General features: G+C 39.3%; 1 protein-coding gene across 4 annotated transcripts; it reads right to left on the reverse strand.

The window, feature by feature from the left end:
• Positions 1-1,951: 1,951 nt before the first annotated feature.
• LOC103697226 (protein argonaute 1A-like) lies at positions 1,952-104,511 on the reverse strand. Of its 4 annotated transcripts, none has more exons than XM_089923883.1 (24): positions 104,388-104,511; positions 26,950-28,529; positions 19,218-19,927; positions 18,866-19,074; positions 18,585-18,734; positions 18,362-18,495; positions 17,766-17,875; positions 17,232-17,338; positions 16,921-17,059; positions 16,644-16,760; positions 15,479-15,586; positions 15,289-15,360; positions 13,656-13,778; positions 13,384-13,549; positions 13,158-13,279; positions 12,943-13,080; positions 12,720-12,862; positions 12,542-12,604; positions 3,145-3,208; positions 2,923-3,058; positions 2,746-2,819; positions 2,553-2,647; positions 2,432-2,463; positions 1,952-2,348 (listed from the first exon to the last, which is right to left on the reverse strand). In XM_089923883.1, the coding sequence occupies exons 3-24, from the start codon at positions 19,917-19,919 to the stop codon at positions 2,134-2,136; spliced, it is 3,219 nt and encodes a 1,072-aa protein (XP_089780009.1). In that variant the 5' UTR covers positions 19,920-19,927; positions 26,950-28,529; positions 104,388-104,511; the 3' UTR covers positions 1,952-2,133. The 4 variants fall into 4 exon arrangements, with proteins under 4 accessions (XP_089780009.1, XP_088579393.2, XP_088579392.2 ...); XM_088723267.2 differs by lacking the exon at positions 26,950-28,529 and adding an exon at positions 22,431-22,744 and having other exon boundaries at positions 104,388-104,499; XM_088723266.2 differs by lacking the exon at positions 104,388-104,511 and adding an exon at positions 23,488-23,589 and having other exon boundaries at positions 26,950-27,095.
• Between the last annotated feature and the right edge of the window lie 39,668 nt (positions 104,512-144,179).

The raw sequence follows: 144,179 nt of genomic DNA on the forward strand, positions 1-144,179 counted from the left end.
AGGGAGAGGCGGGGGAGAGAGCCATAGTAGATTTTGATGAAGAGCAGCCGATGAGAAGTTCACCAGATTTTGATGATGTCTAGCTTACCCTGCTTCCTCCGATTGATCTCGGTGTGCATCGTTGTCGCTATCGTGGAAATTTACACTCAAACACAAGATATCTTCGAAACAGAGCAACATGAAATGAGATCTTGAGGAGAGTTTAAGGCTTACGAGATCTAGCCAAGAGGAGCTTTCCTTGCAAGAAGTTGATAGGAGAACATCTCCTTGCAAGAAGTTGATGTGCTATTCCAGTCTCTGGCTGCCACCCTCGAAGAAACCTAGCAAGGAGATCTCGAGATTCTTCTTCGCGAAGGAAGGGTATCACGCTGAGGACCCCCTCCTCCTCCTCCTCAGTCCATGGCACGGCCTCAAGGAACTAGACACAGTCATTGAAAAGAAGCTCCAGCACTACTAAAAGCATCTCCAAGGTGTCGGCTACCGAGTGGATCGCATCGGTGAAGTCGAGGGTGTGAAGGAGGGGGAGAACAGCGACGTAGGCATCGAATGGGGGGCAGCGGAGGTCGCTGGAGGGGGAGATCTTGAGGAAAAGCTGTCGTCTCCGCCGAGGTCGGGGTGGTGCCATCGGTCGAAGAGGAGTGCGGAGACGTAGCGGGAGCGGCGGAGATGGAGGTGGAGGTCGAGCGAATGGACAGAATCGGGTCATCCGACTGGAGGACGACGTCGGCGATGGCCGAGTCATTGAAGCCGCAAAGGCCGGGGGTAGGGTGGAGGCTTCCCACGCACTTCGGAGGGGTTAGTGATCGAGAGAGAGAGCCTGTGATTTATTTGTATTAGGAGGGGGGCAAAATAGCCTTCGACGACGTTTTAGAGAAAGCATATTTTAAAGTATGGTAAATACATATTTTAAAGTATGGTAAAAGCATCGGCATGTAAATGTCAGAATATCTAACTTTTTCTATAGTGCCGTAATCATAATATATTAAGGCATCTTCAAAAGTCTTTAAACATATGTTATACGAGAACTGATTATGTTTGGATCTTGCAGAGTTTGAATGAGATATATTGGTGCTGGAGCAAAGTGTTGGCCATTCTTGGATCTCTGTCCCAAGCATAAAAAGGGCAACTTGTTTGATTTTTCCTCCCCTTAGAATTTATAATGACCATAGTTGAAAAATATGCACTAAGGTATGTTGAGCATTTTTTCGGTTAGAATCACTAACACCAATTATAACTGTCCCATAAAACCTTTAGAGGGTAGTATGTCAAAATAAAATCTTTAAATTGGCCGTTCTCCACATCCGACCTTTTGAGACAATAGGAAATATTTTTTGCAATGAATTTTACGGAAATTGGCGGGACTTGGGGGAAGGGGGATATTTGTTTAAGGCGCCCATCACAGGATCACCATGCAGATTTATGGGATGCTCTTGCTATGGATGGCAGCCAATATTCAACGAGAGCTTAAAATGTTTGTTTGTAATTCAACCTTCAATATGGCAATAATTAGTATTATAGTATGTATATTTAATGAAGATATATAGGATAAGTTTTAAAGATGAGTGCCCAAGCATCAAGGTGCCCACCCTCAGTAGCTAGCAGAAAATATTTACCAAAAAACATGTCCACCTCACAGACTCCATAAATACTCCAACCACCTTCCTGGTGCTGCTTATCTTCCAAAGGTTTTAGGAAATCCGTTCCCATGCACCGGCTCCCAGCCTTGGCAACCAAGAAATGAGAAACCGAACAATAAAATTCTCGTTTCAAGTCTATGAAACAGGAATATGTATCATTTGATTATGTTATTGTGACAAAACAACAATTACCACTCAAGCAAAGTCAGGTAGAAGAAGATGCATTATGCAACAGAACACTAACAAGGTGCAAACCATGGCTGGGAAAGTTCCGATACTCCTCCCTTGCTACAAACAATGCCCAAAAAAAAGAATTGCAGTTTAAGGTGCTGATTAACAGTGTTAACATACATTGTCGAGAGTCAGAATAACACAAATGTAACACAAGCCAAATAGAATCCGAACCAAACTATGCACCAAGAAATTAAGTCAACTAGCAGATATAAAGCGCAATATTTCTGGTAACCATCAACAATTCTAGTAACCCGAAACAAGGTTAACAATAAAACATGACCCTCTTGACATTCTCCCTGAGGGCAGGTAGGGGCCTAACAGCAGCACTTGCTGGAGCCCTGGTACTGCGAGAAGCCGAGCCAGGAACACCACGGCCAGAAGCCGCACCGCTGGCCATTGACCCACCATCCGAGGTCTCTGGCTCCAGGTAAAACCGAGCACGGAATGCAGCCAGATGAGCATAATATGCAGGCGGCACTGCAATGCAAAGCATAAAACACCGCGGGCATTTTTAACCATTCATTTAAAAATTAACTAAAACCTAAGTTAAAGACAGTTACCAATTGATACTGAGCGTGTGCACCTCGCATAGCTGCAATTAAAATAAAGGCAATCTCAGCTATAATCATTAACCACACAGAATTTGAAAGTAAATGAACATAAAAAAGGTGAGCTCATTACGTGTAGCAAAGATTGTTAGTAAGAGACTGCAGTGCATCAGCAGTAAACTTGTTCTCGTCCCACAAGACATGGTAGTGAGCAGGACGGCTGGTGCCCTGTAAGATTGGTGTTGCATCAGTAATCAAGACAAGGTTCAAGTCTAAAAAGACGAGAAAAAAACTAAATAGTAAACAAAAAATTGGGAGATTATTACTTGAATGCCAGCATGACTGCACAAATAAAAATCAAATTCAGTTGGATGGCATATCCTGGAATCTACAACGGTGCCTGCAACCAAAAGCAAGGATATAATCAGATTTTAGTGAACTTGGGAAACAAAACTTCCTTTGAAAATAAAGAAAAACATTGGATGTAAAATTCCGTATCTAACCAGGAAATATATTTCCACTCCTATCAACCGAACGAGGATCAGCATGGTTATTAGCAAACAGCCGCGTATGATGACGCTTTTGAACCACCACAAAAGTTACCGGTGGCTGATAGTTGGACTCTAAGGAGGCACATGCCTGAAGTTTAAAAAGGTAACAGACATAAGAAAAAAATGCCTACATGAAATAAGCATCGATTTAAAAGCATCCTACTCTTGCTATACCTTACGAATAGCATCCAGCTCATACAACAATACTTGATAAAATTGGCCCTCACTGACACCATCCCTGCTAAAAACAAAAATGTTTTTCTGAAAAAAGAAAATTAAGAAAAAAAGCAGCAGCTTGAATGCTCTATATGAAAGAGTAGATGCCCTACAAGCCAATCACAATATGTATTGCGAAGGGTTTTCTTTTGATTTTCCAAATCATGTACATGACATTTAAATATGAATAAAAGCATTGTGTTTTATCATATGCTGTTGATTATATTTGTGATAAACTCCTTAGATTAGGGCAATGGTTTTGAGGCTATGATGAGATCATACTAGTGAGACCTAAAACCCTAAAATCCTAATCTTAAATATTCCGAGTCATTGGTACATTGAGTCGGGGATCAATGATTACCGGAAAGACTGGCACGTCTTATGTATGCTCGATGCAGAGGGTGATTGATCTCACAATCATTTGTGTGGAGACACTAATACAAAGATGTGGGTGCTCATTAGAAGAATGAGTTCACTGAATTGACCTATAAAGAGAAATCTTATGAAGTCTTACTTACATATCAAAAGATGATTCTCTTAGTGGGAGTTGTGCAACTGATCCTATGACCTGAGATCACCATGGTATCTTGTGCACATGAACCCATGTTTTGGTTTACACTCATTCATGACAATAAGTTGTGTACGAGGTCTTCTGGATATGGTGAATTGTGTACGAAGATTATGAGTAGGTCAACAAGGAATTAATCACTTCTAGTAAGAGAAGATAGCATCCTATTTATTCTAATCATATGATAATTCAGGAAGCCTTTGATCAAAGCAGAATGAAAATTAGAAAGAGTTTCTAATGTTTCATTATTTGAATTATCATTAAAAGATTGAGAAAAATATGAATATGAAATTGAGTTTGACATATATTTATACTCATATACATATTTGGGATGCAGTTTGATTAAAGGATTAAATTGCACGGTAACTTGCTACTGAAGGGTATTTTTGGTATTTCTACCAAATTTCATATTTTCCGGGTAGACATGACACGTTGCTAGACGTCAATCTTGTCTTATGGGTTTGATCGAATTAAAGAGTTTAATTCGAACACCAATTAGAAAGGATTCTAATTGTTAAGTTCGGGTTCGCACAGTTTGGACTTAAATCGATTCGAAGAGTTCTAATCAAGTTGGGTCAACTCACACTCACACCTATTGCTGGCTAAGTATGGAACCCAATGGGTCATACACAAGGGAACTCATTAAGGATCTAATTACATTAGACCATGTTTGCAGAATGAACATGCTAGCATGTGTTGCAAACTCTAGCTCCTAATTTGAATTAGATTCAAATTTAATTCTTGATTTGGATTGATCTAACTAAATTAGCATTTTTGGTTAGATCATATCCTATTTTGGGTTAGCCAAGAGTTGGCACCTAATTGGCTTGGTTTGAACCCAATTAGATTGGATTTGATGGCACCATAATTGGATAAGGATGAAAAATCTATATGGAAAAAGTAATCTTATCCATTTAAATTCCCTTAATTATTCTCATGCCTAAAATGCATAAGGCGCCATCAATATCAGCCATTGAATGAGGTTGGCGCCACATAAGATCTGATCGGCTCCCCATTTGATTTTCATTCGCTGATTTGAATTAAATCAAAAAAGGGAATGAGAGCATGGGCGTAACTTGGTGTGAGAGTTTCTTCCCTATTTTTTAGGGATGAAGGACATGTGTGATTGGTTAGCACTTCTTTCCTTTTTTGGCGTGAGGAAGGTTACAGATTGGATGGCGTGATAAAAGGTTGTGCGGATGAGAAGAGGATTCACGTATTAAATGAAGAGGCGCCTCTTGGGATAAGATAAGGATGAAGCGCTATATCTTAACTTCCAAGTTGATACGCCTCCCTCTCTTCCTTCCGTTCGGTGCCACATAAGGGATGGGATCTTGTGAAACGCCATATTGATATGGCTCTTCATAAGATCACGCCTCTTTTCCCTTATCACACCCCTTGATGAAGGGATGAATGGATGGGATGCATCTTTTGAAGATGCAACCCCACGCCATCTATAAAAGGAACTCCACGGTGGTCACTCAATGCATTCTAATCTCACCGCACTCCTTTTCTTTCTTTCTTAGATTAGTTCCCTTCTTTCCTACATTGCTTCTAGAGTGTCCTAAGCCACAAGACAAGGTGGTCTTTTTAGGACAAGAAGATTAGAAGTTAATTTAAAAGGTGGAAGAAAAATAGAAAGGAAATAAAGCAAGTCAATCAAATCCTTTGGAAGGATTAAACATCAAGAATCAAGTTCTTTTGGAGTTAGAATCTTAAAGCAAGTTCCCATGTGGATCACCATTGGAGGGCGGACACTTGGACGCCTCGTGAAAATTGTACACTTTGGATTAGCGTTTGAAGTATTCTACTAATTCTGCATTTATTTTATATCATTTGATTGTAATCATTAAGGTGATCTAGGCTTAAAAGGGTTTCATGCATAGGGACTTTATTAAGAAATTTTTAAAATCCCTAGCTTCCACTGCCCATTCTGATATGCCGGAACCCAACAGTGGTATCAGAGCCGTCCTTAATTGGTTCAATCAAATGATTATTAATTTACTATGAGATAGTAATGTCATATGCTTAGAGAAATGCTGAAATGTATGATTTATATATGATATGATATGTAATAAAATGTCATGATATAAAATTTTCCATATGAAGATATGTTGAAGCATGTTAATTAATTGCTTATGATTTATACATGCTATGAGATAGCCATGATGCATGATAGTTTATTTTAGACATGTTAAATATATATTACAATTAAAGAATGTGCTAGAGACTAGTAAGCCCTCAATAAAAATTATATTAAGTCATAGTGTTGAAGAAAAACTTTGGGCTAACCCATTCTAGAACAATTAATCTAATTGGTGTCTAAGGAAAGCACTAAAGGTGGTTCTCTAATTAGGACCTTACTCTCTGAGTAAGGGGAGCCTCCCACCTGCTTACCTGGCCAATTGTTTGATTGCCTATTATGGATAAGCTTAATATTGATATAACACTATTAATAGCCTTCCTTCATGCTTCGACATTATTATGTCAAGATCCATGCTAGTTTGTTGTGCTAACACAAGGCTTGCTATGGGGACTGATTTTATGTTGTCTTGGTGCATTAAGATGCTTATTGCATATTTTAATATATTGCTTTGTTGTGCAACCACAAGGGCAATATTATTCGAATATGACTATATGGAAATGAAGGGTTTGACTTAACTAAAACATTATTGTTTGTTGTGCTAACACAAGGCAATAAGTGTTTTAAGAGGACAAGATAAAGTTGAGAATTGCATGAGATGCAATTGAAAAGAGTTTCCTACCTTTGAACTCATAAGGGTTTGTTGTGTAACCACAAGGCCTTTTATGATGAATTAGGATCTCAACCCTACTAAGAAAAATTATATTTTCACGTTTATCATAGGAGAGGGCTATGATATTCGATAAAAATAGGAGACAAATTAGATTAAAGTCCTTATCTAGTTGCAAACATGTCATCATGATTGGTCTACTTATGCTAGTTTTGTTCTTGCATATGTAGAATTATTAAATGGCTTCTTCACTTTCACTAAGAGGCATCTTAGATGCCAACAAGTTGACCGGACCAAACTATGTGGACTGGTTGAGGAATTTAAAGATAGTACTCACTCAGGAGAAAATTTTCTATATACTTGAAACCCCTGATCTTGGAGATCTAGGGGATGATGCTACAGAAGAGGAGGTTGCCACACATAAGATGTGGAAAAATGACAGTGTGACTGTCAAATGTATCATACTTGCCTCTATGAGCAATGAATTACAGAGGCAACATGAAGGCATGGACACTCAATCCATACTTCTCAATTTAAAAGAGTTGTATGGAGAACAAAGCAGAACTGCTAGGTATGAGATATCTAAGCAGTTGTTCCGTGCTAGAATGAATGAAGGAACTCCAGTGCAAAACCATGTTCTTATGGTTATAGACTTGATCACCAGATTAAGTCAATTAGGTTTTGCTATGGATAGTGAGCTCAGTCAGGATTTGATCCTGCAATCACTGCCTGATTCATTCTCTCAGTTTGTTGTGAACTTTCACATGAACAAGCTGAACACCTCCCTCCCCGAGCTGTTAAATATGCTCAAAACAGCTGAAGGGCATATTAAAAAGGATAAAGGTCCACTCCTCCTTATAAATAGCACCTCTATAAGGAAATCGGGAAATAAGGGTTCTAAGAAACGATTGAACCCCAAGAGTAGCATCAAAAAGAAAAAAGGAAAGAAAAACTCCGGATCAAGTACCTATTTTCATTGCGGCAAAGCTGGCCACTGGAAAAGAAATTGCAAGAGTTTTTTTGCAAATATGAAGACCGATGCAAGAGTTGCATCGAAAGGTATGTTTATGTTACATGCCAACTTGTCATTAAGTTCTTCAAATTCAAATTCATGGGTATTGGATACTGGCTGTGGTTTTCACATTTGCAAATCTTTGCATGGACTACAGAAAATTAAAATTTTGAAAAAAGGTGACTTCGAGCTATATGGCGCTGGAGGAGAGTCCATCCAGGCTGAAGCTGTTGGAACCTACGACTTGAAGTTGCCTTCGGAAGAGCTCCTACAATTAGAAGATTGTTATTATATGCCCAAAATTATTAGAAATGTAATTTCCATTCCTTTATTGTTAAAGAAAGGCTTTGAATTTAATGGAAAGGGCAATGGTTGCTCTATTTATTTTTCTAATAAGCATCTTTGCAATGGCATTATGGAAAATGGTCTTTTTGTTTTATTACTTAATGACAATGTCTTTCATATTAATAAAAGCAATAAAAGAAAGAGAGAGAAAGTGAATAATACCCTCCTTTGGTATTGCCGACTTGGTCACATAAGTGAATCAAGAATCAACAAGTTATACAAAGAAGAGTTCTTTCATCCTTATGATTATGAATCATTAGGAACTTGTGAATCTTGTCTTATGGGAAAAATGACCAAGTCCCCATTCACTGGACATTGAGAAAGGGCAAGTGAGTTATTAGGACTTATACATACAGATGTATGTGGTCCTATGACAACTCCAGCTAAAGGTGAATACTTACTTCATCACATTCACTGATGATTTATCAAGGTTCGGATTTGTGTATCTTATGAAACATAAATTCGAAGCCTTTGATAAGTTTAAAGAGTATCAAAGTATGGTTGAAAAACAAACCGGAAAGTGTATTAAAATCCTTCGATTTGATCGAGGAGGTGAATACCTTTCTAGTGAGTTTTTAAATCACCTTAAAGAAAAGGGCATTCTCTCTGAATGGACACCTTCGTATACGCCACAATTAAATGGTATAGCTGAACGGAGGAATCGTACTCTATTAGATATGGTAAGGTCCATAATGTGCTTTACAGATCTTCCTATTTTCTTCTGGGGTTATGCCTTAGAAACTGCCACATATGTGCTAAACAGGATACCTTCAAAATCTGTATCTAGTACTCCATATGAGATATGGAGAGGTAGGAAGCCCAATCTTAAATATTTTAAAATATGGGGCTGCCAAGCATATGTCAAAAGAAATTTTGGACATAAGCTAAGTGCTAGATCAGATAAATGTACATTTGTAGGTTATTCCAAAGAAAGTATTGGATATCTCTTCTATCACCCTACTGAACAAAAGATATTTGTTAGTAAGCATGCCACTTTCTTAGAAAAAGAGTTTATCATAGAAAAGGGCAGTGAAAGAAGAATTGAACTTAATGAAGTTCAAAACCTACAAATAGAAACACAAGAAATTCTTCAACCATATGTACCCATTGATGAAGTACAACCACAACACACATCTCCTCTCCAAAGGTCAAATAGAGTGCGAAATGCACCTAAGAGGTATGGGTTTATCATTGAGAATGATGAAGCCTACATCGTTGAAAATGATGATCCTCTAACCTATTCAGAAGCTATCATGAGTAATGACTCTAACAAATGATTAGAAGCTATGAAATCCGAAATAGACTCTATGTATACCAACCAAGTATAGACTTTGGTTGATGCACCAGAAGATGTAAACCCTATAGGTTGCAAATGGGTCTATAAGAAGAAAATTGGAGCAGATGGCCAAGTAGAAACCTACAAGGCTAGATTGGTGGCAAAAGGTTTCAGGCAAAAGCAAGGATTTGACTATGATGAAACTTTTTCACCAGTTGCCATGCTTAAATCTATTCGGATTTTGTTTGTAATAGCTGCATACTATGATTATGAAATCTGGCAGATGGATGTCAAAACCGCCTTCCTTAATGGTTATCTTGAGGAAGAGGTTTACATGACACAGCCAGAAGGATTTATCTCAAGTGGGAGAGCAAATCAAGTATGCAAGCTTAAGAGATCCATTTATGGATTAAAGCAAGCATCGAGGAGTTGGAACATCCGTTTTGATACAACAGTCAAAGTTTGGTTTTATCAAAAATGTGGATGAACCATATGTGTACAAGAAGACTAGTGGGAGTGCCATTGTCTTCTTAATATTGTATATAGATGACATACTGATCATTGGAAATGATATTCCAATGTTACAATCGGTCAAGACTTGGCTATCAAAAAGCTTTTCCATGAAAGACTTGGGAGAAGCATCCTATATACTTGGTATAAAGATCTAAGGATAGATCTAAAAGGATGCTAGGCTTGTCCCAGTCTAGGTACATAGATCATATGCTGAAAAGATTCAGCACGGAAGGAAGTAAAAGATGTTACTTACCTATGAGTCATGGCATACGTCTCTCTAAGAAAATGTCTCCTAAGACATCTGAAGAGAGAAATAGAATGAATTCTATTCCCTATGCTTCGGCAGTAGGATCGATTATGCATGCAATGCTATGTACTAGGCCTGATGTTGCTTATAAGCAGATTCCAGGCTGATCCAGGAGAGGATCATTGGACAGCTGTAAAAGAGTAGATGCCCTATAAGCCAATCACAATATGTATTGCGAAGGGTTTTCTTTTGATTTTCCAAATCATGTACATGACATTTAAATATGAATAAAGACATTGTGTTTTATCATATGCTGTTAATTATATTTGTGATAAACTCCTTAGATTAGGGCAATGGTTTTGAGGCTATAATGAGATCATACTAGTGAGACCTAAAATCCTAAAATTCTAATCTTAAATATTTCCAGTCATTGGTACATTGAGTCGGGGATCAATGATTACCGGAAAGACTGGCACGTCTTATGTATGCTCGATGCAGAGGGTGATTGATCTCACAATCATTTGTGTGGAGACACTAATACAAAGATATGGGTGCTCATTAGAAAAATGAGTTCACTGAATTGACCTATAAAGAGAAATCTAATGAAGTCTTACTTACATGTCAAAAGATGATTCTCTTAGTGGGAGTTGTGCAACTGATCCTATGACCTGAGATCACCATGGTATCTTGTGCACATGAACCCATGTTTTGGTTTACACTCATTCATGACAATAAGTTGTGTACGACGTCTCCTGGATATGGTGAATTGTGTACGAAGATTATGAGTAGGTCAACAAGGAATTAATCACTTCTAGTAAAAGAAGATAGCATCCTATTTATTCTAATCATATGATAATTCATGAAGCCTTTGATCAAAGCAGAATGAAAATTAGAAAGAGTTTCTAATGTTTCATTATTTGAATTATCATTAAAAGATTGAGAAAAATATGAATATGAAATTGAGTTTGACATATATTCATACTCATATACATATTTGGGATGCAGTTTGATTAAAGAATTAAATTGCACGGTAACTTGCCACTGAAGGGTATTTTTGGTATTTCTACCAAATTCCATATTTTTCGGGTAGACATGACACGTTGTCAGACGTCAATCTTGTCTTATGGGTTTGATCGAATTAAAGAGTTTAATTCGATCACCAATTAGAAAGGATTCTAATTGTTAAGTTCGGGTTCGCACAGTTTGGACTTAAATCGATTCGAAGAGTTCTAATCAAGTTGGGTCAACTCACACTCACACCTATTGCTGGCTAAGTATGGAACCCAATGGGTCATACACAAGGGAACTCATTAAGGATCTAATTACATTAGACCATGTTTGCAGAATGAACATGCTAGCACGTGTTGCAAACTCTAGCTCCTAATTTGAATTAGATTCAAATTTAATTCTTGATTTGGATTGATCTAACTAAATTAGCATTTTTGGTTAGATCATATCCTATTTTGGGTTAGCCAAGAGTTGGTACCTAATTGGCTTGGTTTGAACCCAATTAGATTGGATTTGATGGCACCATAATTGGATAAGGATGAAAAATCTCTATGGAAAAAGTAATCTTATCCATTTAAATTCCCTTAATTATTCTCATGCCTAAAATGCATAAGGCGCCATCAATATCAGCCATTGAATGAGGTTGGCGCCACATAAGATCTGATCGGCTCCCCATTTGATTTTCATTCGCTGATTTGAATTAAATCAAAAAAGGAATGAGAGCATGGGCGTAACTTGGTGTGAGCGTTTTTTTCCTATTTTTTAGGGATGAAGGACATGTGTGATTGGTTAGCACTTCTTTCCTTTTTTGGCATGAGGAAGGTTACAGATTGGATGGCGTGATAAAAGGTTGTGCGGATGAGAAGAGGATTCACGTATTAAATGAAGAGGCGCCTCTTGGGATAAGATAAGGATGAAGCGCCATATCTTAACTTCCAAGTTGATACGCCTCCCTCTCTTCCTTCCGTTCGGTGCCACATAAGGGAGGGGATCTTGTGAAACGCCATATTGATATGGCTCTTCATAAGATCACGCCTCTTTTCCCTTATCACACCCCTTGATGAAGGGATGAATGGATGGGATGCATCTTTTGAAGATGCAACCCCACGCCATCTATAAAAGGAACTCCACGGTGGTCATTCAATGCATTCTAATCCCACCGCACTCCTTTTCTTTCTTTCTTAGATTAGTTCCCTTCTTTCCTACATTGCTTCTAGAGCGTCCTAAGCCAAGACAAGGTGGTCTTTTTAGGACAAGAAGATTAGAAGTTAATTTAGAAGGTGGAAGAAAAGTAGAAAGGAAATAAAGCAAGTCAATCAAATCCTTTGGAAGGATTAAACATCAAGAATCAAGTTCTTTTGGAGTTAGAATCTTAAAGCAAGTTCCCGTGTGGATCACCATTGGAGGGCGGACACTTGGACGCCTTGTGGAGATTGTACACTTTGGATTAGCGTTTGAGGTATTCTACTAATTCTGCATTCATTTTATATCATTTGATTGTAATCATTAAAGTGATCTAGGCTTAAAAGGGTTTCATGCATAGGGACTTTATTAAGAAATTTTTAAAATTCCTAGCTTCCGCTGCCTATTCTGATATGCCGGAACCCAACACTATATAGGAGGGAAACAGTACCTGTAAAATATAATTCGCTGGGGTTTTTGCCCTGTTGCTTTCTTGAAAGATATGAGAAGCTCCCTACAAAATTAAGCACCACCATGTAGAAGTTTCTTAATTTGAACAAAAAGTAAAATGCAAATGTGAAATCCATTACCATACGCACATGCCAAAGGTTAATAATAGATAAACATACCTAATCATGCCACCTGCAACAGTTCCACGCTGGGGATCTTGCCAAACTTTATACAGATCCTGGATCAGCTCTTGTCGATGGGCTTGTGCGCTAACCAACCCTGCATATTTTGTTATTTCTGGCCAATCTTGTGAAGCAACAACCTGCAGCAAGTCCCCTGAGAACACTATCCTATTTTATTTTTTCCAAACAAAACTATTTCCATCAGAACATTAGGTCTTACAGCTGCAATGGAAGGGCTAGAGTCCTCCCCAGGATGTGGGTGTGTCACGTCAGCACCAAATATAATTGTTGGTCTGTCACTGACTAGAGGTATTCTCCTTGTCAGGGCATCCATAAGCACTGTGTTCCTTCCACCAACCTGTGCATCACAAGATGCTGGTCACCATAAGGTTGTTAATAAAAGGGAAGAAATTAAAAATGTAAAAGCAAAGATACCTTCACATTAATTTTAAGAGCAACATTTGCAAGATACTGTTTATTCATCCTAAAAACATGCTTGGTCAAACAGCACTGGGAGACTAAGCCCAGATCCGTCTCACAAATTCTTTTCAGATCACCTTTCATAAAAATTTAAGAAAAAGCAAGGTCTCAATTGCTGAACAAGAACAATAGATAGGGAAGTTGAAAAGACAAAGGTATGAACTGCGAATTAAAGTAATACCATATAAAGAACCATTATTGTCAGGCAGTATTACAATAAGCAAGTCAAGTTCTTTGCCCTGGGGTGTAAGTATGCTCGTGGCATCCTGAAAACGTGCTTTTAGAGCTCTTTCCACCTGTTCAGGTCGAGCACCTAATGGAGGTAGCACAGGTTGTAGAGCAAATTCCTGCACAAGATTTAAATAACAAAAATAGATAAAATAACAGACACAATAGAGGTGCCCTTGGCAATAACCAGATTATCACATTCTTAACAAAAATTTTAAAACACACCATTCCAGATACTTGGCACATCACAGCTAATTGTTGACAGAAATCCCTGGCAGCATTATCATGCACGGCCCGCGAAAAATTGATACATGTCCAGTTACTGACCCTCCCGCCGTTGATCATTTTCTTCAATCATAAAAAGGATATGCTAAAACAAAATAGTCCAAAATGCAAGAAAACAAATTGCACAAGCACTACAAACAATAAGCTGTCTTCTATAATAGAAAAAATAAGTAGAACAGGCATGAAGTTAAATAAAAGCAACAAGAAATTATAGGTCTTGAAGTGATGCTAGAACTAACCCTGATACAGTAGATGAGGGTGTACTTAATGGAAAGTTGAGAAAAATCAGTCTAGAGGTGCAAAGCCAATAGAAAAAGGTAAAAGCAATAGAAATGCTGCTCAAAAATTCCTTGATACCAAAGTGAGTAGAAGCAAAAGTTAAGTAGAAAAATGTAAACTTAATTTCACAACCATAAGAAATAAAAGGAATCAAATAGGAACTAGAAATGTCCCTGATGCAGACAACAAAGCATTCCAAAAGAAAGCACTGAGAAAGCGTAAGACCTACTGCTTTCAAGTTTTCAACAACCGATGAAAGGACAACTTTAATAAGAATCGGCCACAAAAAGGAAGGCATGTCGCTGATACCAGATAAGCTAAAACCAGAGGACAATAAAAGGTGGCTCAAACAAGACATACAAAATCTTTTTCAAATAGAAGTCAATAGCTGTGAACACAACAACCAACAGAATATCATTGGAAGAAAATAAATAAATTTATATGATGAAACAGAACAAAACAAATTCAGTTCCTAATCAGTCAAAACTTATCCACAAGATAAATTGAGTCGTTATAGGATTAGGCAATTATCCAAGTATGAAGGTAATAAATAATAAATAAAAGTTAGAATGCATAAGTTTACACCAAGTATCAGCTAGCAATCTAATGAGTCACAATACAAGCTATGGGAATATTTTGTATTAATTCATAATAAAACCCAGTAAACCTGGTACAATTTGCACTAAATTAACTTCGCAATTAATAAAATGAAGTTTCTCAAATAAGGGATAGAAACCAGAAGAAAGGGTTTGACTGAACCCATCCAGTAGGTACCAGACATACCACCAAACAATAACAGAAATGCAAAATTTTCCATCTGATGTTGAAGAAAAATAATTAGAACAGCAGGTAGCATATCCAATGATACAGTCAATAATAATAACACAGCGATATGGGGAGGGAAAAAATTCAGTCCCATCATTCTTATGAAGAACTATATTCTCTATATGATTCTTTATAATTCTTTGATATATTAATATGATGGAAATTAAACAACTATTGAAGTTGATCACAATGGGAAAAGAAAAAAAAAATGGAGTACTAGGCAATAGAAAACTTAAATTACATTTCATATTGCATGTTAAAGAAAGAAAGTTTTCTAATATTGTATGCTAAAGATATGAAAAAACAAAAGAGAATAAAGTGATAAATTTTAAGAGTATTAAATTTGAGCCTAAACCATGTTAATAAAGAATCTGGTATTAAAAATCACAATATGCAATGTAGATCCACACTAACTGAACCCAAGAAGAACACAAACTGATCTTCCAGTCGAGACAGTAAGAGGTAATACCTTATTCATCATATTCCATTGACCAACTCTTGGCAAGCAATCCTTCTCTCTACCAGTATCATGGTATTTTAACTATGAAATCAAGAGAGAAAAAAATTAATCATAACATATGCCAAAAAAAAACTTGAAAGGATGATGATATCATACAAGAGGAAGATCTCAAGAAAGATCCATTTCTTGTTCTACATACCCATGGTGGAGGTAGAATCCGTGCTTCAACTGAAGCAAGTCTCTCATCGATTCTGATACCAAATTCTTGTGCATAAGGGTCATCATGGTATGCATTCTGTTCAACAGTCTGAACAAAAAACAACAGACCTTCAAATCAATCAAGAGATTCATGTCCTGAATAGCTCTAAATGCTAAAATAAAAGGTCCAAGATCTTACACAGTGGAGATAGAATAAGCGGTGCTGTAACACAAATCTTAGAATAAATTTACATAGCTGAATGTACCCTTTGGATTGCTCTGATAAATAGCAACCCTTACATTATGCACAGGCTGCTAGTCAACAGAGCCATGAGATTGCTAGACATTAGCCACTACTAGTCTGTAAAAACTTTGTGATTGAATTAGAACAATGGGCACACCAGACATGACCATGAAAAGGTAGCTTCTTTTAACTTAAATGAAGAACATCATATCGCATCATCATCCCTCTCCACCGAGACTCCATCTGAGTCCACAGGAATTTTATGGAGCTGCACCCCAGTCGGAAGCTTAAACTGTGCAACCAAATCAAATGACATTAACCTTTTCCCAGAAAGATAAAAATGGGGGGTTTGTTTCTGATGAATTTGGACCGCTATTGGATATCCCCACTTATCGACTTTTTGATCATATCTGCCCCATAACTGGTTTGTCATAACTAGTGTAGACAATAAATATATGAAAAGAAATTGATGCCCAAACAACAACATCAGACTTAGATCAGACAAGCTTCCTAATTATTCAGCCACGTCACACTATAGTGGAGCTACTACATTGTAGTTTAATGAATCATTCAGAAGCTAACCTAATTTGTCATCCAACACATAAATAAAGAAGTCTCTGAAATTTAGGCATGCAAAACCAGACTACCCATAAAGAGAAGCCTCTAAATACATTATTTAACAAGGAGATGGGGCGGTGCTTCTTTTATCCTTCGGGTAGGAAGAGGGCTGTGCGATGCACAGAAAAATATGCATAGCACATGCCTGATAGTAGTGTATGTGCGTGTTTGTGTCCACATACATATGAATACATATACATATACATGTATAAGAGAGAGAGAGAATCAGATGATTTTATTTCACTGTGGGAAATGCATAAATAATATTATGCAAAGGATCATTTAGGAAAAGAAAATGCACCACCTGTATAATATCACGTTCTCTCTGATCAGGCCGCTGGCAGGTGACCCTAAGAAGAGCGGTTATTTGTTTCTCATTCAGCCTCTTGGAGTACCTTTGTCCTTCCACAATTTTGCAAACCTAGAACCATTTTCTAGAAAGGCTAACATTTCCATTCACAGTTTGACAATTATCGATAATTTTGGAACATGCACTTCAATGAAGAAACAAGAGAGAATTACATGCATCATATTGTCATAAAATAAAAATACAATATCAAAACATTGAGGCACATCCTGACCTCCATTGGCAGATAGTTTGGCCTCTGCTGATTACCAACTTGCAAGCAAGGCCATGTAGTATGTTGAATATTAAATCCATAGGTTTCTTGGAAATATTGAACAACAGATTTCATTGTACCTCGATCATCAACTGGGAACCTATTAACATATGGAGAAAATTAGAACAAAGGCACCATGAAATAAAATGTCATGTCAGTAGTCCATACTAAGGTAAAATGGGAATGGATGAAATGATATAATCTACCAGAGACCAATAATGCAGGAGATCTGAAAAAGCTAACTGAAAAAAGAAATAAGAAAAACCTCATACATCAGCTCTCTTGCAGCCTGTGATGTTAAACCACCTATACGGTACTTTCTGCGCATGTTGCCACGGTGTGTAACTTCTACTTTCACACCTCTCAGAGCCTTCTTGATCTGCAAAAAGACCCAGAGGAATGAAGACAGGAAAAGATGTTGAAATTACAATAACAGATTATCATATCAAGTACAGCATTCTTGAGTTACAATAAAAAAATATTAATTTATATTCGTTGAGCCCAAAAGTGTGATATATAAAGTAGTACGAAAGAATCAGTCAGAGAGAGATGAAAAATGTGCACACCTTTGTGAACTTGAGAATAGAAAACCCTAGGTTCAATCATTTTTAAAAAAATAAAGAAAGACGATCAGTTCACATTTTTGGCCGATTTGAAAGGCAATATACCACCAAAATTTTGCAATATATTATTGATGTTCTCTTTTGTTGGTAGGTCCTATTGACTTTTTTCAACACATTTTCTGTAATCATAAAGGTACTGAAATGTTTTAATGAGGCAAAGAAAATTATAGAATAATGGCAGACCTTCACACGATCAGCATCAGACAGTGGTCTAGCAGAGACATCTCTGTTCAGAAGCTGAGCTACAAAGTCAATTACAGGAAGTGGCTCGATGAAAGCAGTGGAAGACATATCTGCAAACACAGGGCAAACAAATTTTAGCAGCACATACCATAATGTACCAGAAGAGACAACATGTGAAAAGCACAATATACTATATATAGCACTATTTTTTTCTGAGAGTAGCAACAGTTTATCGATCTGTCCTTTTCGCTATATATCAATGGCAACTATCAGCAACTGGTGGAACAATTAAAAGCAAGATTTAAATTTTCAATTTCTTATGCCTAACGACACAATATATTTGCATTTATGGATAAAGTTTGTCAAGGTTTGTTTGGAAACTCTCCACGATGTCTGCCTACAAGGATCACCCGTGGCATGCACTCACTGAACTTATTCAGAGCAGCAACTTTCAGCTTTTTTTCTGAGATACCAAACTCTCATTTCTATGACATTCATGCTTCATGATCTTTTATTGTTTTTTTTTCTTTGCCAAGCTGATTTCGGAAACCCAAAGAATTAAGAGACCGAAAAAAAAACAAAGATGTCTGTCTCACCAATATTTAATGACAATCCCATTTGCGTTGGGCGAATACTCTGATAGAAACCACGCCAGCTTTCCAATCCCTCACCAAGTGGGTGCCGTCTCCCAAGATCAGGTGAATAAAATGACCGACCAACAGGTACATATCTGCAAGCCATCAGAATGCATTAACATCATTACTGTAGGTAAAAAGGGAAAATCAAACAGCAGGAAGGGTTTATAGAAACAATGATTACCTGGCAGTAGGCAACTCACGAAGCACAATATCAAGAACCTGTAGCGCATCTTGGGGTGCATCGGCCTGCCTCCCAGATAAAAACAATTCTAGATGATGAAGATCAGCACGAGCAGCAAATTTTATTACGACCTTGAACAACCTCTCTCGTCTACATTAATTAACACCCATCAGTTATCATTAAGGTTCCATTGGATAACAAAAGTAGTAATTCAAATTGATCACGCATTTTGTAAAAATAAATAATAATTATAAAAAAAACATGAATCCTCTAGAAAATACCTCTGGCCACCTGGACCATCTTCCTCATCATAAAGATTAATTTCAAAATTCCTGGAGGTGAATGGAAGCGGCCCAGCAGTATAGAGGCTCTTCCTCCCATCATAAGCTGGTAAGCGACCACCTAAATGAGACTCCCTGTGTAGCCTGACAAGCTCCCCCATAACAGCACGATTCACGCCACGAGATGTTACCTCAGGTGTAATTGAAACCTGAAGTACAACAAGCAGCATCAACAATCAGCATACTGTTGTTGTAAACAGAATTAACGCAGATGAGAACCATGCATGTTTGATTTTAGAAAAAAGAAAATTATGTAGTGATTAACTTGATATTAGGAGGAAAGAAGACATACATCATACTGATGAAGGTCTTTATCTGGCAGCTCAGCAAAGAAATGATTTGCCTTCACGACACATTTGACACCAAAGCTACCTTTTCCAGGACGCAATGGAAACCTCATTGATTTGCTTGATGAAGCTGCCGGTTGAATTGCTTGGCTACTAGATGCTTGACCCTGAACAGCAAGATGTTCGAACTGTTGAGCCACCTGGGCAGCAGAAACATCCAAGAGCTGTGATGAGGAGCTGGCTTCTGGCAGGGATGGTTCAGTGGCTTGATATGGAACCTCGGTTGCTTGGTGCAGCTCGGGTAGTGCTGGCCTTGAGGCACCAGCAGCAAGGGCACCCCCATGTCCACTTGTCATGCTACCACCACCTCTGTGTCCACCAAAATGTTGCTGTGGAGCTCTTGTTTGGGGCCCACCACGGCCCTGGTACTCAGCAGGTGGGCCAGCCTGATGGCGAGCCACTCCTCCCTGATGTTGCGGTCTGGAGCCGTGACTCTGGTAAAATCCACTGCCACGGCCTCCTTGTTGAGACTGCTGCGGGTTGGCTAGACCCTGGCCACGTCCTCCTCCCCCACCTCCGTGTTGCTGTGGCATTGAAGCCCTCTCAACTGGATGCTGCGACCCACCTCGCCCAGCACTGCCACTTGGCTCCTGAGACTCAGATTTATCTGCAGCCCCAGAAGTTTCTGTTCTTCTCTTCCTCACCATGACTATAGCTGCAAAAGAATAAGAAGTGATAAAAAAGAATATGAAAAGAAAAGGCAAAGGAAAAAAAGGCTATCATTCTCCTGCAATATTATGGAAATAATAAATAATATATCAAAATAAAATAAAAGAATAAAAGATTATCTCTTATGAAAGCTTTCTCAATCATGGTAGACAAGTGGAAGAATCAACTAAAAGAAACTCAAGATGTTAATTGCAACTGATTTGTTCCCTTAAAGGAGGCAACTAAGAGGTTATAAATTAGGCAAATTTGTTTACATGGCAAGGTTATATAGTAAACAGTTCAACATATACATTGTGAAGAATGTGGCGAGACCATATTGTGAAAAGTATGGGCTAGCCAACTAATACGCAGTGCGGATCCAATAATTCTAAATAATTAATGCATAAAAAACTGTAGTGTATATATAGCATACAGAGTATAGGATAAGATCAGTAATGGTTCACATCTGAAATACTAACATTCTTAACAAAAAGCTTTTTTTAATAATCTTAGACATATTTATCAACAAAGAAAATAAGTTTATAAATCCTTTTCTTGATCGTAATCACCATGCCTCACCTATCTATGCGGGTAAGCTAAATGGGAAGAGGTACATTCTATCAAAGGTTTGAGTGCATTTTGCAAATGGCTGTCAACCTGATGTCAACCTTCTAAATTTGTTGCAAAAGCAACTTATGCAGGAGAGGGTCTGCTGTGAAACCTGGCCTGTTGGCAGGTAAGAAGCCCTTCATTGTTGACTAAGCAGTTTAAACTAGAACAACAGAAAAGCGTTCATACAATGTTCCCAAAACTTGAACAAGTGTAAAGGACAATGGTATGCATAATTTCATAAGTGAAATTGCACTAATCTCCTTAACAATGAAAGGTCATGCTTTATGGAAAGAAAGAAGACGCCATGCTTCCTGGATTTAAGTTTTAAACCCAAGAATGCAGACCATATTTACATTAAACAGAGAATATCTTCCTGAGAAGGTACTCATGCAAACTATGCACACATAACTGGGATCAGTTGATTGCTACTGGTAAATGTTAAAATTATAATGCAGAAACTCGAAGTAACTATAGAAACAACATGTGACAACAACACAAAACAAGAAACAGAGAACCCATAATGTTCAAAATATAGATACACTAAATAATTGAGTATGAAATCATAAAAGGAAACTTAAAAATTTTCATCAACATTAGGGTGGATAACTGAGCAATACTTTGTATGCTTCATAAACATGTACATGCAAGTTAAAAGCACCTAGCCTTGCACCACTCATCATCTGGCATTATCCTTGGGCATAGCTAAGTCGCATATGGGACCTATAGCATGCATGTCACTGGTAAATGACATGAATAGTAGTTTTTGCCTTCAGTAGGTACATGAAAGCACGGTAAGACAAACAGTGAAGTGCAATCTTCATTAAATTAAAGACGGGGGAAAGAAGTAGCAAGGAGAAGCTGACAATTTGGCATTATATCACACAACAAACACTGAATTCAGAATCCCTGAGGACATAAACAACACTATTTGCACAAAATTAAACATCATTAACTCTAAAGCATAAAAAATGTAAATTATCTGATGGGAATATTCAAAAAACCCAATAATTGAAAGCAGACTGAGAAACAAAGATAACCAAAAGCAAAATTTAGCAAGCGAATGTCCAGCAGACTAGAAAATGCCCACTCCATGGGAAGCACAGCCATGGAATGATAGCTCTATGTACTAAAGTGAAACCAACATGCACAAAATCTAATATAATAAATAAATAAAGTTGCATCAATTTCAAAGTACATCAAAAACTAAGGGTACAGGAAAGGAACCAACAATGACTAAATCAAACAACACAGCTTTACAATATTTCAGTAAACTCAGCAACAGTAATGAATACACCTAACAAGAATTTTAAAGAGTGAACACAGAGATATACATGCATGCATGCTCAATGATGATACAAGTGAAAATACACAAACACATACACATATTATATATGTGCATATATATATATATATATATATATATATATATATATATATATATATATATGAGTTCTATGAATTGCTAATAGATAATACAAAAAACAAAAGGCAAAGATTAAATTTTAAAGTAAACGAAACCATATATCCTCCAATTTCTAGATGAATTACCATAAAAGCATCTTTGACTACACCTATAAATCTTAAGATCCATTAAATAAACAAAAAATACATAAAGATATCTTAATGGAAAACAAGCATGGTTTCTAATCCCAGGATAGGACTCCATAATTAATGAAATAAAAAGAAGTTGTAATCTTAGGGCCCGTTTGGCATCGTTTTTATTTCTTCTTCTTATTTTTTAAAAACAAAATTACAGAAATCAAGACAAAAAACATGTTTAGTATTGCTGTTTTTATTTTTTATTTTTTAAAAGTCAGTTCATTATTTCTAGAAAAATGAAAGAAAGTAATCATTGTGTTCAATATTTTCAAAAACAAAAAATCTCATGATTTTATTACCACCTCCATCACCGTTGGTGCTACTACCGTTCTCGCTGCTGCTGCCACCCTCATTGTCACCGCTGCCACCACTATCATCGCTACTTTCTCCACATCATTAGTGCCTCCACAACCACTACTGCTGCCATAACTATCACTACCATCACTACCTTCAACACACCATCACCACCACTGTCGTCTTTGCCACATCATTGGTGCCTGCCACAATCATTATCGTTGTCGCTGCCACCGCAACCAATGCCATCATGATCACCATCTCCATTATACCAGCATCATACCTGCTACCAATACCATCACCATCTCCAATACTTCCACTGCAACTACCACCGTGCCCATCACCATCAATATGCTAATTTTTAAAAAATAATCATGTGTGTATTTTTACAAACTAGAAAAAGAAAAAGAAAAAAAATATTTCTAAAAATAGAAAAATGAAAGTAATACCAAACAACACTTAATTGTTTTAATTCCATTTAAAAATTGTTTAAAAAATTTGCCAGTAAGCTAACTTTGCATAGAAATGCTGAGCATAACATTTGATGCAAGAAAGAGTGCCAAAAATTCTGTGATGCAAATATCATGAGTGCATAATTTGGGTCAACTCAATACTAGCAACATAAATGCATTTCAAATATGGACACATATAGGAAATAGCATGGCTACATCAAATATCTAATTATCACATAATACTAACAAAAACCTCCCCATTATAACTCCAGGGGTGGATATATCACAAATCCATGCACGCAATCATAGCAAATCGTAGTATGTCTCCATCCAAAAGTATCAAAATCAACCCTCAGTTCACGAAAACTCAGAAATCAAGGCATAAAACAGCATCAAATAAGTAATACAATAAACTGACTTTATATTGTAGAACATGAACCCTAGCATATGTTCCAAAGTTGGTAATCATGAAATCTATGTTGAAAATTTATTTTGCCTAAAAATTGCTATATCTTTATATATAGAAGTATTATAAAAAAATAATCTACTAGAATAAAATCAGAAGATTGAAAAAAGCTTGCCTAAATCGAGACGTGTGATATACACTAACCTAAGAGTGTAATTCGCCCCCTACGTGCAGATTTATGGCAATCTCGTCCCCAAGATACAACGACCTGGCTTAGCCCGATCCTTCCCTAACGAGCACGATCGCCTAAAGAATTAACCTGACCGACTACTTCAGATGCCCAAAAAAGAAAAAAATAGAAAGCAAAAAGTTAAAGAGTAAAAGAACTCTGTTTGTGGAAGAAACTCTCAGAAGACAAAATACTAGTGAGAAAGAGAGATTGGATTGTTTCTTAGATTAATTCTGAAGGAATCTATTTAAAGACTATCCGAAGACCGAAGAGACGTGATGATTCCAAAGATATGTAATATTTCGAAAACACCATATCTTTTCAAAAACCAACGTTCTCTTTCGAAAAATCACAACTCTTCTGAAAGAAGAGTTTCACAAAAGAATTATTTAAAGCATTTAAAACAACTAAAGATTACAGGATAAAAAAAAATATTTTTTAATTAAAACTCCAACAATCTTCCACAAAAGATTTAAATTTTTGAAAATCATAAAGTAGAATATATGAACAACTTATACTATGCAATGGGTGAGGTGCCCCATGTACTTGAACCTCACTTACTGTTGATAGTATCTATCTGAAGGAACCATAGCGGATTAGACCTTGAACTAGATCCTTTGACTCAAACTTCTACTTATCACACACACAGTATAGATCAATTAAGTCTTTATGTGGTCAGCGCCATTTAAAAGCCTTGGCTTAGTACCTTGATTTTTCATGAGAATTTTATTAGGGTTAGCCTAAACCCCTAGTTGCGGCCTAATACCCTGTAGATTTTCTATCTTGGACTCATTAAGAGTATAACTCAACGTTTTCAATATATATTTTTGTTACTGATAAAAGCACTCATTATAGGAATAAAAGGAGATATACTTTGAAAAATATGCTCTGATACGATCACTCAATCAGTTTCGTTTCTACCATATTGAACCTCCTCCATGAAATCTCCAATCACAGAGGTTAGATATCCACTATCAAATAGTAAGCTTAAGCCACATCCTCCTCGATGATTCTAGGACTCCACCCCTAGACAAACCCTTGGTTAAATGATCTACCAAGTTTTTCTCAGACTTTGACAAATTCAAAGAAAATAACACTACTCTTTTTTAGTTGTCTTACAAATTTATGACGAATCCAGATATGCCGATTTATTTTTTTGTTAGTACTCTTTTAATTCATAAGGTTTTGAGTTAGATTCTAGGTTTTAAAATAAATGCAATATAGCGCAATAATATCAATAAAATTAAATAACAACACTAAAAAATATAACAAATAATGTAACTTTGCAATTTCTACACATTTTTCAAAGCAGCAATATGTAATTTGAGAACAACTAATATATGCACAGTTTTTAAAGCAACAATAATTTTTACACAACTTTTAAAAGTGCATGAGTTTTCTACACAAATTTTAAAGATGTAAAAACTTCTGTACAAAAATTAAAATTGCAGAAAATAGATCGCACAAGGTTATAAAGCTGTAGAAAATTTGTACAGATTTTAAAGCTACAGTAAATTTTTACACAGATTTTTAATCTACAAAAAATTTCTGCACAAACTTTAAAGTTGCAGAAAAATTCTGCAAATATTTCAAATTTAAAGAAAATTTTTGTATGGTTTTTAAAGCCGCAAAAAATCTGTTTGCACAATTTTCAGAGCAATATGACTTTCTTAAAAGACTATTTTTTGTGAAGAAACAACCTTCTGAATGAAATTAAAGCTTTTAAATTTCTACCCAATTAAAATAAATCTAATTTTATGCTATCAAATTAAATTTTAATAAATAAATAAATATATAATAATTTCTAGTCCAATCAAGCTCATGTTCTTAAACTGTTTGAAAACTATTTTGCCTAGAAACTGCTATATCTTTATTTATAGAAGTATTATAAAGAAATAATCTACTAGAATAAAATAAGAAGATTGAAAAGTGCTTGCTTAGATCGAGATGTGTGATACACACTACCATAAGAACATGATTCGCCCCTGCGTACAGGTTTGCGGCGATCTCATCCTCAAGGTACAATGACTCGGCTCAGGCCAATCCTCTTCTAACGAAAATGATCGTCTTAAAGACTTGACTCGACCGACTCATTCAAATGCTCAGAAAATAAAAAAAATAAAAAGTAGAAAGTTGAAGAGTAAAAAAACTCTGTCTTGTGGAAGAAACTCTCGGAAGATTGAGTAATAGTGAGAAAGAGAGATTAGATTGTTTTTTAGATTAATCCTGGAAGAGTCTATTTATAGACTCTATCCGAACATTCCGAAGATACGTAATATTTTGAAAACACCATATCTTTTCGAAAACTAACAGAAAGAGACATCTCACAAAAGAGCATTTAGAGTATTTTAAAACACTTAGAAACTAAAGATTAGAGAATAAGAAAATTCAATTTTTTTTAATTAAAACTCCAACAATCTAAAATATAATAGTATCCAAACACCCAAGCAGCAGACAGAACAAAACCCTAAACTAGAGGAAAACTAGTAAAAATGCAAAACTAGAAGAAACCCAGCAAGTTAACAACTGCCATTTATGTAAAAACAGCATTAGACAATAAAAATAGCACACAGAATATAATAAAATGGCTAGCATGGAGCGGCAGTATACAAACGGGCGCCTCAAAATTGAGGAAAAGCAGTGGCAGAATCCACGAAAGAAAAAATCTTATAAGTGAAAGTAAGAGACATACAGATCCAGCGACATCAAAAAAGCGGCCCAGGGGCGGGGGGTGTACTTAGATGAAACCCCATTCGATTAAACAATCAAAAACATCCTGCAAACTCTTCTAACTTAATATATCAAACATAGAAACAAAACACTCTTCAAATTAAAAGAGTCGAAGCCTAATGCCCGTGATTTCTCGATGAACTGAAGAACCCGAGTAGAATAGCCCTAACATTGCGCGCGACTGTAAAACGCGACAGTAAACACTCAAAAGGCATAAGAACCCAAGGAAGAAGAAAGATAAGATATCAACCAAAAAAAGGTAAAAGTCGAAGAGCAATATTATAACTCTATAGAAGAGAACGAAAGCAACACCAAGGTAACAGATCGGCGACCATCTCGCTAGATCTACAGTCTCCAAAGCAGAAATCAAAACCATGCAACCGATCAGAACAAACTGAGAAAAACCCTAACTCTAACGACTAAGTCTCAGTCAGTAGCAACTCGTCGGAGCACTCAAATGCCCCGATCTCTCTCTCGTTCACAGATTGAAACCTCAGATTTCATCAGAAAAACAAATCGAAGAGAAAAAAAATCAGAGAAAGCAAAAGCGATGCATTCTCTCAAACCACTCCGATGTCCCAAAAAAACTTTAAAAAGAAACCAAAGGGTTTATACAAAGAGATCCGGAACATGGAGATAAACAATCGGTGATCAAAACCCAGAGAGATCGAAGGAGATGAAACAGAAGGCTGGGAAAGCCGCTTTACCGTGACCAGAAAACCGGAAATGGCCGCCGAGAAACCGCTTCTTCTCTCCGAAACCGCTCTCTACACCTTTCTGCTCACCCTTTTTCTCTCTGTGAGCAAAAGGAAGACCGGAAAAAAAAACACCCAACTGGCAACCGAGAAATGGCGACGACGGCCGTGCTGCCCAGCTATTTAGAAGGAGAGAGTGGTGCCGCTAATTCCGGTCCGACTCGGACGGCCGCCCGAGCTGACTCGACCGGCATGGTGACTTGGCATCCGCCAGACTGATGGGCCCATTTGGCCCCATTAACTTTGAGTGCGGTGCGGGGCCTGCACCATCTCCCCGTCGATATCTCCAAGGCGGAATGGACGGGAACTAAATGGCGGCCGCGGGAGGATTAAAAATTAAAATAAGTGATTCTCGGTTCATGGAAACCTGTTTAACTAGAATAGGTCGGATTGGATTAACTGTCGTCTGCACCATATTCTAACGGGCGAATAAAAACAAAGCCACGTGACAGTGCCGACACAAAACGAAGGAGAGGAGTTTTGAAGTAGAAGGGGCTCTCGGATGGATAAGCAAGCAACATGCTTAGATATAAATAAAACTAAATAGAATAATATTTATTTAGATTGGGTTTTATATTTAATTTTTTTAATATAGGCTAATATTCATATCCGCATTCATATCCGTTAAAAAAATCAATATACATAAAGATAAATAACTATCCAATTTGTATCCAAATATCCAATTTTATTTATAATTCTATTTAATTTTATATAATACTCATCAACTTTTAAAAAAAATAACCATATTAATACGTTATTAATTTGATTTACCTTCTACTTAGTAATTTTTTTGATTCTATAGTCATATAGTTTAATTATCTAACTTATATATGTATTTATATTCATACTTTCAATATATGATTTATATCTGTATCATTTAAAACAAATATGAATATAAAGTTTTGTAACCGACAAACATCTGTATCCATATTTATATTCATCAAATAAAATAAATATAGATATGAATATAGTAGTATCCAATCCAATTTCAGCCCTATGCTTAGAAGCCAAAGCTATAAAACTATTGAGTTCCACCCAAAGAATAAATCGAGCAGCAAAGCAGTGGCTTAATATGTACCAGACATCTCATAGGCTCAACGCAAAGAGTATCGGCCAGGATAGGTCGAATAGCCGTTAAAGATAGACCAAGCCAAGACCAACTATATCAAACTTGGGACCGATCAAATACGATGACCTATAGAATTTTCCCATCGGCCTAGCAGGAGGTTTATGATACAATATGAGGCATAACAGTTATCAGAATATGGAGAGTGGAAGAATGGTTGGCTCTAGTCACTGAAACCATCAGAGAAAGTCCTTGAAGTTTAGTGCATCAGCATCTGTATAATACCAATCCTGTTTACTCTCTTTTCCAATTTTTAACACCGGTGGCATACTCTCATACTTGCACAATCCAACTAGGAATGTGTGCACCATTCCGTCCAATGGGGAATCTAGCACCAACATTTATTAATAAAATGGCTAGTGATGCTGTCGATCTTAGGATGTTGACGTGGACCGTCTTCATGGACCTACAAGACAACAGACAAGAGTTAGAGAGCTCACTAGATTGGCTCCAGTTGGACCCTCCAATGATTAAGGCAAACAAGGTTTCTTAGTGAAAAATAAAGAAGAAGACGTAGAATAAAGGATCAGTGAGGCAAAGTGTCGCTCGGTTAAAGAGTGATTTATCGATTATCTTTTTTAAAGGGCTTCAAGCCTATTTATAGCTATAATCCTAAATCTTCTACGAATCATATCCTAATAAACTTGAAGTCATGCTGTAATAACATGCTGACATGACATAATAATCCAGGAGCATACCGTAACCGCCTGACATGTGATAGAATTGCTAAAGCCTCATGGACATTTAGGCGAGGGAGCAAGCTGTCTCTACTGCAAGAAAATTCTACTTACCTCGAGCTAGTTGTCAAGGTCACCAGGCAGAAATGAGAGATTTCGACTCTAGAGGTCAGCTACTTCTAGTCAGATCGTCCCAATCCTAGCTTCCAGGTCGATGTTGGGATCTTGACCAAATGCCTTGGAGGATTTCCGCATGCATCTGGGTCACCGCGTAGATTATAAGCTAGATGAATCTGGTCATGCCACATCATCTCGATCGTTTGTTGCCACAACACCAGCCTCCCTTTTCGAGTCTGAAGCAGCTCTCCTTTCAAGGGTTTGCCCATCGCAACCGCCTTTCCTCTAATAGTCCACCTACCGTGTGTCATCAGGAGTACACTCCTCAAGCCTTCGAGGTGAACTCCAAGGTTGCCTCGGTCTTGGATCTTCTCTTTTAGTTGTAGGCACTCCTTTGTGTCATCAGGAGTCCTAGGGCCAACATAGGTTGCCTCGGTCTTGGATCTCCATAAAGGTTTGGGTCCTCAAGGCATTAAGAGGAGTACACTCCTCAAACCTTCGAGGTGGACTCCAAGGTTGTATGGTGCTCCATTCTTCGTGGTTGTGCTTTCTCTTCGGTTCATTCTCTTTTTTTTTTCTTTTTATCGTACAACGGCACGGCTCACACATAACGGATGTGAATGCAACCAACAAAATTAGAAAAGAGAAGACAATGTAACAAAAAAAGCACCGACATGTGATCTAGCAAGGCAAAGCCCCTAGAATGGTGGGCCCTGAAGGAGGCCACCCAATCAGCAGTGCTATTTGCTTTCTTATAGATGTGTGAGGCCCGCGATAGACCATACTCATCTACAAGCATGCGGATGTCCTAGAGCAGCGGTCTGAATCAGCGCCACATCTCTGACCCCGGATCCACTCGATCACCATGGTCAAATCTCTCTCAAGGAGGATGCGGTCCGCCTCCAGCACACGCCTCGCGTAGGTGATACCATCCCAAGCAATTATGAGCTCAACGCAGGCTATGAATGTGTCGAAGATTCGCCGACCCCAGCTGCTAGTAGCTTAGCATCGTGGTCTCTGATGACGAAACCCGCGCCTCCTGTGCATCCACCCTCACCAACACTCCTGTCAAAGTTTACCTCGAGAAAACCAAGAGGTGGGGGCTTCCATGAAATCAACACAGTCCTGGGCACTGCAACAGCAAAAAGGAGGCCCAGATTTCTCTGGCTATCCCAAGGGACGATGGCGTGGTGGTGCGGATAACCTTCACTGCATGGAGAAGAGCCATGTCCGCTACCTATCTCGAATTTGCTCTGCTCTCGAAGATCCGGGCATTTCTATCTAGCCAACAGGGATAGGCTAGATAGGTAGCTCTGATTCCTAGTTTCTTTCGGCTAGAACTCCGCAAGAAGATCTTCAAGAACTGCAGGAAGTCCTCGATAAACGTCCACCTCACTAGGGGTCGTGGGGGCTCATAGCAAACCCCCAAATCTGGGAGGCTCTCGGGCATAAGATAAGGACATGGAAAATAGTCTCCTCCTCCTCCGAGCAGTCCCTGTAGTTTGGAGAAAAGCTCATCCCTCGCCAAGCTAGCACACCTCTGGTGGGCAGGCCCCCACACCACCTTTCAGATAAACAAGGCAACTCGCAGGTGAATGTGGAGCCTTCAGATCCAGCCCCCATCAATCTGTTGAGCCGTAGACGTTCTGACCACCGGGAGTAAGTCTTGGGCCCTCATCTCTGACCTTCCAATCAAGTTCCAGACCCTCTTATTTGTAGTCTCACTAGAAGGGACTAGCAAGCTCAGCCAACCTATCCTCAAAAGCCCGTTAGACGAGGGCCTCATTCCACACCTGCTAACCTGGAGCAAATAGATCACAGACTCTGCCCCCTCCAGAAGTCCCACATCGATCAAGGTAGGCCAGCTGATCAATGGCATCGCATGTAGCCACCTATGCTTCAAGACGTCTATGGACCGCCCATCCCCAATCTCCTATTTGATCTTCGGTAAAACCACCGAGGGCGCGGGCACAAATCTCTTTCCAAATGAAGGAGCTGCAGTGGCCTAGAAAGAAGACTACCAAGTCGGCCGGATCTCCATACTTGGCCATCATCAAAGCGCCCCAGAGACTCTCCGGTTCTAGAAGAAATCTGGTTGCCAACCTGGTCGAAAGGATCTCCCATCGCTCGGTCAAGGAGTGGATCCCTAGCCCCACACTGCTGGTCGACTGACAGACAATATCTCATGCTAGTAGATGAATGCCCCTACTGACCTCAGAAGAAGCTCCTGAACTATCGCTCCATACGCTACAATGCTGCGATAGGCATCAAGGTATGGAAAAACAGATAAACAAGGATCGAACTCAAGATTAACCTCACCAGTATGACTCTGCCCATCATCAATAGAGCACCCGCCTACCAATCTCTAGTCTCCATCTGTTGCCCTCCTCCATAGAAGTGCAGTCCACCCTACGAAGCCACCTGCCTAAGATCGGGACCCCCAAGTATCTCAAGGTCCCCTCCTGCTCCTCAATTTCCAAGATATCAGTAATCGTCATCCTCACTCCTAGGTGGATCTTCGAGCTAAAACTGATAGCTGACTTTGCCAAGTTGACTTGCTATCCGGACACTACACAATACTCCCACAAAATCTTTCGAATCATCCTAGCCGACCGTCTAATCCCTCGGGCTAGCAGTAAGCAGTCATCGACGAAAAGCAGGTGTGAGATCTAAAATGAATCCGACGTCGACCTATAGGCCTCCACCTCCTGCATATTAGCAGCACGTCGCAACGCTTTAGACAAGTAGTCGGCACAGATGATATATAAGAGCGGCGACAAAGGGCATCCCTACCTCAGTCCGACTGAAGACTCGAAAAACAGCGAAGGGGAGCTGTTCACTAGAATGGCAAAGGATGGGGACTGAATACACCCCCGAATCTACCTGATCCAAAGTGGATGAAAGCCAAAACTCTTCAAAGAGTGAGTCACGAAATCCCACCTCAACCTATCATAGGCTCTCCCAATGTCAAGCTTAATGCTCATCAAACTCCTGTCTCTCGGTGCCCTCTAGATATCATACATAAACTCGTAAGCAACAAGCACATTGTCAGAAATGGAATGACCACCCACAAAGGCCCCTTGCTCAGGGTAGATCAGTCTGAGAAGGATCTGAGGATCCTAGTGTTATTTTGATGCTTACAAAGCCATTGAGGCCATATGGAAGTGCTAATGCTATTAACTCAATTAATCCAGTACATAAGTGAGTAAGGAAGAAATATTTGATACATCATTGATAAATGACACACCCTCGATACATTCACGGTATATTAAGAATATATGGTCAAAACCACTCTCAAGAATTGATAACGAGATAAAATTTATAATAGAGAATGGTAGAAAGCTCAAGAATCCATTTTGGTAAAGTTTCACGTTAAAAATACCTAAAAGGGCAATTCGGTAATTTCTACTGTTAAGGATATGAAACTCTATTGTGCCATGCATCGTAATTTGCTTGGAATATCATATTGTTATTTCAATGTGCATAACTAACCTTCAAAGTGCAGAAAAACATGGTTAGAGTCGACCCCAATTAGTTTGGAGTCGATCCCAATACATTTGGCACACCTTGGAACGAAGTGGCACGCCTTTGGAACACTTGGCACAGAGTAGGAGTCGACCCTAGAAGAGATGGAGTCGACCCTAGCACGTTTTAGAAATATTCTGGCACAAATGGCATAAATGACACAGATCTTGGGTCGACCCCAGAAAAGCTCGGGCCGACCCCAGCTCGGGTCAACCCCAGAAAAAGCTCGGCCCGACCCAAACTTCAGCCATCTGAAAATATAGCCTTTTGAAATTTACTGAGAGGGCCGACCCCAAGTTTTCTTGAGCCGACCCCAGGTGGAGCCGACCTCAAGTTGAGCCGACCCCAGAAAAAGTTGAGTCGACCCCAGATTGAAATGTCAAAAAAGCAAGTCTTTGGATTTTCTGAGAGGGCCGACCCCAGAAAAGCTTGAGCCGACCCAAGTCTGATGAACAGTGGTTTGAGTCAACCCCAGAAAAGTTTGGGTCGACCCAAGCACGGGCAGAAGCATAACGGTTAGTTGTGCAGAAGTGCTTTTTGGACTCCCAACGGCTATAAACGGCTAGTTTCTTCAATCCAACGGTCAGAAAGGACTATTTGGAGGTTGGAGAAGTATTTAAGAGGGAGTATTCATCAGAGGAAGCAAGCTTTTGAAAAGACATCAAGTGCATTCAAGAGAAAACCTTAGCAAGGCAAGCTTCATTCAAAGAGCCAAAAGGAAGTGGTTGAGCAGATTCCAAGAGACATTAAGAGCTCCACCAACCCTTGAAGAGTGAAGCAATCTTGACAAAGAAGAGAAGAGCCTTATTAAAGCGATAACTATATTCTAAACTCTTCTTTGTAGCTTATAATTGTTATATTTGCTCATCTAGGAGTTTCAACTTTTTTCTTCTTTTTAATCACCTTGTAAAGGTTAGTTGGTGAGCCCGTAAAACCAACGGTAAAGGTTAGTTGGTGAGCCCGTAAAACCAACGGTGAAGGTTAGTTGGTGAGCCCGTAAAACCAACGGTGTAGGTTTATTGGTGAACCCATAAAACCAATTTGTGAAGGTTCGTTGGTGAGCCCGTAAAACCAACATAGGTTCTTGGTGATCCCGGAAAACCAAAGTGTAAAGGTTTTTGGATTGTGAGTCCGGAAAACAATCCAATTGTAATCCGCGGGATTATAGTAAATTTCCAAGGGGTCGCTTGGGGAGTGGACGTAGGTGCTTAGGAGAGCACCGAACCACTATATTTCTTGTGTGTTTGCATTGTGTATTGTCTTACTTTACTACAATTACTTACTCATCAATTAACTCGATTAAAGAATCAATAAGTTAGAAAAACCAATTCACCCCCCCTCTTGGCTTGTCACCTTGGGCAACAAGTGGTATCAGAGCAGGTGCTCTATAATATCTTACCTTTATTATTTTGACCTAACCGTCAAAGAGCCAAAGATCATGACAACTCAAATAGATAGTTTTCTAGAAGAGGGACAATTAATTGATCGACCTCCACTATTTAATGGTTTAAACTACACATATTGGAAAGTATGCATGCGCATTTTCATTCAAGCATATGACTATGATTTATGGAGTATCATAGTCAATGGGCTACACACAAATACTAATCATGATAAAAAATGGCTCAGCAAAATGCAAAAGCCATGAATATTCTATATTGTGCATTAGATGATAGTGAACTTAATAGTATATCTTTTTGCATAACTGCTAAGAAAATATGGAATATGCTTGAAGGTAAATATGAATGCACTAACATTTTTAGTGAATCTGAAACTAACTCTGAAAAAGAAGAGCAGCAAACTGAAATTAAAAATCTATGCTTTATGGCACATGAAGATAAGGTATGTACTGGAACATAAAGTGATTTTTCATTCCAAGATGAAGTACATGCTGAAACTCAATCTGATTTTACATTTGATGAACTTCATGATGCTTTTTTTGATCTATACTTAGAATATAAGAAGCTTAGTTTAAAGAATAAAAAGCTAAATCAGAAAAATCTATCTCTTGCTGAAAGCTATGATATAATTCAGAAAAATAATAAATTCCTTTCAGAAGACAATGAAAGGTTAACTAAAGAAGTTAACAAATTTAAGCCTATAGTTGAAAAATTTACTATCAGTTCTGAAAAGCTGAACTTAATGATAAATAATCAAAGAGCTGAATTTGAAAAGGCTGGATTAGGATATCAATCTTGGTACACACAAAAATTCCTTAATGACATATGTGTTAAATCCTCCACTATCTATCCTAAAACAGATTCTAATTTATCTGATGAACCTAACGAACAAAAACAAAAAAATAAAAATCCATCATCTACTTATGTTAAATTTATATTTGTTAAATTTAATAAGAGTATGCATAAATACATTCCTTGTAATCCTAAAACCTACAAACTAATAAACAAAATAGCTATTAAGAGAATATGGGTTTCAAAAGGAACAATTATAGCTAACCTGCAAGGACACAAAAGAGCTTGGGTTTCTAAGTTGAAAATCTGATCATTTTTAGCAAATGTGTCTAGCTACCCAAGATTCCAATGAAAGATGTTATCTGGACAATGGGTTCTCTAGACACGTGTTAAAGAATGGAACTTAAAATTTAATTAAGAAGAGTGACCAAAATAGAAGAAATAAGGAAATTAGTAATCTTTGCATCCTCTCATATTGAAATTGTAGCTAGTATTAATCATTTCTGTGATATAAGTGATACTTTTGGTATGAAAAGAAAATATATCCAAATCACTTCATCTTCCTATATTATGCTTCAGTTATTAATGGATAATTTACTTAATCAATACTCTTAGAATAACTCTTTGAATTCTCTATATACTTGATTGAGAGTTCTTATCCATGGCATTATCTTCTATTGATCATAAACACAAGAATGTCTACTTGGTATATTTTTAAATATATGCATTAAGAATACCAAGATTAAATAGACTAGTTTTGGTATATAAAATCAACTCATACTAGTATGGACTTAATCTCAAAAGACCTTGTCATTGGTTCAAAAGACTTAATCTCTATATACTAGTTTTTAAAGTTTGCTATGTATGTCATCTAGAAAAACAAACTAGAATCATTTCTAAATCTGAAAACATTGTTTTCACCTTTTAGCCTTTGAAAATTCTCCATTAAAACTTATTTGGATCTCTAGGATTGTGAACCTAGGAGATAAGCTTTCTGATTTTGTAATTGTGGATAATTTCTCAAAGCTAATATTGGTTTTATTCTTGGCACTTAAATTGAAATATTTTCTGCATCAACACAAACTTACAAAAGGTTTCAAATGAAAAAGGTTTGCAAACTGTTAATAAGGTTTGCACAGAAAATGGTATTGAATACAATTGTTTTTGCACCAAGAATACTATTGCATATAGGGGTTATAAAAATATAAAAATAGAACCTTTGTTGTGTAAGGACAATGCTTTGTGATAGCAGTTGATTAATGCTATCATCACAGCTTGTCATATTATAAGGTTTCTATTAAATCTATTTTTGAAGAAAACCCTATATGAACTCATGAAAAACAGAAAATCAAATGGTGCATACCTTCATGTTTTTCAGTTATACATATTATGTTCTCAAGAATGAAATATATGCCAAATCTGATAAAACAAGTGCTTCTTTGGATATTACTCTTTAAGCAATGCATATAGAATATTCAATGAAAAGATACCAGTTGTAGAAATATCAATTCATATTATTCTTATTAAAACTAAATCTTTTATTGAAAATATAGTTAGTCATTTTGCTTCTATTTAAAAGACATTAAGAAGAATGAACAAGATGATATTTGGTTAAGTTAAACTAAATCATTTTGAAAGGGAAAAAATTTGAAATCTTGTTGAAGAATCTGAAATTTTTTTTATATTTGGAACAAAATTGAGTTTTTCAGAAACACACTTAATTAAGAAGAATTGGTGATTACTAAAAGAATTAATCAGAAAAGATGAAATAGATCTTGATGAAATCTTTGCATGATTAGAAGTCAAAGATAACCATTTTTATTTGTTTGTTTTATGAGACTTATATGTTGTCAAATGAATGTGTAGAATGAACTTCTGTGTGGTTATATCATTAAAATTTTTATGTAAAAATAACCATCTATATTTGAAAAACATTCATTACAAACATGATAAAATTACTATTTGATTTAGAACAAGCACCAAGAGCATGATATGAAAGATTAAGTAACTATTTGATAGAAAGTAATAGTGATAAAACTATGTATCAAAAAGAAAAATTCTGATATCATAATTGCTCAAATATATATTGATGACATTATTTGTGGTGCTACTAATGAAACTTTATGTAAAGTTTTTACTAAGCTCATGTAGGGTGAGTTCGAAATGAGTAAAATGGATGAACTAACCTTTCCTCTCGTACTCCAAACTAAGACAAATAAGAAAGGAGATCTTCATTGGCCAAAGTAAGTTCACAAGTATATTCTTACAGAAGTTTGGCATGAAGAAAGGTATATCTATGACCCCATATTGTAGAGTTTAAAAATGATGAGCAAGGTAACTTTATTGTTTGAAGCTGTATTACTATATCATACAGCTTGTAGGCCAAATTGTATGCTCATTTTGTGCTTATATGCAAAGATATCAAACTAATTCTAATGAATCACATTTAATTGATATCAAAAGACTCATAAAAATCTGTTAAGATAATAAAACTAAGTAAGTACTCCAATCTTAAGTAAAAGCAAAACAAGCATAATATATTCAGCATATTTGTAAGAATTATGTGAGCATTCCTTTGGAAGGGATAAAATCTGTAATAAACTATATTTAAACAGAAAGAGTTTGGAGTGAACATTTTTAAAGGGAACGGTTTAACCTTTCTATATTGCTCATCATAGGGATGGTGCCAATGGAAAGACTAGTGGTAGTACCCGACACTATTTGACCCAACTATTCGGTGTAGGGCATATTAGAGACGGCACAAGAGGGAGGCTAGTGGTAGTACCTCGTGCCCCTTCCAACTCCATCGGATAGGGAGCAAATAGAGTATAGAGCATAGAAAAGTAAAACCAAAAGAAATGAAGATCAGAATGTTCACTGAGTGGTTAAAGGAAGAAATTCAAAAACGAGAAAATGAATGACAAGATAAATGAAAGTATATAAGAAGCTTGTGAAAAGCCAAATGAAGTTTCGATCACTTGAAAACACACCTTAAGGATAAAATCAGTGTAGAATTATATATAAATAGGGAGAGTTTATTTGAAAAGAATTGATTTTGATCCTTGACATGCTTGCTCTTAATGTTTTAATACATGATGTTATGACTTAATGCATATTATGTTTTGCATGTGACATGATGTTTTGAATTATGTGTTTTCAATATTCAAATAACAAAGATCTTTTCTAAATATAATTTGTAATACTTCATGCCTAGATAATTTGATTGAAATATGTTGTTACCAACAATAATCATTTTGTTTTAGTGAATATATTCTGAAAAATAAAAGAAAAGAATAATCTGAATTTGCAAATTAGGCAGAATGAATTATTTCTGAGTTATCCTTCATCTTGCCTAACATTGGTACATAATAAATTGCTCCAATTTGTACCAAAATTCAATATTAACTACAAAGATTCTGAATGTGCTATAATAGTTTTGAAATATTTGTTTTCAATCTTAATGATTTAAGATAAAAACTACAATTTTAAAAAAAAATTGTGATGACTTAGTTGTTTGCTCCGATACGCATATGAAATTTATTATTTTCTATCTTATAAGTGTACTAAAATTGGTCTAAGTGATGTATTTTTCAATGATCCTGATTGCGAATAAATGTTTCTAAACATATGATGTTATTTTGATATTAAAAAGATTTATCGTGCTTCATATATACATTACTGAAAAACTATGACTAAGAAATTAATATTTTGAATATACACTCCTGCATAATTAAATGCTTCTATCATTAAAAAGAAAAGCTATTTTTAAGAAGAGAGTTAATGATCCTAAAGCTTAAAATATTTCAACTCACTCCAATAATTCTTATAGGAAAGAAAATGTAATTACTTTTGAAAGAAATTTGAGCTTCAAAAGAATTATTTTCTGATTAATATTTCCATACATATTCAAAAAAAATGAGGAAATATAATTTATTCTTGAAAGATTAAAAAGAGTGATTGCTATAAATTTTGAAAAAATTCTGGATCACTCTACATTCTTGATATTATAGAAGAAAAGAAAGTTTGAAAGAAAATGCATCTTTTGAGGGGGAGCTTTAAATACTCAATCTCTTTATTGAAAATTAATTAATGGAGAGATCATATAGAACTTAATCGTGTAAATTCACAACTAAAGATGAGAGAAAGAATACTAAATGTAAAGTGGTATTAAACTTTGTGCTTCATTGAATATCTTTTAAAAGTTGGATTTTCATCTGTACTTAATTAGTAAATTACTTGTTTTGAAAACTAAGTGAAAAGGATTCCATTTGTCTTAGTATTGGAAATTTACTTTGAAATCTACTAATGAGCTCTTATTGGCTTGCACTTTAGTGTTTCAATCATGAGCCAATTCATTTTAATTGATTTTGATGCTATGATCTTTAAAGGAGTAAAAGAAAGTCTTTAAGAGAGCTTTAAAAGAACTTTCAAAGCCCTGAATTTTATGTATCTTACATTGCATAAATTCATGTTTTAGTATCTATGCCCCAATACTTTTATATCATGAAAGAACTTTGAAGTCATTAAGAATTAAGGATTCAACATAATTTTATGTTTTTCGAGTATATAAGTTTTGATCTTTATCTGCTCTTATACCATACTCTGAAAATTAATTAGATTGCTCTCATGTTGCTATATACTTAATATATTAAAAAAAAGTTGTTGGATTTTCATTCGTGCTTTCTTCGAATATTATTCTTGATACTCCTTGAAATAACTTGAAAAAAATTCCATCTACACTTGATTTGAAAACTATCTTTGGAATCTACATTTAGAGATCACTTCTGGCTCACATCCTAAATGTCTCATTCTTAAAGCCAAACTTTTCATCCTTGATTTTGATGATATCTGTTACCCCTGAAATTGTTTCAGGTTTACTCTTTTTGAAAGAAAGGTAAAAGAACTTTAAAAGAATGTTAAAATCATCAAATTTGATGTGATCTCATCATAATTTTGAAACTACCTTAATTGGCTCTGATCTATACTCATTATCTTGCCCTGACATTATTGCCTTGAGTTACGTGATTCATATGCTTGCAATAATTTGACATACATTGAATGAAATATTGCCTTGTGCTTAATGTTTCATTATTTTGCAATCTTTTTGATATTGTCAAAAAGAGAAAAAAAAAATCTGAGTATATGCTCATAATGCTTTATGTTTTGAATTGAATATCAATCAGCTTAGATTGAAATATGTTGATTATGTTAAAGCTGATTAACTCTAAAGCATTATCATGAAGTATGTTCTTAAAGTATCTCCCAGACTTTGTATTTGTTTTGACTTATATTTGCTCTTTGTGGTAGTTTGTATTTCTTCTCTAAAACATAGTGCTTTTGGCATAGACAATGTTTCTCTTGAGTTATGATCTTTGTGATTGTCATTACAATGCTATCCATTTCATTGTTATTCATTCTTTTTGATGATAACAAAAAGGGGGAGAAAATATAAGGGAGAAACTAGAAGCAAATTCTATAAGAAAAACAGTATAGGAGAGAAAATATAATAGGGGAGAAAATATAAAAGATATATATTGCATACTTAAGGGGGAGACATGTATTATACACTTAAGGGGGAGACATTTGACAAAGAGAAAATCTGAATCTAGCACATAATCATAGAGATTTTTCTTGCCTCGATACATAGCTTGAAACTCTTGCTTTAAGGGGGAGCAAAAAGTTAAAATTCATTAGGCATTCTACTTGGATAAGATAGGGGGAGCTTTTGGTTCATTGATACATTCTCTAAATTGGACTATTTGAAACTTTTACACCAAAAGCATTTCCTATACATTAAACCTTACTTCTCACATGAATATCAATTTGCTTATACTCAATGTTTTGTAATCATCAAAAAGGGGGAGATTGAGGATCCTAGTGTTATTTTGATGCTTACAAAGCCATTGAGGCCATATAGAAGTGCTAATGCTATTAACTCAATTAATCCAGTATATAAGTGAGTAAGGAAGAAATATTCGATACATCATTGATAAATGACACACCCTCGATACATTCACGATACATTAAGAATATATGGTCAAAACCACTCTCAAGAATTGATAACGAGATAAAATTTATAATAAAGAATGGTAGAAAGCTCAAGAATCCATTTTGGCAAAGTTTCACGTTAAAAATACCTAAAAGGGCAATTCGGTAATTTATACTGTTAAGGATATGAAACTCTATTGTGCCATGCATCGTAATTTGCTTGGAATATCATATTGTTGTTTCAATGTGCATAACTAACCTTCAAAGTGCAGAAAAACATGGTTAGAGTCGACCCCAATAAGTTTGGAGTCGACCTCGATACATTTGGCACGCCTTGGAACGAAGTGGCACGCCTTTGAAACACTTGGCACAGAGTAGGAGTCGACCTTAGCATGTTTTAGAAATATTCTGGCACAAATGGCATAAATGACACAGATCTTGGGTCGACCCCAGAAAAGCTCGGGCCGACCCAAGCTTCAGCCATCTGAAAATACAGCCTTTTGGAATTTACTGAGAGGGCCGACCCCAAGTTTTCTTGAGCCGACCCCAGGTGGAGCCGACCCCAAGTTGAGCCGACCCCAGAAAAAGTTGAGTCGACCCCAGATTGAAATGTCAAAAAAGCAAGTCTTTGGATTTTCTGAGAGGGCCGACCCCAGAAAAGCTTGAGCCGACCCAAGTCTGATGAACAGTGGTTTGAGTCGACCCCAGAAAAGTTTGGGTCGACCCAAGCACGGGCAGAAGCATAACGGTTAGTTGTGCAGAAGTGCTTTTTGGACTCCCAACGGCTATAAACGGCTAGTTTCTTCAATCCAACAGTCAGGAAGGACTATTTGGAGGTTGGAGAAGTATTTAAGAGGGAGTATTCATCAGAGGAAGCAAGCTTTTGAAAAGACATCAAGTGCATTCAAGAGAAAACCTTAGCAAGGCAAGCTTCATTCAATTACTTCATTCAAAGAGCCAAAAGAAAGTGGTTGAGCAGATTCCAAGAGACATTAAGAGCTCCACCAACCCTTGAAGAGTGAAGCAATCTTGACAAAGAAGAGAAGAGCCTTATTAAAGCGATAACTATATTCTAAACTCTTCTTTGTAGCTTATAATTGTTATATTTGCTCATCTAGGAGTTTCAACTTTCTTCTTCTTTTTAATCACCTTGTAAAGGTTAGTTGGTGAGCCCGTAAAACCAACGGTAAAGGTTAGTTGGTGAGCCCGTAAAACCAACGGTGAAGGTTAGTTGGTGAGCCCGTAAAACCAACGGTGTAGGTTTGTTGGTGAACCCGTAAAACCAATTTGTGAAGGTTCGTTGGTGAGCCCGTAAAACCAACATAGGTTTTTGGTGACCCGGAAAACCAAAGTGTAAAGGTTTTTGGATTGTGAGCCCGGAAAATAATCCAACTGTAATCCGTAGGATTATAGTGAATTCCCAAGGAGTCGCTTGGGGAGTGGACGTGGGTGCTTAGGAGAGCACCGAACCACTATATTTCTTGTGTGTTTGCATTGTGTATTGTCTTACTTTACTACAATTACTTACTCATCAATTAACTCGATTAAAGAATCAAAAAGTTAGAAAAACCAATTCACCCCCTCTCTTGGCTTGTCACCTTGGGCAACAGGATCCCTCTCAACCGCTAAACCAAAATCTTCGCCACAATCTTGTACAAGGTAGTGCATAAACTGATCGGTTGAAAGTGGCTCGACTCTATCAGATCTTGCCTCTTCGGAACCAGGGTGATAAAAGTCTGCTTCCACCACCAGGCATCGACAAAGACAAAAGAAACTGCTGGATCGCTGCAATCACCTCCTGCTTGACTATCTACCAATACATTCTAAAGAAAACCTAAAAAAAGCCATCCGGGCCCGAGGCCTTATCCTCACCCAAAGACGAGTGGGTGGCCTGGACCTCCAACTCTAACACTAGACTAACCAAGGCTGCATTCTCGTCCATCGAGACTCTCGACGAAGGAGGTGGCTCGAATGTTGCACCAATGCCTCCTCCTAAATCGGTCCACCTCGACCTAAAGAACTCCTCCAAGGTCCATCTGATGGTCTCGATATCCTCGGTCATTTGCCAACTACTGTCCTTGATCCTGTTAACTCTGTTCCTTTGTCTTCGAATGATGGTTGACTGGTGGAAGCACCTAGTGTTTCTGTTTTCCTCCGTGATCCACTAAATTCGAGACTTCTGTCTCCAGAAAACCACTTACTGCTTGAAAAGTGAGTGGTGCCTGAATAGTAAGGGCCAGAGCTCCCCCTATTCATTCTTCTTATCACGATCCTTGCACCCATTACTGCTTTTTCTATTACCTCTCTCTAAGCAGCAATAGTCTCCTTAGCATTGATGTACTCATTTGCTCAAGCTAAAAGCTCGACCAAGTCCTTTGGAGGCTTCTTCTCTAACAAGAAGCTAAAGTGTGAGCTCCTCAGTCTATTCATCACCGTAGCTAAAATGATAAGTGATCCATTTTGCACACCTCCAACACCTTGGAATTGAACCATTTAATGTAGCTCTGAAGGCATTCATCTTCCCTTTGCTTAATCGTGAACAAGCTAGTCGAAGCTTTCCTTCGTCTTCAGCTACTGATGAAATGATTGGTGAATTGACGACCGAGTTAATCGAAGGAGTGAATTGAGCTTGATTGGAGGCTTGAGGACTAGAGTCAAACCATCTTCTTAAGCATAGCCAAAAAAAGCTTGGCACATCATGGCTTCCGAAGCTCCTTGCAGCAGTACAAGACTTTGAAGCTCCCGAGATGATCCATCGGATCCATGGTACCATTGTAGAGCATGAACTGAGGTATTTTGAACTCTTTGGGTAGAAGCTCCTACATAATCTCCTTGGTGAAGGGAGGCTCGTTCATCTTCTCAAAATCATCCCCTACTTCGATCATCCGCTCTTGTAGGGCCTTGATCTAGTTTCTCATCTTCTCGATCTTACAATCGAGGTCAATCTCACGCATGACGTGATGAGGGATTGATGAGAGCACAAAAGTGCAATCGTCAGACCATTTTAATTAGTATTTTAGCTAATCATCAATGATAAAATTAACTAATTAACGTGGTATTTGTGTTTGAGTGCAGTAATCCAAGAGACCCAATAACATTGGGTTTAAGCCCAATACCCTGCAGCCCGAGCTCAACAAATTCTCCAACTGCCATGCAAGCATGAAATCTCAGCCATCCAGCCAATCATCAACAACCCATTCCATGATCCCCTGCTCCCATTTCTTTCGCCCGTGATGCAGAAACAGCTCCCCATCCCAGCGTATCACACATCCCGGCAAGCTCCATTCCGAACCATCCCACGGCCAAAGAAGGAAGGCCACATCCCCAGCTTTTTCCATTTCCACCGATCCCTTCCTCCACATCTTCCTCCCAGCTTCTTCAACCGTGCCAGCAACCGTGCCAACAACGCCCGCGTTCTTCACGCGCTGCCAGCATCCCAACTGCATCCCAGCAAGCGTGATTTCCAGCGATCTACCAACGCCCATCAAGCATCTTCCGGTGATCCCGCAAGTTCCAGCATCCTCCCCTCTTCCGGATTCCAGCCGTGGCATCCGTCTGAGATCCCAGGCGCCCATCAAGCCGTGATCGGCTCCTCTGGCTTCAGCCCCTCCTCCGCGTCTTAAGCCATTCCGGATTCCCAGCATCCACCGCATCCCCAGCTCCTTCCAATCCGGTGATCCCGAAATCCCCACCTTCCGCTTCCGTGCCAGCACCGCGTCCGTGAATGGCATCCTCCGCGTTCTCCTCCTCGTCCCAGCAACCTCATTCTTCACTCGGTGAAAATCTTCCATATTCACCGCGTCTCCAAGTGCTATAAGAAGGGGGCAAGAAGGCAGGCAGGTGCGCTCGGTGGAGGCAAAGAAATAGGGGAGGAAGGCGTGCTCGGTTGGGGTGGAGGCCAAGAAACAGGGGAGAAAAGGATTCTCGGCTGGTTCAAAAGGGAGATGAGGGCTCTGTTTTGAGGAGAGAAAGAAAAAAAAGAAACAGAGGAGGAGCTCTGTTTTCCGAGAAGAAGGAAGAAAAAAAATAATATTTTATTTTTTTAGTGTTCAACCGAGAGGGGTTACTTGTTCTCTTGTTTTCATTTCATTTTCTTCTTACTTTGTAAGCATTTTTCTTTTTATGCAAGCTATTAAATTTTCTTTTATGCAATTGGTGCTCTAGGTTTTATTTAATCTCTGCAATTTATTCTGAAATTCTTAGTTTTAAGATAACTCTGAAATTAATCTTTGCTATTTGACTGGTGATTTTAATTCATATTCTGTCTTTAGAAATCGACCCCTACTTTGCATCCAATTTCAATTGCAAAGTTTTCTTTCTTCCCTTTGTTTATTTTCAATTAAAAAACATTCCACATCACCGGCGTAATGTTTTTCTTTCATTATTCAAAAATCGATTTCAAATCCGAGTGAATGTTTTAATTTTTATGCAACTCCAATCGCCTCCCTGTGGATCGACCTCTTACGACCGCTATTCTTTGAGTAGAACAGGTAAGGGTAAATTAAATTTAAACTTTGTTTGTCGGTTCTAACAACGATCTGTTTAGCATATTTTTAGTTAAACAGGAATCGGACGAACAGAATTTTGGCGCCGTTGCCGGGGAGGCAAATCGAGAAGCAAGAACGATCACGAAGATCAAATCGGATTTTGGATGCCCGGAGTGAACGCACTCCGGTAGTAAGTTTTTATTTTTATTTTTATTAATTTTTCTTATTTTGATAATTTCTAGTTAATAATTTCGTAGTTATTAAATTCTAAAATTTGAAATTCGAAATTTAAAATTAAAAAAAATAATTCCAAAATTCAAAAATTCAAAAAAATTTTAAATTTAAAATTTGAATTCTGAGATTCGAAATTTGAAATTTTTTTTAAAAAAAATTAAATCAAAAAAAAATAAAAAAATTATTATTTTTGCTAGTAATTGATAGGGTGCAATCCCCCGAGGTTATCATACCTCTATTGGGACTCCTCACGGAGTAATATCCAGAGCTTATTCAACGGGCATTCGGAGATTGACTGACGCATAAGGATTGTGTTTAGTTTACATTCAAGTTATTGCTATATAAAAATTAAAAATAAAAAAATAAAAAATATATAATAAAAAAATAAAAATTAAAAAAAAATTGTTTGCTCATTTAATCAGTACAACCTAATGACATTGCATAAACTTTAAAAAAATTATTGATTATTTGCTGCATTTAGTATTAAGCATTTGCATAAAATAATTTAAGGGCAAAACCCATTAAAAAGATAAGGTCAGGAAGTCATTACCTGTTCTTAGCCCAAAAATCACCACCTTGCATACATATTCTAAGCCAAATTAAATTAAAATCAAATTAGACGTTGGCCTTAGAGTTTTCGAGCTCAATTAGGCTCTTGAAAAGAAGCGGCTGAAAGCCACTCGAGTGAGAATTTAGTAATTGGTGATGTCTAGGAAAGTTTTACAACAGTGAGAACTGTTACGGGTATTGTGGTATCGGTGTATCCCTTCTGGCACCACCACACACCCCGGGACTTTCCTGGTCACTGGTTACTAGATTGCTTAACTGGTAAGCTCAAGCTTAATCTGAAAGGGAGATTAGGAGCTGTCTAAACTAGAGAGAATTTTTGGAACTTTTTAACCTGATAAATCTCTATGCAACTAGATTTAAGAAGCTACTAAACCTCACTTAGTTCTAAGACTAATAGGGTCAAATTGTTGTGTGGTGTTGGTTGTGGTCATCTGTGTCTAGCCCTTCTCTTCTCTTAGGATTTCGTTTGTTTTAGGAGTCGAGTCTAATTAAGTTGTGGAAAATGTATGCATGGTAGAAGATCATTAAGGGGTAAGTTAACACCATTTGATCCTAAGATTGACAGAACTTTTCATCACAATCAGCGAATTGTAAGCCAACCATCAATCTCTACAATGGGTGAACATATTAGAACTTTGAATGAGTTGTTTGCACCCGCATCCGCTAGTCCCCCTACTTGCATAGTATTACCAATTAATAATGCAGCCCAATTTGAGATTCGGGCTGCAACAATAAACATGTTACCCAAGTTTCATGGGTTCGAGAGTGAACAACCCTATATTCATCTAAACAAATTTTTGACAATCTGTCAAATATTTAGAAATCAAAACTTAGATGAAGAGGAAATTAAATTAAGGTTGTTTCCCATGACTTTAGAGGATCGTGCTGCTGCATGGCTGTATTCCCTTGCTTCAAATTCCATCACATCATGGAAACAACTATTTAGGAAGTTCATGGCTAAGTTCTATCCCATGGTAAAAACTGAAAAAATTAAGGATGCCATCAGAACTTTTAGAGGAAAATCTGAGAAGGAATTTTTCCAACTTTGGAAAAGATTCCATGATCTTTTGGTCAAGTGCCCGCACCATGGGCTTGACAAGGCTGACCTAGTATATTTCTTTTACAAAGGACTACCTCTGGCATATAGAAACATGATTGAGTCCATGTACAAGGGCAGGTTCATGAACCAAACCCCGGATCAAGCCTATGAATTTCTTGTTGACTTAGCCGAGAACGCCCAAAATTGGAGTAGCTATGGTGAGGAAGTAAATAGAGATGAGTTCGGGTCTAGAAAATCAGGTAATTATGAAATGAAAGCAAACCCAAAACTCAAAAATGTCATGTCCAATCTGGTGACTGGAATGAACAACTTAAGCAAAAAGTTTGATGCTTTCACTGTTTCCACTAGCTAGAGTTCATACAAAGAGTTAAATCCTATCATGAAAGTGGATCACGAGTCACATAGTTTATGTATCTTGTGTAATAGTTCTGAGCATCTAGTGGAGTGTTGTCCTAGTTTACCCAACATTAAGGCTGAGCAGGCAAATGCTCTAAACTCATATAGTGCCTTCAAGAAGCCCACTCCCAATTCATTCAGCCCAGTCTACCACCCTGATAATAGGTTCCACCCAAATTTCTCATACAAGCAAAATGAACCTATTCAACATCAAGGTGGTCCACCAGGTTTTCAGAAGAATTTTTCTAGGATAGGCCCATCACAAATAAACCAATCATTGGCTCCACCTATTCCTACTTATAGTGCCCCTATCCCTCAGCAAATTACATCATTGGAAGCCATGATGGCTAACATGATGAAGCAGCAACAAGACTTCATCCAACAGCAACAACAGATCAACATGGCTCAAACCCAGACTAACCAATTCCATGCGCAAGCAATTGCAAAACTTGAGGTTAGTTTGAGCCAAAAAGCAAACTCTCTAGGGGATACAAAGAAAGGTGAACTACCTAGTCAGCCAGTGCCTAACCCTAGTAGGCAACAGAATCAAGGGCCGAGAGGCCAGTTTCAGATTGATTCTAATGGAAACCCTACCCATAAAGTCCAGGCAATTATCACTTTACGGTCTGGCAAGCAAGTGGACAACAAAGTCCAACTTCCTTTGCAAGAAAAAGAAGAAAAGCATGAACCAAACCCCACCCAGAAAAAGGCACAAGAACAGGGAACACAAGGAATAGAGGAGAAACCAATAGAGATGTACACACCCAAGGCTCCCTTTCCTAGTAGACTACAAGACTCAAAGAAAAAATCTCAGTACGATGAAATCATGGAAGTCTTTAAAAATGTCCAAATAAATTTACCCTTCTTAGATGTCATCAGATAGATCCCCTCCTATACAAAATTCTTAAAAGACTTAACCACGGTGAAAAGGAAAACCAGTATTCCTAGGCAAGCTGTGATGGCGGCACAAGCCTCATCTCTTATTCAACAACAGATTGCCCCAAAATAGAAGGACCCTGGTTGCCCCACTGTTGAAATTAAAATAGGAGAAACCATAATTCGGAGAGCCCTATTAGACTTAGGAGCAAGTGTGAACCTATTACCCTATTCTGTCTACACCGAACTAGGTTTGGGGGAATTAAAGCCCACAAACATTACTTTGTCATTAGCAGATAGGACTGTGAAGTATCCTAAGGGAATTGTAGAGGATGTAATTGTAAAGGTAAATGAGTTTTATTACCCTGTGGATTTTGTAGTCCTCGAAACTGAACCAGTGAAAAACCCAGGTAGTCACATCCCTGTAATCCTTGGTAGACCATTTTTGGCCACTTCAAATGCTGTGATCAGTTGCCGAAATGGGATAATGACCTTAGCATTTGGAAACTTGACCGTCCAACTCAATGTCTTTCACAGTAGTAATCAACCATCTGAGATGGACGATTTAGAAGAAATTCACATGATTGAAAACATAATCAGTAAGTCCTTCGAGCAATCAAGTTATTTTGATCCACTAGAAAGATGTTTGGCCCAATTCAGTCAAGATTGTGAGGAAAGAGAGTCGAATCAGGAGGTTAATGCATTGCTAGATTCCATTCCTGTAATGGATACTAGCAGATGGGCTACTAAATTTGAATCATTACCTATACCTGAATCCCAGCTAATACCTTCAAGTGTCAAACCTCCACAGCTTGAACTTAAAGATCTGCCTGAAAACCTAAAATATGCATTTCTAGGGGACAACAACACCTTACCTGTTATTATTGCATCAAATTTAACTGAAGAACAGGAAGAGAAGTTGTTAAATATCCTTCAGAAAAATCAAGAAGTGATCGGCTGGTCTATAGCTGATATTAAGGGGATTAGCCCTTCTGTGGTCCAACATAAAATTCATCTAGAAGAGGATGCAAAAACCTCTAGAGAACCACAAAGGCGACTTAACCCAGTCATGAAGGATGTGGTTCTAGCTGAAATCATTAAACTCTTAGATGCAGGGATTATATACCCTATTTCTGATAGCCAGTGGGTGAGCCCAGTTCAAGTCGTACCCAAGAAATCTGGAATTACTGTGATCAAGAATGACCAAAATGAGTTAGTCCCAACTCGAATCCAAACTGGATGGCGAGTGTGCATCGACTACTATTCCTTTCCTAGTCTTTCTATGTGGCAGGGTTGAAACCAAGAAATATTTGTTATTTTCCTGATGTTTCCGAACATTTTCAATAAAACCTTCACAGAAAGCTGAACGCCATGACTAGGAAAGACCACTTCCCACTACCCTTCTGTTGCCCAAGGTGACAAGCCAAGAGGGGGGGGGGGTGAATTGGTTTCCTCTTAATTTTTACTATCTTACTTTAGTCAATTGATGAGTGAGTGAAATTAGAACAATGCACACTACAAACACACAAGAAGTATAGTGGTTCGGTGCTCTCCTAAGCACCTACGTCCACTCCCCAAGCGACCCCTTGGGAATTTACTATAATCCCGCGGATTACAGTTGGATTGTTTTTCGGGCTCACAATCCAAAAACCTTTACACTTTGGTTTTCCGGGATCACCAAAAACCTATGTTGGTTTTACGGGCTCACCAACGAACCTTCACAATTGGTTTTACGGGTTCACCAATAAACCTACACCGTCGGTTTTGCGGGCTCACCAACAAACCTTTACAAGGTGATTAATAAAAAGAAAGAAGAAAGTTGAAGCTCCTAGATGAGCAAATATAACATTTATAAGCCACAAAGAAGAGTTTAGAGAATAGTTATCGCTTGATGAGACTTCTCTCTTCTTTGTCAAGTATGCTTCACTCTTCAAGGGTGGATGGAGCTTTTGATATCTCTTGGAGTCTACTCAACCACTTCCTTTTTGACTCTTGAATGAAGCACTTGGATGAAGAAGATTAGGGCACTTGTCTTTCTTGTGTAAGCTTTGATGTTTTTGCAAAAGGATGTTTCCTCTGATGAATAGTGCCACTTTAAATAGTTTTCTTCATCCATTGGACAAGCCCCAATGGTTAGAATTCAAAAACTAGCCGTTACTCACTGTTGGAAGGTCAAAAAGTACTTCTGCAGAACTAGCCGTTATGCTTCTGCCCGTGCTTGGGTCGACTCAACTTTTACTGAGGTCGACCCAACTTTCACTTGGGTCGACTCAACTTTTACTGGGGTCGACCCTCTCAGAACCACAGAACCTTGCATTTCAGCCTTCCTTCACTTGGGTCGACTCAACACCTTTTTGGGTCGACTCAAGGTTCAGTTGGGTCGACTCAACTTCCACTTGGGTCGACCCTCTCAGGGTTTTCAGAGAACCTATTTTTGAATGTCATTGCCTTTGGGTCGACTCATGTTAACTTGGGGTCGACTCAAGTTTGGGTCGACTCAAGTTTCATTTGGGTCGACCCTCTCAGGGTTTCCAGAGAACTATATTCTTGAGGCTTGAGGGTTGGGTCGACTCATCCTTTTCTTGGGTCGACCCAAGTACTGTTCATCCGTGCCATTTTTGCAGAAGTGTGCCAGATGGTTTCTTGATGTACCGGGGTCGACTCAATCAATCTTGGGGTCGACTCAATCCACACTTTGCTGCAACTTAAGGTTAGATTCATCCATATAATCAATGAAATAACCTTTAAACAATTTTGAATATATGTCATGGTAGTGCTACATACTCCAAACAATGAAAATTACTATTGTCCACTTAAGAGTATGTTTCACTTGAAACTTGGCCAAATTAAAATTTAGAATTCACTATCCCTTTTCTATCACAAATTTTATCTCATTAATAATCATTGAAATACATCTTAATCTCATTATACTAATGTATCGAGAGTGACAGACTTATTAATGATGTATCGAATTAACTTGTAACATACTCTTAATTATTGTATTAATCATCAAAATACCACTATCATCCTCAATCTTCCCCTTTTTGATGATTACAAAATATTGAGTATGAGCCTATTGATACTTATCTTAAAATTAGTTTTAGAAGGGCTCAAGTTGCTGAATTTCAGCTTTTCAAATTTGAGAGTGAAGTCTCCCCCTATTTCATCCAAATGTTTCCAATTTGACCTTTTGAATTACTCCCCCTTTCTTTTATATTTCATTAAAGATGAAACTTCAAAAATTTGAGATAAAGTATGAGTTTCAGATTATGTATCGAGGTGTGAAAGGTATGTGCCAAATTCTGAAATTCTATGTGCCAAATTCTGAAATTCGATTTAAATCTTAGACTTTAATATTTTCATTGTTACAAATTGCTCCCCCTTAAATGTATATCCTTTCCTATTATAATTTTCAACTTGTTTGTCAACTTATTTTTCTTTCCTTGCTTCTCCCCCTTTTTGTTATCATCAAATAGGTGCATGGGAATAGATAAGTAGACATAATAATTAACAAACATTTCAGTTTCATTGATCAAAATGGAACATTGTAGTACAATAATGCCAAAACAAAACAAATACAATGTTCCTCAATCAAAGTACAAAGTACATGATCAACACAAAATATATATGAGAACTAGATACATATCCTAGGCTCTAATCATAATGCTAATATCAGCCTAGGGGGTATCTACTGGCTGTGATCTAGTCCTCATCCTCCTAGCATAAGTGGTGAGGGGAGGTCGAGCCTGATGGGACTGAGTCTGGCGGGGAGCTCGGTGAGCTGGATGACTCTGTGCCGAAATCTCTGACTCAGCTGCCTGGGGCACAGATGGTCCATGAACCTCTCTCTCTCTCCGTAGAGCTCCTATCTGCTCTCTAAGATCACTAATCTCAGCAGTCATAATATCCAATCTGCTCGTCAGTTCATCAGTGATAGTCCTCGCCTGAGCTGACATAAGCTCAGTCATCCTACTCCAAAACTCATCTGTGTATCCCGCAGGAATAGATGACGAAGGTCCAGCCTCTGAAGGTGCTGTAGGATGATCCGTAGGCTCCTCATCCTCAGGGATGGGGTCTCCAATCTCTGGTGCATCACCCTCTGGTGCATCACCCTGAATTTCAGCTCCTGCACGTACCCACTGCCCGTTCACCTTCTCATAACCCATGCGAATAAGGGATCGTGCAGTGTATGTATTAGTGAATAGTAGATGCCTGGAAATCTCTCCCTCTACTGATATGTCATGTTGTCGGAAGATCAGGGTGAGTATCATACCATAAGGCAGGAAGACTCTGGAATTGCATATGACCTTTCTCATCTGCCTGAGTATCATAGCTGGGAGGTTCAGGGGAATGCCTTGAATAATGTGCTCCATGACGACCAGATCTCGCTCAGAAATGAGATCAAACCTCCCGCTTTTCGGAAACAAAATCCGACCTATGAAGTTGTGCAACAACGTCATTTCAGCTGAAAGAGAGCTTGCTATTACATTTTCTGAATAATCAAAGTCTTCATTCTCAAGAATCAACTGCAAGGCTCTCAACTTATTTTCGGGCTTTTCTGGAGTTGCTCCTTCGCAAGGGAGATGAAGCAACTCACTCAAACTCTCTTCGGAAACCCTAACCCTTACCCCTCGGACTTCAGATATGAGCCCTCCCATTCCTGTTTTCAGGAAGGCATAGAACTCACGAACCAATCCTGGGTAGATCACCACATCTAGGGAGCAAAGATACTCCCATCCTTGCCTTCGGATCCATTCCCCCAAACGAAACCCTTCTTGATCCAAAAACTCGGAGTGGATCCTTCTCCCCATGGTAACTGGTCTCCCCGCAAATTTCGCAAGTTGGACTGAAGGGGAGGTAGGAGGAGGAGGCTCTACACGTGTCTCACCTTGTGGAGACACTGTAGAAGGCTCTGTAGCAACTCTATCCGCACGGGTGGTCCGTAAAACTCTCCCGGATCGCTTGGCTACGGCTCTCTTGGGTCCCATTTCTTCAAGATCTTGATCTAATCTACTGTTTGGAGATGATTGGAAGAGATTTGAGAGTGGGGAATAGGATTTTCGAAAGAGGACAAAGAGAATACAGTATCCTAGATAGCTCACGGGTCTCCCTTTTAACAGTGGGGTCCCGTCGTTGGGTCGACCCTAGATTTTTCTTGGGTCGACCCTAGTTCAGAAATTTTTCTTTCTCTTCCTTTTCCCTTTTTAAAAATTTTTCTTTCTTCCAATCCTTACAAATTCTTACTAGGACAAAGATACATGAGTAAGGAATCTATGGATGACTAGTTTGACTAATATTTTATGGGTTTTTAGAAATGGGAGGAGAGTATCATGATACAGCTTGCTCCTTTTTATATCTCCTCAATAAAAAGGATCACATATGCCTAATTCCCTCTTAAGCGTGCAAAATCTATCTTCACTCAAAAATTTTATGAATATGTCAGCTAATTGTTTCTCAGTACATACATGCTCAATACATATGTTTCCATTTTGCACATGATCTCTAATAAAATGATATCTTATTTCAATGTGTTTGGCTTTAGAGTGCTGAACCGGATTTTTAGTAAGGTTGATGGCACTAGTATTATCACACTTTATAGGAATGTTATCTAGTTTAACTCCATAGTCCTCTAGTTGTTGCTTAAGCCATAGTACTTGAGCACAACAACTGCCAGCAGCTATATATTCAGCTTCAGCCGTTGACAGTGCTACTGAATTCTGCTTTTTGCTAAATCATGATACTAAGTTATTTCCTAAAAAATGACATGTTCCACTAGTGTTCTTTCTATCTAATTTGCATCCAGCAAAATCTGCATCTGAGTAGGCAAGCAAATCTAGACAAGAGTCTCTTGAGTACCATAATCCTATGTTTGTAGTTCCTCTTAAATATATAAGGATTCTTTTAACAACACTTAAATGTGACTCCTTAGGATCTGATTGGTATCTAGCACATATTCCCACACTAAACACGATGTCTGGTCTACTAGCAGTAAGGTAGAGCAAGGATCCAATTAATCCTCTATAAAGCTTAATATCAATACTTTTTCCTTTCTCATCTTTGTCTAGCTTACTAGTAGGATTCATTGGGGTGCCTACTCCCTTGTGATTTTCATTTCCAAACTTCTTTAATATTTTCTTTGTATACTTAGTTTGATGAATGAAGATACCTTCTTTAGTTTGTTTGATTTGTAACCCGAGAAAGAAATTTAGTTCTCCCATTAAACTCATCTCGAATTCTCCTTGCATTAAATTAGCAAACTCTTTGCAAAGATTGTCATCTGTGGCACCAAAAATTATGTCATCTACATATATTTGTACCATTAGCAGATTTTTGTCTTCTCTTTTAAGAAAAAGTGTTTTGTCTACATTTTCTCTACTGAAATAATTATTCAGTAGAAATTTGCTTAGTCGATCATACCAAGCCCTAGGTGCTTGTTTTAGTCCATATAATGCCTTATGTAGTCTAAATACATGATTTGGCAATTCATGATTTTCAAAACCAGGAGGTTGCTCTACATATACTTCTTCCTCTATAAAACCGTTTAAGAAGGCACTTTTTACATCCATTTGATACAATTTGAAATCCATAAAACATGCAAAAGCTAGAAGTAATCTAATAGCCTCTAATCTAGCTACGGGAGCAAATGTTTCCTCAAAATCTATCCCTTCTTCTTGATTGTATCCCTTAGCTACAAGTCTAGCTTTATTTCTTATAACTACCCCATTTTCATCTAATTTATTTCTAAAGATTCATTTTGTTCCAATTACAGAGTTATGTTTTGGTCTCTCAGTTAATGTCCATACATTACTTCTTTTGAATTGATTTAATTCTTCTTGCATAGCATTTATCCAATTGGTATCTTTTTCAGCTTCTTCATAAGTCTTAGGTTCTAACTGTGAAACAAAAGCAAGATAATTATTTAAATTTCTAAGAGAGGATCAAGTTCTTACCCCTTGAGATGGATCACCAATGATTAAGTCTTTAGGGTGTCCATATACATACCTCCATTCCTTTGGTAAGTCTTGAGATTGTGGTGGCACGCGATCATTTTCCTTATCTTGATTTGGCACGTCATCAAGATTCAATTTTTCAAAGTTAATAATTCCTGCATCATCATCAAGGATATCTTCTTTCCTAGCAGACTCACTATCAGACTCATCAAATATGATATTAACTGACTCTTCGACTACAAGAGTTCTTTTATTAAACACTCTGTATGCCCTACTAGATGTGGAGTATCCTAAGAAGATACCTTCATCTGACTTGGCATCAAATTTACTTAGATCCTCCTTGCCATTGTTTAATATGAAACATCTACATCCAAATACTCTAAGATATTTAGCGGTTGGTTTCTTATTCTTCCAAAGTTTATAAGGAGTTTTCTTGGTTATAGGTCGTATTAAGAATATGGCAAGCAGTGCTTATAGCTTCAGCCCAAAAGTACTTTGGAAGATTTGACTCGCACAACATCGTGCGTGCCATTTCTGCTAAGGTCCTATTTTTCCTTTCAACAACCCCATTTTGCTGAGGCGTTCTAGATGCTGAAAATTGATGTGAGATACCATTTTCATTACAAAATTCCTCAAAGTGTTGATTTTCAAATTCAGTTCCATGATCACTTCGAATTGCTATTAAAGTGAGCTTCTTTTCATTCATGATATTATTATAATATTTTAAGAATGCTGAAAATGCTTCATTCTTATGTGCCAAAAATGAAACCCATGTATATCTTGAAAAATCATCTACTATAACTAGTCCATACTTCTTCCCTCCTAGACTCGCAGTTCTAGTGGGTCCAAATAGATCCATATGTATGAGTTCAAAAGGCCTAGTTGTTGATACTATATTCTTTGATTTGAAGGATGATTTTGTTTGTTTTCCTAATGAGCATGGTCCACAAATTTTGTCCTTTTCAAAGATCAATTTTGGCACATCTTTTATTAATTCCTTCTTGACTAGTTTTGATATTAAATCCATACTAGCATGTCCTAGTCTACGATGCCAAAGCCAACTTGTTTCATTTTTCTTTTCTTCATTAGTAATTAAACATAATCCATTTTTCTTGCCTAATTCATGAAGATCTACCATGTAAATATTTCTTTGCCTTTGTCCTATAAGTACAATGCTATTATCTTTAGGATTTGTGATTATACATACTGATGCTTCAAATGTGACTTTAAACCCTTTATCACAAAATTGACTTATGCTAAGTAGGTTATGTTTCAAACCATTAACTAATAAGACATTTTCTATGAAGGTAGATGGAGTAATGAAGATTTTATCCTTTCCAATGATATACCCTTTTCCATTGTCTCCATAGGTTACTACTCCACCCTTCTTAGACTCCAAGGTGACAAATTGGTCTACGTCACCAGTCATGTGTCTTGAACAGCCGCTATCTAGATACCATCATTTATCCACCTTATTAGTTGCAAGACATCCCTGCAATCAAGATCAAGTATGAGCTTTAGGTACCCAAACTATGTTGGGTCCTTTAGGGTTAGTACTTGATGTTCCTTTTGGAACCCAAACTTTCTTGAATTTAAGCTTATAATTATTACTCAATTTGTTGTAGCTAGACTTTCTATAGTTACATTCATATGCTTTATGTCCTAATTTATTGCAACAATGACAAGTTATATTTTCATTTTTAGCTTTTACAAATATGTTCTTTAAGTATTTTTGTTTCCTATTTATTTTATATCCTAATCCAGCTTTATCATATACAGCTTTTTGACTATCAAGAATCATATTTAATTTGGTTGAGCTAAGTGTAAACTTGTCTACTAAGGATTTATATTTTTCAGCATCTTCTTTTAACTTGACATTTTCAGCAATTAGATTCTTGGTTTCATTTGTGAGTCTTCTACTTAATGTTTTATAGTTATTAGATAGTTTCAGCTTATCTTTGATAAGAGATTGATTTTCTTCTTTTAGAACTTTATTTTTATTGATCAATTTTTTGTGTTCTTCCATGAGTTCTAAAAATGCATCATGTAATTCATCAACAGTAAAATCACATTCAAGTTCAGAATCTACCTCATCGTCATTGGCCATATGGCAGATTTGGGCCGTCTCTTGATGATCTTCCTCTTCCGAACTTGACTCCTCACTTTCACTCCATTCAGCCATGAAGTTTTTCTTCTTAAGTTTTCTTGCCATCCACTTTAATTCCGGGCAATCTATCTTATAATGCCCGGGCTTGTTACACTCATAACAAATTAGTGTTTCCTTTTCTTTTTCTTTGTCCTTATCCTTTTCTTTGCTTGAGCTACCTTTGAAGAAGGGCTTCTTTTTATGAAATCTCTTCTTTCTTCTCATAAATTTTCTGAATTTTCTTCCAAGCATAGCCATTCCTTCTTCATCAAATTCCTCATCATCATCAGATTCTTCCAATTCAGTTTCTTGTTTTGGAGTGGTAGACTTTAAGGCAATGGTCTTCCTTCTCTTGACCTCATCTTCTGAATTTTGCCTCATGGTCAACTCATGGGTCATGAGTGATCCTAGAAGTTCCTCCAATTGCAGTGTATTGAGGTCCTTTGCTTCCTGAATTGCTGTTACCTTAGCCTCCCAAACTCTTGGTAGAGACCTGAGAATTTTTCGCACCAATTTAGAGTTAGTATAAGACTTTCCTAAACTCTTTAGCCCATTTATGATTTCAGTGAAACGAGTAAACATTTCAGTTATGGACTCAATGGATTCCATTTTAAACAATTCATACTTATGTACTAATATGTTTATTTTTGACTCCTTAACTTGATTTGTTCCTTCATGTGTGACCTCAAGTTTATCCCAAATTTCTTTTGCGGAGATGCATGTAGATATTCTATTGAATTCACTTACATCTAGTGAACAGTAAAGTACATTAATCGCTTTAGCATTTAGTTGTGCTAGTCTTCTATCACTTTCATTCCAATCCATTTCTGGTTTGGGTATGATAGTGCCCTCTATACTAATTGTGGGTGTGTGAGGTCCTCTAGTTATAATCTACCACAATTCATAGTCTAGAGCTTGAATGAATATCCTCATCCTAGCTTTCTAGTATGTGTAATTTGTGCCATTAAATAGAGGAGGTCTATTTGTGGATTGCCCCTCACTTATAGAACATCTCATGATCTTTGACTCTTGATTGTGAGATCAACAAATACTATATGAGCACCTTGCTCTGATACCACTTGTTGCCCAAGGTGACAAGCCAAGAGAGGGGGGGGGGGGGGTGAATTGGTTTCTCTTAATTTTTACTATCTTACTTTAGTCAATTGATGAGTGAGTGAAATTAGAACAATGCACACTACAAACACACAAGAAGTATAGTGGTTCGGTGCTCTCTTAAGCACCTACGTCCACTCCCCAAGTGACCCCTTGGGAATTTACTATAATCCCGCGGATTACAGTTGGATTGTTTTCCGGGCTCACAATCCAAAAACCTTTACACTTTGGTTTTCCGGGATCACCAAAAACCTATGTTGGTTTTACGGACTCACCAACGAACCTTCACAATTGGTTTTACGGGTTCACCAATAAACCTACACCGTCGGTTTTGCGGGCTCACCAACAAACCTTTACAAGGTGATTAATAAAAAGAAAGAAGAAAGTTGAAGCTCCTAGATGAGCAAATATAACATTTATAAGCCACAAAGAAGAGTTTAGAGAATAGTTATCGCTTGATGAGACTTCTCTCTTCTTTGTCAAGTATGCTTCACTCTTCAAGGATGGATGGAGCTTTTGATATCTCTTGGAGTCTGCTCAATCACTTCCTTTTTGACTCTTGAATGAAGCACTTGGATGAAGAAGATTAGGGCACTTGTCTTTCTTGTGTAAGCTTTGATGTTTTTGCAAAAGAATGTTTCCTCTGATGAATAGTGTCACTTTAAATAGTTTTCTTCATCCATTGGACAAGCCCCAATGGTTAGAATTCAAAAACTAGCCGTTACTCACTATTGGAAGGTTAAAAAGTACTTCTGCAGAACTAGCCGTTATGCTTCTGCCCGTGCTTGGGTCGACCCAACTTTTACTGGGGTCGACCCAACTTTCACTTGGGTCGACTCAACTTTTACTGGGGTCGACCCTCTCAGAACCACAGAACCTTGCATTTCAGCCTTCCTTCACTTGGGTCGACTCAACACCTTTTTGGGTCGACTCAAGGTTCAGTTGGGTCGACTCAACTTCCACTTGGGTCGACCCTCTCAGGGTTTCCAGAGAACCTATTTTTGAATGTCATTGCCTTTGGGTCGACTCATGTTAACTTGGGGTCGACTCAAGTTTGGGTCGACTCAAGTTTCATTTGGGTCGACCCTCTCAGGGTTTCCAGAGAACTATTTTCTTGAGGTTTGAGGATTAGGTCGACTCATCCTTTTCTTGGGTCGATCCAAGTACTGTTCATCCGTGCCATTTTTGCAGAAGTGTGCCAGATGGTTTCTTGATGTGTCGGGGTCGACTCAATCCACACTTTGCTGCAACTTAAGGTTAGATTCATCCATATAATCAATGAAATAACCTTTAAACAATTTTGAATATATGTCATGGTAGTGCTACATACTCCAAACAATGAAAATTACTATTGTCCACTTAAGAGTATGTTTCACTTGAAACTTTGCCAAATTAGAATTTAGAATTCACTATCCCTTTTCTATCACAAATTTTATCTCATTAATAATCATTGAAATACATCTTAATCTCATTATACTAATGTATCGAGAGTGACAGACTTATTAATGATGTATCGAATTAACTTGTAACAAACTCTTAATTATTGTATTAATCATCAAAATACCACTATCATCCTCACCTTCATTGACCAAATGTTAGAACGTCTAGCTGGCCACTCTCATTACTATTTTCTTGATGGTTATTCTGAATATAACCAAGTTCCAATTGCACGTGAGGTTCAAGAGAAAACCACATTCACCTATCCTTATGGCATTTTTGCCTATCGTCGCATGCCTTTTGGGTTATGCAATGCACCGGCTATATTCCAGCAGTGTATGATGAGCATTTTCTCCGACATGGTGGAAAAATTTTTAGAAGTTTTTATGGATGATTTTTCTGTATTCGGATCTAATTTTAATGAATGTCTCCATTGTTGGGATTTGTATCCTAAATGTCAATCGTCAGCATATTGATGATTGAATTTTGTAGATGAATTGACAAATTAATAAAGTGTTATTTGGTATTATTCATCATTTCATCTTCAAATGAACTCTTATATGATGAAGTCCTTAGGACTTATGTTATAATAAAGGAGGATTTATCTTTGAGTCCTTAAACTTGTTTGCGACCAAATGATATGTTGTTACTAGGACGACAACATTATCGAGATTAGGTCGTTGTGTGACATATACGTTGGTTGTCCTCTTAACCAAGGAGTGTGGAGACACTGGTATGCCACACAGGTGAAGTGTAGGAGTACATTTCACTGAACGTGACCAATTCCGAAATGCTCTACTGTCGAGAGATGTTCCGAGTGCATATGGGTATAAGTTTGGCCCTCTGACCTGAGACCGCAACCTGTGACTAGCAAGCAACTCACTGTACTTTGGTACCGGACTACCTGAATTTCTAATTCAGTGACGGAAGGTCACTGGGTGCAGTCAAGTACTTGTGTAGTCAGTTATGAGTCAAGATGGAATTGACCCCTTCTGAAAACAGGAGATAATGTCTTGTGATTAATTTAGTAAAACCTTGGCCAGGGTAATCTTAGTGAGGAGTCACGGGATATCTAAAGTTAATCACATAATGGATGTACTAATTATAGGGTTGACAGTGAGCTCTAAGTCATCCTGGCATTAGGAGTCAAAGGGATTGAATTATACAGTAACCATAGTTCAGGATTCCAGAATATTTGCTTCGCATATATTCGGCCTATCCGGATGTTGGGTACCATTGCTAGATGGTCACATCAATTAGTGTAGGAAATTGTTCCTATACTACCGGCTTAGGTTCGAACCTATGAGGTCACACGCATAGAAGATTCCTGAACCATCAAGAAAGCTGATGAATGATTAAGAATCATTCAGGGATAATTTGGTCAATTTGATTGGCAAATTATCTTATAAAATAATTAAAGTTATTATTGAAGGATTAATTAGTAATTAAGTTACTAATAAACTTAATTTGATTGAGTAATTGTGCTAAGGATGAGCCAAATTGAATTGGATTCAAGTTTGGGCTCAATCAGGATTTTGACCTGATTGGATTAGGTTAGAATCAAAAAGGACTTAAGCTGATCAAATTAATTTTAAATTAATTTGTTCTTAATTAGGGATTGATCTAATTGGATTAGGTCCAACACAAAGTAATTAATTCAATTTGATTGAGTTTGCATGAGCCAAAATTGAATTGGATTCAATTTGAGCTCAATCAGGGTCTGACCTGATTAGATTGGGTTCAACCAAATTGCTTTGTTTTAATTCGGGTTTGACCAAATTTGATTAGGTGCAACTCAAGAGGATTAGGCTCAGATGATGTGGCAATTATTGGTGACATGGAATTGGATTTCATGAATTTTAAATAAACCAAAATTATTGCATGGCACATGGACCCATTGCTTGACACATGGCGACATTGTTTGTTATTTGAATTTAAATTCAAACATTAAGCAATGTGTTAAATGATTTTAATCACTCAAACCATCAGCCAAGGTGGCGTATGAGTTTTTGAATGGATTAAATTCGAATTTCAAGAGGTGATTTCGAAATTATGAAGTGTTTTACCTTGATGGATTTCAAATTCCTTCCCTCTTGCACATGTGTTTAAAATTTGAATTTAAATCAGATTTGGTTGAGATCTGATTTGGGTTGTTCCTATTTCTTTGCATGTGCCAACTAATAGAGATTTTTTGAAAATAAATTTCGAATTTTGAATGAAAATTCGGAGGCCATTAAAAGGGGTCAAACATAGGCACCAAAAACACATCCATTGCAGCCTTCTTCCTCACCCGCCTCTGAGGATGATAGTGTTATTTTGATGATTAACAAGCAATAATCAAGAGTATGCTACAAGTTAATTCGATACTTCATTTATAAGTCTGTTACTCTCAGTATATTTGTATAAATGCATTTCATTGTTTATTTGGATGAATCTAACCTTGAGTTGCAGCAAAGTGTGGATTGAGTCGACCCCAAGGATGATTGGGTCGACCCTGGCACATCAAGAAAGCATTTGGCACACTTCTGCAAAAATGGCACAGATGAACAGTAAGTTGGGTCGACCCAAGGAAAGCATGAGTCGACCCAAACTTCAAGCTTCTCAAAGACTCAGGAAAATGGTTCTCTGGAAACACTGAGAGGGTCGACCCAAGAGGAAGTTGAGTCGACCCAAGCTTGAGTCAACCCAAACACTGAGAGGGTCGACCCAAAGACAATGACAGAATACATGACAGAAAAGGTTCTCTGGAAACCCTGAGAGGGTCGACCCAAGTGGAAGTTGAGTCGACCCAATTGAACCTTGAGTCAACCCAAAGAAATGTTGAGTCGACCCAAGTGAAGGAAGGCTGAATTGCAAGTTTCTGTGGTTCTGAGAGGGTCGACCCAAGAAAAGGTTGAGTCGACCCAAGTGAAAGTTGGGTCGACCCAAGGACAGGTTGAGCCGACCCAAACACGGGCAGAAGCATAACGGCTAGTTCTGCAGAAGTACTTTTTGTCCTTCCAACAGTGAGTAACGGCTAGTTTTTGAATTCTAACCATTGGGGCTTGTCCAATGGATGAAGAAAACTATTTAAAGTGGCACTATTCATTAGAGAGAACATCCTTTTGCAAGAATATCAAAGAGTACACAAGAAAGACAAAGTGCCCTAATCTTCTTCATCCAAGTGCTTCATTCAAGAGTCAAAAGAAAGTGGTTGAGCAGATTCCAAGAGTCATTAAGAGCTCTATCCACCCTTGAAGAGTGAAGCATCCTTGACAAAGAAGAGAGAAGTCACATCAAGCGATAACTATTCTCTAAACTCTTCTTTGTAGATTATATTGTTATATTTGCTCATCTAGGAGCTTAAATCTTCTTACTTTGGTTATTAAACTCCTTGTAAAGGTTAGTTGGTTAGCCCGCAAAACCAACGGAATAGGTTGATTGGTGAACCCGTAAAACCAATTGTAAAGGTTCGTTGGTGAGCCCGGAAAACCAACATAGGTTCGTTGGTGAGCCCGAAAAACCAACATAGGTTCGTTGGTGAGCCCGTAAAACCAACATAGGTTTTTGGTGAACCCAGAAAATTAAAGTGTAAAGGTTTTTGGATTGTGAGCCCGGAAAACAATCCAACTGTAATCCGCGTGATTATAGTGAATTCCCAAGGGGTCGCTTGGGGAGTGGACGTAGGTGCTTAGGAGAGCACCGCACCACTATACTTCTTGTTGTTTGTATTGTGATTTGTTTAATTCTACTAACTCATCAATTAACATAAGTAAGATAGTTAAAATTAAGAGAAACCAATTCACCCCCCCTTCTTGGCTTGTCACCTTGGGCAACAGCCTCCTCTTCCTCTTCTTCTCTATTTTAGATAGGATTTTTAGGGTGAATATCTAGAAGATTCAAGATCAGATCTGAGTCCTCTACTTTCCTTACAAACCTCATCTCCATCTGCTTCAAGACGATTGATCAAGAGTTGATTGAATCCCGACGGGCAGATTTCAGCTTTCAAGTGTTTTGCAACTGCTAGCACTGTTGCGGAAGAAGATCCTTCAGAACTTCGCGTGTACTTCTCGTAGAGGCCATTCGTGTGCGTGGCTACGAAGTCAAGAATCAGATTCACAACTTTCATCCATCATAAAAGGTATTAATCTAGCATTAATTATTTATTATGGTGTCAAGGTCTAGGTCCGATTCCCCGAGATTTTATCCTCTTTTGGGGCTCCTCACGGAGATATCTCCAGAATCCATTCAATGGATATTCGAAGATTAATTGGAATAGAGTTCTTAAGTTTCAGATCTGATAGTTAATCATGCATAAAAGTTTTAGCATAATTGTTTAAACGATTCCGGCATAATCCTATGTGTTCTTAATGTGCTGATTTCTAGATTTGATCTTGTAAGCATGCATGAATTAAATTATTTGATTCATTTTTTCGCTGTATTTTTGAAATTTTAAAAGAACTACGTGTGGCTTGATTCCCCTTGTGAAGGGGTACGTAGGCAACCCGATCAGGTTCAGCCATGGTTTTCAAAAAAAAAAAAATTCAGCATGCTAAACACCGAAGAACCTAGGAATAACTTTCATTGGTATCAGAGCCAGGTTTATGTTTAAACTTTTATATTTTAATTCTTGCAATTAAATCTGAAATCATTAACATGTTTAGATTAGATCTAAAGTGCTTTTTATGATTGATTTAATTGCTGATTATGCATGATTAAGTAGATCTGAAATTTTGGATGCATATGATGCATGTTTGTGTTAGGATTAGTAACATGAATAAATCTGAAATCATAATATTGTTTAGATTAGATCTAAATAAAGTTTATGATTCATATGATCTCTGATTTTAATGAACAAATCAGATCTGAAAATAAAAGTGAAAAAACAAATACATAAAATGTATGTTGTTTGTATTAATTCATGTTGTTATGTATATGTGATGCATGAACATAAAACATAATGACTTAAACATGAATTAAATCTGATTACATGTGATTAATTACAAAAACTCAGATCTGAAAATATGTTTTAAGAACTGAAAGATTGTAATTAATATGTAATTAAAAAGAAATATGCAATGATCAAAACTTTCATAAGTCTAAACTTAATTGAGAATTAAGTGTTATGAAATAGAATTGTAACTCAATTAATTGACATTGCATAATTTTTTGGGCATATGGGTTAGCTTGAATCAAGTTCTTAGGATTGGGTTAGACCTAAGGTTAGAATCAAACATGGTATAATTAGAGTTAATTGATCAAATCTAATTAAGTAGTAACTAGATTAGGTCAAGGAAACTCTAGGTTAAATACAATAGTTGTAGATTGATCAATTCCATGTCTTTGATTAGACCAAGATGGAACTTGATTTAGGCTCAGAGGTGTAGCCCGAGTCATTTGAGTAATCAAATCGAAATTGATTAACCAGTCGGTGTCTAAGGTAAGTTTGGCAGTTTTGACCGGTGGTTTTTAATTGGGAGCTACTCGCACTGATTCGTCTTTGTCGAGTTAATGGCATATCCCTTCCACCGATCTCACTTACCTGGCTGACATGGTCGATCACATTTTGATTGGATCACTTAATGATTCGAGTTAGCCCATGCCTTAAGGAAAATCAGTATGACTGATTTAGGTGTCTCCTTAACCGGTTTGAGTCTAATCTGATTTGGTGAAGTCAGTGGGAGAAATTAGACTAACCGGATCTTCTCATCTATCCTAATTATGAAATCCTCTAAAATTATTAGGTCCTTAAAATGAAATGGTTATGGGGATAACTAGGTCATAGCCTCCATTAAGTTGGGTGATAATGGGTCCAATATTTTGATAATTATTGGAGGCGCCACACGCCTGGTACTTATCAAGCATTGGAATTGTCATTCAATATATGATGAGTTAAGTGTACCTTCAATAGGCGGTCAGGTGAGCCGAGCCACACTCGGGCTTGGTCGTCTATTAGTTGATTAGACTTAACCCTATCATTTAATGGTTGGACCTGACTAGGGTATTCGGTGGAGGCGCCACACGCCTGCCGGAAAACCTAGGGCAAAATCATCACTAGAAGTTGCTTGGTGAAGCAATTGGTTAAGAACCTACCAATAGGTGCATATGGATTGGCCGAGCCACACTCGGGCCTATATGTGATCTATTGGGTTCTAGTGCCCACTAAAGAATTAGGAGTAATTTTTCGAGTTAGAGGTAGAGGCTACCAATTTGTATAAAATAGTGGGAATATGTGGAGTGATTGATTATAACCCTATTTGATTTTGATGAGCTCAAAGCATTTGAGTATATCTTATGTTATACTAATGAATTCAATCTAGTATTTCAGTCAAATATTTGTAAATTTATGTTCAAGTGTCTCTAGCTTTGGTTCAATACACTTTGGATAAGTAAGGAATTCAATTTGAACCAAAGTCTGAATCTCTAGTCGACTCCGGAAGATTACGAGTCGACTCCAAGCGTATCAGAAGCTCTGGCACAAGCTCGAGTCGACTCCTGCACATTACGAGTTGACTCCGACTGAGAACAGACAGCCGGACAGAAAGATTCATCTCAGAACCTGTCAACGAGTCAACTCCTGAAGAATTCGAGTCGACTCCGATGCTTGCCGAGTCGACTCCAGCATAGTACGAGTCGACTCCATGGAGTAACAGACAGAAAGACAGAGAAGCCATTTTGGACTCTGAGAGCCGAGTCGACTCCCGAAGAACTCGAGTCGACTCCGACGGTTGGCAGGTCGACTCCTAAGGAAGCAAGAGTCGACTCCCAGAGAAATGCAAGGCTAAAAGTTAGAGAGCCAACTTCGATGTCTGAGAGCCGAGTCGACTCTCGCAAAGTCCGAGTCGACTCCAAGGCAGTTCAACTCCAAAGATAGAAGACCGATACTTCGGTGTCTGAGAGCCGAGTCGACTCCCGCAAAGTCCGAGTCGACTCCGAGGCAGTTCAACTCCAAAGACAGAAGATCGGTATTTCGTGTCTGAGAGCCGAGTCGACTCCCGCAAATTTCGAGTCGACTCCGAGACAGTTCAAGTTCAAAGATAGAAGACCTGTCTCTCCGGCTCTGAGAGCCGAGTCGACTCCAAGAAAATCCGAGTCGACTCGAGGAAGTAAAATCGAGAGGATGAGTTTTGAAGCCCTGAAGATCGAGTCGTCTCCAGAAGGGAAAGTCATCTCCGGACAATTGGCGAGTCGACTCCAGGTTCAGCCGAGTCGACTCCAAAACGGGACGGCACTCGATTTCAAATTTTGAACAGTGGGCGAGTTGTCTCCAGTAAAGCATGAGTCGACTCCAGCAATACTCGAGTCGACTCCTGATCGAGCGAGTCGACTCCGATCCCAACGGACATTTTGTCAGGAGTTGCAGAATGTGCAGAACGGTCTTGAATCTATGTCTAACGGCTATTTTTCTTTGGGAATGGCTTAAATAGCCTGAGTGAACAGTAATAGAGTAAGATAGAGAGACTCCATTCAAAGCTAAAGAGATTTCCACCAACTAAAAGCTCTCTAGAGTGATTACACGAAAAAGAAGGAAGAAGTGCATTGAATTCGACTCTCCAACTGTCTTCCCCACATTCAAGGCTCTCCTCCTGACAGCAAGTCTACATCAAATTCAAGAGGAGTCAAAGAGTTTGAAAAGCCCCTTCCTCCATCTCCAAAATCAGTTTGAGGGCTTCTTACTCTTCCTTGCTTAAATTATTTAAATACGCTTTTGAGAAGCTTCCTTTTTGTTTGTGTCAAACTATTTGTTACGTACTTGATTCAATTAGGGGATTGAATCAAGGGTGTTAAGGTTTGTTGGTGAGCCAAGGTTAAAACCAACGGTGTAAGAGTTTGATTGTGATCCCGGGAAAACAATCGGGTGGTTCTAGTCGGTGAGCCTGTAAAAACCGACCGAGTTCGTTGTGATATCGTAAAACAACAAGTTGGGTTGTGAACCTGTAAAACAACCGGCTGTAATCCGAGGGATTATAGTGAACTCCCAAGTGAGGCTTGGGGAGTGGACGTAGGAGCAAGGGTTAGCTCCGAACCACTATAATCCCTCGGATTGTTTCATTGTCTCTTCCTTTCCCTTCATCCACTGCATATAGCAACTAATTAATCCACTCGCAAAAGTTTTAATTAGTTACTCACAAAGTCTTTTAATTGCAATAATTATTTTAAAACCCAATTCACCCCCCCTCTTGGGTTGTCTATCTGGGCAACAAATGGTATCAGAGCCGGAACTCTTTTACCAAAAGAGTAAAAGATCAAAATGACAACCCCATTTGGATCTTCTCATATTGAGGGCCAGTCCACCCATAGACCACCATTCTTCAATGGATCCGACTACTCATATTGGAAGGCTAGGATGAGAATATTTATCCAAGCACAAGACTATGAGATGTGGACCACCATACTTAATGGACCATACATCCCATCAATTTTTGTAGAGGGTGTTACTATACCCAAACTTGAAAAGGATTGGGATGACAATGATATAAGGAAGGCACAACTAAATGCCAAAGCAATGAATGTGCTTTATTGTGCTTTAGACCGAAATGAATTCAATAGAGTCTCTACTTGCAATTCTGCAAAAGAGATTTGGGATAGACTTGAAGTGACCCACGAGGGCACAAATCAAGTAAAAGAATCTAAAATAAATATATTAGTTCATAAGTATGAATTATTTAAGATGGATTCCAATAAAACTATCACTTGCATGTTTACTAAATTTACTGACATTGTCAATGGCCTAAAAAGCCTTGGCAAAAATTATACTAACAGTGACCTTGTCAGGATGATTCTTCGTTGTTTGCTAAGGTCATGGGAGGCCAAGGTGACGGCAATCCAAGAAGCCAAGGACTTGAACAAGCTTCCACTTGAGGAGCTTCTTGGATCCCTAATGACGCACGAGCTCACAATAAAACAACACAGCAAAGAAGAATTCTCTCATAAGAAAAAGGTAATAGCTCTCAAATCTACTTCTTCTAACAAGGATTTATCTTGCAGTAGCAGCAGTGAAGAAGAAGATCATGAGGGAGATGATGATGAGGCTCTTCTCGTGTGTAAGTTCAGAAAATTCATCAACCGAAAGAAGTCCTTTCATCAAAGGAGAGGTCCCTCAAGTTCCTATTACAAGGATAAAGGTAAGAAAAGAAAAAATGAGGGAATCGGATGCTACGAATGTAAGAAGCCGGGATACTTCAGAGCGGACTGTCCTTTGCTCAAGAAGGTCAGCAAGTACAAGAAAAAGAAAGTCCTCGTCTCCACCCTATCGGACTCCGATTCATCATCATCATCATCGGATGAGGAACAAGAAGAAAAGGCCAACCTATGTTTTATGGCAAATGAAAATGAGGTAACATCTGAAACGCATTTAGATTTTACCTTTGATGAATTGTATGATGCGTTTAATGAATTAATGGATGAATATAAGGCAATAAATCTTAAGAATAAAGAGATAAAACTAACTAATCAATCTCACCTCCATAAATACGATAAATTAGTTAGGGATAAGAATTTTATCATTAAAGAAAATTTAGAACTTAAAACAAGCAAGCAAATGTTAATTCAAAAAACTAATACCTTAATTAAAGATAACGAAAAACTAACCAAGGAAATTTCTGAAGTTAAAAAGGATAAACAAACTATTAGAGATAATTTCACAAAAGACTTAAATGCACTAAAAACAGAAAAACAAAAGTTGGCACTAGAACTTGAAAAGTACAAATCTTTTGTAGAAAAGTTTACATATAGTTCTGAAAAATTGGAAATGATACTTAATAGTCAACGAGCTGTGTTCAATAGAGTTGGTTTAGGGTATAAACCTAAAAATAAGCAAAAGCTCCTTAGTAATTTCTTTGTAAAAGCAGGAAAAAGCACAACTAAGAAAATAACCTGTTTTTGCTGTGGAACAATAGGATATAAAGCTAATGTGTGTGATCATAGAAAAGGAAAAGCTAAAGAAAAAATTAAAAGGGTTTGGGTTCCAAAAGGAACCAACATTACTAACCATGAAGGACCCAAGAAAACTTGGGTACCTAAAATTGTATGATTTCTTCGTGTAGGAGTGTCTTGCAGCCAAGGTCGACAAAAACTGTTGGTACTTGGATAGTGGCTGCTCAAGACACATGACGGGTGACCAAGACCAATTCTTCACCCTTGAGCCTAAGAAGAGAGGTGCAGTGACATTTGGAGATAATAACCAAGGTCACATCGTTGGTATAGGTAAAGTACAAATCACCTCCTCAACCTTTGTTGATAATGTACGATTAGTAGATGGTCTTAAACATAACTTACTTAGCATAAGTCAATTATGTGATAAGGGTTTTGATGTTTTGTTTAAACAATCCTTATGCATCATAACCAACTCAATTGATAATAGTTTAGTATTCAAAGAAATAAGACGTGGAAATGTCTATGTAGTAGATCTAGATGATCTTGCTAAAAACAGTCCTTGCTTAGTTGCTAGTGATACTAAGGAGAATGATGCAAGTTGGTTATGGCACCGTAAATTAGGACATGCAAGTATGGATACAATATCTAAGTTAGTTAAAAGAGATTCTGTAATAGGTTTCTCAAAACTAAAATTTGAGAAAAATAAAATCTGTGAAGCTTGTCAATATGGCAAACAATCAAGGAACTCCTTTAAATCCATAAATTATGTCTCTACCTCTAGACCTCTTGAACTACTACACATGGATCTATTTGGACCAACTAGAACCACAAGTCTAGGTGGAAACAAATATGGTCTTGTTATTGTAGATGATTTTTCTAGATATACTTGGGTCATGTTTTTAGCTCATAAAAATCAAGCATTTTCAGTATTTAAGAAATTTCATAAGGAAGTAACTAATGCTAGAGATGCTTCAGTCATAGCTATTAAAAGTGACCATGGAATGGAATTTGAAAATCATCTATTTGATAAATTTTGTAGTAAAAAGGGGATAACTCATAATTTTTCTGCACCTAGGACACCACAACAAAATGGAGTTGTAGAAAGGAAGAATAGAACCCTAGAGGAAATGGCTAGAACCATGCTATGTGAAAGTAACCTCCCTAAGTATTTTTGGGAAGAAGCCATTAATACATCATGTCATATATTAAATAGAGTTTTATTGAGACCCATTATAAAGAAAACACCTTATGAACTTTGAAAAATAGAAAGCCCAAAGTAAACTATTTTCATATTTTTGGATGTAGGTGTTTCATTCATAATAATGGGAAGGATAACTTAGGTAAATTTGATTCTAAATCTGATGAAGGTATCTTTTTGGGATATTCTACATCAAGTAAAGCATATAGAGTATTTAACAAAAGAAATCTTGTTATTGAAGAGTCTATACTTGTTGTTTTTGATGATACTAGTGATATCTCTTCTAGCAAGAGAGTTGTTCCTGATGATGATGTAGAAATTCTTGAAGAAAAGATTGATGAGATGACATTACAAGAAGATGAACAAAAACTAATTGGAAATGCATCAACAAGCCAAGAGGCAATTGTGGATCATGGGCTGACTAAGGCTTGGAGGTATGCTCATGGGCATCCTAAGGAATTAATTTTAGATGATCTATCTCAACTTGTTAGGACTAGAGCATCTCTTAGGAACTTAAATAATCATCTAGCATTTGTCTCACACTTTGAACCTAAACACATAGAAGAAGCTGAAAAGAATGTAAATTGGATAAATGCAATGCAAGAAGAACTAAACCAATTCACTAGAAACAAGGTATGGAACCTAGTTGAACGACCCTCTGAATATTCAATAATAGGTACCAAATGGATATATAAAAATAAACTTGATGAAAATGGAATTGTGATTAGGAACAAGGCTAGACTAGTAGCAAAGGGCTATAATCAAGAAGAAGGTATAGACTTTGATGAAACCTTTGCTCCTGTAGCTAGACTTGAGGCAATTAGATTGTTACTAGCATTTGCATGCTCTAAAGACTTCAAATTATTTCAAATGGATGTAAAAAGTGCATTTTTGAATGGATATATTAATGAGGAGGTGTATGTAGAACAACCTCCTGGTTTTGAAAATCATCAATACCCTAATCATGTTTACAAACTAAATAAAGCACTTTATGGTCTAAAGCAAGCTCCTAGAGCTTGGTATGAAAGACTTAGTAAATTTCTACTAGACCATGAGTTCTCTAGAAGAAATGTAGATACAACACTGTTTTTAAAGAAGAAAAACAAAGAAATGTTAGTAGTGCAGATTTATGTTGATGATATTATTTTCGGTGCTACTAACAATCGCCTCTGCGAAGAATTTGCTGACTTGATGCAGAGTGAATTTGAAATGAGCATGATGGGAGAGCTGAACTATTTCCTCGGGCTACAAATCAAACAATCTAAGGAGGGCATCTTCATCTGTCAAGCGAAATACATCAAAGAGATGCTCAAGAAGTTTGATATGGAAGGAAACAAGCCAATCAGCACACCCATGGGTACGTCATGCAAACTTGATAAAGATGAATCAGGTAAGTCAGTAGATCAAAAGATGTATAGAGATATGATAGGATCTTTATTATATCTTACTGCAAGTAGACCTGATATCATGTTTAGTGTATGCATGTGTGCTAGATATCAATCTAATCCTAAGGAATCACATTTAATAGCTGTTAAGAGAATCTTTAAATACCTAATAGGAACAAAAACCATAGGTCTATGGTACTCTAAAGATTCATGCATAAATTTAATTGGGTACACTGATTCAGACTTCGCTGGTTGTAAACTTGATAGAAAAAGCACCAGCAGATCATGTCAATTCTTAGGAGAAAATTTAATCTCTTGGTTTAGCAAGAAATAAAACTCGGTTGCATTATCTACAGCTGAAGCCGAATATATTGCTGCCGGGAGTTGTTGTGCTCAAATCTTGTGGATTAAACAACAACTTGAAGATTATGGCATTAAACAAGATAAAATTCCCATTAACTGTGATAATACAAGTGCCATTAATCTAACTAAGAATCCAATTCAGCACTCAAGAACTAAACATATTGAGATAAGACATCACTTCATAAGAGATCATGTACTGAATGGTGATGTGACACTTCAATTTGTGTGTACTGATGATCAACTTGCTGATATCTTCACAAAACCCCTATGTGAGGATCGATTTTGCATACTTAGAAGAGGGTTAGGAGTGATTGATCCATTCTCGTGATACTCTCCTCTAATTCATAGATTTTGAGGATTAGTCTAAGGTAAACATAGGACATCTTATCTATGATCATCAATTCAGCTCCTAAATCATGGATAAGTCTATAACTATCTCTAGTGGCACGAAAATAATATGATTTTTGGGTGCGTGCTAGAGTTCGAGTCGACTCGGATACATTTTAGAGTCGGCTCATGGGGGAGTCGACTCGCGTATATTTCGGAGTCGACTCGAGGTCGATGGCATCATGGGGGGAGTCGACTCGCGACTTACTGGAGTCGACTCGAGGTCGGAAATCCGATATTTTAACCCTAATCGAAACGTTCAATCGGTACTTCTATTCACCGCCGTCACTGTTTCAAAAACCCTAGAGTTGTCTCCGACCCTTGTTAGGCCATTTCCGTCGAGTTTCCCTCCGTCCCTCGTGTCCTTTCCCCCTTCTTAGGTCTAGGATGCCTCGCAAAGCCACTGTCCCGAGCCGGAAAAGGCTCCATTCCGCGAGCGGCACCGAGCGATGGTCAAAGGCTCGGAATGAACCCGCGAGGCCACAACATCCGGTTCCTTCCCTGCCGAGGCCGGTTCCCTCGCGTCCGTGCGCCGGGAAGGCGGTCTCCACCGGGAGTAAAGTCAACTTTGACTTCCTCTCCCGGGAAGGCTTTACCCTAGGGCATCGGTTAAGGGCTCAAGGGTTAGAAAGGTTTTGTTCCCTAGATCTCCCTACTTACCCGAGGTTAGTTAGAAAATTTTACGGTACTGTAGCTAGGGGTAATGGTGGTATTCAGGGAACTATAGCGGATGTCCCTATATTTATTTCGGAGGACTTCATTGCTCAAGTCCTCCATCTTCCCCAAGTAGGGGTGTCTCCCTCTCACCCCGTGGATAGGACTGAGGCCCTTACGGCCATACTAGAGAGTCCACCTCAGTCTCCCCTAGAAGAGGTGTCTGCAAATCAGCTATCAGCTGAAATGCGGCTCCTCTTAAGTATCATATCTAGGACCCTCTTCCCCAAGACAGGCCGTTTTGATTTTGTGTCTGAGAGGGACCTAGCCCTGATGTTCTACATACTTCAAGATACTCCAATCAACTTCCCAAAACTCATATACAGATACATCTGTGAACCATTAGATAAGCCTAGATTGAGTCTCCCGTATGGTATGCTATTCACCCTCATCTTTAGGGAGTTAGAGGTTCCTATTCCTGAGGGAGAACACTCTCGCTCACTGCGTCACACTGACCGAATGGGTGAGGGGACTCTCCATAGGATGGGGTTCCATAGAGTCGAGGGAGTCTGGGTACGGAGACCATCCACTTCCACACCTTCTGACCCTACTGCTCGACACTTCTCCAGCCCTGATCATGACTCAGATTTTTCCACCTATCCCTCCACTTCAGCACCATCTACTTCAGCCGGACCCTCCACTACACCACCTTCTCAGCCACTGGAGGTCCGGATATCTTCTGAGCAGCTCCGGGAGTTGCGGCAGGAGATCGTGAGGGAGCTACGGGACGACCTACTGAGGGAGCTCCGAGGTCCTCAGAGTGCTCCCTCCACCCAGCTATTACCCTCCTTAGTAGCCGTGACAGAGATGGTTGCAAATCTAAGGGAGGAGATATTCAACATCCGAAGCCTAGTTCAAGGACAATACTGGAACATAAGTGACGTCAAGGATGACACAAGGGAGATGCGAGATAGCATCAAAAAGGAACTAGGCAACCAAAGTCAGGGTGCTGAGAGACTAGCCAACGCACTGATCTTCAAGCTCGACACCCTCCAAGAAAGTGTGAACAACATATCAACTATTCAGTCTAGAGCCACCTCGGAGATTCTTGAACAACTGGGAAACATCAATGAGGGGCTAAGCATGGTCATCAAACACACTAGACTGAGCAAGGGCTAGAGTTGTATATTTTTCTTTACTTTATGTTGTACAGTCCCCTGAGGACTCACTTGATATGTAATCACACTTGTACTTAATTTTGGATAAATACAATGAGTAGAACTTCTTTTCAAAAATTGTGCATTCTTGAGTTTTTGCATCTTACTGTGCTTTCTGCCTTTTTACTATGATGACAAAAAGAGGGAGAAAATATATTGAATAGACATGTAAAGGGAATCAATAAAAAGAAAACTTTTAAAGCACAAAATAATTTGTTCTAAGTGGATTCGATACCTCGAGGCTCATTATCTCTCTGTTGGGGCTCCTACAAGGAGTAATCTCCAGAATCTATTTGTTGCCCAGATAGACAACCCAAGAGGGAGGGGGGTGAATTGGGTTTTAAAATAATTATTGCAATTAAAATATTTGTGGATAACTAATTAATATTTTTTGCAAGTTAATTAATTAGATGCTATGTGCAGTGAATGAAATGAAAGTAAAGACGTCAAGGCAATCACAAACACAATGATTTTATAGTGGTTCGGAGCTAACCCTTGCTCCTACGTCCACTCCCCAAGCCTCACTTGGGAATTCACTATAACCCCTCGGATTACAGCCGGTTGTTTTACAAGCTCACAACCCAACTTGTTGTTTTACGAGGTCACAATGAACTCGGTCGGTTTTCCCAGGCTCACCGACTAGAACCGCCCGATTGTTTTCCCGGGATCACAATCAAACCCTTCACACGTTGGTTTCAACCTAGGCTCACCAACAAACCTTTACACCCTTGATTCAATCCCCTGATTGAATCAAGTAAGGACCAAATGGATAGAAAAACAAACAGAAAAATACAGCTTCTGAATAAGCAGATTTTTAGCAATATAAATAAAAGAGAAGTTAAGAGCCCTCAAACAGTTTATGATGATGTAGTGGAGGGCTTCTTGAACTCTGGGTCTCCTCTTGAATGTCTTGAAGACTTGAAGGCTGAAGGAGACTTCTTTAATGCTGGGAAGAGTTGGTTGAATGGAGTTAATGGCCCTCTTCCTTCTTTTTCGTTTAAATCCTTTGGTAGATGAAGATTTTGTGTTCTCTTTGAAAGGAATATCGCTTCTCTACCTTGCTACAGTTCTCTGTGGCTATTTAAGCCATTCCCCACGGAAACTAGCCGTTAGACACACTCTACTAGCCGTTCTGCACATTCTGCACATCCTGACAATGTTTCCGTTGGGATCGGAGTCGACTCGCGCGATCTGGAGTCGACTCGGCTGCAGCAGGAGTCGACTCATGCTTTTCTGGAGTCGGCTCGGCAACTGTTCCGGATTTGAATTAAAGTGCTCTTCTCGACTGGGAGTCGACTCGACTTAACCCGGAGTCGACTCCCCAAAGTCTGGAGCTGACTTGGCACTTTTGGAGTCGGCTCATCCCAAGGAATCCATGGATGCATTTTCTAAGTTTGCTCACTCGAGTCGACTCGGAAATTCTGGGAGTCAACTCGGCACTCAGAGTCCGAACTCCCGAGCTTCTGTCTTTTGGCTCGTGCTGTCTTGGAGTCGACTCGGACTATTTTGGAGTCGACTCGGCTCTCAGTATCTGAAAAGCAGTCTTCTGTCTTTTTGGGGTAGCGCTGCCTTGGAGTCGACTCGAACTGTCTTGGAGTCGACTCGCCTCTCAGAGACAAAAATACTATCTTCTGTCTTTTTGGGGTCGCGCTGTCTCGGAGTCGACTCGGCCTTTGCGGGAGTCGACTCGGCTCTCAGTGTCCGAAAGTTGCTCTCTGACTTTTGCCTTGTGTTACACTGAGAGTTGACTCTCGCTTCCTTTGGAGTCGACCTGCCAACCATCGGAGTCGACTCGCGTTCCTCAGGAGTCGACTCGGCTCTCACGGTCCAAAATAGCTTCTCTGTCTTTCTGTCTGTAACTCCCTGGAGTCGACTCATACTACCCTGGAGTCGACTCGGCTAGCATCGGAGTCGACTCGCGCTCTTCAGGAGTCGACTCGCTGACAGGTTTTGAGTTGTATCTTTCTGTTCGTCTGTCTGTTCTCAGTCGGAGTCGACTCGTAATGTCCCGGAGTCGACTCGAGCCTGTGCCAGTGCTTCTGATACGCTTGGAGTCGACTCGTAATATCCCGAAGTCGACTCGAGTCTCAGACTTTAGTTCATATTGACTTCTTAACTTATCCAAAATGTCTTGAACCAAATCTAGAGACACTTAACCATAAAATTTACAAGAATATCACTGAAACGCTAGATTGAATTCATTAGTAAACATAAGATATACTCAAATGCTTTGAACTCATCAAAATCAAATAGGGTTATAATCAATCACTCCACAATCTCCCCCTTTTTGATGATGATAAAACATTGAGTATATGTAAAGTGAATTGCTCAACAAACAATGAGATTTAAAGTAAAATTTTAAAATGAATTCAAATGTCTGGTTATTTAATTTATCCAAACCTGAAAGGTGTGAAACAATAAATTTTGAAGTTAAAGCTCCCCCTTTCATTTGAAATTATATAAGCCTTCATATCATGCAATCAATTGTTTGGCTTATATATATTTAATGATTTTGCTTTCTTAAAAATTCAGATTCTTCCTTTCAACACATGCATTCAACTTAGTTTTGATTCTCAGAATTTGAACTTAAATTTTTGGTTTTTAGAGGGAAAATCTGTTAATTTGTTCTTGAGTATGATTCAACTAATCTCCGAATATCCCTTGAATAGATTCTGGAGATTACTCCATTAGGAGCCCCAACAGAGAGATAATGAGCCTCGAGGTATCGAATCCACTAAGAACAAATTATTGTGTGTTTTAAAAGTTTTCTTTTTATTGATTTTCATTGATTCTCTTTACATGTCTATTCAATATATTTCTCTCTCTTTTTGTCATCATAGCAAAAAGGAAGAAAGCACATTACACAAGCAATGAGAGTAAGGCTATAAGATATTAATTTGCACATTTTTGAAGAAAATAGTCTACTCCTTGTATTGATGTATAAGTAAGTACACTTGTGAATACAAAGAGGAAAGCAATAAGTACAAGTCTAAAATAAAAGCTAGGGCTTCTTGGAGGAGGATGCTGCTCCCTTGGGCAGTCTTGACTGTTCCATGAGTAGGGTGACCCCATCTGTGACGTGCCCTAGCTATGTGATGATCGTCGAAGTAGCCCTACTGTGAATCGAGGAGAGCTCAGTCACACTCTCCTGGAGTGTGTCCAACTTGGCGATCAACACGTTCGCCAGACGCTCGGCCCCCTGGCTCTGGGTGCCCATGTCATGTCTGATGTCATCTCGCATCTTCCTTGTGTTGCTTGTGACATCGCTCATAGTGGAGAATTGGGCTTGTATCAGGCTTCTGACATTGTAAATTTCTTTCCTCAGATGGGCCATCATCTCGGTCACGGCTGATAGGGAGGGAACCAATGCAGAAGAGGGGGCAGTGGAGGGAGCAGTCGCTGGACCTCGGAGCTCCCTCAGCAGGTCGTCCCGAAGATCCCTCACTATCTCCTGTCGCAACTCCCGGAGCTGCTTAGGTGATATCCGGACCTCTAGTGGCTGAGTAGGTGGTGCAGTAGAGGGTCCGGCAGAAGTAGATGGTGCTGAGGTGGAGGGATAGGTGGGAAAGTCAGTATCTGGATCAGGACTGGGGGAGTGTCTAGTAGTGGGTGTGGAGGTGGATGGTTTCCTAACCCAGGTTCCCTCTACCTTATGAAAACCCATCCTGTGAAGGGTTTCCTCACCCATGCGATCTGTCCATCGCAGTGCGCGAGAGGGTTCCCCCTCAGGAATAGGGATCTCGGACTCCCTAAAAATCAAAGTGTACATCATCCCATAAGGAAGGGTGAGCCTAGGTCTGTCTAGTGGCTCACATAGGTATTTGTAGATTAGTTTGGAAAAGTTAATTGGGGTGTCCTGGAGAATGTAATACATGAGGGCTAGGTCCCTCTCAGATACAAAATCGAAGCGGCCGGTCTTAGGGAAAAGGGTCCTAGAGATGATACTCAAGAGGAGCCGCATCTCAACTGACAGTGAACTAGCGGACACCTCATCGAGTGGGGACTGTGGTGGACTCCCTAATATGGCCGTAAGGGCCTCTGTCCTATTGGCCGGGTGTGTAGGAGATACCCCTACTTGGGGAAGATGGAGGATTTGAGCAATGAAATCCTCCGAAATAAATAACGGGACACCGGCTACGGTGCCCTGTATCCCACCATTCCCCCTAGACACTGTACCATAGAACTCCCTAACTAACCCTGGGTATGTGGGGAGATCTAGGGAACAAAATAACTCTAGGCCTTGGGCCCTCAACCTATCCCCTATGGTAAAGTCTTCCCGGGAGAGATAGTCAAAGTTGACGTATCTCCCGGTGGAGACCGCCTTCCCGGCGCACGGTCGCGAGGGAACCGGCCTTGGCGGAGAACGAGCCGGAGGTTGTGGCCTCACGGGATCATTCCGAGCTTTGGACCGTCGCTCGGTGCCGCTCGCGGGTTGGGGCCTCTTCCGGCTTGGGACAACCGACTTACGAGGCATGATTGACCTAGGAATGGGGTAAAACCCTAATGGATGGAAGAAGGTCGACGGAACAACTCTAACCGGGGTCGGAGACGATGTCGGAGACGGCTCTAGGGTTTTGTGAACAGTGGAGGCGATGAATAGAAGTGTCGATTAAACGCTTGGATTAGGGTTAAAAACTCGGATCCCGACCGCGAGTCGACTCCAGTAAGTCGCGAGTCAACTCGACCTCGAGTTGACTCCAAAATATGCGCGAGTCGACTCCCCTTATGCTGCCATCGACGTCGAGTCGACTCCCGTCTATGTGCGAGTCGACTCCCCGTCATGAGCCGACTCTGAAACGTATCCGAGTCGACTCGAACTCTGGCACGCATCTAAAAATCATGCTATTTTCGTACCAACCAAGGGACAATCACTAAGTTATGATCTGATTTGATGATCATCGATGAAAGACTCTATATTTAACACAACTTAATCATCAAAATCAATGAACCAGAAGAGAACATCACTAGGATGGATCAATCACTCCTAATCCTCTCCTAAGCACACTAAATCTCTCTTCACTCAAGGATTTTGTGAAGATATCAGCTAATTGATCATCAGTGCAAACAAATTGAAGTGTCACATCACCATCAGTACATGATCTCTTATGAAGTGATGTCTTATCTCAATATGTTTAGTTCTTGAATGCTGAATTGGATTTTTAGTTAGATTAATGGCACTTGTATTATCACAATTAATGGGAATTTTATCTTGTTTAATGCCATAGTCTTCAAGTTGTTGTTTAATCCACATGATTTGAGCACAACAACTCCCGGCAGCAACATATTCAGCTTCAGCAGTAGATAATGCAACCGAGTTTTGTTTCTTGCTAAACCATGAGATTAAATTTTCTCCTAGGAATTGACATGACCCGCTGGTGCTTTTTCTATCAAGTTTACAACCAGCAAAGTCTGAATCTGTGTATCCTATTAATTTCAGGCTAGATTCTTTAGAATACCATAAACCTATACTTTTTGTTCCTATTAGGTATTTAAAGATTCTCTTTACTGCAATTAGATGAGATTCCTTAGGATTAGACTGATATCTAGCATACATGCATACACTAAACATGATATCAGGTCTACTTGCAGTGAGATACAATAAAGATCCTATCATACCTCTATACATCTTTTGATCTACAGATTTACCTGATTCATCTAGGTCTAGTTTGCATGATGAGCTCATGGGTGTGCTGATTGACTTGTTTTCCTCCATATCAAACTTCTTAAGCATCTCCTTGATGTATTTAGCTTGATTGATGAAGATCCCTTCTTTTGATTGTTTGATTTTGAAGCCCGAGGAAATAGTTCAGCTCTCCCATCATGCTCATTTCAAACTCACTCTGCATCAAGTCAGCAAATTCTTCGCAGAGGCGATTGTTAGTAGCACCGAAAATAATATCATCAACATAAATCTGCACTACTAACATATCTTTGTTTTTCTTCTTCAAAAATAGTGTTGTATCTACATTTTCTCTAGAGAACTCATGATCTAGTAGAAATTTGCTAAATCTTTCATACCATGCTCTAGGTGCTTGTTTCAAACCATAAAGTGCTTTGTTCAATTTATACACATGATTAGGGTATTGATGATTTTCAAAACCAGGAGGTTGTTCCACATATACCTCCTCATTAATAAACCCATTTAAAAATGTACTTTTTACATCCATTTGAAATAATTTGAAATCCTTAGAGCTTGCAAATGCTAGTAATAGTCTAATTGCCTCAAGTCTAGCTAGAGGAGCAAAGATTTCATCAAAATCTATACCTTCTTCTTGATTATAGCCCTTTGCTACTAGTCTAGCCTTATTCCTAATTACAATTTCATTTTCATCAAGTTTATTTTTATATATCCATTTGGTACCTATAATTGAATATTCAGAGGGTCGTTCAACTAGGTTCCATACCTAGTTTTCTAGTAAATTGGTTTAGTTCTTCTTTCATTGTATTTATCCAATTTACATCTTTTTCAGCTTCTTCTATGTGTTTGGGTTCAAAACTTTAAAACTTGAATTCATTTTAAAACTTTACTATAAATCTTCTTTTTGGTTGAGCAATTCACTTTACAAATACTCAATGTTTTGTCATCATCAAAAAGGGGGAGATTGTGGAGTGATTGATTATAACCCTATTTGATTTTGATGAGCTCAAAGCATTTGAGTATATCTTATGTTATACTAATGAATTCAATCTAGTGTTTCAGTCAAATATTTATAAATTTATGTTCAAGTGTCTCTAGCTTTGGTTCAATACACTTTGGATAAGTAAGGAATTCAATTTGAACCAAAGCCTGAATCTCGAGTCGACTCCGGAAGATTACGAGTCGACTCCAAGCGTATCAGAAGCTCTGGCACAAGCTCGAGTCTACTCCTGCACATTACGAGTCGACTCCGACTGAGAATAGATAGCCGGACAGAAAGATTCATCTCAGAACCTATCAACGAGTCGACTCCTGAAGAATTCGAGTCGACTCCGATGCTTGCCGAGTCGACTCCAGCATAGTACGAGTCGACTCCATGGAGTAACAGACAGAAAGACAGAGAAGCCATTTTGGACTCTGAGAGCCGAGTCGACTTCTGAAGAACTCGAGTCGACTCCGACGGTTGGCAGGTCGACTCCTAAGGAAGCAAGAGTCGACTCTCAGAGAAATGCAAGGCTAAAAGTCAGAGAGCCAACTTCGATGTCTGAGAGCCGAGTCGACTCCCGCAAAGTCCGAGTCGACTCCAAGGCAGTTCAACTCCAAAGACAGAAGACCGATACTTCGGTGTCTGAGAGCCGAGTCGACTCCCGCAAAGTCCGAGTCGACTCCGAGGCAGTTCAACTCCAAAGACAAAAGATCGGTATTTCGTGTCTGAGAGCCGAGTCGACTCCCGCAAATTCCGAGTCGACTCCGAGATAGTTCAAGTTCAAAGATAGAGGACCTGTCTCTCCGGCTCTGAGAGCCGAGTCGACTCCAAGGAAATCCGAGTCGACTCGAGGAAGTAAAATCGAGAGGATGAGTTTTGAAGCCCTGAAGATCGAGTCGTCTCCAGAAGGGAAAGTCATCTCCGGACAATTGGCGAGTCGACTCCAGGTTCAGCCGAGTCGACTCTAGAATGGGATGGCACTCGATTTCAAATTTTGAACAGTGGGCGAGTCGTCTCCAGTAAAGCATGAGTCGACTCCAGCAACACTCGAGTCGACTCCTGATCGAGCGAGTCGACTCCGATCCCAACGGGCATTTTGTCAGGAGTTGCAGAATGTGCAGAACGGCCTTGAATCTGTGTCTAACGGCTATTTTTCTTTGGGAATGGCTTAAATAGCCTGAGTGAACAGTAATAGAGTAAGATAGAGAGACTCCATTCAAAGCTAAAGGGATTTTCACCAACCAAAAGCTCTCTAGAGTGATTACACGAAAAAGAAGGAAGAAGTGCATTGAAGTTGACTCTCCAACTGTCTTCCTCACATTCAAGGCTCTCCTCCTGACAGCAAGTCTACATCAAATTCAAGAGGAGTCAAAGAGTTTGAAAAGCCCCTTCCTCCATCTCCAAAATCAGTTTGAGGGCTTCTTACTCTTCCTTGCTTAAATTGTTTAAATACGCTTTTGAGAAGCTTCCTTTTTGTTTGTGTCAAACTATTTGTTACTTGATTCAATCAGGGGATTGAATCAAGGGTGTTAAGGTTTGTTGGTGAGCCAAGGTTAAAACCAACGGTGTAAGGGTTTGATTGTGATCCCGAAAAAACAATCGGATGGTTCTAGTCGGTGAGCCTGTGAAAACCGACCGAGTTCGTTGTGATCTCGTAAAACAACAAGTTGGATTGTGAACTTATAAAACAACCGGCTGTAATCCGAGGGATTATAGTGAACTCCCAAGTGAGGCTTGGGGAGTGGACGTAGGAGCAAGGGTTAGCTCCGAACCACTATAAAATTGCTTGTGTTTGTGATTGTTTCATTGTCTTTTTCTTTCCCTTCATCCACTGCATATAGCAACTAATTAATCCACTCGCAAAAGTTTTAATTAGTTACTCACAAAGTCTTTTAATTGCAATAATTATTTTAAAACCCAATTCACCCCCCCTCTTGGGTTGTCTATCTGGGCAACAGAATACCTTTAGACTAAAGTCCAAGTCTATTGAGTTTAGTCAATTCATATACTAATAGCCAAATTTTCTTTTTATGCAGAAATGGCCACTAATTTGTCACTTCGCTCATTGTTGGACAATGACAAGTTGACTGGTCCAAATTTCAATAATTGGCATAGAAAACTGAAAATAGTGCTAGAGCATGAGAGGATCCTTTATGTAATAACGGATCAAGCACCTGAGCAGCCCGCTGCTAATGCATCAAGATCGGCCAGAGACACTTATCAGAAGTGGCTCAGTGACCGGATCACTGTTCGATGCATCATGTTGGCAGCAATGAGTGATGAGTTTAGTAGGCGTTTTGAGAATACGCAGCCGGAAGATATCATTCAAGTGTTGAATGAATCATTCGGCGTTCCTGACGACGTTGAGAGGCACAAAACTAGTTGTGCCATCTTCAGCACCCGAATAAAAGATGGGACCTCGGTAACTGATCATGTACTGTACATGATTGAGTTGATCGAGCGTCTAAGCTCTCTTGGCTTTTTCCTTCATGATCAATTGGGGAAGGATGCCATACTAAACTCATTGCCTGGATCATACCGTCCTTTTCTCACTCATTTTCGTATGACGAAACCTGTAGTGAATTATCACCAATTGTTGGGGTTACTACAGACGTTTGAGAATGATCACCAACTTCTTAAGAAGACGGTGAACTTAGTGGGAGGTTCATCCAAGGGTCGCTCCTTTAAGAAAGGGAAAAAGAAAAATAAAATCCAAAAGAAACAGGTGCGCCATGCTCAGCCTAGTCAGAAAAATAATAAAAAGGCTGATCAGAGAAAGGCGGAGTGCTTCTTCTGCAAGAAGCAAGGACATTGGAAGAGGAACTGTCCTTTTTACATTGCATCCCTCGATCCGAACCGGCCTAAGAAAAGTGGGCAATCAGTTGCCAATCAAGGTACTTATATGATAACACCTTGCAATTTTTCTATTTGTGATAATTCGACCTGGGTATTGGATACCGGTAGTCCTTTTAATATTTGCAATTTGTTGCAGGGGCTACAAGTCAGTAAGAGATTTGAAGAAGGAGAAAGGTTCCTGAATGTTGGAGATGGAAGACCAGTTCCAGTTCTAGCTTTAGGAATTCTTAAACTTAAATTCAGCTCTCATGTAAATGTCCTTAGTGATTGTCACTATTGTCGAAGTTTTCTATTGAATATCATTTCTGTAGGCCTTTTGGCCAAAAATGGTTATGAAAGATCAATAAAAAAGGATTATTGCAATGTCATTTGGAATGGTGTTGTTGTAATGAATGGAATTCTGAGTAATGGCATTTACATTTTGTCACAGCCTGTTCATGTAATGTATAAATCCAATAAGCGCCCTAGAATAGATAATGTCATGGATGTCTACCTTTGGCATCATAGGCTAGGTCATATTAACAAGAACAGGATGAACAGGTTAAGTAAAGAAGGAATCCTTGATGTTAATGATTGTGAATCATTGACAACCTGTGAATCATGTCTTCTTGGTAAAATGACCAAATCACCTTTTACCAGAAAAGGTGAACGAGCCAGTGATTTATTGACCCTTGTACATTCTGATGTATGTGGGCCAATGAGCACAGATGCTAGAGGTAGGTATTTATATTTCATTACGTTTATAGACGACCTTTCAAGGTATGGTTATGTCTATTTAATGAGACATAAATCTGAATCATTTGAAGTGTTCAAATTATATCGTAATGAAGTAGAAAAACAAACTGGAAAGAGTATTAAAACTCTTCGATCAGATCGAGAATGTGAATACCTCTCCAGTGAATTTTTGACATATCTAGGAGAAAATGGGATTCTCTCTCAATGGACTCCTCCTGGTACACCACAATATAATGGTGTGTCAGAAAGGAGAAATCAAACTCTGTTAGACATGGTTCGATCCATGATGGGGTTTGCTAATCTGCCCATATCCTTTTGGGGATATGCTCTTGAGTCAGCCTGCTATATTCAAAATAAGGTTCCAAGTAAGTCTGTAAATAAAACACCACATGAGATGTGGACTGGACGCAAGCCGATGCTCTCTCACCTTAGGATTTGGGGGTGTCCGGCGTACGTCAAACGTTTGAAGACAGACAAACTTGAACCCAAGTCTGACAAATGTTTCTTTGTTGGTTACCCTAAAGAAACTAAAGGATATTACTTCTACTTTGCTGAAGAACAAAAATTGTTCGTAAGCAATAGAGCAATTTTCTTAGAAAAGGAATTTCTTGGTGAAGGAACAAATAGCTCTAATGTTGAGCTTAGAGAAGTTCAACATGTAGAAGATCCGACACCATCTACTGAACCAGTTGAGTCGGATTTGATTAGATCAGATCCAGAACCCATATTAGATGCACCATTAAGGCGATCGGGTAGAGTACCACGTCAGCCGGACAGATACTACGGTTTCTTGGTCCGAGATGGAGATCCTATCGAACTTGATGAAAATGATGAGGATCCGATCACATATATGGATGCAATGCAGAGGTATGACTCTGATAAATGGCTTGGAGCCATGCAATCTGAAATGGAATCCATGAAGGTCAATGATGTTTGGACATTAGTTGACCCACCCGAAGGAATTAAACCCATAGGGTGTAAGTGGATATTCAAAAGGAAACGAGGCGCAGATGGAAAGGTAGAGACCTATAAAGTCCATCTGGTTGTCAAGGGTTATCGTCAACGTTATGGTATTGACTATGACGAGACGTTTTCTCCTGTGGCAATGCTCAAGTCCATTCGGATTGTGCTTGCGATAGCAGCACATTTAGACTATAAAATCTGGCAAATGGATGTAAAGACCGCATTTCTAAATGGAGATTTAGAAGAAGAAGTGTATATGATACAACCTGAAGGTTTTATATCTGCAGATGAGTCTAAAGTGTGCAAGCTTCAAAAATCCATTTATGAATTAAAGCAAGCTTCACGGAGTTGGAATATACGTTTTGATAAGGTAATCAAAATATATGGCTTCATTAAGAATGAAGAGGAACCTTGCATTTATAAATGGGCAAATGGTTCAGTTATTATATTCCTTATTTTGTATGTGGATGACATTCTTTTAATCGGAAATGACATTCCTGCATTACAAGGAATAAAGGTTTGGCTATCATCTCAATTTGCTATGAAGGATTTGGGAGAAGCATCTTACATCCTAGGGATGAAGATCTATAGAGATAGATCTAAAAGATTGCTTGGATTATTCCAATCCACATACATTGATACTATACTGAAGAGGTTCAGTATGATTAATTCCAAGAAAGGCTATTTTCCGATGGGCCATGGAATTAACCTCTCTAAAAGGGATTGTCCGACAACCCCTCAAGAAAGAGAGAGTATGGATAGAATTCCGTATGCTTCGGCAGTGGGATCTATAATGTATGCCATGACATGTACTAGACCAGACGTGGCATACTCACTAGGAGTAGTGAGCAGAATACCAGTCTGATCCAGGTAGCAACCACTGGAAGGTTGTAAAAACCATCCTTAAGTATTTGAGAAATACTAAAGATCAATGGCTTGTCTATAGTGATTCTAACTTAAAACTTGAGGGATATACTGATTCAAGTTTTCAGTCAGATCAAGATGATAGCAAGAGCGTGTCAGGATGTATCTTCACTCTTAAGGGTGGGGCCATCTGCTGGAAGAGTTCCAAGCAGCATACAGTGGCAGATTTTACATGTGAAGCAGAATATATCGCAGCATCTGATGCCGCCAAGGAAGCTGTATGGTTGCGGAAGTTCATCACCGAGCTTGGAGTGACACCCTCCATTGATGGTCCAGTGCCTGTATTTTGTGACAATACTGGGGCCATAGCTCAAGCAAGGGAACCTAAAGCACATCAGCGGACCAAGCATATTCTACGTCGCTACCACCTGATTCGAGAGATCATCGATCGAGGTGATATTGATCTTCAGAAGATTGACACAAAAGAAAATCTGGCTGACCCATTTACCAAAGTCCTCGGCATCAAAGAGTTCGACGAATACAAGTCGAAGATGGGTATTAGATACTATGCCGATTGGCATTAGGCTAAGTGGGAGTTGTTGGGATTTGTATCCTAAATGTCAATCGTCAGCATATTGATGATTGAATTTTGTAAATGAATTGACAAATTAATAAAGTGTTATTTGGCATTATTCATCATTTCATCTTCAAATGAACTCTTATATGATGAAGTCCTTAGGACTTATGTTATGATAAAGGAGGATTTATCTTTGAGTCCTTAAACTTTTTCGCGACCAAATGATATGTTGTTACTAGGACGACAGCATTATCGAGATTAGGTCGTTGTGTGACATATACGTTGGTTGTCCTCTTAACCAAGGAGTGTGGAGACACTGGTATGCCACACAGGTGAAGTGTAGGAGTACATTTCACTGAACGTGACCAATTCCGAAACGCTCTACTGTCGAGAGATGTTCCGAGTGGATATGGGTATAATGTTAGATGTATGCCCTAGAAGCCAATTTTTGGCTAACACATTATTAATTCTGGGACATAATTTGTATTTGATTTTATTATTGAATAAATAAAAGGCATCTTTTTCATTCATATTGATTATGTGTTTATGAATCGTCCAAGAATTAATAAGATAATGATGCATATTCTTAAGAGTTAAGAATTTGAGCCATGCATCATTAGTAATTAATTTCTGAATGCTCCTGATCGATGGATCATCACGAGGCCAGTGATCGATCCGATGAGATCAGTGCACACATTACTTTTCTTATGGATGGACGAGACTCGAGTCCACGATGTGGGGACACTGAAGTAATAGTGCAGGTGCTTGTTAGAGAACAAGGGTACTGAGCGTGACCAATACAAGAAGTCACTTGGATGTCTATCCACTCGTCAGTGACTTGCTTGATGTTGCAGTAGTGTGACTGGTCCTTTGACCTGCGGTGCTTCGGCCACTTACAGTGAGGTTATTGTAGTTTGACTACACACATACATGGTCTCTAGTCATATGGGTCCATGCAGTGTAGATTGGCTGCAGTAGGTTCACTGTAGGAGTAGGGTATGCACCTATAAGGAATCTATCGACCTTGATAGATAAGGAGAGATCCTATGTGATTTATAAGACTGAGTTCGTGAGACCTCGGCCGGGGCAGATTGCACAGTAGAGAAAGAGTTCTCCGCTCTCGAACTTAAGTCGAATAAATCTTCACATATGACAGACGATGGGGTTTGACGAGTTGTCCATGACCTCCGTCCTGTAGGGATCCACGATAGTAGGACTGTATCACATGATAACTGCACCTAGAGGTTCATCATTCTATTCTGCTGGGTAACCACTACATGCTGCTAGGTGTCACTGGTGGATGGTGGGACTCATAGGGATTATCTTGATGATTGATAAACCCTAATGAGTAGAGTTGGAATCGTTCCAATTCATTGAAAGGAGTTTTCAATGATATTGTTATAGAGATCACAATATATCTCACTACCAGTCAGAATAGAACCTATGGGGTCACACACACTAGAAGTATTGACCGATCCGATGGTTGAAAAAGTGATTATGAATCACGAGTAATCAATTCGATTGATAAGAAGTTGAAGAAGGAATGGGAATTGATTAATTGGACTTAAAACACAAATCCTACTTAGAGTAGGATTCCTAGAGTCCTAATTGGATTAGGACTGGGAATCCTATTTGGAGTAGGACTGGAATTCCTACTTGGAGTAGGATTCCTACAATCCTAATTAGATTAGGATTTTGAATTCATCTTTGGATTCCTACTTAGAATAGGATTCTTAGAAATCCTAATTGGATTAGGACTTCGGATTCAATTAGAGTCCTAATTGGATTAGGACTAAAATTAAAAATGTCCTAATTTGGATTAGGGTTTCTTAAGTCACAATTAATTATTAATCTAATGAATCAATAAGACTCCTAATTGGATTAGGATTAAAGAGTTCAATTGAGTCAAAATTGATTTAAGTTCTAATTAGATTAGGACTTACCTAGATTGGATCCAAATTGGTTCACCCTTGGGCTAAGCCTAATTGGATTAGGGCTTGACCACATTAGGGCATTCCAAACCCTACTAAATGTGGATTAGGGTTTACCAAGAGGGAGGGGCGCAAGCCCCTCCCCTTTTGCTTCCTTGGTGCGGCATGAAGAGAGGGGGCCGGCGCCCCCTCTTAGGAAATAACTCTAGGGCTCCTAAATTGTAGGAGCCCTAGATGGTTTTAAAAGGAGAGCAAGGGCCGGCGCCCTAGAATGATTGAATCCTCTCCCTTCTTAGCCGTGGCCTCCCTCTCCTCCTCTTTGGTTCAGCCGCAAGCAAAGGGAAGAAAAGAAGAAGCCATTGGCGGCCTCCTCCTCCTCTCTTCCTCCTTCCTACATAGAGAAAAGGAAGTAGGCTGCAAGGGCTTTGATTGATCTTCAAGTTTCATCCTTCTTCTTTCTCCTCCCAAGCACAATCAAGGGTTGATTGAAAGGGAGGAAATCAGCCATCAAAGGAAGTCTTTGCAAGGGAGCTAGCACCCCGGGAAGACTAGAGAGCTTTGATCGGATCTCTGCTTCGTGTGGATACCCGTAGAGGCCGGACACTTGAACGGCTTCAAGCGAACCCTCTTCCTAAAAACACGAACTCAGATTTGCGGTGATCATCTACCCGCACAAGGTGAAGATCTGATCTTCAAATTAGTTTAAAAAGTTTTTAATCCTTATCTATCTACGAACGGTTCATGAAACAACGTTCATGAGATGAATGTCGATCCCGCACATGCCTCTTCCGCTGCCATCTGATTTTTTTTGAATTATCAGCGGCATGGGCGGGGTTCCCAATATATAAGTTTGGCCCTCTGACCTGAGATCGCAACCTGTGACTAGCAAGCAATTCACTGTACTTTGGTACCGGACTACCTGAATTTCTAATTCAGTGACGGAAGGTCACTGGGTGCAGTCAAGTACTTGCGTAGTCAGTTGTGAGTCAAGATGGAATTGACCCCTCCTAAAAACAGGAGATAATGTCTTGTGATTAATTTAGCAAAACCTTGGCTAGGGTAATTCCAGTGAGGAGTCACGGGATATCTAAAGTTAATCACATAATGGATATACTAATTATAGGTTGACGTGAGCTCTAAGTCATCCTGGCATTAGGAGTCAAAGGGATTGAATTATACAGTAACCATAGTTCAGGATTCCAGAATATTTGCTTCGCATATATTCGGCCTATCCGGACGTTGGGTACCATTCCTAGATGGTCACATCAATTAGTGTAGGAAATTTTTCCTATACTACCGGCTTAGGTTCGAACCTATGAGGTCACACGCATAGAAGATTCCTGATTGATCAAGAAAGCTGATGAATGATTAAGAATCATTCAGGGATAATTTGGTCAATTTGATTGGCAAATTATCTTATAAAATAATTAAAGTAATTATTGAAATATTAATTAGTAATTAAATTACTAATAAACTCAATTTGATTGAGTAATTGTGCTAAGGATGAGCCAAATTGAATTGGATTCAAGTTTGGGCTCAATCAGGATTTTGACCTGATTGGATTAGGTTAGAACCAAAAAGGACTTAAGCTGATCAAATTAATTTTAAATTAATTTATTCTTAATTGGGGATTGACCTAATTGGATTAGGTCCAACACAAAGTAATTAATTCAATTTGATTGAGTTTGCATGAGCCAAAATTGAATTGGATTCAATTTGAGCTCAATGAGGGTCTGACCTGATTAGATTGGGTTCAACCAAATTGCTTTGTTTTAATTCGGGTTTGACCAAATTTGATTAGGTGCAACTCAAGGGGATTAGGCTCAGATGATGTGGCAATTATTGGTGACATGGAATTGGATTTCATGAATTTTAAATAAACCAAAATTATTACATGGCACATGGACCCATTGCTTGACACATGGCAACATTGTTTGTTTTTTGAATTTAAATTCAAACATTAAGCAATATGTTAAATGATTTTAATCACTCAAACCATCAGCCAAGGTGGCGTATGAGTTTTTGAATGATTAAATTCGAATTTCAAGAGGTGATTTCGAAATTATGAAGTGTTTTACCTTGCCACATGGATTTCAAATTCCTTCCCTCTTGCACATGTGTTTAAAATTTGAATTTAAATCAGATTTGGTTGAGATCTGATTTGGGTTGTTCCTATTCCTTTGCATGTGCCAACTAAAAGAGGTTTTCTGAAAATAAATTTTGAATTTTGAATGAAAATTCGGAGGCCATTAAAAGGGGTCAAACATGGGCACCTAAAATACATCCATTGCAGCCTTCTTCCTCACCCGCCTCCTCTTCCTCTTCTTCTCCATTTTAGATAGGGTTTTCAGGGTGAATATCTAGAAGATTCAAGATCAGATCTGAGTCCTCTACTTTTCTTACAAACCTCATCTCCATCTGCTTCAAGACGATTGATCAAGAGTTGATTGAATTCCGACGGGCAGATTTCAGCTTTCAAGTGTTCTGTAACTGCTGGCACTGTTGCGGAAGAAGATTCTTCAGAACTTTGCGTGTACTTCTCGTAGAGGCCATTCGTGTGCGTGGCTGCGAAGTCAAGAATCAGATTCACAACTTTTATCCATCATAAAAGGTATTAATCTAGCATTAATCATTTATTATGGTGTCAAGGTCTAGGTCCGATTCTCCGAGGTTTTATCCTCTTTTGGGGCTCCTCACGGAGATATCTCCAGAATCCATTCGATGGATATTCGGAGATTAATTGGAATAGAGTTCTTAAGTTTCAGATCTGATAGTTAATCATGCATAAAAGTTTTAGCATAATTGTTTAAAGAATTTCGGCATAATCCTATGTGTTTTTAATGTGCTGATTTCTAGATTTGATCTTGTAAGCATGCATGAATTAAATTGTTCGATTCATTTTTTCGCTGTATTTTTGAAATTTTAAAAGAACTACGTGTGGCTTGATTTTCCTTGTGAAGGGGTACATAGGCAACCCGATCAGGTTCAGCGATGGTTTTCAAAAAAAAAAAAAAATTCAGCATGCTAAACACCGAAGAACCTAGGAATAACTTTCATCCATCACTTGACCCTTGTTGTAGAACGATGTAAAGAGAAAAATTTAGTACTTAACTGGGAAAAATGTCATTTTATGGTCCAATCAGGTATTGTTTTGGGACACATTGTGTCACAAAGGGAAATCGAGGTGGATAAAGCCAAAGTAGAATTAATTGCCAAGTTACCACCTCCCAAAACGGTTAGGGAAGTCAGATCCTTTTTAGGGCATGCGGGTTTTTACCGCCGCTTTATCAAGGATTTTAGCAAAATATCAAAACCCTTATGTGATTTGTTGGCCAATGATACTGTTTTCAATTTTTCACCAACTTGTGTAACTGCTTTCGAAAGACTGAAGTCTGAATTGACTTCAGCACCCATCATAAGGTGTCCTGATTGGAGTCGTCCTTTTGAAATCATGTGTGATGCATCCGATTATGCCACGGGTGCTGTCTTAGGTCAACGAGTAGAGAAGCTTCCCCATGTTATTCATTATGCGAGCAAAACTCTGAATGACGCCCAACTCAACTATTCCACCACTGAAAAAGAATTGTTGGCAGTTGTTTTTGCCCTAGATAAATTTCGTCCCTACCTGATAGGATCTAAGGTTCTTGTTTATTCTGATCATGCCGCCCTTAAGTACCTTCTCACAAAGAAGGATGCTAAGGCAAGGCTCATTCGTTGGATCCTATTGCTCCAAGAATTTGATCTCGAAATTCGAGATAAAAAGAGATCTGAAAATGTAGTAGTTGACCACTTATCCAGACTGATTGTTGAGTCATCTGCAGAATCCTTACCTATATCCGAAACTTTTTCGGATGAACAACTAATGATGATTTTCCATACCAATGTTCCATGGTATGCTGACATAGTCAACTACCTCGTTACTGAGCAAATGCCCAGATCTTGGACCAAACAGGAGCGATTTCGCTTCCTAGCTCGTGTAAAGTGGTATTTTTGGGATGAACCATACTTATTTAAATATTGCCCTGATCAGATCATCCGACGGTGTATCCCCGAATACGAACAAAGGAAAGTCCTTTCCTTTTGTCATGACCACGCTTGTGGTGGTCATTTCAGTGGTAAAAAGACGGCTGCAAAGGTTTTGCAGTGCGGATTCTATTGGCCCACACTATTTCATGACTCACACGAGTATTGCAAAGCATGTGACCGATGTCAAAGACTAGAAAAAATTTCAAGAAAAAATGAGATGCCCCTGAACCCAATCTTAATTGTAGAAATCTTTGATGTTTGGGGTATTGATTTTATGGGTCCTTTTCCTATGTCATTTGGGCACCAGTACATACTCCTAGCTGTTGACTATGTGTTCAAGTGGATTGAGGCTATCGCATGTAAGACCAATGATCACAAAGTAGTGATCAAGTTTCTTAAGGAGTCTGTCTTCGCTCGCTTTGGCACCCCTCGTGCTATCATTAGTGATGGGGAGAAATATTTTTGCAATAGAATTTTTAAAGCCCTTGCTAGGAAGTACAACATCACCCACAAGGTCAGTACACTATATCATCCACAAACGAGTGGACAAGTTGAGATTTCTAACAGAGAAATCAAGACCATCCTTGAGAAAACTGTCAATCCATCTCGAAAGGATTGGTCCCTTAGGTTAACAGATGCATTGTGGGCATATCGTACGGCCTACAAAACACCAATTGGGATGTCGCCATATATGATTGTCTATGGCAAGGCTTGCCATTTACCTGTCGAGTTAGAACACAAGGCCTATTGGGCAATCAAACGCTTAAATTTCGATCTCGACAAGGCGGGAGAACATAGAAAGCTTCAGCTCGACGAGCTTGAAGAAATTAGGAACGATGCTTACGAGTGTGTTAAGAAGTACAAGGATCGCATGAAAGTCATGCATGATAAAATGATTACTCGTAAAGAGTTTCACCAAGGACAAAAAGTTTTTTTATATGATTCTCGATTACATCTATTTCCTGGGAAACTTAAATCTCGCTGGACTGGCCCATACACGGTAGAGAAAGTGCATCCGCATGGTGCGGTAGTAATATGTAATACTAAGGATGGTAGGTCCTTTCAAGTCAATGGACATCGTTTAAAACCATACCTTGAGTATCTGAGTCCAGAAGTTGAGGAGACACTTCTGACCGACCCTGTCTATCATGAATGAATTAGAATTGTCTGACTGAAGACATAAAACTTAGCGCTCTTGGGAGGCAACCCAACATGTAAATATCTTCTAATTAAAAAAAAGAAAATAATAATAATAATAATGATAATAATAATAATAATAATTCAATAAATTACTAACATGCAGGTTTGGGGGTATTTTTTTCCAAGCTTCAAGTTATTAGCCATATCAAGGTCCAATATCAGGTAATGTCTATCCTCTGTCCTCTTTCTGCTTTAAATTTTCTTTAACATTGAGGACAATGTTAGATTTAGGTTTGGGGGTATTTTTAAGCATTTGGAATTTTATAGAAATAAAAAAAAGTTTTTAGTTAAAATTTTTGAAAAAAAAATTACAACACACAAGGTATATAAAATCTAAGAGCCCAATAACTAGTCAGAAGTAGTGCAAAGTGAGTTCTTTTTATTAAGTTCCTTTTAGTGAGTTGTAAGCTAATTAGTGCTTTAAATTTCACAACACATCTGGCCTGCATTTTCTAAGGTACAGGTTCGACATTGTGTTGAGAATATGGTAGCAACCTCAAATCCTGATGAACCATCTTTTTCTAATTCCAAAAAAAAAACTATTTGGTGGATTTAGTCAGGTACATCGAAAAGGGCTACCTATTGTCAAATGTCAGCAGGCTTGTGATAAGGAACCCGAGCATAGGTTCGTAGGAGAGTCTTGATGCCCGACACCTCATGTCAACTGGTGTGAGAATTGTCGACTAATTGCTCGCTACATGGAGGAATCATCACAGGAGTAAAAGTGCACAATATAAACATTTTCATGTTTCAAAAAAAACAAAAAAAATGAAAAAAAAATGTATATTGACCTTAAGAAAGACAATAGTGTGGCCGTCGTTGTAAAAATTCGAGTAAACTGGAATATTACATATAAAGCCCATGAGGTATTAAAGTAAATATCCACAGCTCTCGAAATCCTGCAGATAAGATGATTTTGAATCAGCAAATAGGTCTTGTCCGACCAATTCTTGAAAACTACTAATATTAGCAATATTTTGGAGATCCAAAACCTTAGCTTGTGCATGGTCCAAACTTCACTGAGCACTCAAGTATAAATAAGTCTTACAACTCCCTAACGGAAACTTAATGACTTCAACTTAAATTGCATACTAACCTAGAATTTGGGCTACTTAGTAATTAAAACCTTGTGTGCTTTTGAAATTCTTATCAGTCATGTACTTGAAATTAGACTTTCATTTCACAAACCAAATGTTATTTTGGGATTGAAGTTTGTGGGTAACTTCACTGCAAACCCTCACGAGACAACACTCGTCCACTAGGGTAACCTAGGGGTTTAACGGCTTGTTGCACGTGCTAAGTGCAATTGTAATACTCTACGAAAGTGAGTATTTATCTAAGTTCATGTATATTTATATATATATAATAAATAAAATTTTTGCACTCTCATTTTATCATTGTCGCACTAAATTGCTAGAGACTAGCAATAAGCTGGTTGGGGGGTGTGATGAGAGCACAAAAGTGCAATCATCAGACCATTTTAATTAGTATTTTAGCTAATCATTAATAATAAAATTAACTAATTAACGTGGTATTTGTGTTTGAGTGCAGTAATCCAAGAGACCCAATAACATTGGGTTTAAGCCCAATGCCCTGCAGCCCGAGCTCAACAAATTCTCCAACTGCCATGCAAGCATGAAATCTCAGCCATCCAGCCAATCATCAACAACCCATTCCATGATCCCCTGCTCCCATTTCTTTCGCCCGTGATGCAGAAACAGCTCCCCATCCTAGCGTATCACACATCCCGGCAAGCTCCATTCCGAACCATCCCACGGCCAAAGAAGGAAGGCCACATCCCCAGCTTTTTCCATTTCCACCGATCCCTTCCTCCACATCTTCCTCCCAGCATCTTCAACCGTGCCAGCAACCGTGCCAGCAACGCCCGCGTTCTTCACGCGCTGCCAGCATCCCAACCGCATCCCAGCAAGCATGATTTCCAGCGATCTACCAACGCCCATCAAGCATCTTCCGGTGATCCCGCAAGTTCCAGCATCCTCCCCTCTTCCGGATTCCAGCCGTGGCATCCGTCTGAGATCCCAGGCGCCCATCAAGCCGTGATTGGCTCCTCCGGCTTCAGCCCCTCCTCCGCGTCTCAAGCCATTCCGGATTCCCAGCATCCACCGCATCCCCAGCTCCTTCCAATCCGATGATCCCGAAATCCCCACCTTCCGCTTCCGTGCTAGCACCGCGTCCGTGAATGGCGTCCTCCGCGTTCTCCTCCTCGTCCCAGCAACCTCATTCTTCACGTGGTGAAAATCTTCCATATTCACCGCATCTCCAAGTGTTATAAGAAGGGGGGAAGAAGGCAGGCAGGTGCGCTCGGTGGAGGCAAAGAAACAGGGGAGGAAGGCATGCTCGGTTGGGGTGGAGGCCAAGAAACAGGGGAGAAAAGGATTCTCGGCTGGTTCAAAAGGGAGATGAGGGCTCTGTTTTGAGGAGAGAAAGAAAAAAAAGAAACAGAGGAGGAGCTCTGTTTTTCGAGAAGAAGGAAGAAAAAAAAAATAATAATATTTTATTTTTTTAGTGTTCAACCGAGAGGGGTTACTTGTTCCCTTGTTTTCATTTCCTTTTCTTCTTACTTTTGTAAGCATTTTTCTTTTTATGCAAGCTATTACATTTTCTTTTATGCAATCGGTGCTCTAGGTTTTGTTTAATCTTTGCACTTTATTCTGAAATTCTTAGTTTTAAGATAACTCTGAAATTAATCTTCGCTATTCGTCTGGTGATTTTAATTCATATTCTGTCTTTAGAAATCGACCCCTACTCTGCATCCAATTTCAATTGCAAAGTTTTCTTTCTTCCCTTTGTTTATTTTCAATTAGAAAACATTCAACATCACCGGCGTAATGTTTTTCTTTCGTTATTCAAAAATCGATTTCAAATCCGAGTGAATGTTTTAATTTTTATGCAACTCCAATCGCCTCCCTGTGGATCGACCTCTTACGACTGCTATTCTTCGAGTAGAACAGGTAGAGTAAATTAAATTTAAACTTTGTTTGTCGGTTCTAACAACGATCTGTTTAGCATATTTCTAGTTAAACAGGAATCGGACGAACAGGGATCACCGAGCCCGAAATTGACTCTGGAGGGGTGAGTGGGCGCGATCTTACTTCTGGCCTCCTTCATGACCTTCGAGATGGAGGTTGTTGCTACCTTAGGCCAAACTATCTTGATGGCCTACTAGCTTGCTGGAGGAGGGACAATCCATTTTCTCAGGTCTTACATCATCATTGTGAGGGCTTGCACTTGCTAGACAAGCATGCCAAGCTGTCCCGCATCGACATCCTTAATGGCCAATGGAGGAGGCCAGATCTTAGAGGGCTGTACAAGGAGCTATTAGACTCTAGTTGAATAGCTCCTTGGTTGGTATCAATATCATCCAATCATCTATCTAGCCCCAAACACAGTTAATGGGCTGGTTAAAAGACAAAAATACCCTTATTCTTAACCAACATATACAAATGAAGTGGTACCTTGCTCTATTTCTATTCAGCCTCTTCTCTTCCTCTCTTTCTTTGATGAAGCTAAAACATGGCCTACTAGGCCTGTTGGCAACAGCCTCCATAATAAGGACTCCTTCACCCTGACCAATTGCTCCTTCTCTAGCATTACATACGATGCGAATGTCATCACCCTCGTCATCTCTTATGTTAGATCGATCCCACTACTTGTTGCTACTAGAGATTGGCTATATTGACTAGCAAATGGGCAATGCTGCATGGAAGCAAAGGGAAATTGGAGATAGTTGGCCTTAGTTTGCCATTGTTGTGCCACTCTAGCCCATGATCTTGTTGTTGTGGAATTCTACCTTATCAAGCAAAATCCTCCCTAGCACCTTCCTTAATTTGCCTCAATATCCAGTGCCCTCCCTTGACTAGCCTCTTCTCCATTCTTCTTAAGATACTAGAAAGCAATGGTGATCCCACAAAGAAGATGAAAACCAACACCTTGACCATGCTGAAATCCACCCAACGCCTCCTTCTTGTTCTCATAGCTGGACTCACTATAGTTGCACATCACCAGATTTGAGGAACTTATTTCCAGTGTCACTGCTATTCGAGACTATAATTGAACACATGGGGCACCTTACCACCACTCATGCCATTCCGGCAAGAGAAGTTGGGGAGGTGATGGCAAAATTTAAGTGCTGAAAACTCAAATTGCTAATGGCATGCAGTACAGTGCTCTATCATGGAAGTGGATGAGCTAACATATATGATCTCACTGAAGAAACCACAGAGGTTGATGCCGGCAATGAGGAGGGAGTTGAGCTAGAAGCAGCAGGTGGAGGTTTGACCCTGAGAAATGTAATTCTCAAGATAACATGGTCTAACCTCACTAACATTGATAGTGATTTGGTTATTGATGATGTGGATTAGGGTGTCAAGGTTGGTGCCCAACTCCATAGCGATGGTGACATTATCAGCATCGAAAGCAAGAAGAGGCCTAAAAAGCCATTGAACATTCTAAGGAAGTGGGGTTAGGAGGAAGTTGAGGCCACCATAAGAGAACGAGTCAAGAGGCAGGTCAAGAAAGTGAATGTGGTGGCGTTAAAGGAGCACATTTGGGTTATACACCACGATCTAGAAGGGGCACATGTTGGGATGAGAGGGTGCAATGTGGGATTAGGGGCACATGTTGGGATGAGAGCTTGTAATGTGGGATCATAGTGGAGGCAACAAGGGGGTTGTGCTACCTTCATCTGGTTCTAGTTAGCAAGAGAAAGGTAATTTAGGAATAATATAATTGAAGTTATCATATGATAATCACATAATAACTAATATACAACACTTCCTAATAGAGATGGATGGTTGGACCACATTGTCACAAAAAGGTTTTGATTGTCAATTGAAAGTTTTTAAACATTTGGGGTCAATGTATTTTTCATCAAACTTGAAAGGGTGTCACTGTATTTTTTCTAAAGTTAAACAAAATAAACATGGTCATTAAATTAGCTTCTAAAAATCCTAAACATTTAATTTAATTTTAACTAGATGAAGGATTAATAATTAATTTTTCCAAGAAACTTTGATTGTTTTACTATAGTACTTATAAGATATTGTAGAGTCATCTTGATCATTCATTTTAATATAGAGGTTGACTCTCTACCCTGATCAACAAAACTCACTCTATATAGCACCATAACATTTTCATCAAACCATCTCTCCTCTCTCTCTCTCTCTCTCTCTCTCTCTCTCCCCTCCTTATTTAATTTATGCTTGGCATCATGCCCCTCACCACCATTTTTCCATCATCCATTGGATGATGTCATCCCATTGCCATTGGTCTAGTATCACTATTAATTGTCAAATAAAACATTATCAAGATGAGCTGCCACTATCATTCATTTAGTGGATGATGATTTGATCCTCCACCACAATCAATCAATTTCTCAGATTCATTTTCCCTAGCAATGAAAAATATTAATTTAATACTATAACAAAACTCAAATTTGATCTATCTCTAATAATGGAATGTTCATCATATGTGACTTACATAGCATGCATGCTTAGATATTACTACACTTTCAGAAATATTGTCAACTAAATATTTGTTGGTTATGATTATTGACATGTATTCACTAAAATTTAGAAAACTAATTAATAGTTGGTAATCCATAATTTTGAGGGCACATATCACAAACTGGAGCTTTCCCATTTGAAAATAAGTGCTATATATAACATAAGGTGTAGCATCATGCTAGTACCACCCATTAGCATATAAATTGCATCCATATGAGTAAAATATTTAACTACTTTTAGAAGGTTTTTCTCTAATTTACAAATTCTAAAGAGTAGTTAAAGTGTATATCTTCTAAAGTTGAATGGAGACAATACTTTCTTGCTTCATTGCATATAAGATATCTAACTGTATGACAATATACATAAAATAAATAATCCAAAATATTACAGTTGTTAGCTCAATTAGTTGTCATCTAATCTCTCAAAGCAAGATATCTCGTGTTCAAACTAGAGATTGTGGCAATAATTTAAGATGTAGATATTTTGATAATTTAAGACTTCTATCTTTTGCCTTTTTTTTTTTTAAGGAGAGAGGATGCCATTTGAGAGATTTGAGAGAGAGAGAGAGAGAGAGAGAGACTGGTCGATGATGCTGGAGAAAAAGTGATGGGAGGGAACCTTGAGAAATGAAAATACTTTGGAGCCCCATCCTCATCTAAAACGCTCAAGGGATACATGTCATAAGAGGATTAATGTTTTACTTTACAACTCCCTTGTCATGTGCCATGCTAGATGCACATGCATTTCTCAATATCAAATTTGGGTTCCTGGCATCAATCATTAAGATATTTGAAAACAAGTTGTGGACTTTTGGGGGATTTTCAACTGAAATTAAGATTTCGTTCTTTGATAAGACACCATGTATGTAAATACATATTAGGTATATGCATATGCACCCACAACCACATGGATGTATACATACACAAACATTGTCAAGAATTTATAGAAAGAACTTTGGATTCATTAGGCAACAATTTTGGGACTAGCTTTTTATCTAAGCTTTGGTTTTAACCATGACCTAAGATCAAATGGAATTAATAAGAGGCATAGAGATTTTATTTTGGTAAGAAAATATCTGAAGGAGAATATTTAGACTATGTTATGTACTTGAAAAGGTGGAAAACAAAAAAGAAAATGAAGCATAAGAAGAATTAGAGGTATCTTATTTTATCCACTACTTCATCCACTCATGGTCTTCTAATCATCTTTACCAACTTTTTACACATCTCAAATAAGGACTAAAGAAGAGCTCTACATTTTAAATATCAGTTTTAAGATCTCTTGAGTTTGGAGAACCATGTGCTATATGTATGTATGTATGTATGTATGAAATTTAAGAAGAGATAGTAGGCAGCCTTAACTAAAAGTTTGTCTTTTTAGAAAAACATCAGGGATGCATCACCAACATATTGCAACCTTGAACATTTCCCCAAGAGAGCGATAACAACCAACTGAACTAAAACGAGTTATATAAAATGTTTTTATTAACAATTGTATATTGAATCTACCAACTTTAGAGGGAAAGGAGTCGCTGATGGTCTAAATTTCGCGGGAGTATTTTTTGGAGGCTGTTAATGTAGCATTGACTCTATAAAATGGTTGCTCTAAGAGAACATAAAAACTTATCGATCAATATTTTTACCAAAAGACTTGGCATTTGCATCCATGTATATCAAAAAGATTGAGTTTATTGTCTTAACATTATCCGCTCTCCACTACGCAGTTATGTGGTTTGGGTTTGCTCAGGTAAAGGACCATTCTATAATTGAGTTAGTTCACAAACCAAAATTCAAAACCAAGCCAGGCCAACCAACTAAGATTGGCTTGGTTTGGGTTAGTTCTGATGTTACCTTTTTTTTTTGAATATATATATATATATATATATATATATATATATATATATATATATATATTCTATAAAGAAAACTTATAGAAAATATATAATAGACGATATAAAACCATGAATAACCTATTGAACAGTACTACAAAACTTAAAAGCTGAAAAATGAAAAACTGTCTAATATATGACATGTAATGACAAAAATAAAACCAATATTCTATTCAACAAAACCAAAATTAACATTTCTAAGTCTTTCATCCTGCAAATTATGAGGTGAAAAATAAATTGAACATGAGTAAACCAAGCCTAGATCTAGCTTGATCATTTTATAATTGAATTGAGCTTGAGTCATTTTCGAGTCGTACTTATGGTCTTCACAAACAACTCAGTTAAAAGATCTAGTGGGAGCTTGAGATCTTTCAAAGCTTATGTTTACATAATTTGAGTTAATTATCTTGATTAAAATAATATATATTTTACAAAATTATGTTTTGAGATTAATTGATAGTTTTTTACCTGATTGGGGAGAATGACGTAGTCGTCTCAATCTACTCAACTCGAATATTTTTCTAAAAATAAAAAAAAATAAAAAAAAAGTTGATGAAAGTAAGGTCTAGATCTCTCTTTATTTCTTTAATAAATTATAAATTAAGTTACATAGTCTCTATTTATACTAATGATGCCTGTTCTTGCACATTTCAGACTTGAATGTATCTTTTACGAAATAAATATGGCTAGTGGAAATAATTTTGAAAAACTTAAAATTTTTTAGAAGGTAGATCTTGACTTTTATATCGACCTTGCCTATTGCCGCTTTGCTTAACTTTTCTCAGATTAGAATATATATCTTGTTAAAGTCTTTCTTATAAAGAAATCTTTTGCATTGACTGTCTTGTTTGTGGCTTAAATAATAGAAAATGATCTTTATCGCTCGGTGCGCCATATGTTTAAGAGGTAGCAACACATTGTGGAGCTTGAAAGTGTATCCAATTAAAAAATAAAAAAAAACCTCAACTGAACGTTGCAAGTTATAGCCTCCGAAAATTTGGCATATGATTTGGCTTTTCAATTTGGTGGATCTCACCCCTAAACTTGTTTAGTTCTTCCTATAGTGGCCAAAGTAGTGCACATCGATTTTAGTTATCATTTTAGATCAATTTTAGTTTAGCTCTTTGACAAATTGGGTGAGCTAAATTTGGATCAAATTTTCAGCCAAACACACAGAGTGGGTAGAAAGGGTGTTGATCGGTGGGGTAGAAGTAAGGAAAGGTCTCCTGGAATTTAGAATTTAGGCTAATGCACTATTTCTCCTTTCACCCTCAAACAAATAAATATGAGGCTAAATTTTATCAATAGTATAATATCAAACAAATCTTAAAATATAATACAACATTAAAAATATAATACCATATAATATATGTAATATAATGTAAATTGATACTTGATCTTGAATGGAATTAAATCATTTGATTTTTCTAAACAAGAAAAAATAAACCTAGCAAAAACTAAACCTAGCTATGAGGCTTGTCCGAACGTCACATTTCTACCAGCTAAATGACATGCATATGGGCTCCTCCCCTTGAGGATCCCACACAATAATGCGGTTTTGGACTTGGGATGACAGAAAAGTGCTCGTTGAGTGGACCATTTGTTGCTCATGCCTTTTTTTGTTGTTTTTTGACTGCCTCTCCGACTTGGAATGGCGTGGCCACCAAGCGCCAACGCGATGAATCGATGGAGCACTTCGTGCCAACCCACCACCAAGTGTCCTAATGTCTTTATGCTGAATATAATACATTTTCTCTGGATAAGAATGGGACACACTTCATGAACAAAAAAAGAAATTAAGACTATATATTAGAAAATATTGTAGTTTGGCTTCCGCTGTAATTGCTACTTCTTTTACTCCACATGCAGTGCACCATACCCATCACATCCATTTATTTATGGGAACACCATTCATCAAGCACTTATTTCAATACCCTGAATGAATGGCTATAATTGGCGATCATGTGATGCATATATAATTTCTCCTTCTAGTGGCATACCATACCGGATCGGACCGTGCCTAAATTCCGAAATGATACTCAAACTTTGGAAAAGGCAGGTATATTGATGTAAAATTAGCTCAGTTTATCTGTTAAAATCTAATCATGAAGCACTCTTGGATGGGATCCTTTGTATTATAAACCATCACAAAGCCAGAAAAAGGGATTTCTTTTTGAGAAGAAGGAAATAGGATTCTTAACTTCGATCCACAAACTCAAAGAGGAATCTGGGATTAAAAAAAGGCATACCTGGATTGGAGTGGCCGTTTTCCAAGCCGAAGGCCATAGGGAAATTGACCAACGGCAAGTCAGCAACAAGGCTTCCCTACAAACACCAGGAGAGGAAATGAGAGCTCCGCCCGGATCAGGAGGGAGGTGCTCTTATAGATAAGACTTGTAGGTGGTGGGGTCTTCATATAATATAATATAATATAATATAATATAATATAATATAATATAATATAATATAATATAATATAATATAATATAATATAATATAATATTTTATATTATATTACGTTACGTTATAGTAGGCATCGTCACGCGTTCTTATAGATAAGACTTGCTTAGGTTGGTGGAGTTTTCATATATTATATTATATTATAGTATAGTATAGTAGGCAGAGCCAATTGAGTACTGGTGGACGGCAATCCGTCACCCGTGGAATATACATGGCTGAGAAGAAGAGGGAAGGAGTCCTTTAAATTCGCACTCCTCTGGCCCTTAAAGAATAAGAAGGATAAATTTGTATTTCTGTAGGACGATGACACCGATAATAATGAAGAAGAAGAAGAAGTAATATCACACTAAATATGAATACTTCATCGACATCATGGAAACCTTATTGCTGGCAACATAACATAATTTAATCTACCTAGCATTTTGAGTTTGATTAAGTCTATGCACAATAGCTCACTACTCTAATTACCTTAGTCAAGAACATAATTAGTTGGTGACTGTAATTCATGTTCAATTATTTGATTCTTTAAACCAATAAGTGTGAGAATTTAAATATTTAGAGGATTTAAACCTTGCTTTTCTCAGTTCAATAATGAGGCTTGATTTGGTTGACATCAAGGAAATCTTATTGCTTGCAACATAACATAATTGAATCGATCTGGCATTTAGAGGATGATTAAGGTTCTGTTTGGGGAGCTTTTGGAGGGCCAAAAAGCACTTTATGGCCCTCCAAAAGTAGTTTTAGCTAAAAAATAGTGTTTGGTAAATTTTCCGAAAAGCTGTTTCGCTTTTGCGGGAAGCTGAAAACAGCTTTTGGGGGGAAGCTACAATTTGGAGCTTTCCAAAAATGCTGTTTTCAGATTTTTCGAAAAGCTGTATTTTTGACCAAAATACCCCCATTTAAAAAAAAATTCTCTCAAAAACCTCTCTCTCACCGTCTCTTCCTCTCCCACCCAACCCCACTCCCTCTCCCCCGCCGCCGCACTCTCTCCCTCTGCCCCGCCGTCGCACCCCCTCCCTCTCCCCCGCCCCCATGGTGGGGGGTGCCGAAGAAGAGGAAGACGGGTGGTCTTCCCCTTCCTGCAGCCGTCGCCGGCCACGATGTCCCCATCACGAAAAGGGACGGTGCCAAAGAAGAAGGAGGTCCCACGGTGGGGAGGGGCCGAAGAACAGGAAGAAGAAGGAGGCGCCCTCCCCCTTCTTGTGGCCGCTGCCGGTCACGACCCACCCCCCTCCGCCCCCTCCCGCATCCGCCATGGCCCGACCCCTTTCCGGCACTGTCGGCCTCGCGGGAGGAGAGCACTTCGCGGGGGGCCCGCCGCGGCCGCCGAGACTGCCGCGGGCGCCACCGGCCACGGCCCGGCCCCTTCCCGCGGCCGCCGCCGGCCACAACCCGGCCCCCTCCCATGGCCGCGGCGGCCTGGCCCCCTTCCGGCGCCGTCGGCCACGCTGGAGGAGAAGAAAGGAGAACGGGGGAGAGGAAGGAAGGAGAAGAAGAGAAGAAAAAAAGAAAAGAAGAAGAAAAGGAAAAAAAGAAGAAGAAAAGGAAAGAGAAAAAGAAAAGAAAAGAAAATTTAAAAAATAAAAAAAGAATAAATAAATAAATAAATATTTATATAAATGAATGAATGAATGAATGAATGAATAAGATAATAAATAAATATATTTCAACATTATTAATTATTTACACTAATAATTATAATATTTTATACCTTTATTATTGTATTATACTATAAATATTATATTATAATATATTATATCATAATACATTAATATGTTATGTTAAATAATTTAATATTATGTTATATTATGAGAAATTAATTTATACTAATAATTATATTATTTTATACCTTTATTATTGTATAATACTATAAATATTATATTATATTATATTACATCATAATACATTAATATGTTATTTTAAATAATTTAATATTATGTTATATTATGAAAAATTAATTAATACTAATAATTATAATATTTTATACCTTTATTATTTTATTATACTATAAATATAATATAGATTACATTATATCATAATACATTAATATGTTATGTTAAATAATTTAATATTATGTTATATTATCCAAAATTAATTTACTCTAATAATTATATTACTATTATGCTATATTATTGTGGAGTGATTGATAATATCCCAATTCGATTTTGATGAGACCAAAGCATTTGAGTATATTTTGTGTTATACTAATGAATTCAATCTAGTATCTCAGGCAAAAATTATGAGAATCTTCTTTTGAGTGCATGTGGAAATCAGCTTAAGTCAAAGGCTAAAACTCGAGTCGACTCCGGAGGATTATGAGTCGACTCCAAGTGTTTCAGATGTTCTGGCACAGGCTCGAGTTGACTCTAGCACACTGCGAGTCGACTCCGACTGAGAACAGACAGCAGAACAGAAAGAGGAATCTCAGACCCTGTCACTGAGTTGACTCCAACGGTTTCGAGTCGACTCCGATGCTTACCGAGTCGACTCCCGACAGTTCCGAGTCGACTCCAAGGAGTAACAGACAGAAAGACAGAGAAGTGGTTTCTGGACCCTGTTACCAAGTCGACTCCAGAAGAATTCGAGTCGACTCCAACGTTTGGGGAGTCGACTCCTAAACAAGCAAGAGTCGACTCTCAGAGGAAAGCAAGACTAAAAGTCAGAGAACTAACTTCGGGCTCTGAGAGCCGAGTCGACTCCAAGACAATCCGAGTCGACTCCGAGGCAGTTCAACTCTAAAGACAGAAGATCAGTTTTTGGGTTCTGAGAGCCGAGTCGACTCCAAGATGATCCGAGTCGACTCGAGAAAGAAATGCAGAAAAATAGATCTCTAGAATCCTGAGAACGAGTCGTCTCCAGAGGGCCGAGTCATCTCCGAATACTGGCGAGTCGACTCCAGAACGGGACAGCACTTTAATTCCAATCCTGAACAGTGGGCGAGTCGTCTCCAGTGAAGCATGAGTCGACTCTAGCAATAGCCGAGTCGACTCCAGATCGAGCGAGTCGACTCCGATCCCAACGGATACATTGTCAGGAGTTGCAGATTGTGCAGAACGGCCACATATTGGTGTCTAACGGCTAGTTTTCAAAGTGGACTGCTTAAATAGCCAGAGTGAACAGTAGTAGACATCAAGGGAGATATTCCATTCAAAGAAAAAGTGATTTCCACCTACCAAAGGCTCTCAAGAGTAAATACAAGAGAAAGAAGGAAGAAGCGCATTGAACTCCATCCTACAAGCTCTTTTCTTTGCATTCAAAGCTCTCCTTCTGACATCAAGTCTTTAGCGCATTCAAAGAGGAGACTCTGAATTCGAGAAGCCCCTTCTTCCACTTCCAAAATCTGTTTGAGGTCTTCTAACTCCACCCTTTTCATATTGTTTAATATTTGCTTATTAAGAAGCTTTCCGTGTAACTTTTCCAAACTATTTTCTTACTTGATTCAATCAGGGGATTGAATCAAGGGTTGTAAGGTTTGTTGGTGGGCCGAGGGTAAAACCAACGGTGCAAGGGTTCGATTGTGATCCCGGAAAAACAATCGGGTGGTTCTAGTCGGTGAGCCTGTGAAAACCGACCGAGTTCGTTGTGATCTCGTAAAACAACAAGTTGGGTTGTGAGCTTGTAAAACAACCGGTTGTAATCCAAGAGATTATAGTGAACTCCCAAGTGAAGCTTGGGGAGTGGACGTAGGAGCAAGGGTTAACTCCGAACCACTATAAAACTGCTTGTGTTTGTGTTGGTTGCTTCTTTGTCTCTTACACTCTCTCTACTCATTCACTGCATTTAATTGCTTAACCTGAGTACTTGAAATAGAATTGGTTAACCATTAAACATTGTTTTTAATTGGTCGAAATTTAAGTCATAACCCAATTCACCCCCCCCCCCTCTTGGGTTGTCTTCTTGGGCAACAAGTGGTATCAGAGCGGGAACTCTTATATTAAAAGAGTAAAAGATCAAAATGACAACCCCGTTTGGATATTCTCTTATTAAGGGGCAATCCACCCATAGACCTCCATTCTTCAATGGAACCGACTACACCTATTGGAAGGCTAGGATGAGGATATTTATCCAAGCTCAAGACTATGAGATTTGGAGCACCATAGTTAATGGACCATACATTCCTTCGATTTTTGTAGATGATATTACTATACCCAAACTTGAAAAAGATTGGGATAACGATGATAGAAGGAAGGCACAACTAAATGCCAAAGCAATGAATGTGCTTTATTGTGCCTTAGATCGTAATGAATTCAATAGAGTCTCTACTTGCAATTCTGCAAAAGAGATATGGGACAGACTTGAAGTGACCCACGAGGGCACGAATCAAGTCAAGGAATCTAAAATAAACATGCTAGTTCATAAGTATGTGACGCGTTCGCAAAAATGCTTTCACGAAACTAATCTCCCAAGTGCAGGAGAATCGCACAAGTAGTAAATTCTCAGAAGTCCGAGGTCGAATCCTCAGGGAACAAAATATATATTAGATTATTTAATATAATTTTAGATTAATTAATTCAATAAATTTGTGGATTAAGATGATGTTTTGCAAAAAGAAAATAAATCAGCAAACAGAAAATAAATCAGTAGACAGAGAATCGAAATTTAGATAGATTAAGATGGTGTAGGGATCTAGAATCCCCTTCGATGATATTATTTTCAATAATTAAATTCTGCGATTCTTGATTAAAGATCAATCATATAGAATAGTTCTAATCATGGAGTATACAATTTGAAAACATGAATTCAAGATCTAAGTATTTATCGTGCCGATTACGTCTACGACAAATCAAACATCGAAACAATCCATGAATCAAGGAATATAAACCATAAAAGATCTATCTCATAGATAAGCATGCAAGAATCAAAAACATATTAATAGATGTAAATCAAAGAGATCAAATGTTCAGAATTTACTTGAAAGAAAATAAGACATCAAAGGTTCCTCCATCACCTTTCACCTAAGAAATCAGCCCTCCATTACCATAAAAGAAAACTCCCCTCTTTTCTTTTCTTTTTTTCTATTCTTTTTGGAAACAGAGCATGCTCTGTTTCCCCTTTTTTTTTTCTTTCTTTGAATAGCCGGCTGAGGCTCTCTGTTTCTTCAAAAATATGAGATCCCCCCTCCAGCCGAGGAAGATGATGATATATATATATATATATATATATATATATATATATATATATATCCTCCCATACGACTTCATCCCCCCATTCCCTCTGTTACGCGCATGGGATTCGGAATATTACACGTGGACGCTGAAGATGAAGCGCCTGAGATGCGAGATCCTGATCTTCTTCAAATGGATGCACAGAGACGCTCGGGAGCTGATTGTGATCGCTTGCATTGCGGGAGGCTTGTTGGGATGCTGCGAGGCGCGGAAGAAAAGAATCTTTGCTGGGGCGTGGACGCGGGAGAATCACGCTGAGAGCTGGACGCGGATGATGCTCGGGATCGGTTGATATGCCTGCGAGCTGAACCGTAAGATCAAGACGTTGGGAGAAGCTGTGGATGCGGACGGGGTCTGGGAAGGCTGATGTGGCTGGAACTTCTGCTGGGAGATTACACACGAGTGGATCCAACGTGGAAGAGGCAGATGGATCGGAAGAGAGGAGATGTGGAACAGGCGTGTGTTTGTGAGGAGCTCGGAAGAGCTAGGCCTTGAACGCGAAGAAGATCTGGGGATGCTGGAATCTTGGATGTGATCTCAGATGGCTGAAGTCGGGACGCAGAGAGAGATCTGGGAATGAATCCGGAAGACGCGTGGATCTGAGATCTGGAAGCTGGATCACGGACGCTTGCGATTTGGATGATACGCACGGAACGATCGCAGGCGTTGGGCGCGGGAGATTCGGGATGATTCGACAGACGGGATCATGGAAGAATGCTTCGCGGGAGGTTGCGGACGTTGGCTCATGGACGCTTCACGATTCTTCCACAAGGGTGGATGGGCTGCACGCGGCTCAGATCCTTGGGCTCACAGAAGGCTGAAGCTACGACGAAGTGGACGGCTGGACTTGGCCTCCTTCTAATGTGCAACTGGGGTTGACCCATGCGGTTGGCTGGTCACCTGCGGTGATGCATATTTTTGAACCTGATGCGCATTTTAACTTTGATTTACGATCACCTGCACCCCACAAAAATATAATATTAATGCAACACTTTTATCATTATTTATTAGTAATAATACTAATTTAAGTGATGTGTAGATCGCACTTTTGTGCTCTCATCAGTATGAACTATTTAAAATGGATTCTAATGAAACTATCACTTGCATGTTTACTAGATTTACTGATATTGTCAATGGTCTAAAAAGTCTTGGCAAAAGTTATGCTAACAGTGACCTTGTCAGAAAAATTCTTCGATCTTTGCCAAGGTCATGGGAAGCCAAGGTAACGACAATCCAAGAAGCCAAGGACTTGAACAAGCTGCCACTCGAGGAGCTTCTTGAATCCCTTATGACGCATGAGCTCACGATGAAACAACACAGCGAAGAAGAATCCTCTCATAAGAAAAAGGTAATAGCCCTCAAATCTACTTCTTCTAACAAAGATCCATCTTGCAGTAGCAGCAGCGAAGAAGAAGACAATGAGGGAGATGATGAAGAGGCTCTTCTCTGAGAAAGTTCCAAAGATTCATCAACCGGAAGAAGTCCATTCATCAGAAGAGAGGTTCCTCAAGTTCCTACAACAAGGATAAAAGTAAGGAAAGGGACAGTGAGGGAATCAGATGCTATGAATGTAAGAAGCCGGGACATTTCAGAGTCGACTGTCCCTTGCTGAAAAAGGGCAGCAGATACAAGAAAAAGAAAGCTCTTGTCTCCACTTTGACGGACTCCGATTCATCATCATCATCATCATCGGATGAGGAACAAGAGAAAAAGGCCAACTTCTGTTTTATAGCAAATAAAAATGAGATAACATCTGAAACGCACTTAGATTTTACCTTTGATGAATTGTATGATGCTTTTAATGAACTAATGGATGAATATAAGACAATAAATCTTAAGAATAAAGAACTAAAAGTAACTAATCAATCTCACTTCCATAAGTACGATAAATTAATTAAGGATAAGGATTTTATCATTAAAGAAAATTTAGAACTTAAAACAAGCAATCAAATGTTAATTCAAGAAACTAATACCTTAATTAAAGATAACGAAAAACTAACTAAGAAAATTTTAGAACTTAAAAACGGTAAACAAACTATAAAAGATAATCTCACAAAAGACTTAAACATACTAAAAACAGAAAAACAGAAGCTAACAAAAGAACTTGAAAAATACAAACCTATTGTAGAAAAGTTTATATATAGTTCTGAAAAATTGGAAATGATACTTAATAATCAACGAGCTGTGTTTAATAGAGCTGGTTTAGGGTATAAACCTAAGAATAAGCAAAAGCTCCTTAAAAACTTTTTTGTAAAAGCAGGAGAAAGTAAAACTAAGAATATAACCTGTTTTTGCTGTGGAAAAGTAGGACATAAAGCTAATGTATGTGACCATAGGAAAGTAGAAGCTAAAAGAAAAATTAAAAAGATTTGGGTTCCAAAAGGAACCAACATTACTAACCCTGAAGGACCCAAGAAAACTTGGATACCTAAAATTATATGATTTTCTTGTGTAGAAGTGTCTTGCAGCCAAAGTCGACAAAAACTGTTGGTATTTGGATAGTGGCTGCTCAAGACACATGACGGGTGACAAGGAGCAATTGTTCATCCTAGAGCCCAAAAAGGGAGGTGCTGTGACTTTTGGAGATGATAATCAAGGTCACATCGTTGGCATAGGTAAAGTACAAATCACCTCTTCGACCTTCATTGATAATGTATGATTTGTAGATGGTCTTAACCATAACTTACTTAGAGTTAGTCAATTATGTGATAGAGGTTTTGATGTTCTGTTCAAGCCATCTCTATGCATCATAACCAACTCAATTGACAATAGCTTGGTATTCAAAGGAATAAGATGTGGCAACGTTTATGTAGTAGATCTTGAAGATCTAGCCAATAATAGCTGTTGCCTAGTAGCTAGTGATTCTAAAATCAATGATGCAAGTTGGTTATGGCACCGTAAATTAGGCCATGCAAGTATGGACACAATATCAAAATTAGTTAAAAGAGATTCTGTGATTGGGTTGCCAAAATTAAAATTTGAGAAAAATAAAATTTGTGAAGCATGTCAATATGGCAAACAATCTAGAAGCTCTTTCAAATCCATAAATTGTGTTTCTACTACTAGACCCCTAGAATTATTTCACATGGATCTTTTTGGACCAACTAGAACCACAAGCCTTGGTGGAGACAAGTATGGTCTTGTCATTGTAGATGATTTTTCTAGATATACATGGGTCATGTTCCTAGCTCATAAGGATGAAGTATTTTCAGCATTTAAGAAATTTCATAAGGTAGTAACTAATCTAAGAAATGCTTCAGTTATAGCTATTAGGAGTGACCATGGAACAGAATTTGAGAATCACCTATTTGACGAATTCTGTAATAAAAAGGGGATAACTCATAATTTCTCTGCACCTAGGACTCCTCAACAAAATGGAGTTGTGGAAAGAAAGAATAGAACCTTAGAGAAAATGGCAAGGACCATGTTATGTGAAAGTGACCTCCCTAAGTATTTTTGGGGAGAAACCATTAACACATCATGTCATATATTAAATAGAGTTTTATTGAGACCAATTATAAATAAAACACCTTATGAACTTTGGAGAGATAGAAAGCCCAAAGTAAACTACTTTCATGTTTTTGGGTATAGGTGTTTCATTTATAATAATGGCAAAGATAACTTAGGTAAGTTTGATTCTAAATCTGATGAAGGTATCTTTTTGGGATATTCTACATCAAGTAAAGCTTATAGAGTCTTTAACAAAAGAACCCTTATAATTGAAGAGTCTATACATGTTGTTTTTGATGATACTAATGATATCTCTACTAGCAAGAGAGTGGCTCTTGATGATGATGCAGGAATACTTGAGAAAAGGATAGATGAGATGACATTACAAGAGGATGAACCGAAGCAAATTGGAGAAACTTCAACAAGCCAAGAGGTAATTGTTGATTATGGGCTTACTAAGGCTTGGAGGTATGCTCATGGTCATCCTAAAGAATTAATTTTAGATGATCCATCTCAACCTGTTAGAACTAGAGCATCTCTTAGAAACTTAAATAATCATCTAGCATTTGTCTCACACTTTGAACCTAAAAACATAGGAGAAGCTGAAAATGATGTAAATTAGATAAATGCTATGCAAGAAGAGCTAAACCAATTCACTAGAAACAAAGTATGGAACTTAGTTGAATGACCCACTGAATACTCAATAATAGGAACAAAATGGATATATAAAAATAAACTTGATGAAAATGGAATCATGATTAGGAACAAGGCTAGACTAGTAGCAAAGGGCTATAATCAAGAAGAAGGTATAGACTTTAATGAGATTTTTGCTCCTTAGCTAGACTTGAAGCAATTAGATTGTTACTAGCATTTGCATGCTCTAAAGACTTCAAACTATTTCAAATGGATGTAAAAAATGCCTTTTTGAATGGGTATATTAATGAGGAGGTGTATGTAGAACAACCTCCTGGTTTTGAAAATCATCAATACCCCAATCATGTTTATAAACTAAACAAAATACTTTATGGTCTGAAACAAGCTTCTAGAGCATGGTATGAGACTTAGTAAATTTCTATTAGACCATGAATTCTCTAGAGAAAATGTTGATACAACACTGTTTTTAAAGAAGAAAAACAAAGATATGTTAGTAGTACAGATTTATGTAGATGATATTATTTTCGGTGCTACTAACAATCGCCTCTGCGAAGAATTTGCTGACTTAATGCAGAGTGAATTTGAAATGAGCATGATGGGAGAGCTAAACTCTTTTCTCGGACTCCCCAAATCAAACAATCTAAAGAAGGCATCTTCATCAATCAAGCAAAATACATCAAGGAGATGCTTAAGAAGTTTGATATGGATGGAAACAAGCCAATCAGCACACCCATGAGTTCATCATGCAAACTAGACAAAGATGAATCAGGTAAATCAGTAGATCAAAAGATGTATAAAGGTATGATAGGATCTTTATTATATCTTACAGCAAGTAGACCTGATATCATGTTTAGTGTATGCATGTGTGCTAGATATTAATCTAATCCTAAGGAATCACACCTAATTGCAGTTAAGAGAATTTTTAAATATCTCATAGGAACAAAAAACATAGGTCTATGGTACTCTAAAGAATCAAGCATAAACTTAATAGGGTACACTGATTCAGACTTCGCTGGTTGTAAACTTGATAGAAAAAGCACCAGCGGGTCATGTCAATTTTTAGGAGAAAACTTAATCTCTTGGTTTAGCAAGAAACAAAACTCGGTTGCACTATCTACGGCTGAAGCCGAATATGTTGCTGCCGGAAGTTGTTGTGCTCAAATTTTATGGATCAAGCAATAACTTGAAGATTATGGCATTATACAAGATAGGATTCCCATAAATTGTGATAATACAAGTGCCATAAATCTAACTAAAAATCCAATTCAACACTCAAGAACTAAACATATAGAGATAAGACATCACTTCATAAGAGATTATGTGTTAAATGGTGATGTAATGCTTGAGTTTGTTTGCACTGATAATCAACTCGCTGATATCTTCACAAAGCCCTTGAGTGAAGATCGATTTTGCATTCTTAGAAGAGGATTAGGAGTGATTGATCCATTCGTGTAATACTCCCCTCTAAATGAGTGATTTTGATGATCAGCCTATGCTAGATATAGGACTTCTTATCTATGGTCATCAAATCAGATCTTAAATCTCACATATTTCCATAACCCTCTCCTTTGGCACGGTAATAACAAGCCTTTTTTTGATTATGTGCCAGAGTTGGAGTCGACTCAAATAAATTTCAGAGTCGGCTCATAGGCAAGTCGACTCGCGCATATTTAGGAGTCGACTCGAGGTCGAGTCGACTCGCGACTTACCGGAGTCGACTCGAGGTTGGGAATCCGATTTTTTTAACCCTAATCGAAACGTTTATTCCTCATTTCTATTCTCGACCGCCACTGTTCCAAAACCCTAGAGTCATCTCCGACCTCGTCTCCGACCTATTCTAGGCTCCCTCCCTCGAGTTTTCTTCCATTTCCCTTGTCCATTCCTCCGTTTCTAGGTCAAGATGCCTAGGAAAGCCGTTGTCCCAAGCCGGAAGAGACCTCTCTCCGCGAGCGGTGCCGAGCAACGGTCAAAGGCACGGAACGAACCCGTGAGGCCACCACCTCCGGTTCCTTCTCCGCCTAGGCCGGTTCTCTCGCGTCCGTGCGCCGGGAGGGCAGTCTCCACCGGAAGGAAAGTCGACTTTGACTTCCTCTCCCGAGAAGGGTTCACCCTAGGGCATCGTCTCAGGGCTCAAGGGTTAGAGTTGCTCTGTTCCTTAGACCTCCCTACTTACCCAGGGTGGGTTAAGAAATTCTATGGGACAGTAGCCCGAGGTAGTGGTGGTATCCAAGAAACCGTAGCGGATGTCCCTGTATTCATCTCGGAGGACTTCATTGCTCGAGTCCTCCATCTCTTTCGAGATGGGATCTTTTCCACTCACCCCCATGATAGGACTGAGGCCCTTACGGCCGTGTTAGAGAGTCCCCCTCAGTCCCCTATAGAGGAAGTGTCTGCAAATCAGCTCTCAGCTGAAATGCGGTTCCTCCTGAGTATCATTTCTAGGACTCTCTTTCCCAAAACTGGCCGATTTGACTTTATCTCTGGGAGGGACCTAGCCTTGATGTTCCACATACTCTAAGACACTCCTATCAACTTCCCTAAACTCATCTACAAGTATATCTGTGAACCCCTAGATAAACCTAGGTTGATTCTCCCATATGGTATGCTATTCACTTTTATCTTTAGGGAGTTAGGGGTCTTTATTCCTGAGGGGGAACCCTCTCGCTCACTGCGTCACACAGATCACATGGGTGAGGGGACTCTCCATCGTATGGGTTTCCATAGAGTTGAGGGAGTATGGGTTAGGAGACCATCTACATCCACTCCTTCTGACCCTACCACTCATCATTCACCCAGTCCTGATCATGATCAGGATCATGACATAGCTCCTCCCACTTTTCCTTCCACTTCTGGTCCTTCATTCCTATCCACGTCAGCCGGACCCTCGACTGCACCACCTTTTCAGCAGCAGCCTCTAGAGGTTCGGATATCTTCTGAGCAGCTCCGAGAGTTGCGGCAGGAGATAGTGAGGGAGCTGAGGGATGACCTGTTGAGGGAGCTCCGAGGTCCTCAGACTGCTCCCTCCACCGAGGTAGTCCCCTCCTTGGCAGCCGTGACAGAGATGACTGCACACCTGAAGGAGGAAATATCCAATGTACGAAGCCTAGTTCAAGCTCAATACTGGAACATGACTGACGTCAAGGACGACACGAGGAAGATGCGAGACAGCATCCGACATGAGCTAGGCAGTCAGAGTCAGGGTGCAGAGCGGCTAGCCAATGCATTGATCTCCAAGTTGGACACCCTCCAGGAGAGTGTGACCGAGCTTACCTCGATCCAGACTAGGGCCACCTCGGAGATCATAGCTCAGCTAGGGAATGTTTCAGAGGGGCTCAGCTTGGTCTTGAAACACACAAGACTAGGTTCAGGAGCCTCATCCTCCAAGAAACCATAGTGTAGCTTTGTTTTTACCTTTTGATGTATTTGTCTCTACACTTGTATGATGTATTTATAATTGTACTCAAATTAGCATCAATACAATGAGTAGACATTTCTTTTTCAAGACTGTGCACTTGAATTCTTATACTTGTATGCCTTCTGCCTTTTTGCTATGATGACAAAAAGGGGGAGAAAATATGATGTAAAAATATGAATCACTAAAAAGAATCCGAAAATGTGATGTAAAAATGAATCACTAAAAAGCACAATATCCTTAAAAAGAGCAATTTGTTCTTAGTAGATTTAATACCTCGAGGCTAATTATCCCTCTGTTGGGGCTCTTCAAAGAGTAATCTCCAGAATCCATTCAAGGAATATTCGGAGATTAGTTGAATCATACTCAAAAACAAATTGTCAGATTTTCCCTCTAAAAGTAAAGAGTTAAGCTTAAAAAGCTTCAAAACATTAGAACAAAATTCAAAAAATCTAAACAAATTTGAATGCATATGTTGAGAGGGAGAATCTGAAGTCTTAAGAAAGCAATTCATTAAACACATATAAGCCAAACAATTGATTGCATAATATGAAGGCTTATATAATTCCAAATAAAAGGGGGAGCCTTAACTTCAGGATTTATTGATCCATACCTTTCAATTTTTGGATAAATTAAATGACCAAAAATTTGAATTTATTTCAAAATTTTACTATGAATCATCTTTTTAGATGGGCATTTCTCTCATCAAATACTCAAGGTTTTGTCATCATCAAAAAGGGGGAGACTGTGGAGTGATTGATAATACCCCAATTCGATTTTGATGAGACCAAAGCATTTGAGTATATTTTGTGTTATACTAATGAATTCAATCTAGTATCTCAGGCAAAAATTATGAGAATCTTCTTTTGAGTGTATGTAGAAATCAGCTTAAGTCAAAGGCTGAAACTCGAGTCGACTCCGGAGGATTACGAGTCGACTCCAAGTGTTTTAGATGTTCTGGCACACGCTCGAGTCGACTCCGGCACACTACGAGTCGACTCCGACTGAGAACAGACAGCAGGACAGAAAGAGGAATCTCAGACCCTGTCACCGAGTCAACTCCAATGGTTTCGAGTCGACTCCGATGTTTACCGAGTCGACTCCCGACAGTTCTGAGTCGACTCCAAGGAGTAACAGACAGAAAGATAGAGAAGTGGTTTCTGGACCCTGTTACCGAGTCGACTCTAGAAGAATTTGAGTCGACTCCAATATTTGGGGAGTCGACTCCTAAACAAGCAAGAGTCGACTCTCAGAGGAAAGCAAGACTAAAAGTCAGAGAACCAACTTCGGGCTCTGAGAGCCGAGTCGACTCCAAGACAATCCGAGTCGACTCCGAGGCAGTTCAACTCCAAAGACAGAAGATCAGTTTTTGGGTTCTGAGAGCCGAGTCGACTCGAGAAAGAAATGCAGAAAAATAGATCTCTAGAATCCTGAGAACGAGTCGTCTCCAGAGGGCCGAGTCATCTCCGGATATTGGCGAGTCGACTCCAGGTTTGGCCGAGTCGACTCCAGAATGGGACATCACTTTAATTCAAATCCTGAATAGTGGGCGAGTCATCTCCAGTGAAGCATGAGTCGACTCCAGCAACAGCCGAGTCGACACCAGATCGAGCGAGTCGACTCCAATCCCAACGGACACATTGTCAGGAGTTGCAGATTGTGCAGAACGGCCACAAATTGGTGTCTAACGGCTAGTTTTTAAAGTGGACTGCTTAAATAGCCAGAGTGAACAGTAGTAGACATCAAGGGAGATATTCCATTCAAAGAAAAAGTGATTTCCACCTACCAAAGGCTCTCAAGAGTAAATACAAGAGAAAGAAGGAAGAAGCGCATTGAACTCCATCATACAAACTCTTTCCTTCGCATTCAAGGCTCTCCTTCTGACATCAAGTCTTTAGCGCATTCAAAGAGGAGACTCTAAATTCGAGAAGCCCCTTCTTCCACTTCCAAAATCTGTTTGAGGACTTTTAACTCCACTCTTTTCATATTGTTTAATATTTGCTTATTAAGAAGCTTTCCGTGTAACTTTCCCAAACTATTTTCTTACTTGATTTAATCAGGGGATTGATCAAGGATTGTAAGGTTTGTTGGTGAGCCGAGGATAAAACCAATGGTGTAAGGGTTCGATTGTGATCCCGGAAAAACAATCGGGTGGTTCTAGTCGGTGAGCCTGTGAAAACCGACCGAGTTCGTTGTGCTCTCGTAAAACAACAAGTTGGGTTGTGAGCTTGTGAAACTACCGGCTGTAATCCAAGGAATTATAGTAAACTCCCAAGTGAAGCTTGGAGAGTGGATGTAGGAGAAAGGGTTAGCTCCGAACCACTATAAAACTGCTTGTGTTTGTGTTGGTTGCTGCTTTGTCTCTTACACTCTCTCTACTCATTCACTGCATTTAATTGCTTAACCTGAGTACTTGAAATAGAATTGGTTAACCATTAAACATAGTTTTTAATTGGTCGAAATTTAAGTCATAACCCAATTCACCCCCCCTCTTGGGTTGTCTTCTTGGGCAACAATTATAATAATATTATTTTATATTACAATAATATTATACTTATCGTATATTTATGTATTAATATATGTTATGTTTTATTATGTTATGTTGTATAATATTATGCAATGTCCTTTATGGTAATTTTGTCATACATAAGTACTTTTTTAGTTTGTTTACCAAATATATGTTAAAGTGCCACATCACTTTACAAATGTAGTTACCAAACAGCAAACAGCTTTTTATAACAGCTCTACTTCAAACAGCTCTACTTCCAACAGCTCTACTGCCCACAACTCTCCCAAACAGGGCCTAAGTCTATGCAAAATAGCTCACTCCTCTAATCACATTACTCAAGGGCATAATAAGTTGGTAGCTGTAATTTATGGTTAACTATTTGATTCTTAAAAACAAAAAGGTCCTGTCCAATGAGGCTTTGGTCCCCATCAAGGAAATCTTATTGCTGGCAATATAACATAATTTATTCTATCTGGCATTTAGAGATGATTAAGTACATGCAAAATAGCTCACTACTCTAATCACATTACTCAAGGGCATAATAAGTCCGTAATTGTAATTCATGTTCAACTATTTGATTCTTTAAAACAGAAAAAGTCCTGCCAATGTTGTCTCATTAACTATTAAGTCTGAAGCGGTTAGTCATAACTATATCGAAACCAACAAAAGGTAAATGAGGTATTGCTATATGCATGTGTGGGTGTCCTATTTTCCTGACACAAGTGGTGCCTTTCTTATAACCACTAATTAATTAATAGTTATAGTTATGGTGCTTTTTAGGAAAGTTTAAGAAATAAAGACTATTGATGTAGCCCAAGTTTGATGCCCAATTGTAGCCTAACACATGACACATAGGGAGATCTATTTCAGGCAAATTCAAACTCTTAGATAGATCCGAATAAAGAAAGCAGAGGTAAATCTCCTCTCAATCGGGGACCCTAAGAGTCCGAACACTAGCGGGTTTATGACTCTATAAAAGCAAGGCTAGGGGGCCCAAGTACACATCACTCATCTCACATATACTATTCCACTTTTTTGCTTTTCAGGCCTTCTTCTACTCTTCTATTCCCTAAAGCCCTGTCTAACTTAAGCATTGGAAGGTGCTAGCTAGATCATCACTCCCCATAGCCGTAAACATGCTAGTAGACTCAAGGACAAACCAATGTTGTTCCGGTGGCCTTCGATCTCCTTGCTTCTTCTTGTGTGTAGATCATTCTTACTGGAGTAGATCTTCGAGTGACCGCTAGATCTTCATTAGCCTAAGATCAAATTTTGGAAGCAATGGCTTAGCACTGTTTATGGGAATCAAAAGAAGGCCTGAAACTATGAAGTCCAGAAGGTAAACAACCAAGAGACCAGCCACCAGGTTCAACAGGATGCACATGCAAAGTTCCATAGCTCCCATCGTAGCTCTCGATGGCCTCAACATCCTCAGCCCTTGGCCTACTCAAGATCCTCAGACTACTCTAGGGGCTGTCAACACCGAGCAATTTAATTTGCTTGTCTAATACGTGTAGGCTCTCACAACCATAGTATAGAACCTATAACAACAAGCAACCGACCCTTAGGCCAGCAAGACGAGCCACCTAGATCATCCGACATAGAACAGTAGCCATCCTTGCCCTAAGAACTCTAGGCAAGGTTGATGATGTAGTCGCACCAGCACCTATTTCAAGATGAGTTCCTATCTTGGTCAGTCCTCTCCACATCAGCTTAAAAGAATCTCCAGAAGGAATGCTGACCTCAACTATAGGATTGAGGAGATGAATAATAAGGTTGAGGCGCTAAGGGAAAAGAACGCTCGCATGGGTTGACCTAGACATCACCAATGAGTTCCCTTTCACTAGAGAGATTATGATCGTGCCTCGGCCTTAGTGGTTCAATATGCCCCAATTTGAGTAGCATGATGGCATCTCGAATCCAGTGGATGGCCCGAAGAGCTTTACGACTTGCATGTTACTGTAAAAAGCCTCTAACGTGATTATGTGCCGAGCCTTCCCGGCTACACTCAAGAAGGCTGCTTGGCCATGGCATCCTCGGTCTTCGACTTGGTTCATTGGCTATTTTGACCAATTCACCTGCTAGTTCGCCGGCCACTTTATCGGCAAGCGTAAACTTTGGGGCATTTGATGGCTATCAAGTAGAGGGAGGATGAACTGCTCCAAGACTACGTCAGCCTCTTCAATGCTAGGGCATTGGAGGTGCACGAACTAGATCAAGCCATCACCGTAGCAACAGTTATGAATGGGTTGAAAAACTTGTGTTTCAATTTCTCCCTATAGAAGAGACCTCCAAAAGACCTTGCTGAGCTATTATCCTGAGTAGAAAAATACATCAGCACTATAGAAGCCATGGTAGATTGAAGGGAGTCAGCTAAAGCTAGGAATGGCAAGAAGTGCAATGGCCACAAGGAGGAGGATTCAAGGAGAAAGCAGAGGTGCAGAGAAGGGAGCACTAGGCGGCCAAGAAGCCCACCTTGGGAGTTTGAGAGGTATAGTTCTCTTAAAACTTCGAGGACTTGAATTTGATGGAGATTTGGAACGGAGACTATTTGCACTAACCACAAAGATGAAGGTCCTTGCTAATAGGAGGGACTGGAGCAAGTGTTGACAGCTCCATATAGATCATGGCCACGATGCCAAGAAGTGCATGAAGTTGAAGGATGAGATTGAGGCTCTCATCTATCAAGGGCATTTCAATCAGTATGTGGATGACCTCCATGGGCGTAGAGGTGCTGAATGAGATAGGTGAACCCTTAAGAGGAGAGAAAACAATCAACCAACTATAGGGGCAATTGCCATAATGTCAGGAGGACCTCCACTCAGAGGATCAAGTTCCTCAGCTTGGAAGGCCTATGCTCGGGTAGGATGAGCCGAGGAGACCGCCTTGAAGAAACCAAGGATGAGAGAGCTGATCTTCTTCTTAGATGCCGACTTGGCGGGGTACCCTTCACGATGATGTCATCATTGTTTTACTCACTATTGCTAACTACCAGGTACAACAAATACTAGTCAACAACAAGAGCTCGACTAACATCCTGTTCTATGATTCTTTCTAGAAGATGAAGATAGCACCAGGTCGGCTAAGGTCGACTCCCCCCGATCGGATTCTCTGGGGAGCCAATTGAGGGCATTATCATGCTCCCAATCATAGCAAGCTAGGAGCTTTGGCAAGTAATTATTATGATAGATCTTGTGGTTGTTAAAAGTTCTTCTCCTTACAATGCCATCCTAAGCCGACTTGGCCTAAATGCCGTGAAGGTCATTATGTCTACTTATCACTATTGATATGGTTATCTACTAAGAATGCCATCGAAGAAGTTCGAGGAGATCAAACTACAATTCGATAGTGTTATGTGGCTACCCTAAACGAGAAAGTAAAACCTATAGAGACATTGCCTATAGGAGGCCTAGATATATGAGACGAGCTAAAGGAGTAGAGAGGAAAACTGATCAAAGACCTCATCTTGGTCCGACTATATAATGAGAATGATGACCAAACCACGTAGGTTAGATCTCTTCTAGATGAGGAAATCAGAACTCAGCTCGTCACCATCCTCTGCGCTAATGCCACTGTGTTCGCTTGGATAGCAACCAACATGCTAGGTATAGACCCTTCTATCATGGTTCATATGTTGAACATGGATCTAAGTTATCGACCAGCTTAGTAGAAGAAGAGAAATTTTACCCTCGAAATATAGCAAGCAATCAACAATGAGGTAGACAAACTCCTTGAGGTCGGCTTCATTAGATAGGTGGACTACTCCGAGTGGCTCAGCAATGTCATCCTAGTCGAGCAAGCTAGGTGGAGAGTCTGCATGACTTCATAGATCTGAACATGGCCTATTTGAAGGAAGATGGTTTATTTACAACGGGCTGCATGCTGAAAATTAAAAATTTTTCTTAAAAACCGTGGCTGCACTTGATCGGGTTGCCTACGTACCCCTTCGAAAGGGGGATCAAGCCACACGTAGTTCTTAATGTTTAAATCGTAGCGAAAATATAGAATTAAACAATTTAATTCTAGCATGCAGAATAGATCATAAATAAATTCCAAGACCATTTAAATGATTATGCATAAAACCAACTATGCATGATTATCATTAGATCTGAAAATAAGAGCATAAGTAAAGTTCTAAACTCGACTAATTTTGGATCCAATCTATCTCCGAATGCTCATTGAATGAGATCTGGAGATCATTCCGTGAGGAGCCCCAAAAGAGGTATGAACCCTCGAGGGATTGAACCCGATTAGAACTTAGCACAAAATTATATCTCTAAATTTATATCTTTATGAATCATAGAGATAAATGAATATGATGCTCGAGCTTCGTAGCCACACAACCGTCTGGCCTCCACGGGTGATCCACACGAAGCTCTTGGATGATCGACGTCCCCGGGATTGCTGGCTCGCAAGGATGTGCTGTAATCTTGAAACAATCAACCCTTAATCGTTCCTTTGAAAGTGACGGAGGAGGAGATGAAGGAGATCAAAGAGAGCTTGTGACCTTCACGTGTTCTCTCCTTTTTCAGAACTTAGGCTATCTAGAAATTCACACACACATGCAGGAGATCGCATGGAGGGCCTCTTTTTGCCAAAAAAAACCCACACCTTCCTTCCTTCTTTGCACCAATTAATTGCCATCAAATGGCAATTGAAATCCCCATCAAATAGGGACCATGTGCGGTGGAATAAAAGAGAAGGTGTAGCCATTGAATGCTGCATTTGAATCCCTAAGAAATAGAGATTCATTTCTTCCAAAAGAAAGCAGCCGCTTGCCCCCTAATTTTGCGTCCCCTGCTGGGATCTCGCCACATGTCACTTAGTGCCATCAAATGAAGGAATTAAAATCCTAATCAAATCAGGATAAATTCTCTTCATGGCGCCACACCATAGATCCTTGCCATGTGTCATCATGCACCATCAACTAAAAAGAAAAAAATCCCATCTATGGCGCCATTGATGTAAGGGTGATATGTGTCATCTGATTTCCAAAACTGGGTTTCTAATTTTCAGGAATTGATCTCGAATTCAAATTTCAAATATTTGAATTCAGAATCTTCATCAGATGAGGACCTTGGATCATGCCCAATCCAATTGGGTTGTTGACCCGTTAATGGATTTTGATGAATACAAAATACTAGAGTATAATTCCCTTTATATTAACAATTTATTTGAGAATTTCAGGTGTTTAACTAAGAATATTGTTAAGAATTGTCAAGGCATGTTCCCATATTTTTCAAGGATTTATTGAAGATTTTTTTGAGATGAAGAAATCAGATCAGGGGCAGCCGAGACGTCTCCGGTTTGTCCCAGAGACGTCTCTGGCACGTAGAGGAAGAAATGACACGTCTGGAGACGTCCCCGGCACCTGCCGAGGCGTCTCGCAAGGTCGGAGTCGACTCCCGACTCTGCGGAGCCGACTCTCTCAGAGACGGCAGAAAGGTCGATTTTAAGGAATACGCACGAGTCGTCTCCGAAGGACGCGGAGTCGTCCCCACGCATAAAGCACAAACTTCCGGAGACGTCCCCAGATAGCGCGGAGCCAACTCTCTCAGGGATTCCAGAGGACTCGTTTTTCATTGAGAAAACTTCGGAGTCGTCCTCGACATCGCGGAGTCGTCCCCACGCATAAAGCATGAACATCCCGAGACGTCCCCGTAAAGTACCGAGCCGACTCTCTCAGAAAAATAGAAAAACAAGAAGTCGAGCTGTTCTTCTTCGGAGTCGTCCCCAGAAAGCGCCGAGTCGACTCCAACATCGTCAAAAGAATTTTTATACAGCCGAGACGTCTCGCGTTCAAGCGGAGACGTCTCCAGAACGCCTGGGACGCGACTGACACACTTTTGCAGGTTTGTTTGAATTTCAAACGGCTATATTTTTGTGTCTAACGGATCTATTGCTTGTAGGGCTATAAAAAGGAGCTTTTAAGTGCCTTTAAAACAATCTTCTCACCAACCAAACACAAGATCATTCAAGAGAGAAGAAAGAGAAAGAGGTTCAAGGGAGTTAGTGCTTTCAAGAGGAGAAATCAAGTGCATTCAAGTCTTCTTCTGATTTCGTGCTCATCTACTCACTCCCACTCGGCAATCAAAGCTCACATTCAAGCCAACGTGATCCACATCGGAAGAACCATCATAACCCATGCTTCCAACGGTAAAAAGGGTTCTTCCGGTTTTGTTGTTTCTCATTGCTATATTTGCTTTCATAAGAGCTTTTAAATCTTTGTAAAACGTTTGAATATTGAGCTTGTTCCTGTCAAGGGACTTGGAACAAGGAATAGGCGTCCCAAGCCTAAGTTAAAATTGGGGGATTGTAGGGTTCGTTGTTAGCCCGGGGTAAAACAACGAGTTAGGTAGTGCACTCGGAAAACTACTGGACTGTAATCGCTGATTATAGTAAAAATTTCCAAAGGTGTTTGGGGAGTGGATGTAGGAGCAGTGGAAGCTCCGAACCACTATAAACATTTGTGTTTGCGATTGACTGTGGTTACAACTTTAGTTTCACTTTTGCACATACACTTGTGTGTTTTCTTTTAATTAGACAAAGAGTTTTAAGACACCCAATTCACTCCCCCTCTTGGGTGACCATCTCTGGGCAACAAGTGGTATCAGAGCGGGTGCTCTGTGTATTCTAGAAGACCTAACCGTCTTTGCCAAAGATCAAGATGGCAACACCCTTCAACAATGTTCCTGCTGAGGGACAGGCTACCAATAGACCTCCACTCTTCAATGGGACAAATTATTCCTATTGGAAGACTAGAATGAGAATCTTTATTCAAGCACAAGATTATGCCTTGTGGAGGGTTATAATCAAAGGACCACACGAACTATCTCATATAGTAAATGGCGTTCAGATTCCCAAACCTGAGGAGGATTGGGATGAGAATGATAGTAAGTTAGTTCAGCTCAATGCTAGAGCGATGAATTCATTATTTTGTACTCTAGATGTAAATGAGTTTAATAGAGTCTCCACCTGTAGTTCCGCCAAGGAAATATGGGATAGGCTTGAAGTTACCCACGAGGGTACTAATCAAGTCAAAGAATCTAAAATGAACATTCTAGTTCACAAATATGAGTTATTTAAAATGGAACCCAATGAAACTATTTCATGCATGTTCACACGCTTTACTGATATAATAAATGGTCTAAAGAATTTGGGTAAATCTTATACTAACTCAGAACTTGTGAGAAAAATTCTCAGGTCCTTGCCAAAAGTTTGGGAAGCGAAGGTCACGGCGATCGTAGAAGCTAAAGACCTCAATACTTTGGCACTTGAAGAACTATTGGGCTCATTGATGACGCATGAGCTCACAATGAAGCAACATGAAGAAGATGTGCCAAAGAAGAAGACAATCGCCCTCAAGGCTACTTCAAGTGCTTGTGAAGAAGAAAGCAGTGAAAGTGAAGAAGAAAGTGAAGATGAAGACTTGGGCTTAATAGTAAGGAAGTTCAAAAAATTCATGAGAGAAAGAAGATCTTCCCAAGAAAGAAGTTTGGAGGGAGAAATGATTGGGAAAAGGAAAAAGAAAAAGAAAGAGACCCAATCATATGTTATGATTGCAAGAGACCGGGACACATTCGCTCCGAATGCCCTCAACAGAAGAAGCACTATGGAAAGAAGAAGAAGAAGGCGTTGAAAGCAACTTGGGATGATAGTGACACATCCTCCTCCGAGGAAGAGAAGGATGAGACCGCCAACTTGTGTTTCATGGCATTCGACGACGATGAGGTATGTCAAAGCTCAACTACAGATTTTACTTTAGAAGAATTATATGAAGCTTTCCAAGAACTCATGAATGATTGTGGTATGTTAGGAGCAAAAAATAAATAACTAAAGGCCTCCAATCAAAAACTAAAGGATGACATTAAGAACTTATTGATTGAAAAGGAGAGCCATGAAAATGATAGCATCATTGACCTAAAGGATAAAAATTCAAAATTTATCGTTGAAAATGAAACGGCAAAAACACTCATTAAGAAATTAAATCTAAGAGTCAAACTCCTACTCAATAGTAATACTTCACTTGCACAAAATGTTGAATTCCTTAAAAATGATAAGAAAGAATTAGCTAAAGAAAATTTGAACCTTAAAGATGAGCTACATAAGTATAAACCAATTGTGCAGAAATTTACACATAGCTCGGAAAAATTAAATCTTATTCTATCTAATCAAAGAGCTGTTTTTAATAAAGCCGGATTAGGATACAAAACTAGCAAACAACAAAAATATCTAAAGAACTTTTTTGTAAAAGCAAAAGATGTCAAAACTGAAAAAACTACATGCTTCTATTGTGGGAAAAGTGGACATAAAGCTTATTCTTGTATTCAAAGAAAGATTCAAACAATAAGAACACACTTGTAAAGGGTAAAAACACAACTAAAATGCGGGTGCCTAAGGGAACCAACTACACTAACCAAGAAGGACCCAAGAAAACTTGGGTACCTAAGAGCTTCACATGACTATTTTGCAGGTATGCCTTGCAGCCGGGAGCAAAAAGAGAATGTGGTATCTTGATAGCGGTTGCTCAAGGCATATGACCGGTGACAAGAGCCTTTTCGTCACCTTGAAATCAAAAGAAGGAGGAGTAGTCACATTTGGAGATAATGCTAAAGGTCAAATCATTGGCGTTGGTAAAATCTCCATATCACCCTCCTCATTTATTGACAATGTATTGTTAGTTAATGGATTAAAACATAATTTATTAAGTATAAGCCAATTTTGTGACAAGGGCTTTAAAGTGTCATTTGAATCTTCCCTATGCATAATTAGTAGTCCAATTGACAATGAGATCATACTTATGGGACATAGACTTGAAAATGTTTACATGGTAGACCTTGATGATCTCACCATGAAGGATGGCCAATGTCTTGTAGCCACGGATGCCAAGGTCAATGAGACTAGCTGGTTATGGCATCGTAGGTTAGGGCATGCTAGCATGGATTTAATTTCTAAATTGATTACAAAAGATCTAGTCAAAGGACTACCAAAAATAGACTTTGAAAAGAACAAAATTTGTACTGCATGTCAACTAGGGAAACAAATAAGAAGCTCTTTCAAATCTAAGAACATAGTCTCAACATCAAAACCCTTAGAACTAATTCACATGGATTTATTTGGACCCACTAGAACTGCTAGTCTAGGGGGTAAGAAGTTTGGTCTTGTAATTGTTGATGATTTTTCACGTTATACATGGGTTTCATTTCTTGCCCACAAAGATGAGTCCTTTCCCGCTTTTATCAAGTTTCATAATAGAATTTCGAATGAACTTAATCTTAAACTAAAAGCAATTAGGAGTGATCATGGTACCGAGTTTGAAAATCAGCATTTTGAAAAATTTTGTGAAGAAAACGGTATCAATCACAATTTTTCGGCCCCTAGGACACCCCAACAAAATGGAGTAGTAGAAAGGAAGAATCGCACACTAGCAGATATGGCTCGTACCATGTTGTGCGAATCGGATCTACCAAAGTATTTTTGGGTTGAAGCAATAAATACTGCTTGTCATATTTTAAACCGTGCCTTAGTTAGATCTATCTTAAAGAAAACACCTTATGAGTTGTTGAAAAATAAGAAGCCCAATATAAGTTACTTTCATGTTTTCGGTTGTCGTTGCTTTATTTTAAACAATGGAAAGGACAATCTAAGTAAATTTAGTGCTAAATCAGATGAGGGGATCTTCTTAGGTTATTCCTCATCCAGTAGAGCATACAGGGTCTTCAACAAGAGAACTCTCGTTGTTGAAGAATCCATTCATATTGTTTTTGATGAAGCTAATGGAGATTCTTCTAGAAAAGAAGAAGATGGTGATGCAGGTATACTTGAAGACAGAATGAAGGAGTTCTCCATACAAGACAAACAACTTGAGGATGAAGTTAAGGAAGATACAATTCAGCAAGATGAAGAAGATCAACCCCAAGCAAGAGATCAAGATCTTCCGAGGGAATGGAGGTATGCACATGGTCATCCAAGGGATCTAATCCTTGGTGACCCTTCACAAGGGGTAAGAACAAGATCCTCTTTAAGAAATACTAGTAATTATCTTGCATTCGTTTCACAAATAGAGCCTAAATCACTAGAGGAAGCCGAAAAAGATGAAAATTGGATAAATGCTATGCAAGATGAATTAAACCAATTTGAAAGAAATCAAGTTTGGACTCTAATGAAAAGACCCTCTAATGTTTCAATTATAGGCACCAAGTGGGTATATAGAAATAAACTAGATGAAGATGGAGTAGTAATAAGAAACAAAGCTAGGTTGGTAGCCAAAGGCTACAATCAGGAAGAAGGCATAGATTTTGATGAAACCTTCGCTCCTGTTGCTAGGTTAGAGGCTATTAGACTACTTTTGGCATATGCATGCTTCATAGATTTCAAACTCTATCAAATGGATGTAAAAAGTGCATTTTTAAATGGTTATATAATGGAGGAAGTTTATGTAGAACAACCTCCAGGTTTTGAAAACCACTTACATCCAGATTATGTCTGTAAATTGCATAAAGCATTGTATGGACTTAAGCAAGCCCCTAGGGCATGGTATGAAAGATTAAGTAATTTCCTAATTGAAAATAAGTTTAAAAGAGAAAATGTAGACATGAGGATGATAGTGCTATTTTGATGATTAACAAGCAATTATCTAGAGTATGTTATAAGTTAAATCGATACTACATTCTTAAGTCTGTTACTCTCAGTATATTTGTTTAAATTGATATAGATACATTTCATTGTTCATTTGAATGAATCTAACCTTGAGATGCAGCAAAGTGTGGATTGAGTCGACCCAAAGGATGATTGGGTCGACCCCGGCACATCAAGAAATCATTTGGCACACTTCTGCAAAAATGGCACAGATGAACAGTGTGTTGGGTCGACCCAAGGAAAGCATGAGTCGACCCAAACATCAAGATCCTCAAAACAACTCAGAAAATGGTTCTCTGGATTTACTGAGAGGGTCGACCCAAGATGAAGTTGAGTCGACCCAAGCTTGAGTCGACCCAAACCCTATGTGGGTCGACCCAAAGGCAAGACAGAACAGAAGACAGAAAAGGTTCTCTGGAAACCCTGTTAGGGTCGACCCAAGAAGAAGTTGAGTCGACCCAAGGAAAGGTTGGGTCGACCCAAGTGAAGGAAAGCTGAATTCCAAGTTTCTGTGTTTCTGAAGGTTGGGTCGACCCAAGAAAAAGTTTGAGCTGACCCAAGGTTTGGGTCGACCCAAGAAAAGTTTGGGTCGACCCAAGCACGGGCAGAAGCATAACGGCTAGTTGTGCAGAAGTGCTTTTTGGACTCCCAACGGCTATAAACGGCTAGTTTCTTCAATCCAACGGTCAGGAAGGACTATTTGGAGGTTGGAGAAGTATTTAAGAGGGAGTATTCATCAGAGGAAGCAAGCTTTGGGAAAATACATCAAGTGCATTCAAGAGAGAACCCTAGCAAGGCAAGCTTCATCTAAGTGCTTCATTCAAGAATCAAAAGAAAGTGGTTGAGCAGATTCAAAGAGTCATCAAGAGCTCCATCCACCCTTGAAGAGTGAAGCATCCTTGACAAAGAAGAGAGAAGTCACATCAAGCGATAAATATTCTCTAAACTCTTCTTTGTAGATTATATTGTTATATTTGCTCATCTAGGAGTTTAAATCTTCTTCCTTTGTTTATTAAACTACTTGTAAAGGTTGGTTGGTTAGCCCGCAAAACCAACGGAATAGGTTGATTGGTGAACCCGGAAAACCAATTGTAAAGGTTCGTTGGTGAGCCCGTAAAACCAACATAGGTTGTTGGTAAGCCCGTAAAACCAACGTAGGTTGTTGGTGAACCCATAAAACCAATTGTATAGGTTCGTTGGTGAGCCCGTAAAACCAACATAGGTTTTTGGTGAACCCGGAAAACCAAAGTGTAAAGATTTTTGGATTGTGAGCCCGGAAAATAATCCAACTGTAATCTGCGGGATTATAGTGAATTCCCAAGGGGTCGCTTGGGGAGTGGATGTAGGTGCTAAGGAGAGCACCGAACCACTATACTTCTTGTTGTTTGTATTGTAATTTGTTTAAGTTCACTAACTCATCATTTAACGCAAGTAAGATAGTTAAAATTAAAAGAAACCAATTCACCCCCCCTCTTGGCTTGTCACCTTGGGCAACAAGTGGTATCAGAGCAAGGTGCTCCAATAGTACTCATTGATCTCACAATCAAGAGTTAAAGATCATGACAACCCAAGTGGGATGTTCTATGAGTGAGGGGCAATCCACAGATAGAACTCCACTATTTAATGGTATAAACTACACACATTGGAAAGCACGCATGCGCATTTTCATTCAAGCACATGACTACGATTTATGGAGTATCATAGTCAATGGGCTACATACAAATGCTAATCATGATAAGAAAATGGCTCAGCAAAATGCAAAAGCCATGAATATTCTATATTGTGCATTGGATGATAGTGAACTTAATAACATATCTTTTTGCATGACTGCTAAGGAAATATGGAGTATGCTTGAAGTTAAATATGAATGCACTAACATTTCTAGTGAATTTGAAACTAGCTCCGAAGAAGAAGAGCAGCAAACTGAAATTGAAAATCTATGCTTTGTGGCACATGAAGATGAGGTATGTACTCGAATACAAAGTGATTTCTCATTCAAAAATCAAGTACATACTGAAGCTCAATCTGATTTTACATTTGATGAACTTCATGATGCATTTTCTAATTTATACTTAGAATACAAGAAGCTTAATTTAAAGAATAAGAAGCTTAGTTTAAAGAATAAAAGGCTACATCTGAAAATGTCAGAGGAAAGAAATTCTACTGCTGAAATGAAAGACAAATTAAATTCTGAGAATGAACGCTTAAGATTAAATTCAGAAGAATTGATTCAGAAAAATCAGAATTTAATTAAAGAAAATCAAAATTTAAGTGAAGAAGTTAACCAATTGAAATCTTTTATTAACAAATTCACTGTAAGTTCAGAAAGATTAAAAACGATGTTTGAAAGTCAACATGCTGTTTTTGATAAATCAAGACTTGGCTGGATTTCTTTGCTCAACAATAAACCCCTAAAGAAAAATGTTATCAATTCGTCAAGCAAACCATTAAATAAGATAACTTATTTCAAACATAAAAAGATTAGGCATAAAAACTTTACCTATGGTTCCAATACGAATAAATCAAATGGTAAAGTTATTACGTTTAAACAGATTTGGGTTCCAAAAGGAACCATATGCACTAACCCTCAAGGACCCAAGCAAGCTTGGGTACCCAAAATGAAAATATGAGGGTGTAGATATAAGTGTGCCAAGCTACCCATGGAACAAATGAAACCTTCATACAAATGGATGCATTGACACATAATTAAAAATAAGTCTCAATTTATTCATTAAATCTAGTATAAGGTTTAACATTCTACATCGTGTATCAAAATTATCTTTTTATGAAATTACGATACTCTCTGCATCAAAGTTCTTAAATGCCTCATATGTTGAATTTTTATCGCAACGATCTTAGCATAAAATTTTTCTAGTGCTTGCATGATAATAAGAAAACAATGAATGAATATGTATAACCTTCTCCTTTAAGTTTTTCAAAATCTAAATTTCTTCTCTAATATAAATGGTTGATGCTGATTTCATGCTAAAACTTTATTGAGCATAATACTTATGAAATCTTAGGTTATCCTTCGTGAAGGTATGAATGTAATTCATCATGTTATTATACCATTCATTCCTTATATGATTATCTGAAATGTATTATGATTTGCTTTATAAGTCTCATATATGCATCATAGGTTAAATCATAATCATTTCAAATTGGTTCAATCATAAATGATTAATCTGTTATGATCATAATAAGAAACTTACTTAAAAGTTTCTATAATAACAAATCGTCTTCCCTCTTACAAGTAATGCTCAAGACTATTCTAAAATTCAAAATCAATAAATCTGATCATTAAAAAAAAAATATTTCATTGAGCATAATCATTGTATCCATGATTAATATCTTTTCCTAAAAAGATCTCAAATTCCACTGATTAATTTTAACTCATCATGTTTAATCTGAGCATAAAAATCTGTTAAAGCATGAATATTAATTTTCTTGAGCTATCTCTCATAAGTCAAAAATATTTCTTATTTTTTTCTAGAAGAAGATTGCTTGTCTTCCTGAAACAAGAGTATCTGTGTTGAAAGCTAAATCATAATCATAATTTTGATGGAAACAACTACTTAAGATAATCTGATTAAAATTCAACTTGTATACTTTATTGATAATTATCTTATGCAAATAGAATCTAAGTTAAATTGATTCTGAAAACAAAAAAAAAAATTTTGATTTAACTTTAATGAATCTTTCTATTGCCTCACATGCTTGTCCTTGAACCATTTTACTTAATGAAGTTATCTCTTTAGTTCAAGTGACTTGTGCTTGCTTATACTTAGGCAATCTCTTGAGTAAAGTGACTCAAATTCAATTATTGTCATGTCTCATGTTGAGTCATCTAGTTAAGAAATATGTTGTATGAATGTTTTTGTATCCTAGAGAACCTAATGAATTGCCTTCAAGAAAAGAAAAAGAATTTGCTAATGATACAGAATTTATGAGCAAGAAATTTCAACTTGAAGGATACATCGATGAAAGATACAATAAACATTCCCTTGCAAACAAAAAAAAAGGGAGAGATTTTCTTCAGCCAAGGATGTAAAGAATCTAAAAGGTATTTGGCTTGAAGAATGATAAATGCACTGGTAATCTAAACTCTTCTCTTGTGAGTTAGTTGAGCAAAATCAATAGTCTGAAATTATATGGTAGCATTAAACCTTTAATTGCTGATCATCTTGATATCATGCTTCATTCTCATGCTAGTGATGATTGTTTCATGGTGTGATTAAATTGAAGTTTATTTTTTCCTATATAATGCATAACCATAAAATACACAAGTTTATGCCTCAAATCTCTAATTCAAAATAACTTGTGATAAGCTATGAATCATTGGGCATAATGAAAATGCTGTTTGCATGATATACATTTATATGCAGCATATTAGATTAATTCTTTATTCTGTTCTTTCATGTAAATTACTTGAGAATAACAAAAAGAGGGAGAGATAAAGAAAAGAAAATGAACAATTATTCAAGGAAAGTAAAATCTAAGTAAAGGCAAATACTCCAATCTTTAGGAAAAGCAAAACAAGCATAATATATTTGGCACATTTGTGAGACTAATATGAACATTCCTTTGGAAGAGATAAAATCCGTAATTAATTACAGGAAAAGTTTGAAGTGAACATTTTAACCCTTCTATATTGCTCATCATAGGGATGGTGTCAATGGGGAGGCTAGTGGTAGTACCCGATACTATTTGACCCAACTATTCGGTGTAGGGCAGATTAGGGACGGCACAAGAGGGAGGCTAGTGGTAGTACCTCGTGCCCCTTCCAACTCCATCGGATAGGGAGCAAATAGAGTATAGAGCATAGAAAAGTAAAACCAAAAGAAATGAAGATTAGAATGTTCACTAAGTGGTTAAAGGAAGAAATTTAAAAATGAGGAAATGGATGACAAGATAAATGAAAGTATATAAAAAGCTTGTGAAAAGCCAAATGAAGTTTCGATCACTTGAAAACACACCTTAAAGATAAAATCAGTGTAGAATTATATATAAATAGGGAGAGTTTATTTAAAAAGAATAAATTTTGATCCTTGACATGCTTGCTCTTAATGTTTTAATACATGATGTTATGACTTAATGCATATTATGTTTTGCATGTGACATGATATTTTGAATTATGTGTTTTCAATATTCAAATAACAAAGATCTTTTCTAAATATAACTTGTAATGCTTCATGCCTATAAAATTTGATTGAAACATGTTATTACCAACAACAACATCATTCTATTTTAATGAATATATTTTGAAAAATAAAAGAAAAGCATAATTTGAATTTGCAAATTAGGCAAAATGAATTGATTCTGATTTATCTCTTATCTTGCCTAACATTGGTACATAATATCCTGATACTTGTTAAATTGCTCCAATTTGTGTCCAAATTAAATGTTAATTACAAAGATTCTGAATATGTTCTAATACTTTTGAAATATGTGTTTTCAATCTTAATAACTTAAGATGAGCTACAATGTAGAAGATGCATATCTCAAATTATAATTCTGAAAGCTTCCTTGAAAATTTTTATGAAATTCAGAATCTAATTTTGTATAAAAGCTTAAACTTAATTTTTAAAAAAATGCTTATATCATTGCATTTTTGTAACTTTCATTATATGCTTCAATGATTGCATCATTTTGGAGAATAACTCAATAGGATTCCTGGAAGAAAACTACGGTCCAAGAAAAATAGAATTAATTTTGATGCCTTAATTGTTTGCTCCGATACGCATCTGAAACATATTATTTTCTATCTTATTTGTTTATTAAAATTGGTCTAAATGATGTATTTTTCAATAATCTTGATTGTGAACTAATGTTTCTAAACATATGATTTTATTTTGATACTAAAAAGATTTATTGTGCTTCATGTATACATTGCTGAGAAACTATGACTAAGAAATTGAAATTTATAAATATACACCTTGAATGTTTTATATTTGATTCATGATCATTCTTGTTAATTTCTGAATTTAACTGTTTTACTTACAAAGCATGAATTGATATCAAGAGCCTTGCATACAAGAAAGAGACATAACTTAAAGCTAAATCATTAAAGATTACTCTATGTAAATTTGGCAAAGGACTTTTAGCATGCTTTTAATGTCAAATTGGTTTCAAACTGATATCAATTTAAGCATATTTTGGTATTAGACTTTGTGCTTCATTAAATATCTTTTGAAAGTTGGATTTTCATGTGTACTTAATTGGTAAATCACTTATTTTGAAAACTAAGTGAAAAGGATTCCATTTGTCTTAGTATTGAAAATTTACTTTGGAATCCACTAATGAGCTCTTATTGGCTTGCACTTTCGTGTTTCAATCCTGAGCCAATTCATTTTAATTGATTTTGATGCTATGATCTTTAAAGGAGTAAAAGAAAGTCTTTAAGAGAGCTTTAAAAGAACTTTCAAAGCCCTGAATTTTATGTATCCTACATTGCATAAATTCATATTTTGGTATCTATGCTCCAATACTTTTATATCATGAAAGAACTTTGAAGTCATTAAGAATTAAGGATTCAACAAAATCTTATATTTTTCAAGTATATAAGTTTTGATCTTTATCTGCTCTTATACTATACTCTAAAAATTAATTAGATTGCTCTCATGTTGCTATATACTTAATATATTAAAAAAAAAAAAGGGTATTGGATTTTCATTCGTGCTTTCTTTGAATATTATTCTTGATACTCCTTGAAATAACTTGAAAAAGATTCCATCTACACTTGATTCAAAACTATCTTTGGAATCTATATTTAGAGATCACTTCTGGCTTACATCCTTAATATCTCATTCCTAAAGCCAAACACATAGAAATAAGATATCATTTTATTAGGGATCGTGTGCAAAATGAAAACATATGTATTGAGCATATATGCACTGAAAAATAATTAGCCGACATATTCACAAAACCCTTGAGTAAAGATAGATTCTGCACGCTAAGGAGGGAAATGGCATATGTGATCCTTTTTATTGAAAAGATATAAAAGGGAGCAAGCAGTCTCATGATACATTCCTCCCATTTCTAAAAATCTATGAAACATGAGTCAAACTTGTAATCTATAGATTCCTTACTCATGTATCATTGTCCCAGAAAGAATTTGTAAGGATTGGAAGCAAGGAAAATTTTTAGAAGCGAAAAGAAAGAGAAAGGAAAAATTTCTTGTTAGATGTATGCCCTAGAAGCCAATCTGGCGGACACATTATTAATTCTGGGACATAAATTTGTACTTGACTTTATTATTATTGAATAATAAATGGGCATCTTTTCATTCATATTATTTATGTGTCTATGAATCGTCCAAGGAATTTGTTACGGGGGAACTTAGCCACCATGCCCCACGTGACCGGCACGCGCGCCCAGGAAGACTACGGCAGCCCCTTGATCCAGCAATCCGACCCCGAGTCGGACATCTTCGGCTCCGCAGCCCGACCCCGAGTCGGCTGCCCCTTGATCCAGCAATCCGATCCCGAGTCGGACATCTTCGGCTCCGCAGCCCGACCCCGAGTCGGCTGCCCCTTGATCCAGCAATCCGACCCCGAGTCGGACATCTTCGGCTCCGCAGCCCGACCCCGAGTCGGCTGCCCCTTGATCCAGCAATCCGACCCCGAGTCGGACATCCTCGGCTCCGCAGCCCGACCCCGAGTCGGCTGCCCCTTGATCCAGCAATCCGACCCCGAGTCGGACATCCTCGGCTCCGCAGCCCGACCCCGAGTCGGACATCTCTCGACAACGACAGGCTATTCCCCAGAGGCACGCCGCAGCCTCCTGCTCCACTACTCCCTGCAACGGTTGTATCTGGCGCTGCTCCACGATCCCCTGTAACAGCCGTACAAGGCGGAGCTCCACTACGCCCTGTCATGGCCGTACCCAACGCTGCCCCACGATGCCCTGTAACGGCTGTGTCAGTGGCAGCTCCATCGTGCCCCACGATGACGAACCCCCCTGAAAGACCCCCCAGCCTGGTATATATGCGGCTGGGGGGAGAAGGGAGGGGGTAAGCAAGAACTTCCAGAGCATTCTCTTACTTGCTACTATTATCTCTCCTTCTCCTCCAATCTCCTCTGACTTGATCGTCGGAGGGCCCCCACTACCCCAGTGGTGGTGCGAGGCTTGCTTGCAGGTTTTCCGGTGGAAGGTGGAGCGCAATCAACACCAACCAAGGCAACACAAACGGAACCCCGTTCACACCGCTGTGCCAATCGTTCTCGGTTTGGACCACCAGCAACAGTTGGCGCTAGAAGGAGGGCCGAATCTCAGAGCGATCGTAATGGCACGGCGAGGTGGTCGTGGAGCTTCCAATGCCTCCGGTCGCGGGGCCTCTCGCGCCTCCGGCCGGGAGGCCGCTGCGTCTCCAACACATTCTCAGCAACACTCCACCGCTCCACCTCCCATTCAGATGGTCGAAGCCGCTCAGTTCGACCAGTTAGCCCAGCAGGTTCGCATCCTCGCGGAGGCAGTGCAGAACCTGCAGGGTGTGATGTCTCGGGCGCCGCAGCGGGCCCAGGAGCCGCTGCTCCCTGAGCCCTCACCTGTCCTCCTCAACCCGCGCTCCTTCCTCTCCCATGGGGAGGAGCGCCGGCGCGAGGAAGATTCTCGAGCACGGTCCATTCTGCCGGAACCTTCCCATCGGAGTTGCGCGGGGTACGAGAGGCGGGCCCGGGCGCGTTCCCAGACCCCCCAGTCCTCAAGGAACCCGCGCTCCAGTCGGTCCCCCTCTCGGTGCTCCTTGTCTCCCACCCATCGGTCGCGCTCCCTGGACCGGCGGGTGGACGATCTCCACCGATAACTCCAGGTCCTGAAGGGCCACTCCAAAGATCCCTTCGCCGACTTGGAGATCTCCTCCCAGCCGGCGCTTGCCTCGAGGATCCTGCGGACCCCGAATCTGCCGGGGTTTAAAATGCCGGCGATCGAGCCCTATGACGGGGCGGCGGACCCGCGGGATCACGTCGAGAGTTTCAGGACCCTTATGCTCCTCCACGGAGCATCAGATCCTCTCCTCTGCAAGGCCTTCCCGGCGACCCTCCGTGGCCCGGCAAGGGCGTGGTTCGCCGGCTTGGAGGCTAACTCAATCCAGTCCTTCGACCAGTTTACTCGCCTCTTCATCACCCATTTCGCCGTCAGTAGCCGGCGGCGACTGGTCTCCGACTCCCTCTTTGATGTCCGGCAAAACGAGGGAGAAAGCTTGCGGGATTATCTTACCCGCTTCAACAAGGCTACGCTGGAAGTCCGGAACCTGAGCCAGGAGGTGGCTCTTTCAGCCCTGAAGCGTGGCTTCCGAAAGGGCAGACTCACCTTCTCCCTGGACAAACGCCTGCCGCGGAGCTTCCCGGAGCTGTTGTCCCGGGCGAACCAGTATGCGGACGCCGAGGAGGCGGCCGCCCACCGGAGCAAGGAGGCCGCCGAGATCCCTCCAAAGCTCGGGAAGAAAAGGCGAAAAGAGGCACGCCAGAGGAGGAGCCCGACGCCTCAACGTCGGCGCAGAAGCCTGTCGCTGGCGAGGAACCACGGCGCCCTACGCCCTCGTTCTCCGCCCCGACGTTTCAACCGGTACACTCCTCTCCTGACTCCCCGGGCCCAGATCCTCATGGAAATCAAGGGGCGGGAGGACCTCCCGGTCCCGAGACAGATGAAGAAGATTCCTGGGAGGAGGCCCTCTCGGGCGTACTGTGAGTACCACCGGGACCACGGCCACGACACCGAAGACTGCTTCCAGCTTCGGGACGAGATCGAGGCTCTCATCCGCCGAGGGCGTCTCGGTCGATATGTGAACGACCGACGTCCCCCCACAGACCCGCGTCCGGCCGACCCGACCCCTCAGGAGCCTCGGGAGCAGAATCGACCCGTCGCGGGCGTGATCCACACTATCACTGGGGGCTGCCCCCGGCCCGAGAGGAACGCAGGGGGCTCGACTGAAGCGTCAGGGGCAGCCGTCGCAAAGAGGCAAAGGGTCGGTAATGTAATCACTTTTTGTGATGAAGATGTAAAGGGGGTTCAGACCCCCCACGATGACGCCATGGTGATCTCCCTCACTATGGCAAACTATGATGTAAGGCGTGTTCTTGTGGATAGTGGAAGCTCAGCTGATATTTTGTTTTACGAGGCCTTCCAAAAGATGAGCTTGTCCAGACAGTTGTTGCACAAAGTATCCACCCCCCTCATAGGATTCACCGGTGACGCTGTCCCAGCGGAAGGCGTCATCGAGCTACCTGTGACTGCGGGCGTCGCACCCGCAGAAGCCACCGTGCAACTCGGATTCTTGGTCGTCCGTGTTCCCTCGGCCTACAACGCTATCCTCGGACGACCCGGGCTGAACGCCCTTCGCGCGGTGGTCTCTACGTACCACTTGCTCATGCGGTTCCCCACGGCGGCCGAGATTGGAGAGGTCCGAGGTGACCAACCGACCGCACGGCAATGTTTCCTAGCAACTCTCAAAGGGAAGAAGCCCGTGGAAGCCCTAAGCGTTGAGTCCCTTGACGCCAGAGACGAGGTGGCCTTGCGGCACGGGGAGCCGGCCAAGGGTATGATCGAAGTTCCCCTCGAGGAAGGTCGCCCGGACCGGACGGTCCGGGTCGGCACCAATCTCGACCCGGGAGCTCGGGCTCGGTTGGTGGAATTCCTCCGAGCCAACGCCGATGTATTCGCCTGGTCGGCGGCCGATGTACCTGGGATCAACCCGGAGGTCATTTCTCACGCCCTCAACGTCGACCCGACCCACCGACCGGTAAAACAGAAGAAGAGACACTGTGCCCCGGATCGGATCCGGGTGGTCGACCAGGAGGTAGACAAACTCTTGGAGGCAGGATTCATAAGGGAGGTGAGCTACCCCGAGTGGCTGGCAAATGTCGTACTTGTCCGAAAGGCGAGCGGGAAGTGGAGGATGTGCGTCGACTACACCGACCTGAACAAGGCGTGTCCCAAGGATAGCTTTCCGCTTCCGCGGATAGACCAACTGGTCGACGCGACTTCCGGATATCAGCTGCTATCTTTCATGGACGCCTTCTCCGGCTACAACCAGATAATGATGGCTCCACAGGACGAGGAGAAAACTGCCTTTATAACAGACCGGGGGCTGTACTGTTACAAGGTAATGCCCTTCGGTCTGAAGAATGCTGGCGCCACTTACCAACGCCTCGTCAACAAAATCTTCAAAGAGCAAATCGGCCAGAACATGGAGGTGTACGTGGACGATATGCTGGTGAAGAGCCGCCGTGCAGACCCGCACATCGCGGATCTGGAGGAGACTTTCGCCACCTTGCGGAAGTTTCGCATGAAGCTGAACCCAGCGAAGTGCGCCTTTGGCGCTTCGGCCGGGAGGTTCCTCGGTTTCATTGTCAACCAGCGGGGGATCGAAGCCAACCCGGACAAAATCAAGGCCATCCAAGATATGTCCCCTCCGACCAAAGTGAAGGAGGTTCAGGAGCTCGCTGGGAGGGTCGCCGCGCTCGGACGATTTGTGGCAAAATCGGCCGAACGCTGCCAACCTTTCTTCAAGGTGTTGAAACGCCCGAAAGACTTCCTCTGGACGGCCGAATGTCAAGCAGCATTCGACCAGCTCAAGGAATACTTGGCGTCTCCTCCCCTGCTGTCCAAGCCGCAAGAAGGAGAGATGCTCTACCTCTATCTGGCGGTCTCCCCAACCGCAATCAGTGCGGTACTGGTTCGGGAAGAGGCAAAGCTCCAGAAGCCTGTGTACTACATCAGCCGGGTCCTACGGGATGCCGAGACGCGGTATACGAAGGCTGAAAAGATCGCCTTCGCGCTGCTGACCGCGACCAGGAGGCTTCGCTCCTATTTCCAGGCCCATTCTGTCACCCTCTTGACCGATCAACCGCTGCGGCAGATCCTCAGCAATCCTGAGAATGCGGGACGGCTGGTGAAGTGGGCAGTAGAACTTGGTGAGTTCGACATCCGCTACCAGCCCCGACCCGCCATCAAGGCCCAGGTGCTCACGGATTTCCTCGCTGAGTGCACGGTGCAGGAGGCAGAACCTAGGTCGTCGGAAACACCCAGCCTCGACCTCCCGATTTGGACGCTTCACATCGATGGGTCGTCGAACCCCGAAGGTGGAGGGGCCGGGCTGGTCCTTACCAGTCCTGATGGAGTGATAGCCGAGTATGCCTTGAGGTTCGGATTTCTAGTGACCAACAACGAGGCGGAGTACGAGGCCCTAGTCACGGAACTCAAACTCACCAAGGAGCTCGGCATCCGGCGCCTGAAGGTCTTCACCGACTCCCAGCTGGTGGTCGGGCAGGTCCGTGGGGAGTTCGAGGCCCGGAACCCGACCATGCAGAATTACGTCCGGAAGGTGCAAGCACTCATTCCCGATCTCGGCAGTGTCGACATCCAGCAGGTCCCAAGAAGCGAAAATGCCAGGGCCGACAGGTTGTCCCGCTTAGTGGGCGCAGACGCGCACAACTTGTCGAGGGCGATCTACCTGGAGACCCTGGATGCCCCGAGCATCGGCGAGGCTGGAGCGGTGATGGCGATTGATCCGGAGCCGTCTTGGATGGACCCGCTTGTCGCCTACCTCGCCGAAGGGATCCTCCCTGAAGACGAAGATCAAGCTCGGCGACTTGTTATGAAGTCCGCCCACTACGTACTCTATGAAGGGAGGCTGTATCGGACCTCGTTCGCCGCCCCCCTCTTAAAGTGCCTCCGCCCCTCGGAAGCGGCCTACGTCCTCGGCGAAGTCCACAAAGGCGTTTGCGGATCACACTTGGGGGCTAGGACCTTGGCGCACAAGATCATGAGGCAAGGCTATTATTGGCCTACCTTGTTGGAGGACTCAAAGGATCATGTACGGAAATGCGACGCCTGCCAGCGCCACGCCAACGTCCAGAGAGTCCCTTCTGTCCCCTTGGCACCAATCACTGCACCCTGGCCCTTCGCCCAGTGGGGAATGGATATCCTCGGACCATTCCCCGTTGCTTCAGCTCAGCGGAAATTTTTGATTGTTGCAATCGACTACTTCACCAAGTAGGTGGAGGCAGAGCCGCTGGCCACTATCACGGAGGCGCAAGTCCGGAAGTTCGTGAAGAAGAACATCATTGTCCGATTTGGGGTACCTCGGATCCTCATCTCGGATAATGGTCGACAGTTCGACAACAAGCATTTCCGTGACTTCTGCGAGGAGTTCGGGATCGAGCATCGGTTCACATCTGTGTCGCATCCCCAAACCAACGGCGAGGCCGAGGTCACAAATCGGACAATCCTCCAAGGAATCAAAGCGCGAATCGATCGGACGGGGCAAGCTTGGGTCGAAGAACTCGAGAATGTCCTTTGGGCGTATCGGACCACGCATCGGACCCCTACCGGAGAGACGCCTTTCAGCCTAACCTATGGCACGGAAGCCGTTGTCCCCGTGGAGCTCGGACTCCCCTTACCTCGGGTGGCCGCGCACCGACCCGAGGCCAATTCGGAGCAACTCCGAGGGAACCTGGATCTCTTGGAAGAAGCGAGGGAAATGGCGCAGGTTTGGATGGCGATGTATCAGCGGAGGGTGGCCCGATATTACAACTCCAAGGTCCGACCGAAGCTTTTCAGAATCGGAGATCTGGTGCTAAGGCGAGCTAAAGCATCTCAACCTGCGGAAGGTGGGAAGCTAGCGCCAAATTGGGAAGGCCCATATAGGGTTCGCTGGGTAAACCGACCTGGCTCCTACCAGTTGGAGGCCCTAGATGGTCGAGAAATTCCAAGGAGCTGGAATTCCGCTAACCTACGGATGTATTACCAGTAG

This window comes from Phoenix dactylifera, chromosome 6 (genome assembly GCF_051530095.1).
Source record: "Phoenix dactylifera cultivar Ajwa chromosome 6, Ajwa_hap1_PhDact_Kaust_v1.1, whole genome shotgun sequence".
Lineage (NCBI taxonomy): Eukaryota > Viridiplantae > Streptophyta > Magnoliopsida > Arecales > Arecaceae > Phoenix > Phoenix dactylifera.

What these genes read in the sequence shown, in the direction of transcription:
- LOC103697226 (XM_089923882.1), bottom strand. Translation starts at nt 104,424, where the DNA reads ATGGCCTTCGGCTTGGAAAACGGCCACTCCAATCCAG. An exon ending in GGGATTGTCATTAAATATTG is followed by an intron (nt 17,876 to 18,361) that starts GTGAGACAGACA and finishes CTGTGTTTGCAG; the next exon opens with ATATGTCTTCCACTGCTTTC. An exon ending in ACTAACAATCTTTGCTACAC is followed by an intron (nt 2,464 to 2,552) that starts GTAATGAGCTCA and finishes TTTTAATTGCAG; the next exon opens with CTATGCGAGGTGCACACGCT.